This window comes from Aegilops tauschii, chromosome 2 (genome assembly GCF_002575655.3).
Source record: "Aegilops tauschii subsp. strangulata cultivar AL8/78 chromosome 2, Aet v6.0, whole genome shotgun sequence".
NCBI classification, from domain to species: domain Eukaryota; kingdom Viridiplantae; phylum Streptophyta; class Magnoliopsida; order Poales; family Poaceae; genus Aegilops; species Aegilops tauschii.
In genome coordinates, this window is record NC_053036.3 from 439,762,828 (window position 1) to 439,907,006 (window position 144,179).

Genomic DNA, 144,179 nt, shown 5'->3' on the forward strand with positions numbered 1-144,179 from the left:
CACAAAAGAACCAAGCACATCAAGAGACGCTTCAATTCCATCCGCGATCAAGTCAAGGAGGGAGACATAGAGATTTGCAAGATACATACGGATCTGAATGTTGCAGACCCGTTGAGTAAGCCTCTCTCACGAGCAAAACATGATCAGCACCAAGACTCCATGGGTGTTAGAATCATTACTGTGTAATCTAGATTATTGACTCTAGTGCAAGTGGGAGACTGAAGTAAATATGCCCTAGAGGCAAAAATAAAGTTGTTATTTATATTTCCTTATATCATGATAAATGTTTATTATTCATCATAGAATTGTATTAACCGGAAACTTAGTACATGTGTGAATACATAGAAAAACAGAGTGTCACTAGTATGCCTCTACTTGACTAGCTCATTGAATCAAAGATGGTTAAGTTTCCTAACCATAGACAAGAGTTGTCATTTGATTAACGGGATCACATCATTAGAGAATGTTGTGATTGACTTGACCCATTCCGTTAGCTTAGCACTTGATCGTTTAGTATATTGTTATTGCTTTCTTCACGACTTATACATGTTCCTATGACTATGAGATTATGCAACTCCCGAATACCGGAGGAACACTTTGTGTGCTACCAAACGTCACAACGTAACTGGGTGATCATAAAGGTGCTCTATAGGTGTCTCCGATGGTACTTGTTGAGTTTGCATAGATCAAGATTAGGATTTGCCACTCCGATTGTCGGAGAGGTATCTCTGGGCCCTCTCGGTAATGCACATCACTATAAGCCTTGCAAGCAATGTGAGTAATGAGTTAGTTGCGGGATGATGCATTACGGAACGAGTAAAGAGACTTGCCGGTAACGAGATTAAACTAGGTATTGAGATACCAACGATCGAATCTCGGGCAAGTAACATACCGATGACAAAGGCAACAATGTATGTTGTTATGCGGTTTGACCGATAAAGATCTTCGTAGAATATGTGGGAGCCAATATGAACATCCAGGTTCCGCTATTGGTTATTGACCAAAAACGTGTCTCGGTCATGTCTACATAGTTCTCGAACCCGTAGGGTCCGCACGCTTAACGTTCGGTGACGATCGGTATTATGAGTTTATGTGTTTTGATGTACCGAAGATATTTCAGACTCCCGGATGTGATCGTGGACATGACGAGGAGTCTTGAAATGGTCGAGACATAAAGACTAATATATTGGATGACTATATTCGGACATTGGATGAGTTCCGTGGGTCACCGGATAATTATCGGAGTGCCGGGGGTTTATCGGAACCCCCGGGGGAACTAATGGGCCAACATGGGCCTTGTGAGAGAGAGAGAGGAAGGGCCATAGGGCTGGCTGCACGCCCCCCCCCCCCTGGGAGTCCGAATTGGACAAGGAAGGGGGCGGCGCCCCCTCTTTCCCTCCCTCTCTCCCTCTGTTTCCTTTCCCCTTCCTCCTCCTAGTTGGACTAGGAAAGGGGGAGTCCTACTCCTACTAGGAGGAGGACTCCTCCCCTCCTTGGCGCGTCCCAAGGGCCGGTCGGCTCCCCCCTTGCTCCTTTATATACTGGGGCAGGAGGCACCCTAAGACACACAAGTTGATCATTGATCTCTTAGCCGTGTGCGGTGCCCCCCGCCACCATAATCCACCTCGGTCATATCGTTGTAGTGCTTAGGCGAAGACCTGCGCCGGTAGCTTCCTCATCACCGTCATCACGCCATCGTGCTGACGAAGCTCTCCCTCGACACTCAGCTGGATCAAGAGTTCGCGGGACGTCACCTAGCCGAACGTGTGCAGATCACGGAGGTGCCGTACTTTCGGTACTAGGATCGGTCGATCATGAAGACGTACGACTACATCAACCGCGTTGTCATAACACTTCTGCTTATGGTCTATGAGGGTACGTGGACAACACTCTCCCCTCTCGTTGCTATGCATCACCATGATCTTGCGTGTACGTAGGATTTTTTTTTGAAATTACTACGTTCCCCAACAGATATGCATCAAACAAGTTCAGATTGATAATATTCAATCCAACATAAAGAACCTCAAAGAGTGACCCAATATTCCTACTGGAGAAACAAGGACGAAAACGTGCATCAACCTCTATGCATAGATTACCTAATGTCACCTCGGGAATCTATGAGTTGAGTGCCAAAACATACATCAAGTGAATCAATAGAATGCCCCATTGTCACCACGGGTATCCCATGCAAGACATACATCAAGTGTTCTCAAATCCATAATAGTATTCAATCCGATAATAGTGAAACCTCAAAGGTAAAACTCAACTCATCACAAGAAGATAGAGGGGGGGAAACATCCGCGCGCGCGCGCGAGAGAGAGAGAGAGAGAGAGAGATCTAACACATAGCTACTGGTACACACCCTAAGCCCGAGGGTGAACTACTCCCTCCTCGTCATGGTGAGTGCCGGGATGATGAAGATGGCCATCGGTGATGGTTTCCCCCTCCGGCAGGGTGCCGGAACAGGCTCCCGATTGGTTTTTCATGCCTACACAAGCTTGCGGCGGCGGAACTCCCGATCTAGGTTTATTTCTGGGGGTTTCTATATTTATAGGGATTTTTGGCGTCGAGAACAAGTCAGGGGGTCCACGAGGCGACGACAAGGCAGGGGGCACGCGCTCTCCACCCTTGTGGATGCCTCGTGGCTCCTTTGGTCCATCTCCGATACTCCATGGGCTTCTTTTGGTCCATAAAAAATTTTCATAAAGTTTCAGCTCGTTTGGACTCCGTTTGGTATTCCTTTTCTGTAAAACCCAAAAACAAGGGAAAAACAGAAACTGGCACTGGGCTCTAGGTTAATAAGTTAGTCCCAAAAATAATATAAAATAGCATATTAATGCATATAAAACATCCAAAATAGATAATATAATAGCATGGAACAATCAAAAATTATAGATACGTTGGAGACGTATCAAGCATCCCCAAGCTTAATTCCTGCTCGTCCTCGAGTAGGTAAATGATAAAAACAGAATTTTTGATGTGGAATGATACCTAACATATTTATCCATGTAATCTTCTTTATTGTGGCAAGAATATTCAGATCCATAAGATTCAAAACAAAAGTTTAATATTGGCATAAAAACAATAATACTTCAAGCATACTAACAAGGCAATTATGTCTTCTCAAAATAACATGGCCAAAGAAAGTTATCCCTACAAAATCATATAGTCCGGCTATACTCCATCTTCATCACACAAAATATTCAAATCATGCACAACCCCGTTGAAAAGCCAAGCAATTGTTTCACACTTTTGATGTTCTCAAACCTTTTCAACTTTCACGCAATACATGAGCGTGAGCCATGGACATAGCACTATAGGTGGAATAGAATATGGTGGTTGTGGAGAAGACAAAAAGGAGATAGTTTCACATCAACTAGGCGTATCAACGGGCTATGGAGATGCCCATCAATAGATATCAATGTGAGTGAGTAGAGATTGCCATGCAACGGATGCACTAGAGCTATAAGTTTATGAAAGCTCAAAAAGAAACTAAGTGGCTGTGCATCCAACTTGCTTGCTCACGAAAACCTAGGGCAATTTGAGGAAGCCTGTCATTGGAATATACAAGCCAAGTTCTATAATGAAAAATTCTCACTAGTATATGAAAGTGACAACATAGGTGTAAGTGCATCTAGTGCCCCTTAGTGATTTTGGTGTATTGAAGACTTATAGGTTAAGGGACTGATGCGTTTGTGAGTGTACACAGGTCTATAAGTCTATGAGGAGTTTGATATTTACAGAGAAAGTCGACCCCTAAAAATGAAGCTCTTCGACTGAAGACTTTGTATTTCTGAAGACTTTGAAAGTGAAGAAATTGGTGTGACCTTGAAGACTTGGCATTCATTCGAGGAACATGAAGAGTGAAGACTTTTGTTTTCGTATTTTCATTTTCTCTTTCTTGAGTCATAGGAAACACCATATTGTTAAAGGGGGTCGAGGAAATACTAAGGAAAATTTTCCAAGTGATGCTCAACTCAAAATCCTACACCTACCAATCCCTTCGAGTGAAGCCATTGGAAATCTCATACAATTCAGTCAATTCCTTTAGTGACAGAGACGAAGCTCTTCTAGTCTCTGAAGAATTTGTTCTGACTGAGGAGTTAGGAATTCGCCAGTGCGGATTGCCTACAAAGTGAGGAACATGATAGCCCTGAGGAATTTGATAGTCAAATTTCCGACCATTGTTGTGCTATGCGCCAGCTGTCCCAAAATATCTACCCACCTAACGGTCATATCATTGAAGGGCATTTATGTCTTATCATGTCGGGCTGCTCCCTAGGCTATAAATAGCCGCCCCCTACAACCACTAGCTGGTTGGCTGCTCCGAGAGAAACTGACACTTGTCATTTGAGAGCATCCCATCCTCCGAGGACTTTGAGCGAAAATCATCAAGTGAGGAAACCCAAACCCAAACACCTACAAACCCAAAGTGATTGAGCATCACTAAAGATATTGATCTTGCGTAGATCCGACGCTTGTTACCTTTGAAGACTGTGCATCTTCCAGACGGTTAGGCATCATGGTCTGAGCATCCAAGAGGAAATTGTGGATCGCCGAGTGACCGAGTTTGTGAAGGTTTGGAAGTCACCTGAAGACTTACCACGAGTGATTGGGCGAGGTCTGTGTGACCTTAGCTCAAGGAGAATACGGTGAGGACTGTGTGTCCTCAGGTTAAAATACCTAGCCGCTCCAACCAGACGTACAACTATCACAGCAGTTGGAACTAGTCTACCAAATCATTGTCTTCACCAAGCCTACTGGTTCTATCTCCTCAACTCTTTCATTTCCTCATAACTGTGTTGTGTGCTTGTTCATATCTGTTTGAAGACTTTGGCTGAAGAATTTCTCCATTTCCTCAGTTCAGTTTCTTCAGTCTGTTTGTCTTCATCCTGTGTATCCTGTGTTTACGCTTTCTGTACTCTGTGCTTGTTTTCATTTCATCATGATGACCATGCTTATGTTCTGTTATGTTTGCATCTGAGTACTGATTCCGCTGCAAGTAGTTCTTCGCTTAGGAATTTCCTCACCCTGAAATTCCTCAGTGAAGAATTCATAAAAATCGCCTATTCACCCCCCCCCCTAGTTGACCTAATGCACTTTCAATTGGTATCAGAGCAAGGTACTCCCTTGTTCTGTGTGATTTTGGTTTAACCGCCTGGAGTTTTAGTTATGTCGACCGCAGTTATGATCAAGGTCTCTGCTGGGTGTCCTACCTTCGATGGGACGGACTACCCTTACTGGAAGAATAAGATGCGAATGCATCTTGAGGCAATTGATAGCGATCTCTGGTATGTGGTGGAAAATGGTGTTCCCTCAGTCACACCTTCTCCGAATGCTGCTGATGTGAAGAGATTCAAGCAACTTGATTCCCAAGCGAAGAACATCATATGTGGCCATCTGAGCAAAGGGCAGTATGGAAGAGTGAGTGCTTTGGAAACTGCTAAGCTTATCTGGGATAGACTATCCAAGGTCAATGAAGGAGTCTCAACACAACGTGACTCTCGGGTTGACGTTCTTCGCAATCTCTTCAACCGCTTCAAAAGACTCGACAATGAAAATGTTCAGCAAACCTTCGATCGCCTCACTGACATCTCAAATGAGCTTCAAGCACTTGGTGCCACTGACATCACCAACCATGAGGTGGTGAAGAAATTGCTGAGATCGCTTGATTCCTCATTTGATACTCTGGCACTGATGATACAAGAACGTGGAGATTGCAAGTCACTTGATACCGCTGATATCCTCGAGAGGCTAAACACTCATGAGTTCCAGCTTGCTGAGAAGAGAGATCTCTATGGTTCGAGCTATGGCAGATCACATGCCCTGAAGGCCAAGGCTGTCTCTGAATCTGAAGGTGAAGATTCTGGTAGTAGCCTTGGTGATCCTGAAGAACTGAGCCAGGAGCTAGCACTGCTCGTGAAGAAATTCCAGAAGTTCTCTAGATGTGGTCGTTTTGGAAAATCCTCAAGGAGCAATGATTCCTCATCCAGTGACTACAAGAAGAGGCTATGCCACAAATGCAAGAAACCTGGTCACTACATTCAAGATTGTCCTCAGTGGGAAAAGGAACCAAAGAAGAAGAAATACAAGGATTACAGTTCTGATGACACAAAGAAGAAGAAGAAATCTTCAAAATCTTCATCATCAAAATCCTCGAAGTCTTCATCTCACAAGAAGAACAGCTCCAAGAAGGCTCGGGCATTCATTGGCAAGGAAATGGACTCTGAGGCTGAATCTGAGGAACATGAGGAAGAGGAGGCATCTGAGGAGTCCGAGTCTGGTGTGGCGAGCCTAGCTCTCGCTACTGCATTCCTCAGCAAGTCCATCTTCAACTCTGAAGAAAAAGGCTTCACCAAAAAGGCTGATGAAGGCGATGATGACTACGCTCCCACCTATTGCTTCATGGCAAAAGGTGCCAAGGTACTCAAATATCCCTCCTCTGAATCAAGTGAGGATGAATCTGATGAAAACCTCAAGCCTAGCTACTCTAAACTTGCTAAGATTGTTGAACAACAAAAGGCTTTTGAAAAGGTTCAGAACATGCTAGACAAAAGTGATGATATGTTGGGTGAAGAAATGGATCGCACTAAAACCTTGACTGAAAATCTTCAGAGACTTCAGTCCAAGTTTGACAACCTTCAAAGTCATCATAACATCCTCTTATCTGATCATAAGAAGCTTTCTTATGAATTTCTTCAAAGAAAGCAAGATCTTGAAAAGCTAAGGGTGAGTTATGAAGATCTTCAGAAGGAGCGCGATTCATTACTTGCTCAACAAATCAGCGCTACCCAGGAAGAATTCATTCCTCCATGTTTGAAGTGCATTGAACTTGAATCTGCTAATTCTTCACCTGAATGTTCAAATGCTTCTTCTGCTACAAATTCTTCACCTGTCTCTGCTATAACTAATTCCTCATCTGAGGACATTGCTAGTATCAGTGATGATGCAGGGCTGAAGGAATTGTATATGACATGCATGTACAAAAGCCTCAAAGGGCATCAGACTCTTTGTGATGTGCTTAAAAAGTAGATCCTCAATAGGAACCCTAGAAAAGAGGGTATTGCCTTTGAGAGGAAAATCAATGCTGATGGAACATATTGGAAGCCTGAGCATTACCCCAAAACCTCATGGGTTGCTGCAAAGGGACCTCCAGTAGATCCATCTACTCTATCTAGCTTTACATATGAATCTCCTCATTCTTCTGATGAGTCATTTGACTCCAACTATAAACTGTTAAAAAATCAGAATGGTGAAGTATTTGCTAGATATGTTGGCACTAACTGCAAGAACGGTTCCCCTATGAAGAAAATCTAGGTTCCCGAAAGGTGCCTTGGAAATCTTCAGGTGAATGTCATCATGACACCACCTGTGAAGAATAGGAACCCCAGATCAAATTCTTCATATGGACCAAATTCTTCATATGGATCCAAGTCCTCATATGGACCAAATTCCTCACGTGGATCAAATTCCTCAAAAGGATCAAAGTCCTCATATGAACATTATCGTGCTAACACCTCTGTTTCACATGGAAGAGCTAAGGGCTATGAATATGAGCATTATTCTTCTAACCATTATGTTCATAGGTCCTCGAAGAATTTCTCTGCTTATTCATATGCTTACCCTAACTCCTCATATGTGAAACGAAATGGAATGGCTTCTATGCCACCTTTCTCTTATGGAGTTCGCAGAATGATGAACTCTTTGCCACCACTTCAGATGTGGGTGGTGAAGAAAAGGAACTAATCTCTTATGCAGGGACAGGTCTCCAGACGAACTTAAACGTCTGAAGAATTTGCTGGAGACCTGTATAGGCTTGAAAGGACGCAAGATAATCATGAAGAAATGAACTTTCATTTCTCACGTCCTCATTCTGTTTTATCTGTTCCACTACTTGATGAAATTGATCTGATGAATTTGACGTCATATTCTTCACTGATGAAGTATATGAGTTCGTAAGCTGCACTAATTCATCTGCAGGATGATCAACCCAAAGCCAATGAGTGGGTCCTCGATAATGGATGTACAAATCACATGGCTGGTGACAAGAATCTATTGATGGATGTCCCCTTATCTCCATCGCATCTGAAGCATATCATCTTCGTTGACAAAGGCAAAAGCAAGGTATTGGGTCTAGGTAAGGTTGCGATCTCAAAGGATCGACACATGGACAAAGTCATGCTTGTCGAGTCCTTAGGATACAACCTCATGTCTGTCTCAATGCTTTGTGATCTTGATATGGTTGTTATCTTTGGCAAGTATCGTTGTGTTGTGATCATGGAAGCTGAAAATTCCAAAGTCTTCGAAGGCTTTAGGAGAGGAGATCTGTATATTGTTGATTTCTCTACAGGACCACAACCAGCTATATGTCTACTTGCAAAAGCTTCAGAAGGCTGGCTATGGCATCGACGACTAGGTCATGCTGGGATGAGGAACTTGCAAACGCTCGTGAAGAAGAAGCATGTCATTGGCATTGAGAATGTCAAATTCCTCAAGGATCACTTGTGTGGAGCCTGTGAAGCTGGAAAGATGACCAAGGCCAAGCATCCAGCGAAGACTATCATGACTACTACTCGACCATTTGAATTGCTTCACATGGATCTCTTTGGTCCTAATCACTATTCTGCATTTACAAATGAAGCATCTCTATATGGCTTTGTTATTGTTGATGATTACTCTCGTTACACATGGGTACATATTGTCACTTACAAACATGAGGTGCAGGAAGTCTTCAAACGATTTTCCTCGAGGGCTTCAACCAACTTCGGTGTGAAGATCAAGCACATCAGAAGTGACAATGGAACTGAGTTCAAGAATTCTGGTCTTGACGACTATCTTGATGAACTTGGTATTACTCATGAGTTATCTGCTCCTTACACTCCTCAACAGAATAGCATCATGGAGTGCAAGAACAGGACTCTTGTTGGGATGGCTCGCACTATGCTTGATGAATACAAGACACCTCGTCATTTCTGGACTGAGGCAATTGATACTGCGTGCCACATCATCAACAGGGTATATCTTCACAAATTCTTCAAGAAGACTGCATATGAACTCCTCACTGACAAGAAACCCAATGTGAGTTATTTCAAAGTATTCGGTGCTAAATGTTGGATTAGAGATCCTCATCACAATTCTAAATTTGCACCAAAAGCACATGAAGGTTTTATGCTTGGTTACGGAAAGGACTCGCACACCTACAGAGTCTTCAACAACGTCCACACAAAGTTGTTGAAACTGTAGATGTGTGGTTCGATGAAACTAATGGCTCGCAAAGAGAGCACCTACCTTCTATGTTAGATGAACAGTCACCTGAGGAAACTATCAAGTTCAAGGCTACTGAGGATATAGTTCCCACTGAAGAATCTGCTGAAGAAATCATTCCAAAATGTGAAGAATGTCAAGCTGTTGCACCTGAGGAAAATGGTGCTGAAGAAAATGCTGATCAAATTCCTCGACGACAACCAGCTCATCCTCGCGTTGCAAACGAAGTGCAGATTGAGAAAATCATCAGCGACATCAACATTCCAGGTCCTCTCACACGCTCAAAAGCTTCACATTTGTCTAACTTTTGTGGGCACTTTGCTTTCGTATCTATCACAGAGCCCACTAAGGTAGATGAAGCATTTCTGGAGCCTGCGTGGATTCAAGCTATGCAAGAAGAATTACATTAGTTCGAGCTCAATAATGTCTGGGAACTGGTCAAATGACCAAATCCTCACAAGCACAATATCATCGGCACAAAGTGGATCTACCGAAACAAGCAAGATGAAAATGGCCTTGTGGTGAGGAATAAGGCACGGCTTGTAGCTCAAGGCTGCACACATGTTGAAGGAATTGATTTCGATGAAACTTTTGCACCTGTTGCTAGACTTGAGGCTATTCGCATATTACTTGCTTATGCTAACCATCATGATATCACTTTATATCAAATGGATGTGAAAAGTGCATTCCTTAATGGTAAGCTTGAGGAAGAAGTATATGTTTCTCAACCCCCAGGTTTTGAAGATCCAAAGCATCCTGACAAAGTCTTCAGACTCAATAAGGCCCTCTATGGCCTCAAGCAGGCCCCTCGGGCGTGGTATGATACTTTGAAGGAATTCCTCATGAAGAAAGGCTTCAAACCCGGTTCACTTGACCCTACTCTTTTCACTAAATCTTATGATGGTGAATTGTTTGTGTGCCAAATATATGTTGATGATATTATCTTTGGCTGTACTGACCAACGTTACACTAACGAATTTGGTTATATGATGAGAGAGGAATATAAAAAGTCTATGATGGGAGAATTGAAATTATTCTTAGGTCTTCAAATTCTTCAACACCACAATGGCATATTCATATCTCAGGATAAATACCTCAAGGATGTATTGAGGAAATTCGGCATGCAAGATTGCAAAGGCGTCAAAATCCCTATGCCCACAAATGGCCATCTATGCACTGATGAAAATGGTATTGACTTCGATCAAAAGGTATACCGCTCCACGATTGGTTCTTTATTGTACTTATGTGCATCTAGGCCAGATATTATGCTTAGTGTTTGCATGTGTGCCCGATTTCAAGCTACACCGAAGGAATCACACCATAAGGCTGTGAAGCATATTCTGCGATATCTAGCTCACACACCAACACTTGGATTATGGTACCCCAAGGGCTCGGCTTTTGATCTCATTGGATATTCAGACTCTGACTATGTTGGTGATCATGTGGACCGCAAGTCAACATCTGGCACATGCCATTTCCTCGGACGATCCTTGGTCTGTTGGTCCTCGAAGAAACAGAACTACGTATCACTGTCTACTGCTGAAGTTGAGTACATTGCTGCTAGTTCTTGCTGTGCTCAACTTCTATGGATGAAGCAAACTCTCAAGGACTACGGTGTCAATGTGAAGAATGTGCCTCTCTACTGTGACAATGAGAGTGCCATCAAGATTTCTCATAACCCAGTTCAGCACTCGAAGACAAAGCACATTCAGACTCGTCATCATTTTCTTCGTGATCATGTGTTGAAAGGCGACATTTCTATTGAGCATGTGAAGACTGAAGAACAGCTAGCCGATATCTTCACAAAGCCCTTGGATGAGAAGAGATTTAGCAAGTTGTGGTGTGAGCTAAATATCTTAGAATCTTCGAATGTTCTTTGAATAGGACACTCATCCTAACACTTATGCAAAATTGATGACTTAGATGTGCAACACATGAATAAACGTTTTTCTTCAATCAATGAAGACTAACACTCTAAGTGTGAAGAAATTAATGAAGAATTTGATTCTCAGAGCCCTACGACAATTGTACGGGGCGTCTGAAATCATCATTCTTACACAGTGGGTCACGCCACCACCAAAAGTTGAAAATCTTCAATTTGAGTTTTTCCTCAATTCTGAAATTCCTCAGTTGTTCAATTTCTTCAACTTTGCAATGTCTTCACAGTTTCCGTCATTTTTCTTCATTGGCTATATATATATATATATATAGAGAGAGAGAGAGAGAGTTTATGTCCTCTACAGCATTCACTTATTGCTATTTCTTCAAGATGCTTTTTTCTACTAAGTGAATGTGATCGGACCCTTCCCCCTCTATGCTAAACTCAACCCAAACTATTCACAAATTCTTCATGTGCGTTCTATTTGAGACCCATTCAAAATCTTCACTGTGTCCTTGTCAGTTGAAGAATTTGCGAACGAAAACTTTAAAAGTTATCTTATCTGAATTTTCGGCGTTTGCCGCTCAAACCGTTCCGCATTCCACGAAATGGTTATCTATTCACCCACGATCTCTCACGATCACCACCTCTCAGTACGTGGGTGACACATGTCAAGCGAATGAGAAGGGTCAGGGGCACGTTCGTCCAATTTCTTCGGACAAGTGGTTTTTCACCTCGGCTATAAATACCACTCCCCTTCCTCACTTTGTTTTTACTCTGTTTGACCTCACTCCCGCTTGAGATTCCCAAAACCTAGCACCGCTGCTACTTCCATCGTCGCCGGTGAGGAAGAGCTTCACTGCCTCGACCTCGTCGCCGTTGTACTCGTGCCGGCTGCGGATTTCTTCACTCCGCCGCCGCCGTAGCTGTCTTCCTCTGCCAAGTTAGGGCGTGGAAGCTCTGAACCGACGAGCTTCACATCTACACTTCCCAGTTCGTCGTGTTCTTCGTCAAGGGTAATTAAAAGTTACTTTTACTGCCCTCGTTGATTCGGATGTTTTCTATAAAATCTTCAAAAGGTGTTTATTCTTCAAATCTTCACACACTAAACACCTCACATATCATCTGTTCTTGATCTGTTTCCCTAAGCAACATTTTTCTTCAAGATTCCTCAATTGTGTGGATTTTTAATCTGTACAACTCTAGACCTAATACAAAGAACGCTTAGTGAAATTCCTCAAGGCTCATCTGGTCAAATTCCTCAACTTGTTTCTTTTGCAAAAACTTCTGAGAACGCATATGACCTCTCCAAATTCCTCGCAACTATACTCTATTCACAGGTACACATGTCTTCTGTTGAATCACTAGGTTCTCATCAACTTAACTCATTTGCAGCATTCCTCAAAGAAAAGTTGCACACCTCTTCAGAGAATTCTATTGTTCAGATTCCTCAGCTGAAGAAAATGGATGACGGTAAGAAGCCTCAGAAGGGTGGAAAGAGACCTGAGGTCAACACTGCTTTCGAAATCCCAGATGACATTTACAAGGTTTATTGCACACCTGATGAGGCCAAACATGGCAAGGAGGACAAAAATCAGCGCAAAGTGCGCATACAAAGGATAGAGAGAAGATGGGCACGGGAATGGAGGGAATACAGATATGTCACTCCTAAGTACATGAAGAAATTCTCGCTTAACCCTCCATGCCCAAGACCTCCATTGGCACCTGGCCAAGAAGCTGATCCTACCAGCCTCAAGCGTGGTGAGGACTATCCTGATGAATGGGCCAAGCGCCAGGCCAAGCTAGCCAAAATGGCTAAGGAAGCAGTGATGAAATTCAATGAAGACTCTGCTGCTGCTGCTGCCACTGCTGAGGCCTCTGCAAGCAAGCCTAAGAAGGCCATGGCAAAGAAGCCAGCTCACAAGCCCAGTGCTTCAACTGTTATGCCCTCACGGCCAAGGTCCTCAACAATGCCTTCACAGCCAATTTCTTCAATGCCCTCACGGCCAAGTTCTTCAAAGCCCTCACGGCCAATTCCTCAAGCTGCACCAGCTCCCCCAAAGTCCTTAGCTCCTCCGTCCAAACCTCAGCACTTGTGCATCTCGGCTCGTGCCAAAGAACAACAGGCATCTCTATTGCCTCTGGAGCCTCTGCTAGTTCTTCAGCTCCACCAAATTCCTCAACAGGCCCCACACTGCTGAAGACAAAGGCCACTGCTGGACGAGGGTCTCGACCAAGTCCTCACAAGAAGCAGGTCGCCTTTCAAGTGTCATCTGATGAAGACGAAGCTGATGATGAGGAACTTGCTGAAATCATCAGGGACAGGCAGCTCAAGGCCGCTAGAGCCAAAGGCACAAATGTGCCTCTGCTTTTGGATCCAAAGTTGATCCTTGATTTCATCGACTTGTGGCACAAGGACCCAAACACGCCCATGCCTGACTTCAAGTTGACTCCTGGTCAAAGTCACATGTTGACCGCCTTCATAGGTGAAGAAAAATGGAAATTTGAAAAGGCCAGGCAGTTGAAGAAAGCGCAGTACAGGAAGGAGCGCTTCCTGAAGAAGAACATTGTCTCTATGACAACTGAAGAACTTGTCACTATTCAACCTGAAATCAACAAACTCAGTGATGAATTTGACACATACCGTGCTGATTGGCTGGGAGCCAAGGTCCGTTTTCTGAAATTAGCTGAAGGACTCACTAAGAATGTTGCAGCCCCAACGCAATAAGAAATTCCTCGGGCTGAGGCATCTGCTCAGCCTACTGAAGAACATGCCAGCACTGCTGATAAAAATCAGGCTGCTGATGAAACTCAGAGTACCAGGGCTGATGACTACATTCCAGCCACTTAAGAAATTGCAAGGGCAACCACTAATGTTGCGCCTGAAGAAACTGTCAGGACAGCTGAAGCTTCAATGGCTGTGCCTGAAGAAACTGAAAATGCCAGGGCAACTGCATCAGTTGTGCCTGAAGTAATTGAGCCAATTTCCTCTGCTCCTCCTGCACCTACCCCAAGTCCAATTCTTCCTTATGCATCGGATGTGAAGAAAACCAAGGCTGCGGAGCGTGCAGCTGTGAAGAAAAGGAAAGCATCAACTTCATCAGATTCTTCCACTCCGAAGAAGATGAAGCCATTGACTAGCTCTTTTGAGAATCCAATTGATGTTATTCCTGTCTCATCTATGCCATCAAAGGACCTTGTTCCTTTTGATGAAGAATATAAGATCCCAAGTGGATCTGATGATGATATTCCTTCTGCTGCTTCTTCAGAGCAGTTGGATGAAGAAATTGAAGCAGATGCAATCCCTTCAACCCCAATCGTCTCATCGCCCATGCCTCAGTTCACTGCTGAAGAGGCCGACGTTGAAGAAATGAGTGAAGAAGAAGATGTCGACATTGGAAGCACTACTCCAGTGATGAATGATGACTTTTGGGAAAGTCAGCACCCCAATTCTCCATTGTTCACACCTCTGCAACAAATTCCTCAGTCCCCGGTGAATACTAAAGTACAAATGGGATCTGAAGAACCTCGCGCCACCTCGTCTGTCCATGAAGAGATTCCAGCCACTAGTGCTGATGAAATTGTAAATGAAGAATTGAAGACCCAGGCTGCCACTGAAGAAACTGAAATTCCTCGGCCTGTGGATCCTGAGATTGCGATTCCTAAGGTGGTGATGCAATTGACTGATACTCCTCAGCCCAAGCCAAAGGATCCCTTCTCAAAGAAGCAAAAATTCAAGGCTAATGACTTCTTCGGCGAGCATGTGTTCTTCACAGAGTATAATCCATATGACTCTGCTTGTCTTAGAAGGAAGCATTTCTGGACTGCCAGCCAAGCCAATTTCTATTCTTCACTGCTTTTCAACAAAGACAAAGTCTTCGACCACGAGCATATTCCTCACGTGGACATGGAATCCCTGCCTTGCTTCACCCCAGTCCTCAGTGTGCTTCATGATGCAGGACTGCTCAACTTTTGCACTGACATTGTTGATTGGAATGAAGAGCTAATTCTTCAGTTCTATGCAACACTGCACATCACAGGAGATGCTGACGATGTGAACTCTTGGGTTTTGGACTGGATGACTGAAAATACTCACTATAAAGCACCGGCCTCTGAATTGCTTCATGCCCTGCCAATCATTCCTCCCCTTGATGGCGCTCGTTCTCTGTACCATGAACCTAAACTCACTGCTCATTACATGCAAGTACTGATGAAGCCGCTGAAGCCCGGTCAAGCCCCAAGGACCAAATTCCTCGAGAAGGAATTGGTGTACGTGCCAAGAACAGTCTATCGCATTCTGACGAAGACTTTGAGTCCTATCAAAGGCCACGACTCGACTGATGAGGAAGTCGTTGGCATCATGAAGAATCTGCTGTTCAACATCATGCATGGCATTCCTGTCAGCTATCCTGATTTCTTCATGAGGACTCTGGCCAATGTTGCACTCTCTCCGTTTGAGTTGAAGCCTTACGCTCCTTGGATTATGAGATTCCTCAGATCAAGGTCTTCACTCAACTACAAAGCTGACACACTCAACCATGGCAGCTACTTGCCCCCCATTGGAGTCTTCAAGCGGACATATTCCTCAGCTGATGAAAAGGGCAAGGCACCTACTATTATTGATGAAGGCATTCGTCCATTGGATGGTCAGTTCCGCAAAGCTGCTTCTTACTCCACCAATGATGACTTTGCCACTCATGATTCTACCAATGCTTCCAAGCCAAATCCTCAAGCCACAGCTCCAAGAGTGATGACTGGTCGTGAGCTTCTCCTCAGTCTTCACCAAAAGGTGGATCGAAACCACAAATGGGTTAAGCGTCAGTTTGGTTCTATTCTTCACAACATGACTGCTACACACAATGCAGTGAAGAAAAACCATTACTACCTCCATGAAGTCTTCGGTCGCACCTTGGCTATTCTGTCGCATCTGTATGGTGAAGAAGATCTGAAGCAAATGGGTCTCAAGGAGGACTTTGACTGGTCTCAGCCACTAGCGAAGAAATTCAAGAAGGTCAAGGTTCCTTCCTTGGTGGCCAGCTCCTATTCTTCATCGCGCGAAACCGGTGAGCATGAAGACTTGGACGACACTGCGGCAAGCCCTACTACAACAACCGACCCCAACAATGTTGGCGCTCCTCCATCAACTTGGTATTCTTCAGGGGCATTAGTCCTCATTTTTCGATCCTTTTGGTCATTCGATGACAAAGGGGGAGAAATTTGAGTTAGTTTTCAAGCGGGTCTACATCTATGGGCGTTTTTTGCTAAGTTACAACTCTCATTCTTTTTGAAGACCTTGCTGGATCGAGTTGTAATATTAAACCCTATGGTGTTCTGATACTTTTGATGTGTTATTCTGCATGCTTATTCCTCAGTAATGTTAATGCATGCGTGCTGAATTACATCAGTCACCATATTTCATCATGCATTTCAAATTCTTCATACTTATGTTAAAATACGTGTATGAATTACAAGATATAGGGGGAGATCTCCATGATTCTACTCTTCAAGTGTGCATTGCTTCAAAAGCAAATTCCTCACTATGCACATCTTCAGGGGGAGTTCTTCTATATCTTGCAATCAAATTCCTCAATATCAGTATTTACACTTCATATGTTTATCCCCGTTGAAAACTTAACCTATATTGTCATCAATCACCAAAAAGGGGGAGATTGTAAGTGCATCTAGTGCCCCTTAGTGATTTTGGTGTATTGAAGACTTATAGGTTAAGGGACTGATGCGTTTGTGAGTGTACACAGGTCTATAAGTCTATGAGGAGTTTGATATTTACAGAGAAAGTCGACCCCTAAAAATGAAGCTCTTCGACTGAATACTTTGAATTTCTGAAGACTTTGGAAGTGAAGAAATTGGTGTGACCTTGAAGACTTGGCATTCATTCGAGGAACATGAAGCGTGAAGACTTTTGTTTTCGTAGTTTCATTTTCTCTTTCTTGAGTCATAGGAAACACCGTACTGTTAAAGGGGGTCGAGGAAATACTAAGGAAAAATTTCCAAGTGATGCTCAACTCAAAATCCTACACCTACCAATCCCTTCGAGTGAAGCCATTGGAAATCTCATACAGTTCAGTCAATTCCTTCAGTGACAGAGACGAAGCTCTTCTGGTCTCTGAGGAATTTGTTCTGCCTGAGGAGTTAGGAATTCGCTAGTGCGGATTGCCTACAAGTGAGGAACATGATAGCCCTGAGGAATCTGATAGTCAAATTTCCGACCGTTGTTGTGCTATGCGTCAGCTGTCCCAAAATATCTACCCACCTAACGGTCATATCATTGAAGGGCATTTATGTCTTATCATGTCGGGCTGCTCCCTAGGCTATAAATAGCCGCCCCCTACAACCACTAGTTGGTTGGCTGCTCCGAGAGAAACTGACACTTGTCATTTGAGAGCATCCCATCCTCCGAGGACTTTGAGCGAAAATCATCAAGTGAGGAAACCCAAACCCAAACACCTACAAACCCAAAGTGATTGAGCATCACTGAAGAGATTGATCTTGCATAGATTCGATGCTTGTTACCTTTGAAGACTGTGCGTCTTCCAGACGGTTAGGCGTCATGGTCTGAGCATCCAAGAGGAAATTGTGGATCGCCGAGTGACCGAGTATGTGAAGGTTTGGAAGTCACCTGAAGACTTACCACGAGTGATTGGGCGAGGTCTGTGTGACCTTAGCTCAAGGAGAATACGGTGAGGACTGTGTGTCTGGGACTATGTGTCCTCAGGTTAAAATACCTAGCCGCTCCAACCAGACGTACAACTATCACAGCAGTTGGAACTAGTCTACCAAATCATTGTCTTCACCAAGCCTACTGGTTCTATCTCCTCAACTCTTTCATTTCCTCATAACTGTGTTGTGTGCTTGTTCATATCTGTTTGAAGACTTTGACTGAAGACTTTCTCCACTTCCTCAGTTCAATTTCTTCAGTCCGTTTGTCTTCATCCTATGTATCATGTGTTTACGCTTTCTGTACTCCATGCTTGTTTTCATTTCATCATGATGACCATGCTTATGTTCTGTTATGTTTGCATCTGAGTACTGATTCTGCTGCAAGTAGTTCTTCGCTTAGGAATTTCCTCACCCTGAAATTCCTCAGTGAAGAATTCATAAAAATCGCCTATTCACCCCCCCCCCTCTAGTCGACTTAACGCACTTTCAATAGGAGAGTCTCTATCATGAAGATCATGGTGCTACTTTGAAGCACAAGTGTGGTAAAAGGATAGTAACATTGCCCCTTCTCTCTTTTCTCTCTTTTTTTTATTTTGAGCATTCGCTCCTTTTTTTGGTCTCTTTTTTTTGTCCGGAGTCTCATCCCGACTTGTGGCGGAATCATAGTCTCCATCATCCTTTCCTCACATGGGATAACGCTCTAATAATGAAGATCATCACACTTTTATTTACTTACAACTCGATACTTAGAACAAAGTATGACTCTATATGAATGCCTCCGGCGGTGTACCGGGATGTGCAATGAATCGAGAGTGACATGTATAAAAATTATAAAAAGTGGCTTTGCCACAAATACGATGTCAACTACATGATCATGCAAAGCAATATGCCAATGGTGAAGCGTGTCATGATAAACGGAACGGTGGAAAGTTGCATGGCAATATATCTCAGAATGGCTATGGAAATGCCAAACAGGAAGGGATGATGCAGCACAGCGACGGTAGGTATTTCCCTCAGTGAAGAAACCAAGGTTATCGAACCAGTAGGAGAACCAAGCAACACAACGTAAACAGCACCTGCACACAAATTGTTGGAAATATGCCCTAGAGGCAATAATAAATGGTTATTATTGTATTTCCTTGTTCATGATAATTGTTTATTGTTCATGCTATAATTGTATTAACTGGAAACCGTAATACATGTGTGAATACATAGACCACAACATGTCCCTAGTAAGCCTCTAGTTGACTAGCTTGTTGATCAATGGATGGTCATAGTTTCCTGACCATGGACATTGGATGTCGTTGATAACGGGATCACATCATTGGAAGAATGATGTGATGGACAAGACCCAATCCTAAGCATAGCACAAGATCGTGTAGTTCGTTTGCTAGAGCTTTTCTAATGTCAAGTATCATTTCCTTAGACCATGAGATTGTGCAACTCCCGGATACCGTAGGAATGCTTTGGGTGTATCAAACGTCACAACGTAACTGGGTGGCTATAAAGGTGCACTACGGGTATCTCCGAAAGTGTCTGTTGGGTTGGCACGAATCGAGACTGGGATTTGTCACTCCGTATGACGGAGAGGTATCTCTGGGCCCACTCGGTAATGCATCATCATAATGAGCTCAATGTGACTAATGAGTTAGCCATGGGATCATGCGTTACGGAACGAGTAAAGAGACTTGCCGGTAACGAGATTGAACGAGGTATTGGGATACCGACGATCGAATCTCGGGCAAGTAACATACCGGTAGACAAAGGGAATTGTATACGGGATTGATTGAATCCCCGACATTGTGGTTCATCCGATGAGATCATCGTGGAACGTGTGGGAGCCAATATGGGTATCCAGATCCCGCTGTTGGTTATTGGCCAGATAACGTCTCGGTCATGTCTACATGGTTCACGAACCCGTAGGGTCTACACACTTAAGGTTCGGTGACGCAAGAGTTGTTATGGGAAATAGTATGTTGTTACCGAAGGTTGTTCGGAGTCCCAGATGAGATCCCGGACGTGACGAGGAACTCCGGAGTGGTCCGGAGGTGAAGATCGATATATTGGACGAAGGGTATTGGAGTCCAGAATTGTTCTGGGAGTACCGGGTGACGACCAGCGTGACCGAAAGGTGTTTCGGAGGCCCCGGCAAGCGTTGGGGGGCCTTATGGGCCAAGGGGAGGGGGCACACCAGCCCACTAAGGGGCTATGCGCCCCTCCCAACCCCTCTCACGTAACCTGGAGAGGTGGGGGCGCCTCCCCTAGGGCAGCCTCCCCTCCCGGCTTGGGGGGGAAGTTTCCTAGGGGTGGGGCGCCCAAACCCATCTAGGGTTTCCCCTGTGGCCGCCGCCCCTCCCCTAGGGAACCCTAGGGCGCCTCCTCCACCCCCTTCCCCCTATATATAGTGAGGGAGAGAGAGGGCACAACACCCCTTGCCTGGCGCAGCCCTCTCCTCCTCCAACTCCTCCTCCTCCTCCGTAGTGCTTAGCGAAGCTCTGCCGGAGAACCACGAGCTCCATCGCCACCACGCCGTCGTGCTGCTGGAGTTCTCCCTCAACTTCTCCTCTCCTCTTGCTGGATCAAGAAGGAGGAGACGTCCCCAGGCTGTACGTGTGTTGAACACGGAGGCGCCGTCCGTTCGGCGCTAGATCGGATTTTCCGCGATTTGAATCGCCGCGAGTACGACTCCATCAACCGCGTTCTTGTAACGCTTCCGCTTAGCGATCTTCAAGGGTATGAAGATGCACTCCCTATCTCTCATTGCTAGCATCTCCTAGATTGATCTTGGTGACACGTAGGAAAATTTTGAATTATTGCTACGTTCCCCAACAGTGGTATCAGAGCTAGGTCTATGCGTAGATTCTATGCACGGGTAGAACACAAGGTAGTTGTGGGCGATGATTTGTTCAATTTGCTTACCGCTACTAGTCTTATCTTGATTCAGCGGCATTGTGGGATGAAGCGGCCCGGACCGACCTTATACGTACTCTTACGTGAGACAGGTTCCACCGACTGACATGCACTTGATGCATAAGGTGGCTAGCGGGTGTCTGTCTCTCCCACTTTAGTCGGATCGGATTCGATGAAGAGGGTCCTTATGAAGGGTAAATAGCAATTGGCATATCACCGTTGTGGTTTTGCGTAGGTAAGAAACGTTCTTGCTAGAAACCCATAGCAGCCACGTAAAACATGCAACAACCATTAGAGGACGTCTAACTTTTTTTTGCAGGGTATGCTATGTGATGTGATATGGCCAAAAGGATGTGATGAATTATATATATGTGATGTATGAGATTGATCATGTTCTTGTAATAGGAATCATGACTTGCATGTCGATGAGTATGACAACCGGCAGGAGCCATAGGAGTTGTCTTAATTTATTGTATGACCTACGTGTCAATGAAAAACGCCATGTAATTACTTTACTTTATTGCTAACCGTTAGCCATAGTAGTAGAAGTAATAGTTGGCGAGACAACTTCATGAAGACACGATGATGGAGATCATGGTGTCATGCCGGTGACGAAGGTGATCATGCCGTGCCTCGAAGATGGAGATCAAAAGGCGCAAGATGATATTGGCCATATCATGTCACTTTATGATTTGCATGTGATGTTTGTAATGTTTACATCTTATTTGCTTAGAACGACGGTAGCATAAATAAGATGATCCCTCACTAAAATTTCAAGAGATGTGTTCCCCCTAACTGTGCACCGTTGCGAAGGTTCGTTGTTTCGAAGCACCATGTGACGATCGGGTGTGATAGATTCTAACGTTCGCATACAACGGGTGTAAGCCAGATTTACACATGCGAAACACTTAGGTTGACTTGACGAGCCTAGCATGTACAGACATGGCCTCGGAACACAAGAGACCGAAAGGTCGAACATGAGTCGTATAGTGGATACGATCAACATGAAGATGTTCACCGATGATGACTAGTCCGTCTCACGTGATGATCGGACATGGCCTAGTTGACTCGGATCATGTATCACTTAGATGACTAGAGGGATGTCTATCTGAGTGGGAGTTCATTAAATAATCAGATGAACTTAATTATCATGAGCATAGTCAAAAGCTCTTTGCAAATTATGTCGTAGCTTATGCTTTAGTTCTACTGTTTAAGATATGTTCCTAGAGAAAATTTAGTTGAAAGTTGATAGTGGAAATTATGCGGACTGGGTCCGTAAACTGAGGATTATCCTCATTGCTGCGCAGAAGGCTTATGTCCTTAATGCATCGCTCGGTGTGCTGAACCTCGAGCATCGTCTGTAGATGTTGCGAAACATGTGACATACACGTTTTGATGACTACGTGATAGTTCAGTGTGTAATGCTAACGGTTTAAAATTGTGGCACCAAAGACGTTTTTGAAATGTCGCAGAACATATGAGATGTTCCAAAGACTGAAATTGGGATTTCAAACTAGTGCCCACGTCAAGAGGTATGAGAACTCTGACAAGTTTCTTAAGCCTGCAAACTAAGGGAGAAAAGCTCAATCGTTGAGCATGTGCTCAGATTGTCTGAGTACTACAATCGCTTGAATCGAGTGGGAGTTAATCTTCCAGATGAGATAGTGATGGTTCTCCATAGTCACTGCCACGAAGCTATTAGAGCTTCGTGATGAACTATAACATATCAGGGATAGACATGATGATCCTTGAGCAACTCGCGATGTTTGACACCGCGAAAGTAGAAATCAAGTAGGAGCATCAATTGTTGATGGTTAGTAAAACCACTAGTTTCAAGAAGGGCAAGGGAAGAAGGGATACTTCATGAAACGGCAAATCAGTTGTTGCTCTAGTGAAGAAACCCAAGGTTGAACCCAAACCTGAGACTAAGTGCTTCTGTAATGAGGGGAACGGTCACTGAAGAACTCCCCTAGATACTTGGTAGATGAGAAGGCTGGCAAGGTCGGCAGAAGTATTTTGAATATACGTTATATTATTGTGTACTTTACTAGTACTCCTAGTAGCACCAGGGTAATAAATACCAGTTCGGTTGCTAAATGTTAGTAACTCGAAATAAAAGGCTACGGAGACTAGCTAAAGGTGAGATGACGATATGTGTTGGAAGTGTTTCCAAGGTTGATGTGATCAAACATCACACGCTCCCTCTACCATCGGGATTGGTGTTAAACCTAAATAATTGTTATTTGGTGTTTGCGTTGAGCATAGACATGATTGGATTATGTTTATCGCAATACGGTTATTCATTTAAGGAGAATAATGGTTACTCTGTTTATCTGAATAATACCTTCAATGGTCTTGCACCTAAAATGAATGGTTTATTGAATCTCGATCGTTGTGATACACATGTTCATGCCAAAAGATATAAAATAGTAATGATAGTACCACATACTTGTGGCACTTCCATTTGAGTCATATTGGTATAAAACGCATGAAAAAGCTCCATGTTGATGGATCTTTGGACTCACTCATTTTTGAAAAGATTGAGACATGTGAACCATGTCTATTGGTAGATATGCATGAAGAAACTCCATACAGATGGATCGTTTGGACTCACTTGATTTTGAATCACTTGAGACATGCAAATCATACCACATGGGCAAGATGACTGAAAGGCCTCGTTTTCAGTAAGATGGAACAAGAAAGCAACTTGTTGGAAGTAATACATTTTGATGTGTGCAGTCCAATGAGTGCTGAGGCACGCAGTGTATATCGTTATGTTCTTACTTCACAGATGATTTGAGTAGATGCTGAGTATATTTACTTGATGAAACACAAGTCTTAATTATTGAAAGGTTTAAGTAATTTCAGAGTGAAGTTGAAGATCGTCGTGACAAGAGGATAAAATGTCTATGATATGATCATAGAGATGAATATCTGAGTTACGAGTTTGGCACACAATTAAGACATTGTGGAAATTGTTTCACAACTAATACCGCCTGGAACACCATAGTGTGATGGTGTCCGAACATCATAACTGCACCCTATTGGATATGGTGCATACCATGATGTCTCTTATCGAATTACCACTATCGTTTATGGGCTAGGCATTAGAGACAACCACTTTCACTTTAAATAGGGCACCACACAATTCCGTTGAGACGACACCGTATGAACTATGGTTTAGAAAACCTAAGCTGTCGTTTCTTAAAAGTTTGGGGCTGCGACGCTTATGTGGAAAAGTTTCAGGCTGATAAGCTCGAACCCAAAGCGGATAAATGCATCTTCATAGAATACCCAAAACAGTTGGGTATACCTCCTATTTCAGATCCGGAAGCAAAAGTGATTGTTTCTAGAAACGGGTCCTTTCTCGAGGAAAAGTTTCTCTCGAAAGAATTGAGTGGGAGGATGGTGGAGACTTGATGAGGTTATTGAACCGTCACTTCAACTAGTGTGTAGCAGGGCACAGGAAGTTGTTCCTGTGGCACCTACACCAATTGAAGTGGAAGCTTATGATAGTGATCATGAAACTTCGGATCAAGTCACTACCAAACCTCGTAGGTCGACAAGGATGCGTACTACTTCAGAGTGGTACGTAATCCTGTCTTGGAAGTCATGTTGCTAGACAACAATGAACCTACGAGCTATGGAGAAGCGATGGTGGGCCCGGATTCCGACGAATGGCTCGAGGCCATAAAATCCGAGAGGATCCATGTATGAAAACAAAGTATAGACTTTGGAAGAACTACTTGATGGTCGTAAGGCTGTTAGGTACAGATGGATTTTAAAAGGAAGACGGACAATGATGGTAAGTGTCACCATTAAGAAAGCTCAACTTGTCATTAAGATGTTTTCCGACAAGTTCAAGGAGTTGACTACGATGAGACTTTCTCACTTGTAGCGATGCTAAGAGTCTGTTGGAATTATATTAGCAGTTACTGCATTATTTATGAAATCTTGCAGATAGGATGTCAAAACATTGTTTCCTCGACGATTTTCATGAGGAAAGGTTGTATGTGATACAACCAGAAGGTTTTGTCAATCCTGAAAGATGCTAACAAGCATGCAAAGCTCCAGCGATCCTTCTAAGGACTGGAGTAAGCATCTCGGAGTTGGAATATGCGCTTTGATGAGATGATCAAAGGTTTTGGGTTTATACAAAGTTTATGAGAAACTTGTATTTCCAAAGAAGTGAGTGGGAGCACTATAGAATTTTTGATGAGTATATGTTGTTAACATATTGTTCATCAGAAATGATGTAGAATTTCTGGAAAGCATACAGGGTCATTTGAAAATTGTTTTTCAATGGAAAACCTGGATTAAGCTACTTGAACATTGAGCATCAAGATCTATAAGGATAGATCAAAAACGCTTAATAGTACTTTCAAATGAATACATACCGTGACAAGATTTTGAAGGAGTTCAAAATAGATCAGCAAAGAAGGAGTTCTTGGCTGTGTTACAGGGTGTGAGTATTGAGTAAGACTCAAGACTTGACCACGGCAGAAGAGAGAGAAAGGACGAAGGTCGTCCCCTATGCTTTAGACATAGGCTCTATAGTATGCTATGCTGTGTACCGCACCTGAAGTGTGCCTTGCCATGAGTTAGTCAAGGGGTACAATAGTGATCCAGGAATGGATCACATGACAGCGGTCGAACTTATCCATAGTAACTAGTGGACTAAGGAATTTTCTCGATTATGGAGGTGGTAAAAGAGTTCGTCGTAAAGGGTTACGTCGATGCAAACTTTGACACTAATCCGGATGACTCTGAGTAGTAAACCGGATTCGTATAGTAGAGCAGTTATTTGGAATAGCTCCAAGTAGCGCGTGGTAGCTGCATCTACAAGATGACATAGAGATTTGTAAAGCGCACACGGATCTGAAAGGTTCAGACCCGTTGACTAATAACCTCTCTCACAAGCGAGATATGAACAAACCCCATGGGTGTTGGATTCATTACAATCATATAGTGATGTGAACTAGATTATTGACTCTAGTGCAAGTGGGAGACTGTTGGAAATATGCCCTAGAGGCAATAATAAATGGTTATTATTGTATTTCCTTGTTCATGATAATTGTCTATTGTTCATGCTATAATTGTATTAACTGGAAACCGTAATACATGTGTGAATAGATAGACCACAACATGTCCCTAGTAAGCCCCTAGTTGACTAGCTCGTTGATCAATGGATGGTCATGGTTTCCTGGCTATGGACATTGGATGTCATTGATAACGGGATCACATCATTGGGAGAATGATGTGATGGACAAGACCTAATCCTAAGCATAGCACAAGATCGTGTAGTTCGTTTGCTAAAGCTTTTCTAATGTCAAGTATCATTTCCTTAGACCATGAGATTGTGCAACTCCTGGATACCGTAGGAATGCTTTGGGTGTATCAAACGTCACAACGTAACTGGGTGGCTATAAAGGTGCACTACAGGTATCTCTGAAAGTGTCTGTTGGGTTGGCACGAATCGAGACTGGGATTTGTCACTCTGTATGACGGAGAGGTATCTCTAGGCCCACTCGGTAATGCATCATCATAATGAGCTCAATGTGACTAATGAGTTAGCCACAGGATCATGTGTTACGGAACGAGTAAAGAGACTTTCCGGTAACGAGATTGAACGAGGTATTGGGATACCGACGATCGAATCTCGGGCAAGTAACATACCGGTAGACAAAGCGAATTGTATACGGGATTGATTGAATCCCCGACGTTGTGGTTCATCCGATGAGATCATTGTGGAACGTGTGGGAGCCAATATGGGTATCCAGATCCCGCTGTTGGTTATTGGCCGGATAACGTCTCGGTCATGTCTACATGGTTCCCGAACCCGTAGGGTCTACACACTTAAGGTTCGGTGACGCTAGAGTTGTTATGGGAAATAGTATGTGGTTACCGAAGGTTGTTCGGAGTCCCAGATGAGATCCCGGACATGACGAGGAACTCCGGAGTGGTACGGAGGTGAAGATCGATATATTGGACGAAGGGTATTGGAGTCCGGAATTGTTCTGGGAGTACCGGGTGACGACCAGCGTGACCGAAAGGTGTTTCGGAGGCCCCGGCAAGCGTTGGGGGGCCTTATGGGCCAAGGGGAGGGGGCACACCAGCCCACTAAGGGGCTGTGCGCCCCTCCCAACCCCTCTCACGTAACCTGGAGAGGTGGGGGCGCCTCCCCTAGGGCAGCCTCCCCTCCCGGCTTGGGGGGGAAGTTTCCTAGGGGTGGGGGCACCCAAACCCATCTAGGGTTTCCCCTGTGGCCGCCGCCCCTCCCCTAGGGAACCCTAGGGCGCCTCCTCCACCCCCTTCCCCCTATATATAGTGAGGGAGAGAGAGGGCACAACACCCCTTGCCTGGCGCAGCCCTCTCCTCCTCCAACTCCTCCTCCTCCTCCGTAGTGCTTAGCGAAGCTCTGCCGGAGAACCACGAGCTCCATCGCCACCACGCCGTCGTGCTGCTGGAGTTCTCCCTCAACTTCTCCTCTCCTCTTGCTGGATCAAGAAGGAGGAGACGTCCCCAGGCTGTACGTGTGTTGAACACGGAGGCGCCGTCCGTTCGGCGCTAGATCAGATTTTCCGCGATTTGAATCGCCGCGAGTACGACTCCATCAACCGCGTTCTTGTAACGCTTTCGCTTAGCGATCTTCAAGGGTATGAAGATGCACTCCCTCTCTCTCATTGCTAGCATCTCCTAGATTGATCTTGGTGACACGTAGGAAAATTTTGAATTATTGCTACGTTCCCCAACACAAATGACAACACCTCGCAACCCGACGTGTTAAAGGGGCTGTCAATCCCTTTCGGGTAACGATGCGAGAAAATTGTAGTAGATTGAAATAATAGATCGCAAATAAATAAAGTGCAGCAAAGTATTTTTGTATTTTTGGTTTAATAGATCTAAATAAAAATGCAAAGGAAAAATAGATCGCAAGCAAATATATGAGAAAGAAGACCCGAGGGCCGTAGGTTTCACTAGTGGCTTCTCTCGAGAAAAATAGCAAACGGTGGGTAAACGAATTACTGTTGGGCAATTGATAGAACCTCAAATAATTATGACGATATCCAGGCAATGATCATTACATAGGCATCACGTCCAAGATTAGTAGACCGACTCCTGCCTGCATCTACTACTATTACTCCACACATCGACCGCTATCCAGCATGCATATAGTGTATTAAGTTCATGGAAAAACGGAGTAATGCAATAAGAACGATGACATGATGTAGATAAGATCCGTTTATCTATGGCATTAGATATAGATCTCGTCTTTTTATCCTTAGTAGTAATGATACATACGTGTCGGTTCCCTTTCTGTCACTGGGATCAAGCACCGTAAGATCGAACCCACTACCGGGCACCACTTCCCATTGCAAGATAAATAGATCAAGTTGGCCAAACAAAACCCAAATATCGGAGAAGAAATACGAGGCTATAAGAGATCATGCATATAAGAGATCAAAGAAACTCAAATAAATTTCATGGATATAAAAAGATATGACTGATCATAAACTCAAAGTTCATCACATCCCAACAAACACACCGCAAAAGAGTTACATCATATGGATCTCCAAGAGACCATTGTATTGAGAATTCAGTGAGAGAGAGAAAGCCATCTAGCTACTAACTATGGACCCGAAGGTCTACAAAGAACTACTCACACATCATCGGAGAGGCACCAATGGAGGTGGTGAACCCCATCCGAGATGGTGTCTAGACTGGATCTGGTGGTTCTGGACTCTGCGGCGGCTGGATGAATATTTCGTCGACGCTTCTAGGGTTCTGGTATTTTTGGGGTATTTATAGAGCAAAGAGGCGGTCCGGGGGCACCAGAGGTGGGTACAACCCACCAGGGCGCGCATGGGCCTCCTGGCACGTCCTGGTGGGTTGTCCCCTCCTCGGGACTCCCCCCAGGTGCAACCAGGGCCCAACATCTTCCATCTGGCCCATAAAAAATCATCATGGAGTTTCGTGGCATTTGGACTCCGTCTGGTATTGATTTTATATGATGTAAAAAACATGGAAAAAACTGCAACTGACACTTGGCACTATGTCAATAGGTTAGTACCAATAAATGATATAAAATGACTATAAAATGATTATAAAACATCCAAGATTGATAATAAAACAGCATGGAACAATCAGAAATTATAGATACGTTGGAGACGTATCAGTATGGTGGTTGTTTTGAGGAAGGTGTATGGTGGGTGTATGATACCGTCAAAAGTTGCGCGGTACTAGAGAGGCTAGCAATGGTGGAAGGGAGAGAGTGCGTATAATCCATGGACTCAATATTAGTCATAAAGAACTCACATACTTATTGCAAAAATCTATTAGTCATCGAAACGAAGTAGTACGTGCATGCTCCTAGGGGGATAGATTGGTAGGAAAAGACCATCGCTCGTCCCCGACCGCCACTCATAAGGAAGACAATCAATAAATAAATCATGCTCCGACTTCATCACATAACGGTTCACCATATGTGCATGCTACGGGAATCACAAACTTTAACACAAGTATTTCTACAATCCACAATTACTCACTAGCATGACTCTAATATCACCATCTTTATATCTCAAAACAATCATAAGGAAACAAACTTCTCATAGTATTCAGTGCACTTTATATGAAAGTTTTTATTATATTCCTCTTGGATGCCCATCATATTAGGACTAAATTCATAACCTAAGAAAATTACCATGATGTTTAAAGACTCTCAAAATAATATAAGCAAAGCATGAGAGTTCATCAATTTCTTCAAAATAAAAACCACCGCCGTGCTCTAAAAAGATATAAGTGAAGCACTAGAGCAAATGACAAACTACTCCAAAAGATATAAGTGAAGATCAATGATCGGATAATTATGTAACTATGTGAAGACTCCTCATAAATAAAATTTCAGATCTTAAGTACTTTATTCAAACAACAAGCAAAATAAAATAAAATGACATTGCAAGGATAGCACATATCATGTGAAGAAGCAAAAACTTAGGTTCAACCAAAACTGACCGATCATTGTTGAAGAAGAAAGGTGGGATGCCTACCGGGGCATCCCCAAGCTTAGATGCTTGAGACTTCTTGGAATATTAACTAGGGATGCCTTGGCCATCCCCAAGATTGAGCTTTTGTGTCTCCTTAATTCCTCTCATATCACGGTTTCCCTAATTCTTAAAAACTTCATCCACACAAAACTCAACAAGAACTCGTGAGATAAGTTAGTATAAATCCATGCGAAACCTTATCATTCTCTACTGTAGAAATTCACTAAAATTATAATTTGACATTGCATACTAAATGTCTCTGCATATTTAACACTCCTATCCTCAAATAGAAACATTAAACAAGCAAACATATGCAAACAATGCAATCATAACAGCAATCTGTCTAAATAGGATAGTGTGTAAAGAATGCAAGAGGAATCATACTTCCCTAACTCCAAAAATTCTTAAAAATTACCACACTGTAGAAAATTTGTTTTTACTAATTTTGTAAAAATTTCAAGATTTTATCACATTCTGACTTTCCAGAGGAATTCAGACAATGATAGAAAACTTTATGTTTTCAAAATAGCAACATATAGACTTGTAAAATAAGCATGGTAAAGGCTATACTTGACCTTTTTATTGAACTAAAAGATTCAAAACATTACTCTAAATAACAGCAAGAAAATCCTAATAAAATAAAATGACGCTCCAAGCAAAACTCATATCATGTGGTGAATAAAAATATAGCCTCAAGTAAATTTACCGATGAACGAAGACGAAAGAGGGGGTGCCATCCGGGGCATCCCCAAGCTTAGGCTCTTGGTTGTCCTTGAATATTACCTTGGGGTGCCTTGGTCATCCCCAAGCTTAGGCTCTTGACACTCCTTATTCCGTAGCCCATCGAAACTTCACCCAAAACTTGAAAACTTCACAACACAAAACTCAATAGAAAACTCGTAAGCTCCGTTAGTATAATAAAGCAAATCACCACTTAGGTACTGTTGTGAACTCATTCTAAATTTATATTAGTGTTATATCTACTGTATTCCAACTAATCCATGGTTCATACCTTCCGATACTACCCATAGATTCATCAAAATAAGTAAACAACACATAGAAAACAGAATCTGTCAAAAACAGAATAGTCTGTAGTAATCTGGAAACTTCGTACACTTCTGTAACTCCAAAAATTCTGAAAAATTAGGACAGCCTAGGAAATTTGTATATCAATCTTGTGCAAAAAGAATCAGTATTTTAACACGCTTCTGTTAAAAATGAGAATTGTTTTCCTGAGCGCAAAAGTTTCTGTTTTTCAGCAAGATCAAATCAACTATCACCATAGATCATCCCAAAGGTCTTACTTGGCGCTTTATTGAAACAAAAGCTATAAAACATGATTACTACAGTAGCATAATCATGTGAACACAGGGAAACAGAATGTATAAATGTTGGGTTGTCTCCCAACAAGCGCTTTTCTTTAATGCCTTTTTAGCTGGGCATGATGATTTCAATGGTGCTCATATAAAAGATAAGAACTGAAACATAACGGAGCATCATGAAGCATATGACTAGAACATTTAAGTCTAGCCCACTTCCTATGCATAGGGATTTTGTGATCAAACAATTCATGGGAACAAGAATCATCTAGCATAGGAAGGCAAAACAAGTGCAACTTCAAGATTTTCAACACATATAGAGGAAACTTGACATTATTGAGATATGTAAAAGCATATGTTCCTCCCTCATAATAATTTTCAGTAGCATCATGAATGAATTCAACAATATAACCATCACATAAAGCATTCTTTTCATAATGCATAAGCATAGAAATTTTATTACTCTCCACATAAGCAAATTTATTGTCATGGATAATAGTGGGAGCAAACTCAACAAAATAACTATCATGCGAGGCATAATCCAATTGAAAATTAAAATCATGATAACAGGTTTCATGGTTATCATTATTATTTATAGCATACATGCCATCACAATAATCATCATAGATATCTTTGTTCTCATAATCAATTGGAACCTCTTCCGAAATAGTGGATTCATCACTAAATAAAGTCATGACCTCTCCAAATCCACTTTCATAAATATTATAAGATTCAACACCCTCCAAAATAGTGGGATCATTAGTACCTAGAGTTTACACTCTTCCAAACCCACTTTCATCAATATAATCATCATAATAAATTTGCTCATCAAAACTTGGGGGACAAAAAATATCATCTTCATCAAACATAGCATCCCCAAGCTTATGGCTTTGCATATCATTAGCATCATGGATATTCAAAGAATTCATACTAACAACATTGCAATCATGCTCATCATTCAAATATTTTATGCCAAACATTTTATTGACTTCTTCTTCTAATACTTGAGCACAATTTTCCTTTCCATCATTTTCACGGAAGATGTTAAAAAGATGAAGCATATGAGGCAACCTCAATTCCATTTTTTTGTAGTTTTCTTTTATAGACTAAACTAGTGATAAAACAAGAAACTAAAATATTCAATTGAAAGATCTAAAGATATACTTTCAAGCACTCACCTCCCTGGCAACGGCGCCAGGAAAGAGCTTGATGTCTACTACGCAACCTTCTTCTTGTAGACTCGTGTTGGGCCTCCAAGCGCAGAGTTTTGTAGGACAATAGCAAATTTCCCTCAAGTGGATGATCTAAGGTTTATCAATCTGTGGGAGGCTTAGGATGAAGATGGTCTCTCTCAAACAACCCTGCAACCAAATAACAAAGAGTCTCTTGTGTCCTCAACACACCCAATACAATGGTAAATTGTATAGGTGCACTAGTTCGACGAAGAGATGGTGATATAAGTGTAATATGGATAGTAGATATAGGTTTTTGTAATCTGAAAATATAAAAACAGCAAGGTAGCAAGTAACAAAAGTGAGCAAAAACGGTATTGCAATGCTTGAAAACAAGGCCTAGGGTTCATACTTTCACTAGTGCAAGTTCTCTCAACAATGATAACATAATTAGATTATATGGCACTCCCTCAACGTGCGACAAAAGTCACTCCAAAGTTCCTATCGCGGAGAACATAAGATGAAATTGCTTGTAGGGTATGAAACCACCTCAAAGCTATTCTTTCCGATCAATCCATTGAGCTATTCCTATAAGTGTCATAAACAACCCTAGAGTTTGTAGTAAAATAACACCATATGACACACATCAATCAACCCTAATGTCACCTAGATACTCCAATGTCACCACAAGTATCCGTGGGTCAATTATAAGATATGCATCAAACAACTTCAGATTCATAATATTCAATCCAACATAAAGAACCTCAAAGAGTGCACCAAGATTCCTACCGGAGAAATAAGGACGAAAACGTGCATCAACCCCTATGCATAGATTACCCCAATGTCACCTCGGGAATCCGCGAGTTGAGTGCCAAAACATACATCAAGTGAATCAATAGAATACCCCGTTGTCACCACGGGTATCCCACGCAAGACATACATCAAGTGTTCTCAATTCCATAATAGTATTCAATCCGATAACAGCGAAACCTCAAAGGGAGAAATCAATTCATCACAAGAAGATAGAGGGGGAGAAACACCATATGATCCAACTATAGTAACAAAGCTCGCGGTACATCAAGATCGTGCCAAATCAAGAACACGAGAGAGAGAGAGAGACCAAACACATGGCTACTGGTACATACCCTCAGCCCCGAGGGTGAACTACTCCCTCCTCATCATGGAGAGCGCCGGGATGATGAAGATAGCCACCGGTGATGGTTTCCCCCTCCGGCAAGGTGCCGGAACAGGCTCCCAATTGGTTTTTCATGGCTCAGAGGCTTGCGGCGGCGGAACTCCCGATCTAGGTTTATTTCTGGGGGTTTCTATATTTATAGGATTTTTTGGAATCGGGAACAAGTCAGGGGGGTCCATGAGGTGACGACAAGGCAGGGGGAACGCACCCTCCACCCTTGTGGATGCCTCGTGGCTCCTCTAGTCCATCTCCGATACTCCGTGGGCTTCTTTTGGTCCATAAAAAATCGTCGTAAAGTTTTAGCTCGTTTGGACTCTGGTATTCCTTTTCTGTAAAACTCAAAAACAAGGAAAAAAACAGAAACTGGCACTGGGCTCTATGATAATAAGTTAGTCCCAAAAATAATATAAAATAGCATATTAATGCATATGAAACATCCAAAACAGATAATATAATAGCATGGAACAATAAAAAATTATAGATATGTTGGAGACGTATCACATGTCCTTTGCCATTAAGCACTTATGAGCATTGCCCTTGTAGTCTTTCATATAGTTGTAGGTGACAACATCACCACTCTTGTTGACTAGCCTTAAGGTGTTTTGAGAATCTTGAGCTACTCCGGCAACACCACTAAGATCATCCGTATCGGATTCTTCATGGGCAACCATTGCTTTCCCATCTCTCTTCTTGAGCTTGGAGTTCAAAGGATTTGGCAACCTCTTCTTGAGAAAGGTCTTTGGAAACCTTGGTTTATCTTCTCTCTTCTCATAAGGGCAATCGTTGGAGAAGTGGTTGGTTTCTTCACAGTTGTAGCATTTTTTCACTTTCTTCTTCTGGAATATTCCCTTGAATTTTCCCGCGCTAAACTTCTTGACAAAGAGGGCAATGTCTTTATATGAAGGGCTCTCATCGCAATCAATGTCATCACCATCTTCATCATCATTTTTTTTGAATAAAAAGGTAGAGCGTTTTCTACCTTATGCATTCAAAACGGGTGAAAAAACCGGATGACCAAAGTCATTTACATGAAGGTGATGTTAACGCCGCACAAAGGAGTACAGCAGGCCATCACCAGACCTATTGTGATACAGATTTGGAGATAGATAAAAGTGAGAGAACATGCAAATTAAGTTGGAGTGAAAGCGGCTGCCCAGTCCAACATGCACTGCCTAAAATGCTGCGAGGCACGCAGGCTCCATAACTTGAACAGCTCAATGACTCCAGTGTATACTTGGTGCTCCTGCCAAAAGGATCCGTCGAAGACTCGAGCGTTCCTGACGTTCCAAAGGGTGACCGCACACGCCGCGAAAAGAATATGCCACATTTTGCCATGCAGCGCCTTCGGCTGATCTGAACATAGAAAGAGTTCACGTTCTGTGGAAGATGTGGCCAACTCCTGCAAGCCTAAATTGGACCATAGCGCTTGTGCAAGTTTGCATCTCAGCAAAATATGGCTCATTGTCTCCGCCGCTGGGCAAAGATCGCAGCCATTATGTGAAGCAATTTTATCCCAATGCTTCCTCACCATATTATCTCTGGTGTTGTGTCTGTCCCGGAGTGCAATCCACAGAAAGATACGATATTTGTGTGGTATGATTCTGTCCCAAATGAGTTTGGCTGGCATATAGAGTTTGCCTCGAAAAGTGAAAAGCTTGTAGAAATAAGCAGTGCTCAAGCTCTTGTCAACAAGCAACGGCGTTCTGGTGTCAACTGTATTAACCTGTGGCTGCACATAGCTCAAGATTTCAGCAAGGGCTGCCAGTTCTTGTGTGGCCGTGTAGGAGAGATTAGGATGAAGCTGGAGGCTCCATTGGCCGTCTCTGAATTGTGAAGCAACTGTGCAAAACTGGGCCACAGCGAAAGTAAAAAGCGTCGGGAAAACAATCATAAGCCGACCACAGTCCAGCCAGAGATCATACCAGAAGGCAATGCTTTGGCCGCCCCCTAGTTTGCATTTGGAAGCTTACATAACCATCTGCATTGTGGATCTAAAACCTTTCCAAACAGCAGTATCTCGATTGTGAGGGGTCCAGGATAGTTCGTTCTGACAATATGCCTGTGCGAACCAACTGTAACACGCCACATCCTCGTGTTGCAGCACTTTTGCCATAAACTTGCATACCAAGGCCTTGTTGTGTGCTGCAAGGTTGCACACCCCCAGTCCTCCATTCTCTTTTGGGAGTGTGACCACATTCCAAGAGACAGGGCACTGTCCCCCTTGGCCTTATCCTTCCCTTGCCAAAGAAACCCCCTCAAAATTTGATCAACTTTCTCCAAGGACTGACTCGGCCACAAGAAGCAACCCATGTAATAGCTAGGGATCGCTGCCAAAACTGCATTAATCAAGGTGAGACGCCCCCCCAGGACAGAAAAGTTGCAAGCCAACCAGACAAGCGCTTGTCCGCCTTCTGAATCACAGGCATTAACAGTCTGTGCGGTATCTTGTTAATAGAGAGTGGTAACCCCAGGTAGGTGCAAGGGAAGGCTGTAGTCTGACAATTCAGAACCTCAGCAATACCTTGACAGGCGCGCTGGTCCAATCCAATGGGAACAAAGGTACTCTTGTGATAATTGATCTTTAGACCAGTAAAATTGTTGAAGTCTTCCAAAATCCGCTTGATAATTCCTGCTTGTTGGACATCTCCTCGCAACAGAATGAGTGTGTCATCCGTGTACTGCAGGATTGGGAAAGGCCCGTCGGCTCCCAAGGGATGCACTAGGTTCCCCTCCTGGTACTCCTTCTAGCAGAGCTGTTGTAGGATATCTGCGAACAAAATGAAGAGGTATGGAGACAGGGCATCCCCCTGCCGTAGGCCACACTTTGATAAGATCCTTTCGCCGGGAGTACCGTTGATAAAAATTCTAGAGGAACTAGAAGCTAGGATATCATCCACCCATCTGATCCATCTGTCCCCAAAGCCCCTTGCTGCAAGGATTTGTTTTAGAGCCTCCCAGCTAACACTGTCAAACGCTTTTTGAAAATCAAGCTTCAGAACAATCATTGGCGCTTTCCTCTTCCTGGCTTGCTGTACTAGCTCGGCTGCCAGTGCAAAGTTTTCAATAATGCATCGTCCTCGGAGAAAGCCAGATTGGAGGGGGTGGATGAGAGCCTGGATCAGTCTCTGTAACCGCACTGCCAGCACCTTGGTGACAAGCTTCGGGACACTATGAACTAGAGAGATAGGCCTGAAGTCCTTAATATCTGTTGGGTCTTCTTTTTTTGGAAGAAGCGCAATGTTGGCGGTGTTGATGCCGAGTAGGTCACTGCTATGCTCATAAAACTCTTGGAAAAACCCCAGGAAGTCCTCCTTCAGCAGCCCAAGAAAACTTTTGTAAAATTCACTTGTGAACCCATCTGGCCCTGGGCTCCTGTTGTTTGGTGCATTCTGAATTGCTGCTGCAATTTCGCCCCAAGTGAAAGGCACCTCCAGTGCAGACAGGTCGAATGGATCATAAAGGTGGGAGGGGTCCAGAACTGGCATTGAGGTCGAGCTTTCTCCAAAAATGTGTGTGAAAAAAACAGTTGCAATTCGCAGCTTGTCCTGATCCCTGAAGTGTTCTGTGTCATCTTTAACCAGGAGCTTGATTTTGTTTCTATGGTGTTGGCAATTAGCCACTACATGGAAGAACCTAGTATTTTAATCCCCCAAGGTACAACCTCTTATTTTTGCTCTTCTCTTCCAAAAACTAGTCTGCCACAGAATCAACTGTTGCGCCTTCAGGTTGGCGTGATTTCTGAGGGCAACCTCTATCCTCGAGAGGTGCCCTCTTTCCTCAACTGCGTCCATGTACTGGACAACATGCTTACAATTGGCAAGGGTGTTCTGCATCGGTGGTTTGGTGCATTCCCATGCTCGAATGGCAGCCCTCAATCTTCTAAGCTTGAAGTTGAGCAAGGTTGATAGAGAGGCGAAGGTTCTGGTTCCTTTCCCCCAGCTCTGACTGATAATATCCCTGAGCTCTGGTATGTGCAGCCAGTGATTTTCAAACCTAAAGAAAGGGATTTTGTTAGCTTCCCTTGAGAACTCCACAGCTATGAGCACACGATCCGATGTTGTAGCAGGTAGAGCAGAAGTTGTTGTGTTGAGCATCATCATCTTCTTCTTCTTCACTTTGCTCTTCTTCACATACATGTTTGGCTTTCAATGCAAGATCGATCTTTGATGTTGAAAAGTGGATATGATGTAATTCGGAGTCATTTCCTTGAATCCATGGTGTTGTCTTATGTCGCACACCATTTGGTGATGATATGGAGCAAGAGCATGAAGCAACTTGTCCATGAGAAATCGCTTTGTCAAGTTGAATCCATCTTGTGTCTTGTCACAATCACACGAGTCGATGTTGGCGGTGAGAGTCATGAGACACTCAAGGAGCTGCTTGGGGGATTCACCTTTCTCCATACAAAAGTTTTGCAATTGACCCTTGGCAATTTCATATTGAGCAAGCTGGAGAGTGGAGGTACCGGTCTTGGTCCTCACAATGCTATCCCATAATTCCTTGGCACTTGTGATGTGTATGTATGGTCTCCTTTGCTTGTCAGTCATACCTCTCCTTGTGCACATGGTTGCTGTGTCGTTGAGATTCTTGTCATATATTTCTCTTGGTGTAAGATTCTTCGGGTCAACAACTTTGTATCTATACTCCAAGATATCCAACATCTCATCATTTCCATATCGAAGATGATCCAGCATAGCAAATCTCCACAAAGCGGTAGTGTCATCAAGTAAAGGAGGTTTGCCTTGAGGGTTATACTTTGGTTTCTCTATTTGAGGTCTTTCATAAATCCAAGGAACACTGGAGTGATCATTACTAGGAGGTTGTTGGCCAAGTGAAGGAGTAGGCACATTTGGCCTCGAGGCCGCACCACCCGAAAGTGGTGCAAGCATCGTGGTTAATGTGGCTAATCTCATTTGGACCAAGGCCTCAAGAGAAGCATCATGCTCCTCCTTTTTCTTAGCAAGGACCCATTCCAGATCCTCAAAAGTAAAAGACTTGGCTTCAATGGAAGCCGCGCCCTTATCCTTTGGATCCGCAACAAAGGGAGTCCCATCGGGGTTCATCTCGCTCTAGGGCGGTTAAGCCACAAGAATAGAGCACGAGGCTCTAATACCAATTGAAAGGATCGAGATAGACCTAGAAGGGGTGAATAGGTACATTTACAAATTTTAATTATTACTTAGCAATTTTAGGTAATAATGCGGAATATGAAAGTAATCCTAACAATTGCAAGTAAGATGTGAAGAGCTAAGCAAGTAACACAAGTAAGTGAGTAAGCAAGTACAATATGATATAAGTAAAGACTAAGAGACAAGTAACCACAAGTAGGAAGTTAGGGTTAGGAATAACCGCAACTCCGAGAGATGAGGATGTATGCCGATGTTCACTTCCTTGGAGGGAAGCTACGTCACCGTTAGAGAGGTGGATGTTACCACGAAGGCACACCAACGCCACGAAGGCTCACCCTATTCTCCCTTTGAGACAACACCACGAAGGCGTTTCTCAACCACTAGTGGTAGACCTTGGGGTGGTCTCCAAACCCTCACAACTTTCCGGGGGTAATCACAATGGTCGATTCCTCTCCGAATGACTCCTACCGCCTAGGAGTCTCCAACCTCCAAGAGTAACAAGAACGATGGGGAAAAGCTCAAGACTTTCTCAAAACACAAATTCCTTTGGTGCAAAGATGGGCAAGGAGTGGATCTATCACTTGAGTGGACAACTTCTCTCAAATGCTCTCAAATCCCTTAGGGATCTAAGATTTGGTGTAGGAGTGAGAGAGAGAGTGAAATGTGTTATTGAGAGTGTTTAGAGTGAATGGTCAACCCTCTCCCATGGAGGAAGAGGGCTATATATAGTGTTGGTGCAAATGGCCATTGTAGTGTAAGTGACAGGGTAGGCCGGACATCCGGGTCAGGGGCTGGACATCCTGCCTTGCGTAGCACTTGTGAAATGAACCATAAAGCAGAGGATAAAACAGAGGGGCCGGACATCCGGGGCAAAGCCCGGACATCCGGCATGGCTGGAAGACCCGGACATCCGGCGGTGAGGCCGGACATCCGGCAAATTCATACAATCCAGATGCTCTCTGCATAGCTGTGGCTGGACATCCGGCTTGGGAAGCCCAGATATCCGGGGAACACGGAGAGCCCGGACATCCTGCATGGAAGGCCGGATATCCAGGATAAAAACAAGCACACGGTGCTCTCTGGACAGCAGGGTGCCGGATATCCGGCGTGCGGCCCGGACATAGGTATTTAGTGGCATGAGCAAGTCCTTCACTAACCCTACCAATCCCCTCTTAGTAGTGTGGGATCCTATACTCAAGAACAACTAATATACAATCTTTTTGATACTTCTTCCTTGAGTAAAATCAACTCCGTATGCTCATGATCCACACACCTTTGACATCTGGGGACTAACACCTGAGATTCATTTGACGAACATAGTTAGTCCCCTACATGTATATTGTCATCAACATCAAAACTTGATGTAAGGGCATGATTGCACTTTCAACATCGACTGGCACCGTGAAGGCTCTTGACTCCGACGAGGCAGAGTAGGGTTGGGAGATGGCGGTGCCTCGTGTCCCGTGAGCTGGTGCGTGTCTCATGTCCTACTCTACCTCCCAAGTGACCGGAGCAACACTTCGAGGGGCGCAGCCGGCCGCCAGACATGGGCACACCTGAGGCGGTTGAGCTCCGCTTAGATTAGGTTTCACATTGCATGTAATTATATGGATTTGAGATTATGTAATTGAGGTATCTAGTTGTGGAAATAATTTTTTGAGGTATAATCGGTCACTGTCTGTTGATGCACTCGGGCGCGTCTGTGGGCCTTTGAGGGGTCGGTTTTGGTGTGTCTGGCTATCGTGTACCTCAAAAGTGACCCTCATATACCGTCAGATGCATCATGGACATGGCCGGGTCGCCCTCATTTTTCCATTGCTGCTATCATAAACCTTAAATCTCATCCCTATTTTGCATACTACACTATGCAACATAAAATTAAGCTACGTACTATATCATACCGACGAAACTGTCCTAGTTTTACTCATCATCGGAGATGATGACGATCTCCATGCCGGTAGTGTTGGGCGGACAGGCTGCGGCCCGCATCTCCGACTCCTCGTCGGAATCCACGGTTGCAAGGAGTTCCTCGAGCTCCATGTCCACCTTGTGGAGGTAGCGGCGATTTGCTGCGAGCTCAAGCTCTGTGTGGATGGATTCGAGGATGGCATGTTGCTCCGTCGCCTCCTCCACTTGAGCCACCTCAAACTCGTCTAGCGTGTCGTCCATGGCGAATCCAACCGTACGAGGCGTCGGTTCTACCTCAGCTTCCTTCTCCTTGTCGTCACCCATCTCCGTGCACGGCGCCCCTGCTCTTGTGCCTCCTACTCCGCATCCTCCTGCTCCGGCGCCTCTTGCTCCGCCTCATCTTTGCCCCGTAGAGTCCGAAGGCAAGTTGGCTGCAATGTGAGCAGCGCGACATCCCTCCATCTCCGCTAGGATCTCCGCTCGGCGCAGCAGAGTAAGAATCTTGTAGGTGGTAATCCGTTCACTAACCATTGCTATTGATGGACGGTGAGGTCGGAGTGGATTGGGAGTGGACGGCAAGCTTGGAGTGGATTAGGAGTGGAGGCGCGAAATGGATGGAGAAGGTGAAAATAAGAGTGGTTTGGGTTGAGGCTCGCCGTCCAATTTAAATAGCCAGATTTGGTCGATCGAGCGGCGCGCCGTGGCAACATGAGTGCATCCTCACCGAACCGATGGGTTTCGACGTGTGTTCGTGTGGGTCTCGTCGTCAATCTGATGTGGCGGACAAATCTGGATGTGTCCGAGCACAGCTGAGCCTCCTCATATCTGCCCCAGATATAGGCTGAATATGGGGATGTCGGTCAGCCCGGACTAGTGCAGTTTAAAGAGCCCAGCTAGATGCGATTTTGTGACTGGTCACTACTACTTCTTGAGCTTGCGTTGGTTTTTCCCTTGATGAGGAAATGGTGATGCAGCAAAGTAGAGATAAGTATTTCCTTCGGTTAGAGAACCAAGGTATCAATCCAGTAGGAGACAATGCACAAATCACCAATACCTGCACAAACAATCAAATACTTGCACCCAACATGATAAAGGGGTTGTCAATCCCATCACGGTCACTTGCAAAAGTGAGATCTAATAGAGATAGATAAAACTAAACAAAAGATAAAGTAAATATTTTTGGGTTTTTGGTTTATAGATCGGAAAGTAAAAGATTGCAAAATAGTAGATTGGAAACTTATATGATGGAAAATAGACCCAGGGGCCATAGGTTTCACTAGAGGCTTCTCTCAAGATAGCAAATAATATTGTGGGTGAACAAATTACTGTTGAGCAATTGATAGAAAAGCGCAAAGTTATGACGATATCTAAGGCAATGATTATGAAATATAGTCATCACGTCCGTGTCAAGTAGACTGACTCCTGCCTGCATCTACTATTATTACTCCACACATTGACTGAGTCCTACCTGCATCTAGAGTATTAAGTTCATGAAGAACAGAGTAACGCTTTAAGTAAGATGACATGATGTAGAGGAATAAACTCAAGCAATATGATGTAAACCCCGTCTTTTTATCCTCGATGGCAACAATACAATACGTGCCTTGCTGCCCCTACTGTCACTGGGAAAGGACACCGCAAGATTGAACCCAAAGCTAAGCACTTCTCCCATTGCAAGAAAAACAAATCTAGTTGGCCAAACTAAACCGATAGTTCGAAGAGAATTACAAAGATATCAAATCATGCATATAAGAATTCAGAGAAGATTCAAATAATATTCATAGATGAGCTGATCATAAATCCACAATTCATCGGATCTCGACAAACACACCACAAAAGAAGGTTACACCGGATATATCTCCAAGAACACCGAGGAGAACATGGTATTGAGAATCAAAGAGAGAGAAGAAGCCATCTAGCTACTAGCTATGGACCCGTAGGTCTGAGGTAAACTACTCACACTTCATCGGAAGGGCAATAGAGTTGATGTAGAAGCCCTCCGTGATCGAATCCCCCTCCGGCAGGATGCCGGAAAATGCCCCAAGATGGGATCTCACGGGAACAGAAGGTTGCGGCGGTGGAAAACCGTGGATGCCTTTGGTGGTTTGGGAATATATGTTAATATATAGGAGGAAGATCTAGGCCAGGGGGTCACCGAGGGGCCCACAAGGTAGGGGGTGCGCCCTACCCCTGGGCGCTCCTCGTGGCTCTTCTGACTTGCACTCCAAGTCTCTTGGGTGTCTTCTGGTCCAAGAAAAATCATCGAAGCTTTTATTCCGTTTGGTATTCCTTTTCTGCGAAGCTCAAAAACAAGGAAAAAACATAAACTGGCACTAGGCTCTAGGTTAATAAGTTCCCAAAAATAATATAAAATAGCATATTAATGCATATAAAACATCCAAAACAAATAATATAATAGCATGGAACAATAAAAAATTATAGATACGTTGGAGATGTATCAGTCACTTACCGAGTTGTGTGCCCAAAATTATACGAGACATTTGAGGAGCCCGGCTGTAGATGCTCTAAGGGCATCTCTAAGGCCAACCCTCAAACCGCCCGTAATTGTTTGGACCGCGCGGTCCAGACGCGATTTGGCATCCAATGCGGGACTATATCGGTCTGCCGAGCGGTCCGAACATACTCTTTCCGGCAAACTAAGACAAATGTGGGGGTGCAGGGGGCTTTGCGGGAGTTAGGACAGCAACCATGTAGGCCTGCGACTCCCCCAGCCCACCCAAAAACCCTTCCCTGACCCCGTGACTCCATCCTCCCCATTTTCTCTCCTTCCTTCTCTCTCGCCTTCACCACCGCTCTCCACCACCCTGGCCACCACGCCACACCCCTGCCGGGACTCTATGTCTATGTCACCTCCAGCGTTCCAGCCGGGCTCCACCCAGCTTCTCCTCTGTCATTGTTCAACCCCTTTCCTCCAATCGCCCCACCAAGTCCATCCACTAGTGCTAGTCTCACCATGCCCGACAACTTTTCAATGAATTGTAGGAGCTAAAAAAGTTGCCTCTTCCTCTTTCAAGCAATGGATTTCGATTTGGAGTACATATACAAGCACTATGTTGAGTCGTCCGACGGGTCATCTGACGAGGAGGACTACATGGATGAGACGGTGATGATGCATGTGGTCCTTGAAGACACGGAGCATGCGGAGGAGCATGTTCTCAATTTCAAGGGCTCGATCAAGGGTCATCGACTGCTCAACCGCAACAGGGCGCACGACCATTTAACACTGATGGCCGACTACTTTACCCCCGATGCGCTATTCGCTGACCATTTTCACCGGTGTTTTTCAATGCGCAAGACTGTTTTCGATTGTTTGTACCATGGTGTCCGGTCCTATGATGACTACTTCATCTTGAAGAAGGACATCGTGGGAACGATTGGGTTCTCTGGTTACCAGAAGTGCGCGGCCGCGCTCATGCTTGCATATGGCACGACCACTGATTCCTGGGGCGAGTACCTACAGATGTCTGAGAGCACATGCGGAGATGCCATGGTCAGGTTTGCAACTGTTGTGGTGGAGGTGTATGGACCTTAGTACCTGAGAGAACCAACTGTGGTAGGCACCGAGAGGCTCTTAGCAATCTCAGAAGCAAGTGGGTGGCCAGGTTTGCTCGAATGTCTTTACTGCATGCATTGGAAATGGAAGAACTGTCCAAAGGCTTTACAAGGCAATATTATGGTCATGTTAAGAAGCACACCATCATTCTTGAAGCAGTTGCATCACATGATCTTTGGATTTGGCACGCTTTCCTTGGCATGCCCGGGTCTCACAATGAAATCAATGTGCTGCAGTGATCGCCATTGTTTACGAGGCCGACTGAAGGAAAAGCTCCTCCTTGCCACTATACTGTTAATGGACGTGACAGCCTGGATTTTGCCTTCTCTCTTTTCCCGAACTTGCCTTCTCTCTGTTTCCGGAATTGGTTTTTGCCTTGCTTTGATTTGGGTTTTGGAATCATTTCAGATGGACTTGTCACTTGGGCATATCCTTGACTTTCACCCAAGTAACCTATCTTCTCCTCATTCAACTTTATTCCTCTGATAAATCCCCAAAATAATCAAATGAATATTTTTCATAAAAGAAAAATATTCATTTTCCTCTCTGAAATTCAATTCAGAAACTTGTGCTCCAAAGCAACCCCAATTTTCCTTGCTCCCAAAAATCTAAAATAAATCCTGAATATTCTTTGGACCTTGGCACACCTTCCCAAGCAAAAATATTGCATGACTTTTTGTAATATTTTTGCTATAGAAAATCATTTCTCTTCTGGCCCAAAATTCCAGTTTGTACAGCAAGTACATTTTTCCTTGATCTTTTGGCCCTGATCTTTCTTGAGCTTAAACACCCTCCTAAGAAAACCTAAACCCCAGGAGATCAGCCCTAATGGCCTTCTAGAAGGTTGCTTAACTTGCCGACCAAGTTTCTGGTCAGAAACTTGCCAGCTTAGTAGAGTCAAATCTGGTCGGCCTGGGTATGAGCTATCAACTTTCCTAGACTAAACACTGCGTGGACGAACGTGTAGACAAGGTTTGGCAGCATTTGGGCGTCGCCTTGACCATGCCAGCATGGTGATCGCGTGAAGACACGGTGCCTCGCAGCGTCTCGACGCGCTCTGGATGGCGCCTTCCTCTTTGTTCGGCGCGTGCTCGTTCCAGCACTCGCCGACGCCCTTGACCTCTCCCTGGCGCTCGCCGACGCCGCAACAAGCACGGGCATGTCGCGGCCAAAAGCCACAGTGCGCGCGTGCACTTGTCCGCTTCTCCCACCGCCTCATGTGCTCGTCCACTAGCGTGGGCAGCTCCTGCATTGACGCTGCGTGCTTGCCCCCTCGCACTGGAGCTTTTTGTCGTCATTCGCCGCGCATCCAGAGAGCTCCGGCAGCGACACGTCCCCTCCCCTCGCTCTGACTATTTATAGCGACCCCCTCCTCCATTCCTAGCCACGCACCACTCCACACCACCTCCACGAACACGTAGACGGGCCACAGCTCGGTCGGGCAGGCCTCTGGCCGTCACCCCGACCAGAGAACTCCGACGACCTCAGCAGCAGGGCCACCGCTCTCCGGTGCCTCTCGAGCTCAAGCAGCTACTCGGGCAGGGCATTGCGGGTCTGTTGGTGCTGCCTGGACGCCGTTGAGCCCTCGGAGCCGCCCCTAGCCATCGTCTTCAACCACTCCGGCGAAACCCGTCCGCCACCGAGGCTTGCGAGCTTGACCGCGAGCAGCTCCGGCCACCCCAAGCCAAGCCATGGGTATGGGATGGTGCGCCACGAGCCCAACTCCAATCATATCCCTCTAGCCTCGCCCCAAACCCCCTCGTCACCAGCGTGAGCTCCGGTGAAGCGCCGCCCCTCTCTGATCTCTATCCCCCTCTCTCTCCTGACGGGCGGGGCCTAGTGTCAGCCTCACCACTCGCGCCCGAAGCAGTACGAGTGGAGGCGCACTCCCGCTTTACGCCTTCGTCGTCACCCCCCCCCCCAGGAAATTCTGTTTAATTCAAATTTATTCAGAAATTTGACTAAACTTTGACCAGCCACCATTTCTAAACCATAAGTCCAAATGAATTGATTCTTTTTGCATTATCTTTGTTTCAGAAAGCTCTAGCAGCACACCAAAAGTTGGATTTTTCCTTGATGTCTAGAATTTCTGGTGATTTTCAGAATGGGTTTTGATAATTGTTTTTGTGGTTTTAAATTCTTTTCAGAAGGAGAAGCTTGTCTTGAAGCAAACCAAGAGGGGTGTGATCCTCCTCTACACTAAGGCAAGCCACACCAGCATTTGGATGGTGTTATTTCAATATCTATGATTTTCTACTTGAATATGAGTTCTTATTTGCATTTAAAATTTGATAAATAAATTTGGTTAATTGTTAGTTATTTTATCATGCTTGATATGCTTGTTTTAGTTACTGGTTGAATGCATGAGCTTGTTTGGTTAAGTAGAGTATGACCTTGCACTAGTTATATTGCTATTGAACCTAAGGATAGTTCTTTTATTAAGTGATATTTTCATTTAAATGATGAACTAATAAAAATATTGTTTTATATTAAAAATGAGTTATAACCAGAGTAGTTTTGATTCCGAGTATTGCAAGATTATTATGTTGTTAAGTTTGATCCATGTCTAGGAGTTGTTTGCTTTGCATGTCGATTAGTTGCATGGTTACGACATAGTATCATGGTTATTTTTATAAAAAGTTTTTGCCAAAGATAAACATGAGTAAGTTCAACTTGAATATGATGTTGATCACATCATGGTGCCACTGAATCGGGTTTTTATTCAGTGCGACCACATTTACCTTGTGGGAAGGTCTTGATTCGGTCCTTTGTTGTGCATCTCGCCGGTGCCTCCCGCGAGGGAAGGTTATGGGCGTGCATACCCTGGCCCGGTAAGCAGACATAACCTTGTGTGCTCGTTTTTGTTTTTATGGTACCTTGTCCCTGTTTGGGACCGTTTTGCCACGACAGTGGCCGTTGGTGTCTTTGGTAGACACGGGGCCACCCAAGACCTAGCCCTGAGAGGGAGTTGGTCGGAGTGGCCAGGAGAGTGCCACAACAAAGGGAGGGTTTCGTCGGAATGCTTTGGTCCACCCGAATGGGAGTGCGAGGCCAAGGTTCCGTAGTGTGGGTAAAGTGCGCTACCTCTGCAGAGTGTATTTAATCTATCGATAGCCGCGTCCTTGGTTATGGGCATAACTCATGAGTAAGTCACACCATGGATCAACATTTAAAATAAATCTTGCAAACTAAATGATTGTGGTGATGCATTGTGGTTCGAGCGATCCATGAACTCGGGAGTTGTTCATGAGTTGTTGGTTTCAGCTATGACCACGGTAAGGTCACCGTTTGGGTTAGGAGGTAACCGTCTGGTAAGCGAGTCCGTGGGACTCGATGCACGTACCCGTTTGCATTGCATCTGTAGTGGTTCTTGCATTGCATTAATCTCATTAATTATCTTGATATTGTTTGTCATCATGCTTATGTTTGTTGCGAGCTTGCAATTACATTCAATGTACTGACCTGGCGTATTATGCCAGCTTTCAGGCAAGTCGGTTCGCATCGGAGCGCATCTCGTGTCTAGGCAGTGTCCACGTCGGTGTCCCTGTGCTATGGAGTTTCCACTTCATCATTCTTCCGCTGCTGCGTAGTTGTGTTATCGAGGTCCCAGCCATGTTCATTAAATAATGTACATACTGTCCAGCAGCACCGTGTGTGCCGCTTGGCCTCGTATCTCGATGTAATATCAAACTTAAGTAATTCGCTAGCATCAATAAAGCTGTTGTTTCTGTACCATGTTGTTGTGTATTGCCAGAAGGCTTGATCTCTGGGCTGGCAATGCAAGGTAAGCCGGTTGCTCTGAGCCAGGGTGCCACAACGCTTGGTATCAGAGCCGCGCTGATTGTAGGACGCTAGACCGTTAGTGCGTTAGTGAAACGGTAGATAGCTTTGTTTGAGTGCCGGTAGTCATAGGAACTGGTTGTTGCATCGCATGCATGTTTATCTGTTGTTATTACTAACCGTATGATTTGTGAGTGTAGATGGCTCCAGTACCGATCTTGTACCATCCTGAGCCAACTCCGTACACATCGTCGCACCTGCTTCAGAACATGTGGTGATGACTCTACCCAGAGGGTGCTGATCCAGAGTATCGGGTGTATCGGGAGCATCTAGCCGGTGCATTGCATGAGTATTATGTTGAGGTCACTCTACACCATAGTTCCCCTTCCGGCGCTTACACTTGTTCTTCTAAGGGTGGTCTTGCTTCTACGCCATCTCAGGCGGTTCAGTTTGCTGCTATCGAGGCTCTTGTAGACTTGGGCTACAACAAGGTTCGCATGCACACCCACCCAGGTTTCTTCTACTACCCATCTCTGCACGAGAATGGGCGTATCCGCTTTCCTTTGATTAATCCGGCGTGCGATTGTCCCACTAGCCACCTTTCTCGCTATATCACTGCTAGTTATCTCCTGAACTACGAGTTAGCTCGGGAGCTTTCACGCGCCCGGACAGCTCTCGCCGCTGCTCGTATGAGGAACCCTCTTCCCACTGTCATCTATACTTCTTCCATTCCTCCAGTCTCCGTTCCACCGATGATATCTCAGGGTGTCGTTAACCCTCTGACGATGACCCCTCGCAATGCTCCTGCTGCGTGGGTTTCCCTTGTCTCTACTCCTGCCGCTCCTATGCTTAGATCCCATCCCGTGCCTGCCCTTGAGGGAGAGCCCTCGAGGCAGCGCCGTCGCGTCTCTGTTAACCCGGAGGTCTCTACTATCAGTTCAGGATCTGGGTCCGGCTCAGGAGAGGAGCCAGCAACAGCGCAGTCCGAGCAGTAGACCGTTAGAGTATCGCTTCCGTCATGAGTATTATGTAGGGTGTAATCGCACGTGTCATGATGCTTGGTTTCATGTATGAGGGTAGTAGACCCGTTGTGATGTTTACTTTCATGTTGAGCCTATGTATAATTATGTTGGAACTTTTTATTCGCTTTGGTTTTCATTCGCTGTTTTCTTCCGGGATTTGTCATTGGCTTTCCTCCCATTTTGGAATTTTCTCATCATGGTTGCTATTATTGGGAAAAACAAATAATAGGATGACGCGTGGAGGCAGCAGCAGTCAAGCTTGTGAGGATGTCCCTATCCGTCACTCTGCAAGACAGGCAGGACATTCCCCTGAGCCATACCCGCCACCTCCGTCTCCACCGCCAAATCCGTCGTCCACTGAGAAAATCCTGCGAATGTTTGAAGAAAGAAGGAGCAATGATCTGCTGGAAATATTGAAAAGTGTGCAAGTTATGGTTGGGCAGAATGGAAACCAGAATGGCCATCACTCCAAGCTGTTAGATTTTCAGCAAACCAAGCCTCCCAGTTTCAGCGAAGTTATTGATCATTGGACGCCGACGACTGGCTAAGGACTATTGAGAGGAAACTGGAGATTGCTCGCACTGAAGAGGGAGACAAGGTTCCCTTCGCAACGCATTATCTCGAAGGAGCTGCCGCAATACGGTGGGATAATGCTAAGGCAATATGGCCCGCGGACGGAGAAATTACTTGGACAAAATTCAAGGACCATTTCCGCAAGTATCATATTCCCATCGGAATTATGAAAATCAAGCAGCGCGAATTCCTCGCCCTCACTCAAGGCGGCATGACAGTCAACGAGTATCTGAATAAATTCAACCATTTGGCCCGCTATTCTCTCCATGATATGGCCACAGAAGAATGGAAGATCGACAGGTTTCTTGGAGGACTGAATCAGCATCTCAGGTGCACTCTCAGCATGTTTGATTTTCCGGACTTCCTGACTCTGGTGAACAAGGCCCTCATTGCAGAAAGGGAACACAAACTCCTCCACGACAACAAGCCAGCTGTTAACGACCACAAGCGCAAATTCGAGCCGAAGAAGGATATGCAACCAGTGCAGAAGGCTCGTACTTGGCAACAGACTCAAGTTGAGTACAAACCCAACTGGCAGCAGAATGTCAACAAGACTACCACTCAAGTCAAGAATGTCGTGACCAGCCCGGTGCGCGAAGATTGTCAGTGCAACAATTCATGCTTCAGTTGTGGTCAAACCGGACACTACGCCAGGCAGTGTCCCAAGAACAACAAACAAGCAGCTCCATTCCATCCATATGTCAACTACATGGAGTCGTATTCCGCCCCAGATATGATCCAAGGGCAAATTCATCATATCTCCGCAGACGAAGCCCAAGAGGACCCGGAAGTCGCCATTGGTATGTTTCTTGTCAATGACATACCCGCGGTAATTTTATTTGACTCTGGAGCTTCCCACTCTTTTATTTCGCGGAGTTTTGCTTCCCAAAACAAATTTCCTTGCTCGATTTTGGGAAAACACATGGTGGTACAATCCCCGGGATCCCTACTTAGAAGCAATCTTGTTTGCCATAATTTGGAAATTGACATCAAGGGCGTCAAGTTTCCAACATCCTTGATAATCATCGACTCCAACAAATTGGATGTTATTCTGGGCATGAATTGGTTAACCCAATACCAAGTATGCATGAGCTGTGCGACCAGAGAAGTTACCCTGAAAAATACGGAAGGTTGCACCACAAGTTTTTATGCCTGCAAGCGCATACCCACGAAAGATATGGTTTTCGCAGCCGTGGCAGAAGAGGTGGAATTAATTCCAGTGGTCAGTGAGTATCCAGATGTATTTCCTAAAGAACTACCAGGCATGCCACCAGACCGAGAATTGGAGTTTGTAATTGATTTGGTGCCTGGAACCACCCTGATACACAAGAAATATTATCGGATGCCTTCCTCAGAATTGGTGGAATTGAAGAAACAACTGGATGAGATGCTGCAGAAAGGATACATCCGTCCAAGCTCTTCACCATGGGGATCACCAGCAATCTTCGTGGACAAAAAGGATGGCAATCTACGAATGTGCGTAGACTACCGACAGCTGAATGACGTCACCATCAAGAACAAGTATCCACTGCCAATAATTGACGATTTGTTTGATCAACTCAACGAGGCCAAAGTATTCTTCAAAACTGTTTTGAGGACCGGATATCATCAGCTCAAGATAAAGAAGGAAGATATACCTAAGACCGCATTCACCACTCGGTACGGTCTTTATGAGTATACTGTTATGTCCTTCGGCCTCACCAACGCACCCGCCTTTTTCATGCATATGATGAACAAGTTTTACAAAGGCTTCGCGACCATCAACTTTATGGCAAATTCAGCAAATGTGAGTTTTGGCTCTAGCAAGTGGGATTTCTCGGGCATGTCCTCTCGACAGAAGGAATCTCACTGGATCCAAGCAAGGTAAAGGATGTACTTGATTGGTCCGCACCCACAACAGTCTCAGAAATCCAGAGTTCCCTTGGACTAGCCGGATATTATCGCCGTTTTATTGAAGGATTCTCCAAGATCGCCAAGCCAATGACTGAGCTCCTAAAGAAGGATAAGAAGTTTGAATGGACTGAGGACTGCGAACAGAGTTTCAATGAGTTATAAATCAGGCTGACATCGGCACCAGTATTAACTCTTCCAGACATCTACCGCAGTTTTGATGTCTACTGCGACGCATCCAGGAAAGGGCTTGGATGTGTACTCATGCAAGATGGCAAAGTTGTGGCTTATGCATCCCGACAACTGCGGCAACACGAAGGAAACTATCCTACTCATGATTTGGAATTGGCTGCGGTGGTGCACGCTTTGAAGATCTGGAGACACTATCTGATTGGAAAGAAGTGTCAGATATTTACCGACCACAAGAGTCTCAAGTACATATTCACTCAGCCTGATTTGAATCTTCGACAGCGAAGATGGCTCGAATTGGTTAAGGACTACAACCACGGGATAAATTATCACCTGGGTAAAGCTAATGTAGTGGTTGATGCACTCAGTCGCAAACCGGCCAACCTTAATGCTCTCATGGATTCATTGCCTCCTAAGCTTTACAAAGAAATCACTCAGCTCAATTTGGTGATCTCCGATGGCCGTCTTGCCAACATATTGAAAGTTACCCCTACTCTCGAAGAAGAAATCCGCGGTGCACAGACAGATGAAAAACGATTGAAAATATATGTCCAGAAGATGCACCAAGGGCATGCACCAGATTTATCTAGGGATCAAAGAGGTTCGCTAAGGTTCCGAGGTAGGCTTTGCGTACCCAACCAAGAAAGCCTGAAGAAGAAGATATTGGCAGAAGCACATGAAGCGCCATACTCCATTCACCACGATGGTACCAAGATGTATGAAGACCTTCGTCAGGTATTCTGGTGGGATGGAATGAAGAAAGACACCGCATACTTTGTGGCTTGTTGCGATATATGCAACAAGGTAAAGGCGGAACACCAAAAATCCGCCGGACTCCTCCAACCTCTACCAGTCTCCCAATGGAAATGGGAAGATATCTGCATGGATTTCATCACCGGATTACCAAGGTCTCATCGAGGAAACGATGCAATATGGGTCATAGTGGACACCTTAACAAAGGTGGCACACTTCCTTCCTATCCGGACCACATACCGTGCAAATCAACTCGCACAGATGTATGTGTCAAGAATCGTCAGTCTGCATGGAATACCTAAGAGTATCACCTCCGACAGGGGATCTCTCTTCACCTCCGCATTTTGGTCCCGACTACATCAAGCCTTGGGGACCACTCTGAAGTGCAGCACGGCTTATCATCCTCAGACAGATGGACATACTGAGCGAGTAAATCAAATACTCGAAGATATGCTCCGGGCATGTGCATTGGCCCAAGGACCCAAGTGGGAAGACTGTCTGCCCTACGCCGAGTTTTCCTACAACAACAGTTTCCAGACCAGCTTAAAGATGTCACCTTATGAAGCTCTGTATGGCCGGAAATGCCGCACTCCATTGAACTGGTCTCAAACCGGAGACAGCCGTATTTTGGGACTGATTTATAATGCTCAAAGCAGAGAAGCAAGTCAAGGAAATCCGAGACAGACTACAGCTGGCCAAATCACGACAGAAAAGCTACTATGATGCCAAACACCGTTAGATCAGCTTCAAACCCGGAGAACATGTATATCTCCGAGTCACCCCTATGAAAGGAGTCAAGAGGTTTCACACCCGCGGAAAATTGGCGCCCAGATACATCGGTCTATTTCCAGTCATGGCCAGAGTCGGAACAGTTGCATATCAGTTGGAATTGCCACCGGAACTGTCAGAAGTACACAATGCGTTTCATATCTCGCAGCTGAGAAGATGCATCTCGCCACCGGAGAAAAGGACTGATATGGCAGAGATAGAATTGGCTAAGGATTTGACTTATGAGGAAAAGCCAATCAGAATATTGGATTAGATAGAAAGGGTCACTCGCAGCAAAGAAATAAGGTTTTACAAGGTTTAGTGGGAGCATCACACCGAAGAGGAAGCAACCTGGGAAAGAGAGGAATTTTTAAGGACTGCATACCCAGAATTGTTTTCCCAAGCAACCGAATCTCGAGGACGAGATTCATCCTAAGTGGGGGAGGTTTGTGACAGCCTGGATTTTGCCTTCTCTCTTTTTCCGAACTTGCCTTCTCTCTGTTTCCGGAATTGGTTTTTGCCTTGCTTTGATTTGGGTTTTGGAATCATTTCAGATGGACTTGTCACTTGGGCATATCCTTGACTTTCACCCAAGTGACCTATCTTCTCCTCATTCAACTTTATTCCTATGAAAATCCCCAAAATAATCAAATGAATATTTTTCATAAAAGAAAAATATTCATTTTCCTCTCTGAAATTCAATTCAGAAACTTGTGCTCAAAGCAACCCCAATTTTCCTTGCTCCCAAAAATCTGAAATAAATCCTGAATATTCTTTGGACCTTGGCAAACCTTCCCAAGCAAAAATATTGCATGACTTTTTGTAATATTTTTGCTATAGAAAATCATTTCTCTTCTGGCCCAAAATTCCAGTTTGTACAGCAAGTACATTTTTCCTTGATCTTTTGGCCCTGATCTTTCTTGAGCTTAAACACCCTCCTAAGAAAACCTAAACCCCAGGAGATCAGCCCTAATGGCATTCTAGAAAGTTGCTGAACTTGGCGACCAAGTTTCTGGTCAGAAACTTGCCAGCTTAGTAGAGTCAAATCTGGTCGGCCTGGGTATGAGCTATCAACTTTCCTAGACTAAACACTACATGGACGAACATGTAGACAAGGTTTGGCAGCATTTGGGCGTCGTCTTGACCATGCCAGCATGGTGATCGCGTGAAGACACAGTGCCTCGCAGCGTCTCGACGCGCTCTGGATGGCGCCTTCCTCTCTGTTCGGCGCGTGCTCGTTCCAGCGCTCGCCGACGCCTGCCGCGCCATGCCACCGTCCCCGACCCATCGCCCTTGACCTATCCCTGGAGCTCGCCGACGCCGGAGACGCTGCAGCAAGCACGGGCACGTCGCGGCCAAAAGCCATAGTGCGCGCGTACACTTGTCCGCTTCTCCCACCGCCTCATGTGCTCGTCCACTAGCGTGGGCAGCTCCTGCGTTGACGTTGCATGCTTGCCCCCTCGCACTGGAGCTTTTCGTCGCCGTTTGCCGCGCGTCCAGAGAGCTCCGGCGGCGACACGTCCCCTCCCCTCGCTCCGACTATTTATAGCGACCCCCTCCTCCATTCCTAGCCACGCACCACTCCACACCACCTCCACGAACACGTAGACAGGCACAGCTCGGTCGGGCAGGCCTCTGGCCGTCGCCCCGACCAGAGAACTCCGGCGACCTCAGCAGCAGGGCCACCGCTCTCCGGTGCCTCTCGAGCTCAAGCAGCTGCTCGGGCAGGGCATTGGGGGTCTGTTGGTGCTGCTTGGACGCCGTTCAGCCCTCGGAACCGCCCCTAGCCGCCGTCCTCAACCACTCCGACGAAACCCGTCCGCCATCGAGGCTTGCGAGCTTGACCGCGAGCAGCTCCGGCCACCCCAAGCCAAGCCACAGGTACGGGCAGGTGCGCCACGAGCCCAGCTCCAATCCTATCCCTCTAGCCTAGCCCCAAACCCCCTCGTCACCGGCGTGAGCTCCGGCGAAGCGCCGCCCCTCTCTGATCTCGATCCCCCTCTCTCTCTCCTGACGGGCGGGGCCCAGTGTCAGCCTCACCACTCGCGCCCGAAGTGGTACGGGTGGAGGCGCACTCCCGCTTTATGCCTTCGACGTCACCCCCCCCCCCCCCCCCGGAAATTCTGTTTAATCAAATTTATTCAGAAATTTGACTAAACTTTGACCAGCCACCATTTCTAAACCATAAGTCCAAATGAATTGATTCTTTTTGCATTGTCTTTGTTTCAGAAAGCTCCAGCAGCACACCAAAAGGTGGATTTTTCCTTGCTGTCTAGAATTTCTGGTGATTTTCGGAATGGGTTTTGATAATTGTTTTTGTGGTTTTAAATTCTTTTCAGAAGGAGAAGCTTGTCTTGAAGCAAACCAAGAGGGGTGTGATCCTCCTCTACACTAAGGCAAGCCACACCAGCATTTGGATGGTGTTATTTCAATATCTATGATTTTCTACTTGAATATGAGTTCTTATTTGCATTTAAAATTTGATAAATAAATTTGGTTAATTGTTAGTTATTTTATCATGCTTGATATGCTTGTTTTAGTTACTGGTTGAATGCATGAGCTTGTTTGGTTAAGTAGAGTATGACCTTGCACTAGTTATATTGCTATTGAACCTAAGGATAGTTCTTTTATTAAGTGATATTTTCATTTAAATGATGAACTAATAAAAATATTGTTTGATATTAAAAATGAGTTATAACCAGAGTAGTTTTGATTCCGAGTATTGCAAGATTATTATGTTGTTAAGTTTGATCCATGTCTAGGAGTTGTTTGCTTTGCATGTCGATTAGTTGCATGGTTACGACATAGTATCATGGTTATTTTTATAAAAAGTTTTTGCCAAAGATAAACATGAGTAAGTTCAACTTGAATATGATGTTGATCACATCATGGTGCCACTGAATCGGGTTTTTATTCAGTGCGACCACATTTACCTTGTGGGAAGGTCTTGATTCGGTCCTTTGTTGTGCATCTCGCCGGTGCCTCCCGCGAGGGAAGGTTATGGGCGTGCATACCCTGGCCCGGTAAGCAGACATAACCTTGTGTGCTCGTTTTTGTTTTTATGGTACCTTGTCCCTGTTTGGGACCGTTTTGCCACGACAGTGGCCGTTGGTGTCTTTGGTAGACACGGGGCCACCCAAGACCTAGCCCTGAGAGGGAGTTGGTCGGAGTGGCCAGGAGAGTGCCACAACAAAGGGAGGGTTTCGTCGGAATGCTTTGGTCCACCCGAATGGGAGTGCGAGGCCAAGGTTCCGTAGTGTGGGTAAAGTGCGCTACCTCTGCAGAGTGTATTTAATCTATCGATAGCCGCGTCCTCGGTTACGGGCATAACTCGTGAGTAAGTGACACCATGGATCAACTTTTAAAATAAATCTTGCAAACTAAATGATTGTGGTGATGCATTGTGGTTCAAGCGATCCATGAACTCGGGAGTTGTTCATGAGTTGTTGGTTTCAGCTATGACCCCGGTAAGGTCACCGTTTGGGTTACGAGGTAACCGTCTGGTAAGCGAGTCTGTGAGACTCGGTGCACGTACCGTTTGCATTGCATCTGTAGTAGTTCTTGCGTTGCATTAATCTCATTAATTATCTTGATATTGTTTGTCGTCATGCTTATGTTTGTTGCGAGCTTGCAAGCACATTCAATGTACTGACCTGGCGTATTATGCCAGCTTTCAGGCAAGTCGGTTCGCATCGGAGCGCATCTCGTGTCTTGGCAGTGTCCACGTCGGTGTCCCTATGCTATGGAGTTTCCACTTCATTGTTCTTCCGCTGCCGCGTAGTTGTGTTATCGAGGTCCCAGCCATGTTCATTAAATAATGTACATACTGTCCAGCAGCACCGTGTGTGCCGCTTGGCCTCGTATCTCGATGTAATATCAGACTTATGTAATCCGCTAGCATCAATAAAGCTGTTGTTTCTGTACCATGTTGTTGTGTATTGCCAGAAGACTTGATCTCTGGGTTGGCAATGCAAGGTAAACCAGTTGCTCTGAGCCGGGGTGCCACAATGGACATGAGTACAACATGGGCTACTATCTGGTTGACAGTATCTATCCTCCGTGGACTACCTTTGTCAGCACAATCCCTAACCCAGTTTGCCAGAAAAAGTCTCACTTTGCCCAAAGACAAGAAGCAACTAGAAAGGATATCGAGAGGGCTTTTGGAGTTCTGCATGCACGTTTTGCAGTTCTTCATGGGCCTGCTAAACAATGGGTTCCAGAGACCTTGTGGGAGGTGATAACATATTGTGTGATCATGCACAACATGATCGTCAAGGATGAGGGTGAGGATGCTGCCACGGCTCTAGAATTTGAGAACATGGGCGATCCTATCAAACTTACAGACCAGAATCCAGCCACATTTGAAGAGTTTATTTAAATGCATCAACAAATTCAGCATGTTGGAATGTAATATTTGAACTTTTTAAAATTTAAACTATTGTTGCATGCGGCTATTTGAACGTTTGTACTCTGTATGCGGCTTTTTGAACATCTATACTCTATGTATGTGGTTATTTGAACGTGCAGACTTAAAAAAAGATTGGGGAGACTGGATGTATGCGAGCAACGTTGGATGACGGTCTTCTATATCCGTGTCCGCGGACTGGTCCCCCGTTCACGGACGGATGCGGCAAAAAATTTGCGGGTCCCGTTGAAGATGCCCTAACCTCACATGGTATCATCCACAACACACTACTACTGCTATGCTAACATAACCTAGGGCAATTGACCAAGGAGTGAGTTGAATATTCACTAGGAGAAGCATGGGATCGGGCTGGTTTGTGCTGAGACGATGGCAGGAGTAGTCCCCGGTCCTGTGCAGGAAGATGCGCATAGGCAGTACGGACGCACATAGGAGACGAGCCATCCTTGCCTTTGCCTTTGAATCAGTGCCGGCTAGTACCACTGACGTGGCCTCTTCCAGCTACCCGGGGTGATTTCTTTCCTTTTCTTGAGATCATCTCGATCTGATTTCTTTATCCGAATCCAGTGGACTTTTGTAGCTCGTGCTCGCTGCAATGCTAGTACTATTTGGTATTTTTCTTCCCCTGAAAAAACACTGAATTTTCTACTCCACTAATAAACCGAAAATAAATTTAAACAGCACGGAGCCATGGACTCAAAACTCTGATTAAATTAGCTGTAAATAAACGAAAATATTGGCAGAGAAGGCGTGGTCTACTCTTGCGCCAACACCCACGAAGGCTCCCACTTCCCGGCGATGGCAAAATCAGGCAAGAACAAGGCAATTAATTGCACTCACCCAGCTGCCGCTGCCAGCCAGTTGGGGTAAAATAACTCTGCCCCCAGTCTCCCTTGGCTGGCTCCCTGTCTGGATTTGCTTGCCCTTTGTTGCTCTCCGGCTCCCACGCTCTCCGCCCGGCGCCCGCTGCACAAACTTTTACTACTCCTACTCCTGCGTCTCCGTCCCCCTTCTTCCCCCTTTTGCCACTTTTGGGGACCTCGACCCCTCTCAAATCCAGAGGAAGGCCGGGGAAAAGCAAGCACAAGCACAGCTCCCCCCTCCAGCTCCAGCCACCCCAACAAAAGGTTCCCTCTCCCCCTTCCCTTCCCACTCAATCTCGCCGCTCCCGTCCTCCGCCGCCGGTTCTTGGATCCTGGATTTGGCGGCCGAAAGATTCCATATTTATTTATTCTGCAAGGTGGAGGGAGGGTGTGGCGATGGGGGCGTCGCCTGATCTGCCGGCGTCCGGCTGGTGGAGCGCCTCCTGGACGAGGCCTGATCCGTATTGGTCCCAGTGATCTGGCCGTGCCGGCGGCTCGGGTCCGTGGTGCCAGGGTTTGTCTGCTGCCCGGCGGCTGCTTGGAGATCTTTCTTGCGCTGTTGCCTGTTGGGGGGTGAGTTCAGAAGCTGCGAGGATTTGCCTAGATCCCTCTTCGTTCCTGCTGCTGATTTGCTGTGCTGGGATACTGCTAGGGTTTTGGGTGTGGCCATAGGTTGTCTGTGGTAGTACAAGATGATTAAACAGATCCTTGGTAGGCTGCCCAAGAAGACAGGGAAGGCCGGCGATGGCCGGGATGCTGCCACGGCCAACGGCAACGAGCCGTCCAACTCTTACAGCGTGGCAAGGAGTGTGGAGCCTGGTGGGAATAAGAGAGCAGGAAATGGGGAGCACCTGCCACCAGCTGGCTCCGCTTCTAGTCTGGCGATGAATGGGGCCGTGGTGTATCACTCCAACGAGCCGCTGCCGGCGTTCAAGGACGTGCCGGTCTCAGAGAAGCAGAATCTGTTTGTCAGAAAGGCCACCCTGTGCTGTGCTGTGTACGACTTCGCCGATCCAACCAAGAACCTGAAGGAGAAGGAAATGAAGCGGCAGACGCTTATGGAGCTTGTTGATTATGTCACTTCTGCAAATGGAAAGTTCTCGGAAGTCATCATGTTGGAGATCAGCAAGATGGTTGCAATTAACTTGTTCCGGAGCTCGAATCCCACTCCTCGTGAGAACAAGGCCATCGAAGGAGTTGATATGGAGGAAGAAGAGCCTCTCATGGATCCAGCATGGTCACACCTGCAGATCGTTTATGAGGTTTTCTTGAGATTTGTAGCGTCGCAAGAGACTGATGCAAAGCTGGCCAAGCGATACATAGACCATTCCTTCATTCTCAAGCTACTAGATCTTTTTGACTCTGAAGACCCCAGGGAAAGGGACTATCTCAAGACAATACTCCATCGAATATATGGTAAATTCATGGTGCATCGCCCATTCATCAGGAAAGCAATCAACAACATCTTCTACAGATTTATATTTGAAACGGAAAAGCATAACGGTATTGCAGAGCTGCTGGAGATCTTGGGCAGTATAATTAATGGTTTTGCCCTGCCACTTAAAGAAGAGCACAAATTGTTCCTTCTCCGTGCACTGATCCCACTTCACAAGCCAAAGTGTGTAGCAATGTACCATCAGCAGCTATCGTATTGCATCACACAGTTTGTTGAGAAGGACTGCAAACTTGCTGACACTGTTATTAGGGGCTTGCTCAAGTATTGGCCTATAACCAACAGTTCAAAGGAGGTGATGTTCTTGGGTGAGCTAGAAGAGGTTTTAGAGGCAACACAGCTTGCAGAGTTCCAAAGATGCATGGTTCCACTCTTCCATCAGATTGCAAGTAGCATGAACAGCTCGCACTTCCAGGTTAAATCTCACCAGACATATACTTAAGTTCGCATCATTTCTACTTCACTGATCTTTATTGGTTCTGGTCATAGTCCATATATGACCTTTACTGCTTTAAGTTTATGATTCTGTTGACTTGTCGTTCATCTGTATATCAACATTGATGTCTTCAACAGATTATTCTTTTTAATAGTTCTGTTCCCACGGGCAATCTTCACATGCCTTGATGTTTATTACCCTTTCTGTGCATCATGTGGGTGTTTTTTGTTCTAAAGTATGCAAATGAATTTGGTTGTTTTGAACATATGCTAATCTGTAATTCTGTATTGCAAAATGAATATAGACAATATGTTTCTTTGATCCACTTCTGAGCATTTGTTTATGGGTATCAGGAAGTAAGAACACGTTAGATGCTATCAACTTCTTATCTGATATGATACAGCACTAATTTGCTTGTTTTCTTCTTCACATTACTGCAACTTTTGTTCTCTTGCATGGAGGCCTTATAGAAAATAATCCGTTGAATCCGTGGTAATCAGACTAGTCAACATGTGGCAGTCCTTTAGTTTACATGTTGCTTCAAAAAATATCTGTACTAATTCCGCCCAAATGACTCAGTTTACCTTTTCTGTTATTTTGGGTTGAACTTATCATGTGGGGTTAGGTGTCCTCTGAAAGTACAATTTTATTGGAAAACACCATGTTCATTAGTTCCGGATAGTTAAAGCCTATATATATTTGATGACAGTCAATCCTTGCTGGAGTCATGTCTGAAACAGGTCTTGGACATTTTGTACAGTTTAGATTTATGATTTCCTTTCTGCCTGCTATCATTTTTCTTAATGAATTATTCTGTGGTGTGCCACAGGGTTCTCATGATCTAAATAACCTTTACCTTTAGTTATTGCCATCCACTAGAACGTATAGAGGTTTTCATACTTGACGTTAGTCTGGTTTTTTTGCCTAGCTGTTTGAGTTTACTGGACAGTCAGTAGCTTACTGAACGTTCCTGTAGCTACATCTATAGGTACTTGGTGGTACTTGTAAACTGAACTTGTTTGTAAAATTGTAGCACATAGAACAGTGTAAAGAATATTCAGCAAAAACATATAGCCTAACCTCCACATTTCTCGTTATCTGTTTCCAGGTGGCAGAGCGGGCACTGTTTCTATGGAACAACGACCACATTGAGAACTTAATCAAGCAGAATTACAAGGTGATACTACCCATCATCTTTCCCGCGCTCGAGAGAAACGCCCGGGGTCACTGGAACCAAGCTGTCCGGAGCCTGACGCTGAATGTACGCAAGATCTTCACCGATCATGATTCTGCATTTTTCGGGGAGTGCATGCAGAAGTTCGATGACGACGAGCTCAAGCAGGAGGAGTCCAGTTCGAAGCGGGAAGCGCTGTGGAAGCGCCTGGAGGAAATGGGCGGTGAGAGCAACCCCTCGGGTATACCCAACGGCAAATCCAGTCAATAGAATATACCCATAGTGACCGTGATCGCGCGATCCTTTGAACGATGCGCGACTGATTCTCTGGAACTTGGGCTGTGGTTGTAGTGTTGAATTTTTCCTTTTTCTTCTTGGTTGGTGAGTTGGCTTCCCCTGGGTAGAGTGTACTTGGTTTCGTGAGGACTGCATGATCAAAAGGTATGCATACATGAGATTTTCTGTGATATTTGGCATGTGTCGTGACATGGGTCAGGATTATCGTATAGACCAATAAACGGTGTCAGGTTTTGTTGAGGACAATGCTCTTGGGTGGTTTACTTAAATGACAATGATCATTTTGTTGTTGCCCTTGTATGAGCTAGCATTGTGTTTTGTTTGACTTACAACTTGATTGGTGGAACACTAATGCTATAGAATTGACGTCAAATTTTCAACCATTCCGAGCTAACGTCCTCAGGCACGTTTGATCCAGCACATCAACGCAGCGTTTTTTTTTAAAGAAAACTTTCAATCTATTCATCTTCAATCATGCCAATACAGCGAATATTAGAAATAATAAAAATTACATCTAGATCCGTAGACCACCTAGCAACGACTACAAACACTGAAGCGAGCCGAAGGCACGCTGCCGTCATCGCCCCTTCCTTGCCGGAGCCGGGCAAAACTTTTATAGTAGACAGTTAGGAAGTCGTCGTGTTAAGACCCCATAGAACAGCACAGTAGAATAGCAACCGTCGCCGATAAACATCAACACAACATTTGCTCCCACATCCCTCTTCGAGTGAATTACGGGCTGATGGTGATGGCAGTCCATGATTTGTTCAGGATGACAATATGAGCAAATTCATTTCGGAATGACAAATTAATGGCAACCATTTTATGTTGATGTAGCATGGCATTTCTTTTCAACTACTTCCTCCGTCCGAAAATACTTGTCCTAGAAATGGATAAGATGGATGTACTCCGTCCGTAAATAAGTGTACATCTAGCTTTTATCTTCGGTCAAAGTTTTAAAAGTTTGACCAAATTTACAGAAAAGAGTAGTAGCATATATGACATCAAATTGGTATATTATAAAAATACATTTCAAAATGAATCTAACGATGCTAATTTGGTGCCATAAATGATGCTATTTTTTTCTAGAAAGTTGGTCAAAATTTTAAAACTTTGACTTAAGACAAAAGATAGATATACACTTATTCGCGGATGAAGGGAGTATTAACTGAAACAAGTCTAGATACAACCATTGCTAGGACAAGTATTTCCGTACGGAGGGAGTACATGGCAAATCTCGAGCATGGTAATTCTTACCATTTTCCTTTGTTTAGGCTGGCAATTCTTCATGTTTGCATCATGACAAATCCTTAAAAACGCATGACAATTATTCTCATACAGCAAGGCAATTTTCTGAGATTTTCAGATACAACATGGGGCAATTTTTACCCTAGAACATGACAAATTTTTATTCAACGGCATTGTAAATTCATCTATTTTCGCTTGGTAATTCTAAAGCGTTCACTGTAAAAAAAAATCGCTGTTCTGAAGTATTCACTGGAATGTCTTTTTTTGGGAGCAAACGCTATATCTCCTTCAGGGAACGTCAGATATATATTGGCATCATTGTTGGAATGGGTTGTGAGAGAGAATCATGAAAAGAGGAATACCAATTAGAAACCCTCGTATAATCTTGCGTTCCTCACTTTTGCTGGTGCAGCAAAGTTGTGCAATTTTTTAGAAACAGTTAGCACAAAGTATTTGTTGCCAATTATGCTCGTTTTCTTTAAGGAAGAATGGTAAAACGCTGGTGACAGACTTGTAATAAATGGATGAATTCATCATCGTGGAAGCAACCGTCTACAAACAATGGTCTGCAGTTCCCTCGATCCACATAGTTAGGTTACAAGTCAAATACTCAGATTTTGAAGAGAAAAAAGCCCTACCCCTCTTCCCCCTTGACCGATTTGAAACGCAAAATGCAATACTGCCAGTATTTCGCAGGAACCAAAGCAAAAGTCTCGCTCGGGAAGCTCGAGTAGGGTTGTGCCAAGGAGCTGCTCCAAACCTCCACACAAAGAAAGCCTACAGGTCAATGACTCGCGACAGCTTCTGTATGCGATTCAGCAGGAAGTCTCCTTGCTTGATGGTCGACTGGTAGAAAGCATTACGTGCATCAGGTCGGTTCGTCTCCAGGACACCAGCAACCTTATCAATCTTGCAGTGGAGTTTCCCAGCAGCAATAAAGCGTGACAATTCCCTGTGTTGGGAGGAAAAAGGTTAGCCACATCAATTATCATACACAGTATCAGCACCAGGAAGATGATGTTACATGCCAAAATAACATCGATAGAAATTCTTACTGGTCTATGAAATCAACTGTCACGCCAAATGAGGCAGCCATTGCTTCCATCGTCACACTCTTGTATGACTCAAGGAACTGCGAATAGACAACAGTGCGCACTTCACGCATGAAGTAGCGGAAATGTGGTTGCAAGTATCGGTCTAACTTGATCTGCTCCGTCAGGCCAGCTGAAAACAAACATGGACTAGATATGAGAAATCCAAAGGGTTAACCCCCACCACAACAGCCAAACAAGCATTACTGCTCATCGGAATAAATGAAAGAATATATGACAGGATAAAGACCCTTCACTTACAGAATGCCACAAAAAAGGACTTGTACTGGCAATTGTAGAGGGAATTGAGAAACTCCGAGAGGTGAGGTACTTTGCTAATTACAGCCAGGATCTCAGGAGCGTCTACAACCTGTCAACATTATTGTTAAATAGGTATCCTATATACATTCAAGCTAAAAAAGCAGACTTGAATGAGAAAAGATGAATACACACCTTCTGTTTTAGAGACACGCGGTCCAATGTGATAACGCTTGTAAGGACCGTGTAAAAGATGAACGTATCATAGGGGAACAACTCATAAGTTGTGAAAGTTGAAACAGAATCCAAAAATAAGCTAGTAGCCTTCTTGAAATTTCTAGTGGCCATGCAGTACAAGCCTTCGTACACTTTCAATCTGTTCTTCCTCTCCCAATCACCACCCTCTTCAAACAAGCTTCGATTAGGAAAGGAAGTTGCTCAGTATTACACATCATAATGCAAAACAAATATACAGTAGCAAATAGCTAAACTACAAGGCTTCATACTTACATTTTGGCCTTGTCAACGGACTTTGAGATGAGATCAAAGTCCATATGGAAAAGGCCAATCTGCAAAGTGTAGAAAACAAGGTCCATCTTCTGCCCCACAGCTACAGTTTTGCCTTCAGTAACTTTAAGCTGCTCCAGCGCTTTTTCCTGAAATTTTGGATATTTAGGTCAGAATAAAATGATAAAACATGCATCGACAACCTAACATGGTGAAAGCCAGTAGATATGTGTAAGTACCTTCTCGCCAACCCTTATGAAATATAAGGATTTGGCTAGATGGGCTTCACGCACTTCGCTCTCACCCAAATTCTCTTCAGCATCCGTGATCCTTTATGCATAGATAGGTGATATTAATCAGTAGAAGACAAGACCGAACGCAACGTAATGTGAAATCAGATGAAACAGAAGGCGGGAAAAAGAAGCAATACACTACAGAAGTTCAGAGTCTAGATACATGAACACACATTTTCATTTGGGCGGAATGGAACAATCTTTGCAGAAAAATTTCTGGCTGCTTAAAGTGCAGACCTTCCTCGAGATCAGTGATTTGTTTGTGCACATATCAATTCTCTATTTACTATCAGCCGCTGTTCCACTACTGATCTAGATGGTTGTCCATCAGTAACCTTAAACAAGCACATTTCAGTATTCCCTTCATCTCATAATATCAATATAATATAGGAAAAGAAATTTTGGTACTAATATTTTTGAAGACATCCAAATTTAGCAATATTAGAAGAGCAAATGCTAGCTAGTTCTAGTTATTATAATGTTCAGAAACAACAGGAGCATCAAGAACAAATGAAGAATTCCACGATTACAGTCTAGCTAGAGCTCGTAACGCTGTGGGTTTACCGCGGCTAAATTATCAGACAATCTATCTGAAGTGGTAAAACTATGTTAGATGCATCAACGGCACGAGTATCTGAAACCCTAGAAAGTAGCCTAAAATTCGAGCCTGAAAAAAGGGTAGACCGGAGAGATCTACTCACTTCTCGTCGAGCTTCTTGGTCTCCTCCTCGATCCGGCCGCGCATCTCCGCGAGCAGCGCCGCGTCCATCTCCAGCACGCCGTCGGTCGCCAGCGACTCGTACAGCGCCGCCATGTCTGGGAAAAACAAGCACATCGGATCGAATCAGACCCCCAAAAACCGACCCACGGGTGAGGAAGCGGATTCGAGGAGGAGGCGGGGTTTGGTACCATCGGATTTCACTGCGGCGAGGACGTCATCGCGGAGGCCGACCTTGGCGAGGTCGTCCACGTCTGGCTGCGAGAGGAGGAACAGCTTGTGCGCCAGCACCAGCTGCGGCTGCTGGTTCCCTTCCTCGCCGCCGCCGTCCATCTCGCCGCCGCAGACTCGCCTCGCCGAGCCGAGCCGCGCTTTGCTTCTGCCGCAAGAGATGGGGGGAGAGAGCAGAGCAGAGGAGAAAGGATTTTTCCGAGAGCAGAAGAATTTAATTACTGGCCTATTACTTGTTTACATTCTGGTTCCACGTGGATTGATCCGCACCGTCCGTTTATGATCTAACGGCTGTGCTGGGCGGAGATGTGTCGAACCGGCCGGTAGAGAAGGCAAAGGCCAGGCACCGACCGAGCCAGCTCCAGTTTCGTCCCTCCGAGGCCAAAAAAAACCCTTCGCCGAAACCCTTCCCGATGGCCGCCGCCGTAGCCGCGGCCGCGGCCGACCAGCCGCGCCGCCGGAAGCCGACGCCGGGGCGCGGCGGCGTGGTGCTGCCCGCGGGGCTCTCCGAGGAGGAGGCGAGGGTGCGGGCCATCGCGGAGATCGTGTCGGAGATGGGCGAGCTCTCGCGCCGCGGGGAGGACGTGGACCTCAACGCGCTCAAGTCGGCCGCGTGCCGCCGCTACGGGCTCGCCCGCGCGCCCAAGCTAGTGGAGATGATCGCCGCCGTGCCGGAGGCGGACCGCGCGGCGCTGCTGCCCCGCCTGCGCGCCAAGCCCGTGCGCACGGCCTCGGGCATCGCGGTGGTCGCCGTGATGTCCAAGCCGCACCGGTGCCCCCACATCGCCACCACGGGGAACATCTGCGTCTACTGCCCGGGAGGCCCCGACTCCGACTTCGAGTACAGCACCCAGTCCTACACTGGATACGAGCCCACCAGCATGCGCGCCATCCGGGCAAGGTGATTTACTACTACTGATGCTGTTAACACATTGTTAGAAATACAAAATGCATGCTTTTGTTTGCATTGCAACTGAATCCTACCTATGTGACTGTGAGACGGGTGAGGGGCAAGGTCTCATTGGACTGTTAATTAGTGCGACCAATGTTCTCTAGTTGTTCACTAGTGATCTATTTGATCTCTGCACATGAAAATCTGGAGCCATAGGTTGTTTTGACTGTTGAGTGATGTAGCCATACAACTACTATTATCATTTTGACTGCTTTGTAGATATGCTTTGAAAAAATATTTACTAATCTGAATTTGCAATTGTAGGTACAATCCATATGTGCAGGCCAGAAGCAGGATAGATCAGCTCAAAAGGCTTGGACATAGCGCGGATAAGGTTTGTCCTTAGCCCAAGAAACTATTTCATCTTGATTTGAGTGATTTCATGCTTAATCTACATATATTTGATGCATTCTGAGTGCAAAGTAATTCAAATATATTCTTTTGCAGGTCGAGTTCATTTTGATGGGTGGGACTTTCATGTCATTACCGGCTGATTATCGTGATTATTTCATCAGAAATCTCCATGATGCTTTATCGGGGCATACTTCTGCTAATGTTGAGGAGGCGGTTTGTTATTCAGAACATAGTGCTGTCAAATGTATCGGTATGACAATTGAGACGTAAGGGTCATTCAACATCTGTCCATGCTTCTTGGTTGCATTTGAAAATTCCCTTTGATTTTCCCATGAAACATCTAATCTAATTAGTCTTTTTATTCCAGGAGACCTGATTATTGCCTGGGGCCTCATTTGCGGCAAATGCTATCCTATGGCTGTACCCGCTTAGAAATTGGTGTTCAGAGTACATATGAGGACGTTGCACGTGACACAAACAGAGGCCACACAGTAGCTGCTGTTGCTGATTGTTTTTCTTTAGCAAAAGATGCTGGTTTCAAGGTTATTGCTCATCGGCCCTCTAATTCCTCTTGTGAATTAACTTGTTGCTTGAACTGTAGCTTCATTTAAGAAATGAGTTATCTTCTAGCTTGAGTTATGACTTGCGCAGTTGTCCTAATACATGATGATTTACCTGTTGATAGGTGGTTGCGCACATGATGCCTGATTTACCTAATGTAGGAGTTGAGAGAGATATGGAAAGTTTCAGAGAATTTTTTGAAAATCCAGCATTCCGAGCAGATGGTCTAAAGATCTATCCAACTCTTGTGATTCGTGGAACTGGTCTTTATGAGCTATGGAAAACTGGAAGGTACTATATCTATCCAGTGCTTGATATTTTATTTCCTACTTGATCTTATGATCAGTCTTTTGGTTCTAAAGTTTTAGAGTGAGAATTGAGAACTTATATACTGGTGACATTTGTTGTGTTGCAGGTATAGAAACTACCCACCAGAGCTGCTAGTGGATATTGTGGCAAGGATTCTGTCGATGGTACCACCATGGACACGAGTCTATCGGGTCCAGAGAGATATCCCTATGCCTCTTGTTACTTCTGGTGTTGAGAAAGGTAACCTGCGTGAGCTTGCTTTGGCTCGAATGGAAGACTTGGGCTTGAAATGCAGAGATGTTAGAACCCGAGAGGCCGGAATTCAGGTAAATATGGGATTCTGTGAAGTCACTGCTATGTGCTTATAATTGATTAACGATGTCTCCTCATTATTCTCTTTGTGCGTCTCCATACAGGATATTCATCACAAGATCAGGCCTGATGAAGTAGAGCTTGTCAGGCGTGATTATGCCGCAAATGATGGCTGGGAGACCTTTCTTTCGTATGAGGATACACGACAGGTACTCAACAGCTTGCCAGCCTATTCAGTTCACTGCTGGGATGTGAAAATATGCTATGGCTTATGCTTGTGTTCCTGAATAGGCATATTTTTTTCCCAATGCTATGGTTTATGCAATTTCCTTTTACTTGGGTGGTAATTTTTTATGAACTTTTCTACTTAGTTATTGCCTTGTTGGTACCAAGAAAATCTTACTCTGTTCTGCTTGTATAGTGAGCTCCTTAGATTGCTACTGGCGCATATAGTTTATCACTGGGTCTCCTATCCTTTTGATCTTGCGTAACATTATTCGCAATTTCTTTTTCTAAATCCTACAGGATATCCTCATTGGCCTGTTGCGCCTGCGTAAATGTGGCCGCAATGTTACAGGCCCTGAACTCGTAGGGAGGTGTTCAATTGTCCGCGAACTTCATGTCTACGGAACAGCAGTCCCTGTGCATGGTCGTGATGCAGAGAAACTGCAACACCAGGTTAATCTCTTACTCGGACAGCTATATGTTGTAGTTGCCCTCAGAGCTCAGATGATCATACCTGGAATACATGCTGTGCTCAGAATAGTAGTGCCACAGTTACTGAATGAATACTTGCTAAACATGATCACACTTACGCTTTTATCATGGTGTAATTGTTGGCTACCCTTTCTCAGTTAATTATTCAGATATTTACCATGGCTCTGCTGCTAGATTGTTTCAGCTGGCTAACATTTGTTCCATCCATCACCTATTTTCAGGGGTATGGGACGCTCCTGATGGAAGAAGCAGAGAGAATTGCTCGTAAGGAGCATCGATCAAAGAAACTGGCCGTCATCTCAGGAGTTGGAACCCGCCACTACTACCGCAAGCTGGGCTATGAACTTGAGGGGCCTTACATGGTCAAATGTCTGGCATAGGGTATTTCAGCATCAAACGGCACTTGTATTGCAACTAGAAAAATCAGATGTGATCATGATGTTAAGTGTAATGTATTTGTAACCTTAGTAGTTATTTTAAAAAAATTGTGTTTGCCTTCTTCAGACTTTTGAGTTATAGCAGCGCATTACACCTTTTAGCAGAATGGTGTAATCCATGCGACGTAACTCCTTTGCTGAATACCCCTTCCGAATACAGACGACGATTTAGTTATTTGAGAAAGGGGGATGGATGGATGGCCCCTAATTTGCTCCACATTTCCCTTAGGGCATGTACAGTGGTTGATAAGACAATCATCTTAAAGTCTTGCATGTAATTCAGAGATGGCAATAAAAACATGTCTACAATAAGTTATCTCTTAGCCTTCTCTTCAATAATTAGCTATTCCTAGAAACATGGTGAAACATATTGTGTTAAAAGACCATCTCTTAAATAAGAGAAGATAAATTTTTTCTTATGATTTCTCTCTCCTTCACCTTAACATTTATTCTACATAACACTAGTAAAATAGCACCGTTGTACATGCACCCGTATGGTGTGTATGCGCCAAACTGCTGTTCAGTTTGTTGAGAAGTCGTCGGAGTAATGAATGATCACTAGGTGCGAAGATTATTACAGGAGTAGTCCCACGTCACACTCCGTAGCAGCTATTTTATCGGACAGTGAGTATCAATAGTTTTTCGGGCGCGAGCATCGTGGAGCTTATGGTTCCTTTTTTCTTTTTTTTTGAACCAGGCTTTTCCCCTTTCCATTACTTTCATAACAGAAATACATTGTCTCAGGAGTTGAAACTATCAAGGCTAGGGAAAGAAGAAAAGCGAGTTCAGAGCAACATCAGGAAGCCCACCATCTGCGCCTGTCATCAGGAACGACAGAGAGCTTATGGTTTCTGGCACAAGAATAATTGAAATATTTGATCGGAGTGATTTTGCCAGAAAGGAATACATACTGGTTTGACTGCCTGTCATCCTTAATCTAACAGCATAATGTGTCACCCTAAGTAGCAGTTACTTTTTTAGCAAGTACAATCCATCTCTCATTTCAAGCTTCTCATCTGATACTAGACCCGAAAGAAAACTCTGCAATTGCTGCAGTGATTTATCATACGATGGCTCGGCACAGAACATCTGGAACAAATAATATTAGAAGAAACCGATGAGTAGAAAATATGTTAATAGTAGAAACAGGAAGTGGACGAGATTTTAAAATTTTGTGTCTACCTTCAAAGTGTTATGTATTTTGTCCAGTGTCATATTGCCGAAATTGGTTAACATTCCTATGATGAATTTCTGCAGTGCATAATGACGAGTAAAATGATGGTCAGATCACAGAGAACAAAGAAATGGGGAGTGGATAAACAGGTATGTTGAGCATTAGAGAAAAAGAAATATGAAATTGCAAGTAGTCAAACCTCATAGACTGTCATTTCTTTCTTAAGCTGTTCCTCAACGGATGCAACGGAACTTTCACCTTCGTCCTCATTCATTTGAAACGCTTCGCAGCTTTCGTTCACGATGCTGTTTTTGTTGACATCAGACATGCTATCAACAATTGTGAAGATGTGATCATCGGCATCTGGTCCCACCGATTCAGTCAGGACCCCCTATAACATATAGTGTGAAATGCTCAGATGTGCTTATGAAGCACGACGTGGTTGAGAACTTTGCTAGGGAACCATTTGTACAGAAATGTAGTACCAGGTCATGGTTAGAGTATCATATACTCCATATATGTTTCTACTCCAATAAAAAAAAAGACTACGATTTGTGCGGAACAATGATCCAAATACTATCAACAATCTAGTCCATATTACTGAGGCGCAAACATTAAAAAATCATACTTAAAAGGATTCAGAGTACCATTTCATTGTTAGTAATGTCACAAATAACAGTGTTAACAGTTTTTTAGCATAAAGCAATCTTAACACTGATACTGACGATCGTGGATGAGTAAAGGAGTTCAAAAGGTAGTAACAGCGTACTACACATAAACAATAAAAGTATTTTCACTTCATCATACATTTGTGACACACCTTGCTTGTCCAGAAACCTATTCTTCTGTTGAGAGAATCTACAGGTATGCCGATTTCGGTAGCAAGTGCCTTTGAAGTCCAGCTGAAAATATTTGATGACTTTAGTCAGATGGGAACATAAGAGATATGCAGGAAGACAATTGATATTACCTTGGTTTCTCTTGAAACCGCATTATGATTGCAGCCTGCACAGGTACTACAGTAAACTGCATACTTCTGTCCTCAAATTGCAGTTCCAACTGGAAATGAAAAGAGAGCTCGTAAGAGATATTTCTTCAGTCTTCATGGTTACCCACATATACCCGTCAACTTCAAATTTGATATCAAACCTTGACCGTTCCAAGATTTTTCTTCCACAATAGCTTCCGTGGAGTTTTTATCTGATGGAATCTTTGTGCAAAATCAGACAGCAGTTTATCAACTGAAGCAGGAACTGCGAGATCTTCTGTCTACATTTGCGGCAGATATAGAGGTTTAGTGAATCAAGAGGGTGATCAAACAGCAAAAGCTCACAGTTCAACCCTTCAGTAAGCAAATCATAATTCTTACTAAGCATATTAATATTATTAAAATCAACTAACACATACCATCAGAGTAACTACAAATTAACCACATGCATTGGTGAGGAATTCATCTTCAATTCTGTGTGCCATCGCACCCAAAAGGAGGGAAGTTTTGTTGTTGGAAATTATGCATTTAAAAATAACAGATATTAAAAAAAAAGTGGTGATAGAAACTGAATCTTAGGAATTGTTGTATGTACGAGACAACCAAGATTTGAAGATGGCAGGCACTGACAGAAAGTTGGTACGAAGATTTGATGACATAAACAGTTCTGACAACAAATTACTTTTTTTACAACAAAACAAATTACTTGTTAGTGTTGGTGCATATATCTTTGTACAGCAGGATAGCATGTCAATCAATACAGACCACATTTTACCAATTTACGCTCCTGGCTCAACTGTCTCATAATCGATGTAGCATGTTATTAATTGAAATGCCTGAGTCATTAGCAATAACTCGTCCACAGCATGAAAAGGGAGGGGGTACCACCATGATTTAGATAAAAAGCTTACTGGCAATACCTGAATCGGTGGCCAAAAATTGGAAGAAATTATTGTAGCATCAAGAACATCATGAGAAATTTCTGCCTCCTCTTGCCCAGCAACTACCATAGAAAAAATAAGGGTTCAAATGCAGGTGCAGTGATAGTTGATGGTTTCTGAAGCAACATGCAGTATTTGAATGGTACCAGTTCCAGGTGCATTTAATAATGATGTTTTAATATTTGAGTTGGTTCTCTTCGAGTCAATCAAGTCATTGAGCATAATCTCACACTTCTGCATGCTGCTCTCACCGAAATGAATCTGCCAAACAACAAGGTCATGAGAAAATAAAGGCTACAGCAAAGGCATAATGCATCACATGCAATCCAATCAAATGTTTTTAGAACATTACTAAGTATGGTTTAATACAAAAGTCAGTCTTAACCTTAAGGAGCTCCAGCGTGCGGATATCAGAATCTATATCAAAATCAGATTTGCTTAGCAGCTTCTCAGCCAGCATTACACGATATTCGTTGACCAATTGGTCCTTTGAGCCAATTATACTGACCATCAGTCCAAGTATATCAATTTTCCTCCTACTCCTGCTGCCTTTCAATGGATCTGCTTCAACAGGATCAGGCTCCCAGCTGTAGAAGTTGGAACCACGGTTCTTGATCTTAGAGAAGCAAATTTTCCCAAGGGATTAAGGAATAACATGCGTTATGGTGAATGTAATGAATAAATCATACCTTTCAGAATTCAACCAAGCTTGCTTCTCATCAATGTTTGTATGATCATCATAGTCAGCATTTTCCTGGTTTTCAGCATCCCTGTTCAATTCTTCAAGAAGATTATCACCAGCATTTCCCCCGCTTGTGTTTCCTCCAGATCCATCAGTTAGCATTGTCACTATGCATTTAATAGTGTCTTTTCTACCTCTCAGATAATCCCTAATTGGTTCACCAACTGCTTCCAAGAATACACCAGTGGGGTCAATCGACCGCAGTGCCTTGATTGTGGAAACATACTGGTGCAATATGTCATTAGTTGAGGCACCAGCAGTAAGCAAGCGATATCTCAGTGATGAGATAAATGAATCAACAAGCTTAGAGTGTTGACCCGTGTACTCTAAACACTGCTTTAGGTCTTCAATAGCGGGAGAACTACATTCATGCCCCAAAAAGTATCCAGATGTTAAATATTGCACAAGTTAAGAACGCACACAAAGTAACAAGAGAATGGGGTCAATGTGCCATGAGACATGAAAGTAATTTATAAAATAGAATCAGATATTTGATATGACCGTGTCAACATACTTTATTAACACCTAACCATGCAAACAAGGAGAGAGGAAGAAGAGTATACACATGAAAGGAAATTAAGATCCTTAGTTCAAGGTGGCTAAAACAGATCATCAAATACACATCAGTGAAGCGATAACTAGATGACCTACATCATGATATATAAGTTCTAACTATATTGCACTTCGGCTAAATGAGGATAGGCTGCAAGGATACAGCGACAGTGGCAATGATTGGTATTAAGACATTGTAGAAGTTGGATAGATCAAATAACCAAAAACTACACTTTCAGAAGTGAGAAAAGTATTCAAGCATATAAATCAATATTTAGATCTCAGTGCTATTTAAATGTTTAACATCATGACATGGAGAAAAATGGCATACCTCTCAGGGTAATCTACTATAATTTCAAAAAGTTTGCCAATTCTTAGGTCCTGCAAGGTTTCATAAGCAAAATATTCAAGGCGCATGTGCCACCTCAGAAGTGCTTCAGAAGGAACACCGATCCCTGGGAAGGAAGAAGGGCGTGAGGCTAAGGGCGATTTCAGACCAGATAATCCACTGTCATAGTCAACAGAGTCCCCCAGATATGTCAAAAGAGCATGCAAAAACTGAAGAGGAACAACCTGACAAGACCAAAAGTTAGTCAGCACAAGCTCGAGAAGTAAGCATCATCTAGGGGAGAGGTATATAAATTGAAAACGGAATAGCTTGACAAGACCCAAAAGTTTCCTTAACATTGTTACATGTAAAAGCTGAAGAGGTATGTGGCATGCCAGCGTCAGCATGTATGGAGACTATATAACCATAAGCTAGGTATCATATTCAATAAGCCCATAATAGTTAATAACAATATAACAACATCTCTATCTGCTAACCTGACATGCTAAAGAATTGGTCTAAAAATAGATATCAAAGAACTGCAGTAACATTAGCAAAGATGTTCTGAAGTACAACCTGGACCATGACAGGTGCACTGCAGTGACAGCTCTATTACATAAACAATGCATTCCTGTTCCAGTATGAAGATTGAGCATAACAGACTAAGCATACAAAGAATAATTTAACCTCAGCAAGCTCAATTAAGTTGGCTGAGCATAATATAAAGGCATGCGATACAAAAAGAAGAAGAAAGGACATGGTAAATAGTCGTGCTTATAAATGGATAAAATTAACAAAATGGTGACATGAACAGGTACTTGAATCCACTTATTGACACTCCCAAGGACAGGGATTCTGTAATCATCACCAGCTAGTTCATAAACTTTAGACTGCAGATGAGAAAAAATTAAGACAAGGTTACTGCCAGAAATTCAATGGCATCTCTGCCAGAATAAGAAACGGAGTAAGTGCTAGGCACAGAAGGGCGTATGGACCTTTAAAAGCCAGATTATTGCAGAGGAATAAGAATCTTCGGTCATAGATGTAAAACCAAGACATCTAAAATCACGAACAACTTTTCCAATGTTCTTAACCAGAGTGCAACTTTCTGAAATAACTGTTTCTTGACTATCAATGTCCATTTTAGAATCCCAAGCAGAAACATTGCTCCGTCCAAAAAGTTCATGACTAGCAAGTTGGTCGTTCTCATCAGATGCATCCACCATGGTATTTAGTTCTTCCAGTTTCTTCTTGAAATAGACATTTAGAATCTCTGTAAAATGTCAAGCATGAGCGAACATGACTTTTCCTGATCAAAAGCACAGCGGTAAACCAGGCAATGCCATCACAGGAACTGAAGGTGCCAATAACTAGTGCCTCAACAAAGAACAGAAAATATTACACTCTCTGTGTTTTGTTGATTTTCATTATTGCAAAGCCTAACTCAAAATTCATGCCCTAAGGTTCATTAATGGAAACAATTGTATCCAAAAGAACACCGATTCGTGTCAAACACAAGGAAAAAAAACTTATCTTCTCATAAAACGGAGAAGGAAAGGTTGCTAACCAGGAAAGCTCAAGGGCAGTGTTGTCAGAAGTACAGAAGATACCATTAATTGGTACCTAGGCATTAAGCTGGAACTACACTGAACTGCTTTGAGCTTTCTGTTTTGTGCCTTCTCCTCGTATGATTGTAAAGCATGAGCTAGAACTAGGACACATTTTTCCTGGTAACTCTTTTCCAAGCATATGTCCTCTAGTGCTGCACTCAAGACATCCTCAGGCCAGCTTTCCTGAACCTGGAATACATGTTTGAAAGATTATGTTACTTAAAAATCCTAAAGAAATAAAACAAGGTGTTAAGTGATCATGTCTAAAATATCTTTAACTGGATGAAAGCAGGTGTCTTAAATTGAACCTACTGAATACTGATGTTAGTTCTATTGAGATTAACACATCAACATTTGGTACATTATCCATGTCCATGCTACAGTAAATTAATCTGATGGCGCATATCACTTCAAAACAACACATGCAAATTCACCCGAAAAAAAAAAACATATTCAAGGTCAAGCTGGGTTATATCAATATCAGTTTATCCTATTCCGTATTTTTAAACCATTTTATCATTTTTATGACTGGTACCTACTCCCTCAAGTCCAAATTATTTGAAATTCTAGCTTTGTCCTAAGTCAAACTTCTTTAAGTTTGGTCATGTTTAGATAAATAAATATCAACATCTACAATACTGAATTAGTTTCCTTAGATTCATCATAAAATATATTTGCTGTTGTATATATTAACACATTTTTCTATAGACTTGGTCAAATATAGAGAAGTTTGACTTAGGAGTTAGGGCAAAGCTAGAACATCGAATAATTTGGGACGGAGGTAGTAGTAAATATATTCACTTCTCAGCATATCCTCTTTAGTATTGGCTTTGCACAAATGAGCTTCAAGTATAATCTATCTATTTTCCTTGTTGAGTCAACATACATATCATTATGCATCCTGATTGTATAAGCAAATTATGAAACAGATAGACTCCAAATCTGAAGAAAAATGAAGATTGTAAACAAAGGCCTTGAACAAACAATAATTAGGTTTTCCACAACTTACACAGAATTTAATTCTTTCTACTGCAGAAGAACTGCTATAAGGATGAAATTTCTGCCAGAACATCTTGACTGCATTGTTTCTAAATGTTTCCTGCACAGGGGCGAGTTAACAAGTGAAGTTAAATTAAATATCCATACTAACAGAAACAATGTACTAGTGCAAATTGAGAAATGCAGCAAAGAGGCTAGCATCAAGTCATCAACTAATATTAGACTGGGTGTCTGCTACTCATTACTAACTCAACTACAGAGGTAACTAGACCAATCTGCCTAATCAGTCTGGCAAAAATACTCTTATTCACAGGGACAATCGAGTATACAACCTACCTGACCCCTGTATTTTAGCTACCTCTTTCTCTTAACTGCATTATGGACATATAGAAGATGGGTTGACTACCTCATAGACAGATGACAGAAATGAAGTCAGAAGCAGTGAGTCTTAATAAATACTACTGGAAGCAAGTGTTAGTCTCAGTAATTCATCGTGCCATAGTGCATAATATGAGATAGCTCAAGCTTCAAGGTTTATGGCCTCACTGGCTATAGCTTATTAGGATATACAAGCTCGTTTATCTACATTTGCCAACTAATGGGACAAGAAACTGAAAACTTCAGAAAGCTAAAGAAAATACGTAAATCAAATCAGCCACTGCAGCTACTCCAATTGTACACACTATTACACTACTGGTTTTTGCATTTGGTGGTATAACCCCACAAGAAACTCCTCTGATGCCACAGGGAGGGTTCCCAGAAAATGGAAATGGCACCGATAGTTTTCAAAGTCACCTCAGATTAGCAATATACAGCCAAGAAACTTTTCAGGTTGCTTGAGTTCTGACATTAAGAATTAACAGAGTTGAGCGTTCGAGGGAACGGAGACGGCTAATTTGTTAATGTTCAAGCATGATGCGAATTCAACCAGGATCACATGTACAACTTGAACAAATCCCTGACTCGCTACATGTACAGTTTTATATCTCGATTCAAGAAGCATAGCTCCTGATTCCATCAATGGAATCACGAGCGACAAGGTTAAACATGAAGCTGGCCCAGCTCGTGAAACTTCACATTGCTAAAACAACCTATCTTAACCTATGACAGATTTGCAGAAACAATTCCGGTCATAACTGTCAACTAGACATACAGTTCATTGTGCTGAAGAACTGGCCTAAGGCGCTAAGAGCAGCAACCACCGTTCTTATACCAAGAGAAGAACGGGAGGCAGGCAAGCTAGTTTATCCAGAAATCCCGCATCCCAACGCTGATTGCACTCCGGAATTTCACACGGGCATTTACACAAACACACACGAGGGGGCTTAATCTCAACCCCATACTCCCACACTGCGCCCTCTGCGATTCGGCACAGGCATTCTCGCAAACACCCAGCACGCGACGCAATGTGTATTCCAAGATCCCAACCCGTCCGACTCGGAAGTAGCAGCACAGAGCAGTATGAAGTGTGGGTGTGAGGGAGGAGAGAGGAACGGGAGTCACAGACCTCGAGGTTGTGGAGGAAGTAGTCGCGGACGAGCGTGGCGAGGCCGCGGGCGCAGAGGTCCGCCACGACGGGCGCGAGGCGCGGGCCGACGGAGAGGTCGCCGGCGCCGCCGACGAGCTCGCCGGAGAGAGCGCAGAAGCGGGCCCACGAGCCGAGGGCGCCGTCGGAGTCGTCCAGCTGCATCGCCTGGCGGCCGCGGCCGCAGCCGAGAGAGGAGCGCGCGGGGGAACGGGGAACGGGAAGGGAGGCGAAGCGCGAAAGCTCCAAAGTCGAAAGTGGGGGGAAAGGGGCACACCGTGGGCAGGAGAAAATCGCGAGGTGGGCAGTGGGCTTGGCTGGTTTTGTCGTGGCTTGGCTTCTCTCGGTGTGTGCGTGCGGTCGGACCCCGTGGCCATTCGACTCGAACAACGACCGCGCGATGCTGGCTTGGGCTCGCGGTTACCGTGCCAACATGCATGCCGCGCCACGGCACGACCCACACGAATACATCGGCGGACCATGAAATGCATCCGGGCGAGCTTCCGGACTGGAACGAGAATTAAAGTTGTACTAAAGCTGCAATATTTTATGTTGTACTAGAGTTGCGACAATTAATTTGGATCGAAGGGAGTAACATTTTTCAGCCTGCTGAGATCACTCGGATCGAAATCTATCTCATCACTTCTACCGCTCCAGACGACGGAGCTATCCCAGGCCTCCACTTCGATTGTCATGAAAAACTGAAAGGAAACACTCTTTTTGGCTCGACATCTCGCCAGGGCCGGATGCCCTCCGCCGCCTTGCCCCTGAGCTCTACAAGATCGCTTCTAGGAAGCGGAGGACGGTCTTCATGGAGCTTCGTGATGAGAAATGGGTCAAGGGGCTGCACAGATGAGTAGCATCGAACAACTTTGGCAATTCATTCACTTCTGTGGGACGCTTGCTGATATCACTTTAGACCCTGACCGAGATGACACCATCACTTGGAAGTGGGACAGCTAATGGTGTCTATTCGACGCCCTCGGCTTATACGGTGCAATTCCTCGGCTCTCACCAGAAGTTCGACGCGGCGCTTTGGAAGGTCCGCGTGGAGCCAAAGTGCAAAATGTTCGCCTAACTTGTGTTGTGTGGATGCATCATCACCGTGGATATGCTTGCGGCTCAGGGTTGTCCGCTTGACTCGATATGTCACCTTTGCCTAAGTGCACCGAAAGCAACAGTGCACATGTGCAAGGACCGCCCCTTTCTCCATTTGTGGTGGCTACCTGCGTTCAGGTTTGGACCGAGGAGAATTTCACGGGTGTCGGGCATGGGCCCCACCAAAAGCCTTGTGGCCTAGTGGAGCATAATGCTTGCCGAGGCCCCAATGCATGCATGGTACTACCGGAGTGGGGGTCTCTTTTACACGTTGTGAAACATTTGGAAGGAGCCGAACCAGTGCATCTTCAACGGAACTCGCATGACCTACATAGAGGTGGCCATGTTGGCCCTGCGGGATATTAGACTGAGGGAGATGGCCTAAGGGACCCCCAATCGAGCGAGGGTATTGGGTATTTTGTTGGCCTCAGGTTTCTAGCTATTGGGTTTCCGACTCATTGCCGAAATGAGTCACTCTATCGTAGTTATATTTCGTTCGTCTAAATGAAAAGGTAGTGCCCCCGCCGGTTCCTTAAAGAAAATGAATCCCCTTAAACTTCAAACATAAAAAAATGTAGCTATTCGGGGACCTGTTCAGGAGTGCTCCCCGGCCGACAACTCCCTAACTCCCCAGCCGCCGGCCCATCGCTAGCTTCCACTAAGAAAAAACCGGAGTTCACGGTTTGTTTCAGTGAGGCGGCTTTGGCTTCCTATGATAGCTTAACTTCTCAAGCAGTGACCCATGTAAAATACGACCGTTAGGGCTGTCAGGCCAGGGCGTTAGAGGAGGAGGTTGTCCCGATCCCGACATAGCTCAATCAGGGATTGTTGAGGACATGGTCGACCTAATGTCGGCGGAGCCCGAACAAGGGTGACAGAGGTAGAGGCACAGTTTGGTTGGTGAGAGAGAGGACGACGGGGATGAGGGAGGCGTGCTGACAAGCTACGTCGTGCTGGCGCCATGACACAACGCGGGCTCCTCCCAGTGGCACTATGGTTAGCCGAAGAACGGGCATCGATGCATGTGAGGACGAATCAGTATGTTTATGGGTTGTTCTTTTGAGCAAACTGGTATGCTCGGCCAGTTAGTAGTGGCAATATCGTGTAAAGTTCATCAACTCTATCTCCTTCGACTTCTCATAACATGAAAATAGCAGCTTCCCCGACTCATTCGTGTTTGTATTGCAAAACACCTCTAACTTCTTGTTCTCAACTCCAAGAGTTAGGATGTTCGATCCAGCTCTGGCTGCGGAGTTAGCAGGAGCTGAAGCACTCCCAAATAGGCCCTTAGTTTTCAAAGATACGATATCAGAGAACAAAGAATCTGAGTGTTTTTCTCTAAATGTATTGCTTGGGTATATAGGGCGCGAATGGTCGTGCATGCATCTTACGCAACAACCAATCACACATTATATAATGCATTGTTGTAACCAAGATGCACCGCAACCCTGGAGAAGAGGAAGCGGCGATAAGAGAGTTACCAACGTTAGAGAGTAAAAACTACACCCTCCAGCTGAGAAATGGTGTTAGTAGGAGTAAGGGGAGAAGGAGGCCAATGGTGCAACAATCTGTTGGGGAACGTAGTAATTTCAAAAAAATTCCTACACACACAGGATCATGGTGATGCATAGCAACGAGAGGGGAGAGTGTTGTCCACGTACCCTCGTAGACCAAAAGCGGAAGCGTTAGCACAACGCGGTTGATGTAGTCATACGTCTTCACGATCCGACCGATCAAGTACCGAACGCACGGCACCTCCGAGTTCAGCACACGTTCAGCCCGATGACGTCCCTCGAACTCCGATCCAGCCGAGTGTTGAGGGAGAGTTTCGTCAGCACGACGGCGTGGTGACGATGATGATGTTCTACCGACGCAGGGCTTCGCCTAAGCACCACTACAGTATTATCGAGGTGGACTATGGTGGAGGGGGGCACCGCACACGGCTAAAAGATCAAACGATCAATTGTTGTGTCTCTAGGGTGCCCCCCTGCCCCCGTATATAAAGGAGCAAGGGGGAGGTGCGGCCGGCCAGGAGGGGGCGCGCCAGGAGGAGTCCTACTCCCACCGGGAGTAGGACTCCCTCCCTTTTCCTTGTTGGACTAGGAGAAGAGGGGGAAAGAGGTGGAGGAGAAGAAGGAAGGGGGGCGCCGCCCCCTCTCCTTGTCCTATTCGGACTAGGGAGGAGGGGCGCGCGGCCCTTGCCCTGGCCGCCTCTCCTCTTCTCCACTAAGGCCCACTATGGCCCATTAACCCCCGGGGGGTTCCGGTAACCCCTCCGGTACTCCGGTAAAATCCCGATTTCACCCGGAACACTTCCGATATCCAAATATAGGCTTCCAATATATCAATCTTGATGTCTCGACCATTTCGAGACTCCTCGTCATGTCCGTGGTCACATCCGGGACTCCGAACAACCTTCGGTACATCAAAACATATAAACTCATAATATAACTGTCATCGAAACTTTAAGCGTGCGGACCCTACGGGTTCGAGAACTATGTAGACATGACCGAGACACGTCTCCGGTCAATAACCAATAGCGGAACCTGGATGCTCATATTGGCTCCCACATATTCTACGAAGATCTTTATCGGTCAGACCGCATAACAACATACGTTGTTCCCTTTGTCATCGGTATGTTACTTGCCCGAGATTCGATCGTCGGTATCTCAATACCTACTTCAATCTCGTTACCGGCAAGTCTCTTTACTCGTTCCGTAATACATCATCCCGCAACTAACTCATTAGTTGCAATGCTTGCAAGGCTTATAGTGATGTGCATTACTGAGTGGGCCTAGAGATACCTCTCCGATAATCGGAGTGACATATCCTAATCTCGAAATACGCCAACCCAACAAGTACCTTCGGAGACACCTGTAGAGCACCTTTATAATCACCCAGTTACGTTGTGACGTTTGGTAGCACACAAAGTGTTCCTCCGGTAAACGGGAGTTGCATAATCTCATAGTCATAGGAACATATATAAGTCATGAAGAAAGCAATAGCAGAATACTAAACGATCAAGTGCTAAGCTAACGGAATGGGTCAAGTCAATCACATCATTCTCCTAATGATGTGATCCCGTTAATCAAATGACAACTCATGTCTATGGCTAGGAAACATAACCATCTTTGATCAACGAGCTAGTCAAGTAGAGGCATACTAGTGACACTCTGTTTGTCTATGTAATCACACAAGTATTATGTTTATGGTTAATACAATTCTAGCATGAATAATAAACATTTATCATGAAATAAGGAAATAAATAATAACTTTATTATTGCCTCTAGGGCATATTTCCTTCAGTCTCCCACTTGCACTAGAGTCAATAATCTAGATCACATCGCCATGTGATTTAACATCAATAGTTCACATCACCATGTGATTAACACCCATAGTTCACATCGCCATGTGACCAACACCCAAAGGGTTTATGTAACGCCCCGAGACCGACGCTCCGATTGCCTTCCTTGTTTTGCGAGTCAGCTGTGTTTTATTTGTGTGTTGCATTCATCATCGCATCATTTGCATTGCATCGGCACTTCATTGCCGTCATGTTTTAAAAATTTGCATTCGTTCGTAGTTGCCGCGTTCCCCCTTGCTTTCGTTGACCGTTCCAAGACCAACCGTGTTTTCGGTTCCCTCTTGTCAAACCAACTAACCTCTCTCGTCAGCCCGCGATCCCCTCCCGCGCGTCCGAAAGTTGTCCCGTACCCGACCCGGTTTGTTGTTACCGTTGGGTCCGGATCATCCCCTAACATCTACAAAACATCACCGTTTTCTTTGTTGGACTCTCCACAGCCTTTTTCTCGACCGTTCAATTTTGATCAGAGGGCCTGTTTTGCCTTAAGCTAGTCCACCTAGCTATTTAAACAGCCTAACCCTAGTTTTTAGGAGGCTTGTCCCATCCATCCTTTCTCTGCCGCCGCCACTCCCTCCATCCTCCTCTTCCTCGGGATCTCCCCCGCTCCAGATCAGCAGCCACCACCTTCCCTCCTCGAAGTTGCGACCGATCCAACCAGGAGCATCGCTCAATCCCCCTCACTTTTCTCTCTCTTTTGTCTCTGTCCCGTAGGAGTACCCATCCATGGCGCCAGGAGAAGATCGCCCCGACCACCTCGTAACCAGCTCACCGGAGCAGAGCTCCTCCTCCGCCACCCTTGCCCGTTCCCAGCCGGATCCCGCCAGCAGGGCCCTGTCCCCATCTCCGGCGCCCCAAGTTCCGCCGCCGCTACCGTTCCACAGCCATGGCGCCTCGGCCTCCTCTGCTTCCCGCGTCTCCCAAGTCCCCCTGTCTCGCCGGACCTCCTCCGCCTCGCCTTCCGCGCAAGTCCCCGGCCCCGCCACCACCTCCTCGCCAGGCGTCTCGCGAGCCCGATGCTCGAGCTCCTCTGCCCGGGCGTCCCATGCGCCTCAAGCCGTCGCCGTCCTTCGTCCGCGGCCTCCTCCTCGTCCAGGCCATCGCCGCCTCGTCTCGCTCCAGACCTGCTGCTGTGCTGCCGGCCACCTGATCCAAGAGCAGATGAGCGCCGCCCCTCTCCTTCCCCGTGCTCTCCCTCCCTCTAGTTCCTTCTCTTTCTCTCTCTGATTTCTCCTCTGTCTTTTCTTCAGTAAATAGTTCCGCCATGGCCTTGCAAGCTCCCACCGCCGCTCTGTTCTGTTCGTGGCCGTCTCCGACAGATCCGACGCGGCCCCGTGTCTTCGGCTGCTTCCCCGCTGGATCCCGGAGCCACCGCCGCCTCGCCAGCGCCGCTCGCCTCCCCGGCGCCGCCTTCTGCGTCGCCATGAACCTGCTGCTGCTTCTGTTCTTCGTTCGTCAGGAACGAGCAGCAGCAGCTCGCCCGGTCCAGCCGCGCGTTGACCGCGCTGGCCAGCTGCGTGGGCTGCAGCCGCGGCAAGGGCCAGCCAGGCGTTCCAAGCCGGCCTGCTGCCTCCAAGGCCCAGCGCCCCCCTTCCAGCCTCCCTCTCCAAGCCGAACGGGCCAAGGCCCACTGGGTGAGGCCCCCAGCGCCCTTTGTTTTTTTCCTCTGTTGGGCTTCCTATTCTCATTCGGCCCATGTGATGTTTTTTTCAGGATCTGCGAATTTAGATATTACCCAAGGATTTACTGTTTTGCAGAAAACCCCCCGTTCTTCATGCATTTAATAACTAATAAACCGTGCTTCGATTTAAAATGATTTAAACATGTTAAATGCTTAGAATTTTGTGTAGTTTAATAATATGCCACTTCCACCCATGTTAAAATTGTTTAAAATGATGTTTGATTAAATTTGCTCGTATAATATGTTAAAATGATTTATTTCATAACTAAATAACCGTAACTCGGATTTTAATAAATTTCATATGTAAATGGGGTAGAAAATGCCTAGTTTAACTTGGTGCACTTCATTTTGCTGTTTTACAATATTAAAATTGCGTTTATGGCAGAACAGTACCAATCCCAATATATGGACATGAGGATTTTCCGGAATTGTTGTTGTTTGTTTCCGGCCTCATTTAACTTGCTTAAATAGGTAGTTTCCTTATGCTTCACCTCTTGCCATGGTTAACAACATTTAACATTGTTGGGTACATAACGAGAGAGAACTAAATAATTGATGTGGTGTTTCGTCAATATGCAACTCGTTGCATATTGAGCTCCACTTAATTTGTAGTGTTGTTTGTTGCACTTTGCCATGCCATGCCTCAGTAAACCGGACATGCATCATATTTGTTTTTGCATCATGCCATGTGTATGTGGTGGTTGTTTACTATGTTGTTTGTTTCTTTCCGGGTTGCTTCTCTCGTTAGCTTCGGTTTCGTTCCGGAGTTGTGAGGATTCGTTCGACTCCGTCCGCTTGTCTTCTTCATGGACTCGTTCTTCTTCCTTGCGGGATCTCAGGCAAGATGACCACCCCTCGAAATCACTTCTATCTTTGCTTTGCTAGTTGCTCGTTCTATTGCCATGCTGCGCTACCTACCACTTGCTATATCATGCCTCCCATACTGCCATGTCAGCCCCTAACCTTTTCACCCTTCCTAGCAAACCATTGTTTGGCTATGTTACCGCTTTTGCTCAGCCCCTCTTATAGCGTTGCTAGTTGCAGGAGAAGATGAAGATTGCTCCATGTTGGATTCTATTTATGTTGGGATATCACAATATCTCTTATCTTAATTAATGCATCTATATATTTGGTAAAGGGTGGAAGGCTCGGCCTTATGCCTGGTGTTTTGTTCCACTCTTGCCGCCCTAGTTTCCGTCATACCGATGTATGTTCCTTGATTTTGCGTTCCTTACGCGGTTGGGTGATTTATGGGACCCCCTTGACAGTTCGCTTTGAATAGAACTCCTCCAGCAAGGCCCAACCTTGGTTTTACCATTTGCCTACCTAAGCCTTTTTCCCTTGGGTTCTGCAGACTCAAGGGTCATCTTTATTTTAAACCCCCGGGCCAGTGCTCCTCTGAGTGTTGGTCCAACCTGTCAGTCGCCGGTGGCCACTAGGGGCAACTCTGGGCTGGCCTACCGGAAGCTTGGACAATCCGGTGTGCCCTGAGAACGAGATATGTGCAGCTCCTATCGGGATTTGTCGGCACATTCGGGCGGCTTTGCTGGTCTTGTTTTACCATTGTCGAAATGTCTTGTAACCAGGATTCCGAGACTGATCGGGTCTTCCTGAGAGAAGGAATATCCTTCCTTGACCGTGAGAGCTTATAATGGGCTAAGTTGGGACACCCCTGTAGGGTATTATCTTTCGAAAGCCATGCCCGCGGTTATGTGGCAGATGGGAATTTGTTAATGTCCGGTTGTAGAGAACTTGACACTTGACCTTAATTAAAACGCATCAACCGCGTGTGTAGCCGTGATGGTCTCTTCTCGGTGGAGTCCGGGAAGTGAACACGGTTCTTGTGTTATGTTTGACGTAAGTAGGAGTTCAGGATCACTTCTTGATCATTGCTAGTTCACGACCGTTCCGTTGCTTCTCTTCTCGCTCTCATTTGCGTATGTTAGCCACCATATATGCTAGTGCTTGCTGCAGCTCCACCTCATTACCCCATCCTTTCCTTTGAGTTTAAATAGTCTTGATCTCGCGGGTGTGAGATTGCTGAGTCCTCGTGACTCACAGATACTTCCAAAACAGTTGCAGGTGCCGACGATGCCAGTGCAGGTGACGCAACCGAGCTCAAGTGGGAGCCCGATGAAGATCTTGTTCGTTGTGTTGTTCTTTTCTTGTTGATCAGTAGTGGAGCCCAGTTGGGACGATCAGGGATCTAGCAGTTGGGTTGTCTTCTTTTCTTTTGGTTCCGTAGTCGGACCTATGTGTGTATCTTGAATGATGTATGACTTATTCATGTATTGTGTGAAGTGGCGATTGTAAGCCAACTCTTTATCCCATTCTTGTTCATTACATGGGATTGTGTGAAGATGACCCTCCTTGCGACAAAACCACAATGCGGTTATGCCTCTAAGTCGTGCCTCGACACGTGGGAGATATAGCCGCATCGTGGGCGTTACAAGTTGGTAATCAGAGCCATCCCCGACTTAGGAGCCCCCTGCTTGATCGAATCGCTAGCGTTGTTGAGTCTAGAACAAAAATGTTTTGAGTCTTAGGATTATATATATCGGAGAGTAGGATTCTTTTTACTCCTAAGTCCCTTCGTCGCTCTGGTGAGGCCTCCTGACGTAGAAGTTTTGACTTTTCTCTCCTCAAATTTCACTAAAAAAAATTTTAGGATCACGCGGGTATCTTGGAATCGTTCCGATGGTTTTGTGACAAGAACATTGTTCTTGGTGCCTCCTGACATTTAGGGGTTGTGGCAGTGTCCCGGGGAGTTGAGCTCCGAGGTGTTGTCGTCACAATTTTATCGTTGCAGTTCTGGAATACCTGAGTTTCGCCGACATCGAAATCTCTTTTATGCAGTTGTTGGTGAGATCACCTCGACGCCACCCAGTACTGGGGCGGGAGTTCGGGAGTATTGCCATAACTTGTATAACGGATGTTTTTCGAAGGTTGAGGTAAATGATTTCCGAAGGTTTCTTGGTTATGTGTTGAAGGATGGATACAGCTGGATCTAGGTATTGTTAGTTTGGGTGATATATTTTGTGTCCCCTGTATCCCCAACACCTGATTGCATAACCAGAAAGTTTCGGGAGTTTATAAGTGGGAATTCAAGTAGCTCTTAGGACATCTTTCCGACAGATGCATGATATGAGATTGGGGTTCGACGTCTAGTGGTCCGCCTGTACACGGTTGGTTTTACAGTGGTCTCGTAGTGTCTTAAAGAGTCCTTGGCTATGCCGACTCGGGGACGCTTCGTATGTCATGTGCACAGCCTTGTACATGATGGTGCTGTACGATCGAGCCCGTGTGGGCCCCACTACGAAAACTTCGGACGGAATCTCTATCATATGTTTGTTCCGGCTTATTCCGCAAGCCAAATCCTTTGTTGTTGTTTTGTTTCGTGGTATTCGAGTTGCTTCGAAGTCAAATGTTGAATCCATACCTTTCCTAAACGGTGTTCTCATATTGCTATGTGAATACTAATCCTTCTTGATCATCGAGGTCGTCATACCAATTCTCTTCCAACCGGCGTGCTTCTCTTCAAGTGGATCCGATCATCCCAACATTCGCATCATATACAACTCTTCTTTGGATCGCTAGAGCTTGCACACTTTGTTAGCTCCCTTTGGATCGACAAAACCTTCTGGTTGCATCATATACAACTCTTCTTTAATAAATCCATTAAGGAATGCAGATTTGTTTATCCATTTGCCAGATTTCATAAAATGCGGCAATTGCTAACATGATTCGGACAGACTTAAGCATAGATACGAGTGAGAAACTCTCATCGTAGTCAACACCTTGAACTTGTCGAAAACCTTTTGCGACAATTCTAGCTTTGTAGATAGTAACACTACTATCAGCGTCCGTCTTCCTCTTGAAGATCCATTTAATCTCAATGGCTCGCCGATCATTTGGGCAAGTCAATCAAAGTCCATACTTTGTTCTCATACATGGATCGCATCTCAGATTTCATGGCCTCAAGCCATTTTGCGGAATCTAGGCTCACCATCGCTTCTTATAGTTCGTAGGTTCGTCATGATCTAGTAACATGACCTCGAGAAAAGGATTACCGTACCACTCTGGTGCGGATCTCACTCTGGTTGACCTACGAGGTTCGGTAGTAACTTGATCTGAAGTTACATGATCATCATCATTAGCTTCCCCACTAACTGGTGCAGGAGTCACAGGAACAGATTTCTGTGATGAACTACTTTCTAATAAGGGAGCAGGTACAGTTACCTCATCAAGTTCTACTTTCCTCCTACTCACTTCTTTCGAGAGAAACTCCTTCTATAGAAAGGGTCCATTCTTAGCAGCGAATGACTTGCCTTCGGATCTGTGATAGAAGGTGTACCCAACAGTCTCCTTTGGGTATCCTATGAAGACACATTTATCCGATTTGGGTTCGAGCTTATCAGGTTGAAGCTTTTTCACATAAGCATCGCAGCCCCAAACTTTAAGAAACGATAGCTTAGGTTTCTTGCCAAACCATAGTTCATACGGTGTCGTCTCAACGGATTAGACGGTGCCCTATTTAATGTGAATGCAGTTGTCTCTAATGCATAACCCCAGAACGATAGTGGTAAATCGGTAAGAGACATCATAGATTGCACTATATCCAATAAAGTACGGTTATGATGTTCGGACACACCATTATGCTGTGGTGTTCCAGGTGGCACGAATTTGTGAAATTATTCCACATTGTTTTAGTTGAAGACCAAACTCGTAACTCAAATATTTGTCTCCGCGATCAGATCGTAGAAACTTTATTTTCTTGTCACGATTGAAGCACAAGTGTGAAAAAAAGGATAGTAGCATTGTCCCTTTTTATTTCTTTTCTCTTTTTTTATTTTTTTTTATTTTTTTGGGCCTTTCTCTTTTTTTGGCCCTTCTTCTTCTTTTTATTTGGGACAATGCTCTGTTAATGATGATCATCACACTTCTATTTATTTACAACTCAATGATTACAACTCGATACTAGAACAAAATATGACTCTATCTAAATGCCTCCGGCGGTGTACCAGGATGGGCAATGAATCAAGAGTGACATGTATGATAAATTATGCATGGTGGCTTTGCCACAAATACGATGTCAACTACATGATCATGCAAGGCAATATGACAATGATGAAGCGTGTCATAAATGAAACGGTGGAAAGTTGCATGGCAATATATCTCGGAATGGCTATGGAAATGCCATAATAGGTAGGTATGGTGGATGTTTTGAGGAAGATATAAGGAGGTTTATGTGTGATAGAACGTATCATATCACGGGGTTTGGATGCACCGGCGAAGTTTGCACCAACTCTCAAGGTGAGAAAGGGCAATGCATGGTACCGAAGAGGCTAGCAATGATGGAAAGGTGAGAGTGCGTATAATCCATGGACTCAACATTAGTCATAAAGAACTCACATACTTATTGAAAAAATCTACAAGTCATCAAAAACCAAGCATTACGCGCATGCTCATAGGGGGATAGATTGGTAGGAAAAGACCATCGCTCGTCCCCGACCGCCACTCATAAGGATGACAATCAAAGAACACCTCATGCTTCAAATTTGTTACACAACGTTTACCATACGTGCATGCTACGGGACTTGCAAACTTCAACACAAGTATTTCTCAAATTCACAACTACTCAACTAGCACGACTCTAATATTACCATCTTCATATCTCAAAACAATCATCAAGTATCAAACTTCTCATAGTATTCAATGCACTTTTTATGAAAGTTCTTATTATACCCACCTCGGATGCCTATCATATTAGGACTAATTTTATAGCCAAAGTAAATTACCATGCTGTTATAAAGGACTCTCTAAATGATATAAATGAAGCATGAGAGATCAATAATTTCTATAAAATAAAACCACCACCATGCTCTAAAAGTTATAAGTGTAGCACTAGAGCAAAATTATCTAGCTCAAAAGATATAAGTGAAGCACATAGAGTATTCTAATAAATTCTGATTCATGTGTGTCTCTCCCAAAAGGTGTGTACAGCAAGGATGATTGTGTTAAACTAAAAAGCAAAGAGTCAAATCATACAAGATGCTCCAAGCAGAACACATATCATGTGGTGAATAAAAATATAGCCTCAAGTAAAGTTACCGATAGACGAAGACGAAAGAGGGGATGCCTTCCGGGGCATCCCCAAGCTTAGGCTTTTGGTTGTCCTTGAATTTTACCTTGGGGTGCCTTGGGCATCCCCAATCTTAGGCTCTTGCCACTCCTTATTCCATAATCCATCAAATCTTTACCCAAAACTTGAAAACTTCACAACACAAAACTCAACAGAAAAATCTCATGAGCTCCGTTAGTGAAAGAAAACAAACCACCACTTCAAGTTACTGTAATGAACTCATTCTTTATTTATATTGGTGTTAAACCTACTGTATTTCAACTTATCTATGGTTTATACCCTCCGATACTAGCCATATATTCATCAAAATAAGCAAACAACACACGAAAAACAGAATCTGTCAAAAACAGAACAGTCTGTAGTAATCTTTATCAAAAGTATACTTATGGAACTCCAAAAATTCTAAAATAAATTGCTGGACGTGAGGAATTTGTCTATTAATCATCTGCAAAAGGAATCAACCTAAAATCACTCTCCAGTAAAAAATGGCAGCTAATCTCGTGAGCGCTAAAGTTTCTGTTTTTTACAGCAAGATCAAAAAGACTTCACCCAAGTCTTCCGAAAGGTTCTACTTGGCACAAACACTAATTAAAACATGAAAACACATCTAAAAAGAGTCTATATTTATTACTAAACAGAACCAAAAAAGCAAGAAACAAAAATAAAATTGGGTTGCCTCCCAACAAGCGCCATCGTTTAACGCCCCTAGCTAGGCAAAAAGGCAAGGATAGATCTAGGTATTACCATCTTTGGTATGCAATCCATAAGTGGCTCTCATAATAGATTCATAAGGTAATTTTATTTTCTTTCTAGGAAAGTGTTCCATGCCTTTCCTTAACGGAAATTGGAATCTAATATTTCCTTCTTTCATATCAATAATTGCACCAATCGTTCTAAGGAAAGGTCTACCAAGAATAATAGGACATGTAGGATTGCAATCTATATCAAGAACAATGAAATCTACGGGCACATAATTCCTTTGCAACAATAAGAAAATCATTAATTCTCCACATAGGTTTCTTAATGGTGGAATCCGCAAGGTGCAAATTTAAAGAACAATCATCAAATTCACGGAAACCTAATACATCACACAAAGTTTTTGGAATCGTGGAAACACTAGCACCCAAATCACATAAAGCATAGCATTCATGATCTTTAATTTTAATTTTAATAGTAGTTTCCCACTCATCATAAAGTTTTCTAGGGATAGAAACTTCTAATTCAAGCTTTTCTTCATAAGATTGCATTAAAGCATCAACGATATGTTTGGTAAAAGCTTTATTTTGACTATAAGCATGAGGAGAATTTAACACGGATTGCAACAAGGAAATACAATCTATTAAAGAAAAATTATCATAATTAAATTCCTTGAAATCCAAAATAGTGGGTTCATTGCTATGTAAAGTTTTGACCTCTTCGATCCCACTTTTACCAATTTTTGCATCAAGATCTAAAAACTCCGAATCATTGGGACGCCTTTTAACTAAAGTTGACTCATCTCCAGTCCCATCATTATCAAGATTCATATTGCAAAACAAAGATTTAATAGGAGACACATAAATCACTTTTAGATCTTCATCCCTATTATCATGAAAACTAGAAGAACACGCTTTTACAAAGCAATCTTTCTTAGCACGCATCCTAGCGGTTCTTTCTTTGCACTCATCAATGGAAATTCTCATGGCTTTGAGAGACATTGATATCATGCTTAGGAGGAATAGATCTAAGTTTCAAAGAATCAATATCAAGAGAAATTCTATCCACATTCCTAGCCAACTCATCAATCTTAGGCAATTTTTCTTCAAGCACAGCATTGAAATTCTTTTGAGAAATCATAAATTCTTTAAAACTAGTCTCAAAATCAGAGGGCATCATATTAAAATTTCCATAAGAGTTGTTGTAGGAATTACCATAATTATTAGAGGAATTACTAGGATATGGCCTAGGATTAAAGTTTCCTCTATAAGCGTTGTTACCAAAATTGTTCCTACCAACAAAATTCACATCCATAGATTCATTATTATTCTCAATCAAAGTAGACAAAGGCATATCATTAGGATCAATAGGAGCACTCTTATTAGCAAACAACTTCATAAGTTCATCCATCTTTCCACTCAAAACATTAATCTCTTCTATCTCATGAACCTTTTTACTAGTAGATCTTTCGGTGTGCCATTGAGAATAATTAGCCATAATATTATCTAGGAGTTTAGTAGCTTCTCCTAAAGTGATTTCCATAAAAGTGCCTCCCGCGGCCGAATCTAAAAGATTTCTAGAAGCAAAATTCAATCCGGCATAAATTTTTTGTATAATCATCCATAAATTTAAACCATATGTAGGGCAATTACGTATCATCAATTTCATCCTCTCCCAAGATTGTGCAACATGCTCATGATCAAGTTGCTTAAAATTCATAATATCGTTTCTAAGAGAGATGATCTTAGCGGGAGGAAAATACTTAGAGATAAAAGCATCTTTGCACTTATTCCAAGAATCAATACTATTTTTAGGCAAAGACGAAAACCAAGTTTTAGCACGATCTCTAAGCGAAAACGGAAATAGCTTCAATATAACAATATCATTACCCACATCTTTCTTCTTTTGCATATCACACAAATCAACAAAGTTGTTTAGATGTGTAGCGGCATCTTCACTAGGAAGGCCAGAGAATTGATCTTTCATGACAAGATTCAGCAAGGCAACATTAATTTCACAAGATTCAGCATCGGTAAGAGGAGCAATCGGAGTGCTAAGAAAATCATTGTTGTTGCTATTGGAAAAGTCACACAATTTAGTATTGTCTTGAGCCATCGTGACAAACGATCCAACACACAAGCACACAAGAAGCAAGCGAAAAGAGACGAACGGAAAAAGAGGGCGAATAAAACGGCAAAGGTGAAGTGGGGGAGAGGAAAACGAGAGGCAAATGGAAAATAATGTAATGCGAGGGATAAGAGTTGTCATGGGTACATGGTATGTCTTGACTTGACTTGACTTGGCATAGATCTCCCCGGCAACGGCGCCAGAAATCCTTCTTGCTACCTCTTGAGCTTGCGTTGGTTTTTCCCTTGAAGAGGAAAGGGTGATGCAGCAAAGTAGCGTAAGTATTTCCCTCAGTTTTTAAGAACCAAGGTATGAATCCAGTAGGAGACTACACACAAGTCGCCTCGTACCTACACAAACAAATAAGAACCTTGCAACCAATGCGATAAAGGGGTTGTCAATCCCTTCACGGCCACTTGCAAAAGTGAGATCTGATAGAGATAATAAGATAAATATTTTTGGTATTTTTATGATATAGATTGAAAGTAAAGATTGCAAAGTAAAATAGATTGGAAACTTATATGATGTAAAATAGACCCGGGGGCCATAGATTTCACTAGTGGCTTCTCTCAATATAGCATAAGTATTACGGTGGGTGAACAAATTACTGTCGAGCAATTGATAGAAAAGTGCATAGTTATGAGAATATCTAGGCATGATCATGTATATAGGCATCATGTCCGCGACAAGTAGACCGAAACGATTCTGCATCTACTACTATTACTCCACACATCGACCGCTATCCAGCATGCATCTAGAGTATTAAGTTCATAAGAACAGAGTAACGCATTAGGCAAGATGACATGATGTAGAGGGATAAACTCATGCAATATGATATAAACCCCATCTTTTTATCCTTGATGGCAACAATACAATGCGTGCGTTGCTGCCCCTGCTGTCATTGGGAAAGGACACCGCAAGATTGAAACCAAAGCTAAGCACTTCTCCTATTGCAAGAAAGATCAATCTAGTAGGCCAAACCAAACTGATAATTCAAAGAGACTTGCAAAGATAACAAATCATACATAAAAGAATTCAGAGAAGATTCAAATATTGTTCATAGATAATCTTGATCATAAACCCATGATTCATCGGATCTCGACAAACACGCCGCAAAAAGAATTACATCAAATAGATCTCCAAGAAGATCGAGGAGAACTTTGTATTGAGATCCAAAGAGAGAAAAGAAGCCATCTAGCTAATAACTATGGACCCGAAGGTCTGTGGTAAACTACTCACACATCATCGGAGAGGCTATGGTGTTGATGTAGAAGCCCTCCATGATCGATTCCCCCTCCGGCGGAGCACCGGAAAAGGCCCCAAGATGGGATCTCACGGGTACAGAAGGTTGCGGTGGTGGAAATAGGGTTTCGTGGTGCTCCTGTATGTTTTCGGGTATATGGGTATATATAGGAGGAAGAAGTAGGTCGGTGGAGCTGCGAGGGGCCCACGAGGGTGGGGGGCGTGCCTCCCTGCCTCGTGGCCTCCTCGCTTCTTTCTTGACGTCCACTCCAAGTCTCCTGGATCACGTTTGTTCCAAAACTCACTCTCCTGAAGGTTTCATTCCGTTTGATATTCCTTTTCTTCAAAACACTGAAATAGGCAAAAAAATAGCAATTTGCACTGGGCCTTCGGTTAATAGGTTAGCCCCAAAAATAATATAGAAGTGTATAATAAAGCCCATTAAACATCCAAAACAGATAATATAATAGCATGGAACAATAAAAAATTATAGATACGTTGGAGACATATCAATCACCTTGAAACAAGCAGAGAGATGACAGGTTTTGCACGTGTATAAACAAAGATGATAACTGTGTTGTCAATTCCATCCAATTTCAAATTAGAAAATAAAGAGTAAGTTCAAAATATCAATAGCATAATTTGGCATTGTTCATAATGTGGGGAGCTTCACCACACTACTGGATTACCATGTCAACATAACAAGCATAGATGAAGGGTAAAGACAATCATTGTATCTATTTTGGTTAATGTGCATGGCATGTTGTTCATATCATCAACCACATCAGTAAGATAAAACAGGAGATGACAAGGTGCAAATGTGGGCTGCTTCACCACACACTGGATTATAGATCCACAAAACAAGCATACATATAGGGAGTATTGAGTAATGTGCATGGTATGAATAAGGAATTTGGTTTTACAAGTAAAACTTGGAACTTATGGTTGTTGCGAACATGCATTTTGATAGAAACAGCAAACTAAACAGCAGTAAACGATAGGGAGTATGAGCAAATTAAACAACAGTTGAGGATAAAGGCTTTAGAAGGACTGACTTACATTAACAGTTAGCACCGGCTTTATAATGCCCTTCTCCATGTCAAGGGAAGGATAACTCAAGGATTTCAGCGCAGAATCTTCTTCATAAGCATTGCATGTACTCTACATTTTGTAGAGAGTAATTATAGATATGATAATACTAGAAGGGATAGAGGATAATGAAGATAAGATGCAGATTGATGCTACATAATCAACTACCAATCCCTGGAAGTACAAGCGTTACAGGACAAAATGTACTGACAAGAGCAATGGGCTAGACTTCTGCACTGGCATTGTCTGTGTATTCAACTTTTTGGTAAGATTAAATATAGATCTGATATCTTTTAGTAAATGGTGGGCGAGGGAGATAAGATGCAGAATGCTACACAATGAACCAATACCTCTTCCCATAATACAAGAGTGTTTTGAACACTGGTGTACTGTACAAAACATTCTTATATTATGGGACGGAGGGAGTAGCTGTTAATGTAAGTACAGTGATAGACGACGTTCAGTCCTTACAAGAGGACTACAGAGCTAAACCTCTTCAAAAGCATTGGGTTGATTCTAAATTTATGTAAGAGTCCGTACGGATCTTATAATGTCCACCAAATGGACGATAACGAGGATAACATGTGCAGTGATGCTACATAATCAAACAACTATGAAAGTAAGTATGGTCATACAGGGCAAGAGGTACTCACAAGAGCAATGCAGTGTGTAGTATAGTCGCGAGATTCTGTGGTCCCTTGAGAATGATTGTTCTTCTGCTAACAGTTTTCGTACAAGTGAGATGTTAAGGCAAATGCAGAAATGTAGTTCAAATTGTGATGTGATATCATAGACAGTACCTTATGCTGCAGACGAGACCAATGTGTAACAAGATTATTCCAGTCATTGTCTGATAAATGTAGCACCGGAGACTTTACAGAAGTTTCATTTAGAGGCTTGCCATCAAAGTGCGCTTGCCTCGGGTAGGAACGATACTTCATCAACGAGTGCTGGAAAAGCACAACCAACCCTTGCTCGTCTTGACAATCCAGTTTGGTCCTCGCCTATTTAAAAGAATGAAATCTTGTGTCTTCTGTCAGCAGAAACATATGCAGTAATTACCATGAATAACATTAGTACATTACTTACGCGTAAGTTGCGGAGGAAGATTGGAAATTGTTCTGTGTCTGCGGTATAATCTTTCCATAAAGGAAAGATGCGCACAAAGTTCCTGACAACAATATAAGCTTCATCTTCTAAACCGGGAAGAAATGGAACATGGGTCCTATTTGCTACAATTGGGGCTCTCTCTGGTTCGAAAAGGGATTTGGCAACTGGATTTGGTGTACTCTTTGCTGGAATGGAGGTTTTGCGTCGTAGAGCTGGTGCTATGTCAACTGGCATCATCGTACTGTTTGCTGCAGTTGGGGTCTGCTGAGTTGGGGCATCAGAAATGACCAGTGTAGTAGGGCTAGAGTCTGCTAGAGTTGGGGTGTTTTGTGGGTCAGGTGATATTGCAACTACACCTAATGGGCTATTTGATTTATCAGTTGTCACTACCTTTTCCAAATACTTTGCTCGTGCTCCTCCGCGATCAGCAATCGCCCTCTTCCTTTTGAATGTCTGATACACAAGAACATCATTTGATTGGATAAATATGGTATGATGACAGTTGGAATATGTACTGAAAATGGATAGGCAGGGTGTATTCACATACACGATGTGTAAACTAAGCTAATGGTAGTGCAACAAAGTAGAAGCAATGCAAAGCATCAGTTGCAAGATATGTGCGACCAATATAACCTTGGAAAGTTAGAGCAAGCACCTTAATGGGTGAATAAGATAGGGCATCTGCCTCTGACTCCTCCACTAGGGAGCTACATTGACTTAGGTCTCCCTCTAGCTCAGAATCACTGTTAGGATCATATTCTGAGCATGAATCTGTAGGTGGAGAGCGTTTGCATTGCATTGCATCCTGACTTGATTTCAGTCCCTTAATGCCAAGTTTGACAGCCATGGCATTGTTCTGCTTTATTCTTTTCATGCGCGCAAGCTCATAATCATTATGATACTGTTTAGAATCTGAGATTCATGAAAACATAAAAAGTAGTCAGATTATCTATGGAATGCATTGCGGATTCAACTCGAAGAGTGTCCCCCTATAAACCCCTGCATATGCAAAGTTCACCCCCAACCGTGTTGACCAGACCACACACAGAAATACAAACCTCTTATGTCTCTATAACAGACAGACACACATTTCAAAACTGAAGTAGGAACATTAGAATCATATCAAATTCGTATTTGAACAAATAAACTAAGGAATTATCAGTGGCATAATGTTTAGCTTCAAGGGTGGAGTGCTGGTAGTGCGACACAAAGCAAGTAGGCAGATTGTATTCCATGTAAAAGATCGTAGTCTATGTAAAAGCTGGAAATGACACTTTCTTTCTATACAGTGCAGTGCTCGTTGCCCACACATGATGGAAGAGATCACACAGAGAAATACTATTCACTCATGTCTACGGTTCCAGTACTTTGAAACAGGGTGGTCCACCCTAAAAGAATATTGACAACAAATATGACAAGGCAAGCATAGATGTAGTGAATCAATCATTTACTTGTGAGCTTACTAGGACAGGTATGCAGAATTGTAACTGCAGTAAGAGACCGTCCAAAATCTGAATCAAGAAATTTGTCTAGCACTTATTGTTTGCAACTAATCGACGTGAATAATTGGATATCATATCGAATGAGTAAGAAAGACAAGTAAAATTGTCAACAAGCCTGGCCTGCAGTAGTAATATGGGTCAATGTCACTACGACCAACAATCCAAAATGACTAGTGTCTGTTCCTAGGGCCGGAATTTTGAAACCCTGTGAACTTTACCGGTACTAAAGATTACTGAAATACATCTGAACCATTAAGTGTAGGTAGCACTCAGCACACAACAAACCCTAATGACAGTCCTGCCTAATGAGTAATGAATCAATTAGAAAATGGGTGATGAGGAGTGGCTGCTGAGTGTTGAGGACGTATCTCAGGATAAATCGGATTGGCTTAGTGGGTGCTGCACGCCTGAGCCCTGAACGGACTAGGAAGGTAGGCACGGTGGCGCGCCCGGGCAGCAGTGACGCTGTTGGGCGAGCGGCTCCTGACCTCCTGTTAGTCCACCGTCTCCTCCTAGAGTCATGCCGTCCGGGGACGGCAAGTCGCCGGCGAGGCAGGCGGCTGGGGGCGAGTAGAGATCGGAAGCGCGCAGCAAAATAGAGGGGAATCGGGGCCTGGGCCGACCCAAAATCCCAGGGACCGTGGGCACCCTGTAGAGATACACACCCGAGCGGCGAACATGCATTTTCGAAACTAAATTAGGAACATTTAGCTGACCAATTAAACGATTCTATTTTAATAAAATCATATTCGTATTTGAACAACTAAGCTTGTTTAGCTTGAAGGGTGGAGCAGTGCTATTATGACACGAAGCACGTATGATGATCGTATAGTGCTCATAAAAGGGGGAAACCCTAAGCATTTTTTAGCAAAAGAGGGTTTCCCCTCTGATTTCTATTAAAGAAACCACCACGGAACCAACATGATCAATTAAACCCTAAGCATGATCAATTAAACCCTATTATGACTGTGCCATGGCAGATTTAAAGATGCAAACCGGGGAAATGCTATTTAGCATCCATTGTTTGCTTCGAACTAAGAACTAAATTCTAAGAGCTGAAAAGAAAGTACAGTAACCAAGTTACGATCTATTTTCTGGTTGAGATCAAAAAGTTGTGGAGATATGAAGTACCACCTCTCTTGCGGCACCGTGTAGGCATCGGGGGTGCGATGGCTGTCGGTGGCGTTGAAGCAGATCTGCGACGGTAGACAGGTCCATCGGGTGATAAGTCTCTTTGCGGTGGAAGAGAAGGTCGTGTGAGCGGCCTGCTACCTCTTGAGCACTGCATTGGTTTTCCCTTGAAGAGGAAAGGGTGATGCAGTAAAGTAGCGTAAGTATTTTCCCTCAGTTTTTGAGAACCAAGGTATCGATCTAGTAGGAGACCACGCTCAAGTCCCTCGTACCTACACAAACAAATAAGAACCTTGCAACCAATGCGATAAAGGGGTTGTCAATCCCTTCACGGCCACTTGCAAAAGTGAGATCTGATAGAGATGATAAGATAATATTTTTGGTATTTTTATGATAAAGATTAAAAGTAAAGAAAGGAAAAACAACGGTAATAGAAATAACAGTAGATTAATATGATAGAGAATAGACCCCGGGGGCATAGGTTTCACTAGTGGCTTCTCTCAAGATAGCATAAGTATGACAGTGGGTAAACAAATTACTGTCGAGCAATTGATAGATTTGAGCATAGTTATGAGAATATCTAGGTATGATCATGTATATAGGCATCACGTCCGTGACAAGTAGACTGACTCCTGCCTGCATCTACTACTATTACTCCACACATCGATCGCTATCCAGCATGCATCTAGAGTATTAAGTTCATAAGAATGGAGTAACGCTTTAAGCAAGATGACATGATGTAGAGGGATAAACTCATGCAATATGATATAAACCCCATCTTTTTATCCTCGATGGCAACAATACAATACATGTCTTTTCCCCTACTGTCACTGGGATCGAGCACCGCAAGATTGAACCCAAAGCTAAGCACTTCTCCCATTGCAAGAAAGATCAATCTAGTAGGCCAAACCAAACTAATAATTCGAAGAGACTTGCAAAGATAACCAATCATACATAAAAGAATTCAGAGAAGATTCAAATATTTTTCATAGATAATCTTGATCATAAACCCACAATTCATCGGATCTCGACAAACACACCGCAAAAGAAATTACATCGAATAGATCTCCAAGAGAATCGAGGAGAACTTTGTATTGAGATCCAAAGAGAGAGAAGAAGCCATCTAGCTAATAACTATGGACCCGAAGGTCTGAGGTAAACTCCTCACACATCATCGGAGAGGCTATGGTGTTGATGTAGAAGCCCTCGGTGATCAATGCCCCCTCCGTCGGAGCGCCGGAAAAGGCCCCAAGATGGGATCTCACAGGTACAGAAGGTTGCGGTGGTGGAAATAGGGTTTTGGCTCCTCTGCTGATGGTTTGGGGGTACGCAGGTATATATAGGAGGAAGAAGTAGGTCGGTGGAGCCACGAGGGGCCCACGAGGATGGAGGGCGCGCCCAGGGGGGTAGGCGCACCCCCTGCCTTATGGCCTCCTCGTTGGTTGCTTGACGTCCACTCCAAGTCCTCTGGATCACGTTTGTTCCGAAAATCACGTTCCCGAAGGTTTCATTCCGTTTGGACTCCGTTTGATATTCTTTTTCTGCGAAACACTGAAATAGGCAAAAAAAACAACAATTCGGGTTGGGCCTCCGGTTAATAGGTTAGTCCCAAAAATAATATAAAAGTGTATAATAAAGCCCATTAAACGTCCAAAACAAAATATATAATAGCATGGAACAATAAAAAATTATAGATACGTTGGAGACATATCAAGCATCCCCAAGCTTAATTCCTGCTCGTCCTCGAGTAGGTAAATGGTAAAAACAGAATTTTTGATGTGGAATGCTTCTTAGCATATTTCTCAATGTAATTTTCTTTATTGTGGCATGAATGTTCAGATCTGAAAGATTCAAGATAAAAGTTTAATATTGACATAAAAATAATAATACTTCAAGCATACTAATCAAGCAATTATGTCTTCTCAAAATAACATAGCCAAAGAAAGCTCATCCCTACAAAATCATATAGTTTGGCCATGCTTCATTTTCGTCACACAAGAATGCTCTCATCTTGCACAACCCCGATGACAAGCCAAGCAATTGTTTCATACTTTAGTAATCTCAAACTTTTTTCAACTTTCACGCAATACATGAACGTGAGCCATGGACATAGCACTATGGGTGGAATAGAATATAATGATGGGGGTTGCGTGGAGAAGACAAAAAAAGAGAAAGTCTCACATTGACGCGGCTAATCAACGGGCTAGGGAGATGCCCATCAATTGATGTCAATGCAAGGAGTAGGGATTGCCATGCAACAGATGCATAGAGCTATTAATGTATGAAAGCTCAACAAAAGAAACTAAGTGGGTGTGCATCTAACTTGCTTGCTCACGAAGACCTAGGGCAATTGAGGAAGGCCATCGTTGGAATATACTATCCAAGTTCTATAATGAAAAATTCCCACTAGTATATGAAAGTGACAAAACAAGAGACTCTCTATCATAAAGATCACGGTGCTACTTTGAAGCACAAGTGTGTAAAAAGGATAGTAGCATTGCCCCTTTTTATTTTCTTTATTTTCTCTTTTTTTGGGCCTTCCTTTTTTTATTTGGCCTTTTTTTCTTTTTTTTTTCTTTTTTTGGGACAATGCTCTATGGATGATGATCATCACACTTCTATTTATTTACAACTCAATGATTACAACTCGATACTAGAACAAAATATGACTCTAGATGAATGCCTCCGGTGGTGTACCGGGATATGCAATGAATCAAGAGTGACATGTATGAAAAATTATGCATGGTGGCTTTGCCACAAATACGATGTCAACTACATGATCATGCAAAGCAATATGACAATGATGAAGCGTGTCATAATAAACGGAACGGTGGAAAGTTGCATGGCAATATATCTCGGAATGGCTATGGAAATGCCATGATAGGTAGGTATGGTGGCTGTTTTGAGGAAGATATAAGGAGGTTTATGTGTGATCGAGCATATCATATCACGGGGTTTGGATGCACCGGCGAAGTTTGCACCAACTCTCAAGGTGAGAAAGGGCAATGCACGGTGCCGAAGAGGCTAGCAATGATGGAAGGTTGAGAGTGCGTATAATCCATGGACTCAACATTAGTCATAAAGAACTCACATACTTATTGCAAAAATCTACAAGTGGTCAAAAACCAAGCACTACGCGCATGCTCCTAGGGGAATAGATTGGTAGGAAAAGACCATCGCTCGTCCCCGACCGCCACTCATAAGGATGACAATCAAAGAACACCTCATGTTTCAAATTTGTCACACAACGTTTACCATACGTGCATGCTACGGGACTTTCAAACTTCAACGCAAGTATTTCTCAAATTCACAACTACTCAACTAGCACGACTTTAATATCACTATCTCCATATATCAAAACAATCATCAAGTATCAAACTTCTCCTAGTATTCAATGCACTTATATGGAAGTTTTTATTATGCTCATCTTGGATGCCTATCATATTAGGATTAATTTTATAATTAAAGCAATTTACCATGCTGTTTAAGACTCTCAAAATAATATAAGTGAAGCATGAGAGATCAATAATTTCTATAAAATATAACCACCACCGTGCTCTAAAAGTATAAGTGAAGCACTAGAGCAAAAACTATATAGATCAAAAGATATAAGTGAAGCACATAGAGTATTCTAACAAATTCTGAATCATGTGTGTCTCTCTCAAAAGGTGTGTACAGCAAGGATTATTGTGGTAAACTCAAAAACAAAGACTCAAATCATACAAGACGCTCCAAGCAAAACACATGTCATGTGGTGAATAAAAATATAGCTCCAAGTAAAGTTACCCATAGACGAAGACGAAAGAGGGGATGCCTTCCGGGGCATCCCCAAGCTTAGGCTTTTGGTTGTCCTTGAATTTTACCTTGGGGTGCCTTGGGCATCCCCAAGCTTAGGCTCTTGCCAATCCTTGTTCCATAATCCATCAAATCTTTACCCAAAACTTGAAAACTTCACAACACAAAACTTAACAGAAAATCTCGTGAGCTCCATTAGCGAAAGAAAGCAAAACACCACTTCAAGGTACTGTAATGAACTCATTCTTTATTTATATTGGTGTTAAACCTAATGTATTCCAACTTCTATATGGTTTATAAACTCTTTTACTAGCCAAAGATTCATCAAAATAAGCAAACAACACACGAAAAGCAGAATCTGTCAAAAACAGAATAGTCTGTAGTAATCTGCAACTAACGCAAACTTCTGGAACTCCAAAATTTCTACCAAAATAGGACGACCTAGATAATTTGTTTATTGATCTACTGCAATTGGAATCAGTATTTTATCACGTTCTGGTGATTTTTAACAATTGTTTTCGTGAACAGAAAGTTTCTAGAATTTTCAGCAAGATCAAATAACTATCATCCAAGAAGATCCTATAGGTTTCACTTGGCACAAACACTAATTAAAACATAAAAACACATCTAAACAGAATCTAGATGGATTATTATTCCTATACAGAACCAAAAAGCAAAAAAACTAAAATAAAATTGGGTTGCCTCCCAACAAGCGCCATCGTTTAACGCCCCTAGCTAGGCATAAAAGCAAGGATAGATCTAGGTATTGCCATCTTTGGTAGGCAATCCATAAGTGGCTCTCATAATGGATTCATAAGGTAATTTAATATTCTTTCTAGGGAAGTGTTCCATGCCTTTCCTTAATGGAAATTGGAATCTAATATTCCCTTCCTTCATATCAATATTTGCACCAATCGTTCTAAGGAAAGGTCTACCAAGAATAATATGACACGAAGGATTGCAATCTATATTAAGAACAATAAAATCAACGTGAACATAATTCCTATTTGCAACAATAAGAACATCATTAATTCTTCCCATAGGTTTCTTGATAGTGGAATCCGCAAGATGCAAGTTTAAAGAACAATCATCAAATTCACGGAAACCTAGCAAATCACACAAAGTTTTTGGGATCGTGGAAATACTAGCACCCAAATCACACAAAGCATAGCATTCATGATCTTTAATTTTAATTTTAATTGTAGGTTCCCATTCATCATAAAGTTTTCTAGGGATAGAAACTTCCAACTCAAGTTTTTCTTCATAAGATTGCATCAAAGCATCAACGATATGTTTAGTAAAGGCTTTGTTTTGACTATAATCATGAGGAGAATTTAGCATGGATTGCATCAAGGAAATACAATCTATCAAAGAGCAATTATCATAATTAAATTCCTTGAAATCCAAAATAGTGGGTTCGTTGCTATCTAAAGTTTTAACCTCTTCAATCCCACTTTTAACAAATTTTGCATCAAGATCTAAAAACTCTGAATTTTTGGGACGCCTTCTAACTAAAGTTGACTCATCTCCAGTCCCATCATTATCATGATTCATATTGCAAAACAAAGATTTAATAGGGGATACATCAATAACTTTTAGATCTTCATCTTTATTCTTATAAAAACTAGAAGAACACGCCTTCACAAAGCAATCTTTCTTAGCACGCATCCTAGCGGTTCTTTCTTTGCACTCATCAATGGAAATTCTCATGGCTTTGAGAGACTCATTGATATCATGCTTAGGAGGAATAGATCTAAGTTTCAAAGAATCAACATCAAGAGAAATTCTATCCACGTTCCTAGCCAATTCATCAACTTTAAGCAATTTTTCTTCAAGCAAAGTATTGGAATTCTTTTGTGAATTCATAAAATCTTTAACACTAGTCTCAAAATCAGAGGGCAACTTATTAAAATTTCCATAAGAATTGTTGTAGGAATTACCATAATTATTAGAGGAATTACTAGGATATGGCCTAGAATTAAAGTTTCCTCTATAAGCGTTGTTACCAAAATTGTTCCTACCAACAAAATTCACATCCATAGATTCATTATTATTCTCAATCAAAAGTAGACAAAGGCATATCATTAGGGTCAGAAGAAACACTCTTATTAGCAAACAATTTCATAAGTTCATCCATCTTTCCACTCAAAACATTAATTTCTTCAATAGCATGAACCTTTTTACTAGTAGATCTTTCAGTGTGCCATTGAGAATAATTAACCATAATATTATCTAGGAGTTTAGTAGCTTCTCCTAAGGTGATATCCATAAAAGTGCCTCCCGCGGCCGAATCTAAAAGATTTCTAGAAGCAAAATTCAATCCGGCATAAATTTTTTGTATAATCATCCACAAATTCAAACCATGAGTAGGGCAATTACGTATCATTAATTTCATCCTCTCCCAAGCTTGTGCAACATGTTCATGATCAAGTTGCTTAAAATTCATAATATCGTTTCTAAGAGAGATGATCTTAGCGGGAGGAAAATACTTAGAGATAAAAGCATCTTTGCACTTATTCCAAGAATCAATACTATTTTGAGGCAAAGACAAAAACCAAGTTTTAGCACGATCTCTAAGCGAAAAGGGAAATAGCTTCAATTTGACAATATCATTGTCCACATCTTTCTTCTTTTGCATATCACACAAATCAACAAAGCTATTTAGATGGGTAGCGGCATCTTCACTAGGAAGGCCGGCGAATTGATCTTTCATGACAAGATTCAACAAAACAACATTAATTTCACAAGATTTAGCTTCGATAAGAGGAGCAATCGGGGTACTAAGAAAATCATTGTTGTTGGTATTGGTAAATTCACACAATTTAGTGTTGTCTTGAGCCATCGTTACAAGCAAGCAATCCAACACACGATCAAACAAGAAGCAAGTGAAAAAGAGGCGAACGAAAAGAGAGGCCGAATAAAACGGCAAGGGTGAAGTGGGGGAGAGGAAAACGAGAGGCAAATGGCAAATAATGTAATGCGAGGGATAAGAGTTTGTGATGGGTACTTGGTATGTCTTGACTTGTGTGTAGACTCCCCGGCAACGGCGCCAGAAATCCTTCTTGCTACCTCTTGAGCACTGCGTTGGTTTTCCCTTGAAGAGGAAAGGGTGATGCTGTAAAGTAGCGTAAGTATTTCCCTCAGTTTTTGAGAACCAAGGTATCAATCGAGTAGGAGACCACGCTCAGGTCCCTCGTACCTACACAAACAAATAAGAACCTTGCAACCAACGCGATAAAGGGGTTGTCAATCCCTTCACGGCCACTTGCAAAAGTGAGATCTGATAGAGATGATAAGATAATATTTTTGGTATTTTTATGATAAGGATTAAAGTAAAGAAAGCAAAAACAACGATAGATTCATATGATAGAGAATAGACCCGAGGGCCATAGGTTTCACTAGTGGCTTCTCTCAAGATAGCATAAGTATTACGGTGGGTAAACAAATTACTGTCGAGCAATTGATAGATTTGAGCATAGTTATGAGAATATCTAGGTATGATCATGTATATAGGCATCACGTCCGTGACAAGTAGACCGACTCCTGCCTGCATCTACTACTATTACTCCACACATCGACCGCTATCCAGCATGCATCTAGAGTATTAAGTTCATAAGAACGGAGTAACGCTTTAAGCAAGATGACATGATGTAGAGGGATAAACTCATGCAATATGATATAAACCCCATCTTTTTATCCTCGATGGCAACAATACAATACGTGTCGTTTCCCCTACTGTCACTGGGATCGAGCACCGCAAGATTGAACCCAAAGCTAAGCACTTCTCCCATTGCAAGAAAGATCAATCTAGTAGGCCAAACCAAACTGATAATTCGAAGAGACTTGCAAAGATAACCAATCATACATAAAAGAATTAAGAGAAGATTCAAATATTGTTCATAGATAATCTTGATCATAAACCACAATTCATCGGATCTCGACAAACACACCGCAAAAGAAATTACATTGAATAGATCTCCAAGATAATCAAGGAGAACTTTGTATTGAGATCCAAAGAGAGAGAAGAAGCCATCTAGCTAATAATTATGGACCCGAAGGTCTGAGGTAAACTACCCACACATCATCGGAGAGGCTATGGTGTTGATGTAGAAGCCCTCCGTGATCAATGCTCCCTCCGGCGGAGCGCCGAAAAAGGCCCCAAGATGGGATCTCACGGGTACAGAAGGTTGCGGCGGTGGAAATAGGGTTTTGGCTTCTCTGCTGATGGTTTGGGGGTACGTAGGTATATATAGGAGGAAGAAGTAGGTCGGTGGAGCCACGAGGGGCCCACGAGGGTGGAGGGCGCGCCCCCTGCCTCGTGGCCTCCTCTTTGGTTGATTGACGACCACCAAGTCCTCTGGATCACGTTTGTTCCGAAAATCACGTTCCCGAAGGTTTCATTCCGTTTGGACTCCGTTTGATATTCTTTTTCTACGAAACACTGAAATAGGCAAAAAAACAGCAATTCAGGCTGGGCCTCCGGTTAATAGGTTAGTCCCAAAAATAATATAAAAGTGTATAATAAAGCCCATTAAACGTCCAAAACAGAATATATAATAGCACGGAACAATAAAAAATTATAGATACGTTGGAGACGTATCACGGCCCCGGCAAAGAGGACGACGGCGCCGATGAAGCGAGAGGACGCGATGCAAGGCTCTTGGTCCGTCGCGGTGGACGAGAAACGTCCATCTCTAGCAGTGGACGACGCAGTCTTAGTAGGCGCTCCGGCATGGTGGAGGACGGTGGCGATGGATGAGGTGGAGGACGGCGGCTATGGATGGGTTGGAGGACGACGACGATGGATGGGGTGGCGGACGGAGGAGGCTGGTGTGGGGATGGTGTTCTAGCGTGGACGGTGTATGAATGGGAAAATGGAGGGAGAGGTACGGGGAACCATGTTTTTGGGACACGCATGTCTGAAATATGGGAAAGTTATGAACTTAGCCCCCGTTTAAAATTTCGACGTCTCGTCGGTTGGGGATAGGACGGTAATCTCGCATCTGGCAAATATTTGCCCAAAGTGATTTCGGGCGAGGAGAGGGTGTTTTGTGTTGGAAATATGCCCTAGAGGCAATAATAAATGGTTATTATTATATTTCTTTGTTCATGATAATTGTCTATTGTTCATGCTATAATTGTGTTATCCGGAAATCGTAATACATGTGTGAATACATAGACCACAACGTGTCCCTAGTAAGCCTCTAGTTGACTAGCTCGTTGATCAACAGATAGTCATGGTTTCCTGACTATGGACATTGGATGTCATTGATAACGGGATCACATCATTAGGAGAATGATGTTATGGACAAGACCCAATCCTAAGCATAGCATAAAAGATCGTGTAGTTTCGTTTGCTAGAGCTTTTCCAATGTCAAGTATCTTTTCCTTAGACCATGAGATCGTGCAACTCCCGGATACCGTAGGAGTGCTTTGGGTGCACCAAACGTCACAACGTAACTGGGTGACTATAAATGTACACTACGGGTATCTCCGAAAGTGTCTGTTGGGTTGGCACGGATCGAGACTGGGATTTGTCACTCCGTAGGACGGAGAGGTATCTCTGGGCCCACTCGGTAATGCATCATCATAATGAGCTCAATGTGACTAAGGCGTTAGTCACGGGATCATGCATTACGGTACGAGTAAAGAGACTTGCCGGTAATGAGATTGAACAAGGTATTGCGATACCGACGATCGAATCTCGGGCAAGTAACATACCGATTGACAAAGGGAATTGTATACGGGATTGACTGAATCCTCGACATCGTGGTTCATCCGATGAGATCATCGTGGAACATGTGGGAGCCAACATGGGTATCCAGATCCCGCTGTTGGTTATTGACCGGAGAGGCGTCTCGGTCATGTCTGCATGTCTCCCGAACCCGTAGGGTCTACACACTTAAGGCTCGGTGACGCTAGGGTTGTAGAGATATGAGTATGCGGAAACCCGAAAGTTGTTCGGAGTCCCGGATGAGATCCCGGACGTCACGAGGAGTTCCGAAATGGTCCGGAGGTGAAGAATTATATATAGGAAGTCCAGTTTCGGCCACCGGGAAAGTTTCGGGGGTTATCGGTATTGTACCGGGACCACCGGAAGGGTCCCGGGGGTCCATCGGGTGGGGCCACCTGTCCCGGAGGGCCCCATGGGCTGAAGTGGGAAGGGAACCAGCCCATAGTGGGCTGGGGCGCCCCCCATGGGCCTTCCCCCTGCGCCTAGGGTTAGAAACCCTAGGGTGGGGGGGGGCGCCCCACTTGGCTTGGGGGATAAGTTACCCCCCTTGGCCGCCGCCCCCCCATCTAGATGGGACATGGCCGGCGCCCCCCTCCCAGGGGGCCTATATAAAGGGGGGGGGGGAGGAAGGGCAGTAGGGGAACATCCTTGGGCGCCTCCCTCCTCCCCTGCTACATCTCTCCCTCTCGCAGAAGCTCGGCGAAGCCCTGCCGAGACCCGCTACATCCACCACCACGCTGTCGTGCTGCTGGATCTCCATCAACCTCTCCTCCCCCCTTGCTGGATCAAGAAGGAGGAGACGTCGCTGCACCGTACGTGTGTTGAACGCGGAGGTGCCGTCCGTTCGGCACTCGGTCATCGGTGATTTGAATCACGGCGAGTACGACTCCGTCAACAACGTTCATTGGAACGCTTCCGCTCGCGATCTACAAGGGTATGTAGATGCACTCCTTTCCCCTCGTTGCTAGTATACTCCATAGATGGATCTTGGTGAGCGTAGGAAAATTTTAAAATTCTGCTACGATCTCCAACAGTGGCATCATGAGCCAGGCCTATGCGTAGTTACTATGCACGAGTAGAACACAAAGCAGTTGTGGGCGTTGATGTTGCCAATTCTTCTTGCCGCTACTAGTCTTATCTTGTTTCGGCGGCATTGTGGGATGAAGCGGCCCAGACCGACCTTACACGTACGCTTACGTGAGACAGGTTCCACCGACTGACATGCACTAGTTGCATAAGGTGGCTAGCGGGTGTCTGTCTCTCCTACTTTAGTCGAAACGGATTCGATGAAAAGGGTCCTTATGAAGGGTAAATAGAAATTGGCAAATCACGTTGTGGTCATACGTAGGTAAGAAACGTTCTTGCTAGAAACCTACAAACCACGTAAAAACTTGCAACAACAATTAGAGGACGTCTAACTTGTTTTTGCAGCATGTGTTATGTGATGTGATATGGCCAGAAGATGTGATGAATGATATATGTGATGTATGAGATTGATCATATTCTTGTAATAGGAATCACGACTTGCATGTCGATGAGTATGACAACCGGCAGGAGCCATAGGAGTTGTCTTTATTATTTTGCATGACCTGCGTGTCATTGAATAACGCCATGTAAATTACTTTACTTTGTTGCTAAACGCGTTAGCCATAGAAGTAGAAGTAATCATTGGCGTGACGACTTCATGAAGACACAATGATCGAGATCATGGTGTCATGCCGGTGACGAAGATGATCATGGTGCCCCGAAGATGGAGATCAAAGGAGCATAATGATATTGGCCATATCATGTCACTATTTGATTGCATGTGATGTTTATCATGTTTTGCATCTTATTTGCTTAGAACAACGGTAGTAAGTAAGATGATCCCTTATGATAATTTCAAGAAAGTGTTCCCCCTAACTGTGCACCGTTGTGAAGGTTCGTTGTTTCGAAGCACCACGTGATGATCGGGTGTGATAGATTCTAACGTTCGCATACAACGGGTGTTGACGAGCCTAGCATGTACAGACATGGCCTCGGAACACACGCAATACACTTAGGTTGACTTGACGAGCCTAGCATGTACAGACATGGCCTCGGAACACGGAGGACCGAAAGGTCGAGCATGAGTCGTATAAAAGATACGATCAACATGGAGATGTTCATCGATCTTGACTAGTCCGTCTCACATGATGATCGGACACGACCTAGTTAACTCGGATCATGTTTCACTTAGATGACTAGAGGGATGTCTATCTGAGTGGGAGTTCATTAAATAATTTGTTATATGAACTTAATTATCATGAACTCAGTCTAAAATCTTTTCACTATGTCTTGTAGATCAAATGGCCCACGTTGTCCTCAATTTCAACGCGTTCCTAGAGAAAACCAAGTTGAAAGATGATGGCAGCAACTATACGGACTGGGTCCAGAACTTGAGGATCATCCTCATAGCAGCCAAGAAATATTATGTCCTAGAAGCACCGCTAGGTGAAGCACCAATCCCAGAGAACCAAGACGTTATGAACGCTTGGCAGTAGCGTGCTGATGATTACTCCCTCGTTCAGTGCGGCATGCTTTACAGCTTAGAACCGGGTCTCCAAAAGCGTTTTGAGAAACATGGAGCATATGAGATGTTCGAGGAGCTGAAAATGGTTTTCCAAGCTCATGCCCGGGTCGAGAGATATGAAGTCTCCGACAAGTTCTTCAGCTGTAAAATGGAGGAGAATAGTTCTGTTAGTGAGCACATACTCAGAATGTCTGGGTTGCACAACCGCTTGTCTCAGCTGGGAGTTAATCTCCCGGATGACGCGGTCATTGACAGAATCCTTCAGTCGCTTCCACCAAGCTACAAGAGCTTTGTGATGAACTTCAATATGCAATGGATGGAAAAGACCATTCCTGAGGTATATTCAATGCTGAAATCAGCGGAGGTGGAAATCAGAAAAGAACATCAAGTGTTGATGGTGAATAAAACCACCAAGTTCAAAAAGGGCAAGGGTAAGAAGAACTTCAAGAAGGACGGCAAGGGAGTTGCCGCGCTCGGTAAGCCAGTTGCCGGGAAGAAGTCAAAGAATGGACCCAAGCCTGAAACTGAGTGCTTTTATTGCAAGGGAAGTGGTCACTGGAAGCTGAACTGCCCCAAATACTTAGCGGACAAGAAGGCCGGCAACACCAAAGGTATATGTGATATACATGTAATTGATGTGTACCTTACCAGTACTCGTAGTAGCTCCTGGGTATTTGATACCGGTGCGGTTGCTCATATTTGTAACTCAAAACAGGAACTACGGAATAAACGGAGACTGGCGAAGGACGAGGTGACGATGCGCGTCGGGAATGGTTCCAAGGTCGATGTGATCGCCGTCGGCACGCTACCTCTGCATCTACCTACGGGATTAGTTTTAAACCTCAATAATTGTTATTTAGTGCCAGCTTTGAGCATGAACATTGTATCTGGATCTCGTTTAATTCGAGATGGATACTCATTTAAATTCGAGAATAATGGTTGTTCTATTTATATGAGAGATATGTTTTATGGTCATGCCCCGCTGGTTAATGGTTTATTCTTGATGAATCTCGAACGTGATGTTACACATATTCATAGTGTGAATACCAAAAGATGTAAAGTTGATAACGATAGTCCCACATACTTGTGGCACTGCCGCTTTGGTCACATTGGTGTCAAGCGCATGAAGAAGCTGCATGCAGATGGACTTTTGGAGTCTCTTGATTACGAATCATTTGACACGTGCGAACCATGCCTCATGGGTAAGATGACCAAGACTCCGTTCTCCGGATCAATGGAGCGAGCAACCAACTTATTGGAAATTATACATACCGATGTGTGCGGTCCAATGAGTGTTGAGGCTCGCGGAGGATATCGTTATGTTCTCACTCTCACTGATGACTTAAGTAGATATGGGTATGTCTACCAAATGAAACACAAGTCTGAAACCTTTGAAAAGTTCAAGGAATTTCAGAGTGAGGTTGAGAATCAACGTGACAGGAAAATAAATTCTTACGATCAGATCGTGGTGGAGAATATTTAAGTCACGAGTTTGGTACACACTTAAGGAAATGTGGAATAGTTTCACAACTCACGCCTCCTGGAACACCTCAGAGAAACGGTGTGTCCGAACGTCGTAATCGCACTCTTTTGGATATGGTGCGATCTATGATGTCTCTTACCGATTTACCGCTCTCATTTTCGGGCTATGCTTTAGAGACTGCCGCATTCACTTTAAATAGGGCTCGGTCGAAATCCGTTGAGACGACACCGTATGAATTATGGTTTGGGAAGAAACCTAAGCTGTCGTTTCTAAAAGTTTGGGGATGCGATGCTTATGTCAAGAAACTTCAACCGAAAAAGCTCGAACCCAAGTCGGAAAAATGCGTCTTCATAGGATACCCTAAGGAAACTATTGGGTATACCTTCTACCTCAGATCCGAAGGCAAGATCTTCGTTGCCAAGAACGGGTCCTTTCTGGAGAAGGAGTTTCTCTCGAAAGAATTGAGTGGGAGGAAAGTGGAACTTGATGAGGTGATAGCCACTCCTTCCGAACCGGAAAGTAGCGCAGCGCGGGAAGATGTTCCTGTGGTGCCTACACCGACTGGGGAGGAATTAATGATGATGATCATGAAGCTCCGGATCAAGTTACTACTGAACTTCGTAGGTCCACAAGGACACGTTCCGCACCAGAGTTGTACGGCAACCCTGTCCTGGAAATCATGTTGTTAGACAACGGTGAACCTTCGAACTATGAAGAAGCGATGGCGGGCCCGGATTCTGACAAATGGCTAGAAGCCATGAAATCCGAGATAGGATCCATGTATGAAAACGAAGTAAGGACTTTGACTGACTTGCCCGATGATCGGCGAGCCATAGAAAACAAATGGATCTTTAAGAAGAAGACGGACGCGGATGGTAATGTGACCATCTACAAAGCTCGACTTGTCGCTAAGGGTTATCGACAAGTTCAAGGGGTTGACTACGATGAGACTTTCTCACCCGTAGCGAAGCTGAAGTCCGTCCGAATCATGTTAGCAATTGCCGCATACTATGATTATGAGACATGGCAGATGGACGTCAAAACGGCATTCCTTAACGGCTTCCTTAAGGAAGAGTTGTATATGATGCAGCCGGAAGGTTTTGTCGATCCTAAGAATGCTAACAAAGTATGCAAGCTCCAGCGCTCAATCTATGGGCTGGTGCAAGCATCTCGGAGTTGGAACATTCGCTTTGATGAGATGATCAAAGCGTTTGGGTTTACACAGACTTATGGAGAAGCCTGTGTTTACAAGAAAGTGAGTGGGAGCTCTGTAGCATTTCTCATATTATATGTGGATGACATACTATTGATGGGAAATGATATAGAATTCTTGGAAGGTATAAAGGCCTATTTGAATAAGTGTTTTGCAATGAAGGACCTTGGAGAAGCTGCTTATATATTAGGCATCAAGATCTATAGAGATAGATCAAGACGCCTCATTGGTCTTTCACAGAGTACATACCTTGACAAGATATTGAAGAAGTTCAATATGGATCAGTCCAAGAAGGGGTTCTTGCCTGTATTGCAAGGTGTGCAATTGAGCACGGCTCAATGCCCGACCACGGCAGAAGATATAGAAAAGATGAGTGTCATCCCCTATGCCTCGGCCATAGGGTCTATTATGTATGCCATGCTGTGTACCAGACCTGATGTAAACCTTGCCGTAAGTTTGGTAGGAAGGTACCAAAGTAATCCCGGCATGGAACACTGGACAGCGGTCAAGAATATCCTGAAGTACCTGAAGAGGACTAAGGATATGTTTCTCGTTTATAGAGGTGACGAAGAGCTCGTCGTAAAGGGTTACGTCGACGCTAGCTTCGACACAGATCTGGATGACTCGAAGTCACAAACCGGATACGTGTATATTTTGAATGGAGGAGCAGTAAGCTGGTGCAGTTGCAAGCAAAGCGTCGTGGCGGGATCTACATGTGAAGCGGAGTACATGGCAGCCTCGGAGGGAGCACAGGAAGCAGTCTGGATGAAGGAGTTCATTACCGACCTAGGGGTGATTCCCAATGCGTCGGGCCCGATGACTCTCTTCTGTGACAACACTGGAGCTATTGCCCTTGCGAAGGAGCCCAGGTTTCACAGGAAGACCAGGCATATCAGGCGCCGCTTCAACTCCATTCGTGAAAGTGTTCAAAATGGAGACATGGATATTTGTAAAGTACATACGGATCTGAATGTAGCAGATCCGTTGACTAAACCTGTCCCTAGGGCAAAACATGATCAACACCAGGACGCAATGGGTGTTCGATTCAGCACAATGTAACTAGATTATTGACTCTAGTGCAAGTGGGAGACTGTTGGAAATATGCCCTAGAGGCAATAATAAATGGTTATTATTATATTTCTTTGTTCATGATAATTGTCTATTGTTCATGCTATAATTGTGTTATCCGGAAATCGTAATACATGTGTGAATACATAGACCACAACGTGTCCCTAGTAAGCCTCTAGTTGACTAGCTCGTTGATCAACAGATAGTCATGGTTTCCTAACTATGGACATTGGATGTCATTGATAACGGGATCACATCATTAGGAGAATGATGTGATGGACAAGACCCAATCCTAAGCATAGCATAAAAGATCGTGTAGTTTCGTTTGCTAGAGCTTTTCCAATGTCAAGTATCTTTTCCTTAGACCATGAGATCGTGCAACTCCCGGATACCGTAGGAGTTATTTGGGTGCACCAAACGTCACAACGTAACTGGGTGACTATAAAGGTACACTACGGGTATCTTCGAAAGTGTCTGTTGGGTTGGCACGGATCGAGACTGGGATTTGTCACTCCGTATGACAGAGAGGTATCTCTGGGCCCACTCGGTAATGCATCATCATAATGAGCTCAATGTGACTAAGGCGTTAGTCACGGGATCATGCATTACGGTACGAGTAAAGAGACTTGCCGGTAACGAGATTGAACAAGGTATTGGGATACCGACGATCGAATCTCGGGCAAGTAACATACCGATTGACAAAGGGAATTGTATACGGGATTGACTGAATCCTCGACATCGTGGTTCATCCGATGAGATCATCGTGGAACATGTGGGAGCCAACATGGGTATCCAGATCCCGCTGTTGGTTATTGACCGGAGAGGCGTCTCGGTCATGTCTGCATGTCTCCCGAACCCGTAGGGTCTACACACTTAAGGTTCGGTGACGCTAGGGTTGTAGAGATATGAGTATGCGAAAACCCGAAAGTTGTTCAGAGTCCCAGATGAGATCCCGGACGTCATGAGGAGTTCCGGAATGGTCCGGAGGTGAAGAATTATATATAGGAAGTCCAGTTTCGGCCACCGGGAAAGTTTCGGGGGTTATTGGTATTGTACCGGGACCACCGGAAGGGTCCCGGGGGTCCACCGGGTGGGGCCACCTATCACGGAGGGCCCCATGGGCTGAAGTGGGAAGGGAACCAGCCCATAGTGGGCTGGGGCGCCCCCCATGGGCCTCCCCCCTGCGCCTAGGGTTAGAAACCCTAGGGTGGGGGGGGGGGCGCCCCACTTGGCTTGGGGGGTAAGTTACCCCCCTTGGCCGCCGCCCCCCATCTAGATGGGACTTGGCCGGCGCCCCCCTCCCAGGGGGCCTATATAAAGGGGGGGGGGGAGAGGGAGGGCAGTAGGGGAACAGCCTTGGGCGCCTCCCTCCTCCCCTGCTACACCTCTCCCTCTCGCAGAAGCTCGGCGAAGCCCTGCCGAGACCCGCTACATCCACCACCACGCCGTCGTGCTGCTGGATCTCCATCAACCTCTCCTTCCCCCTTGCTGGATCAAGAAGGAGGAGACGTCGCTGCACCGTACGTGTGTTGAACGCGGAGGTGCCGTCCGTTCGGCACTCGGTCATCGGTGATTTGAATCACGGCGAGTACGACTCCGTCAACAACGTTCATTGGAACACTTCCTCTCGCGATCTACAAGGGTATGTAGATGCACTCCTTTCCCCTCGTTGCTAGTATACTCCATAGATGGATCTTGGTGAGCGTAGGAAAATTTTAAAATTCTGCTACGATCTCCAACAGTTTGGCACCCATGGTGTATGAACGGGGCTGACAGGTAGGGCGGTTGTGTCACGCCTGAGTGAAGTTACAAACCTGCCCCTATTGAAATTATTTGCCTACATCGGTTTTGGCCGAGTCGAGTTTGTTTTGCCGCCCACCGTGTATGAATGGGGAAATGGAGGGAGAAACAAAGTCTTTCGGACGAGCTTGAATCAAATGTGTTTTGCCGCCCATGTTTGGCGCCCACCGTGTCAGAATGGGCTCAGAGGCGGTCGTGTCACGTCTAATTGAAGTTACTAACCTACCCCTATTGAGAGAAGTGGAAATCAGGCTGATGGATTGTCCGTGTAAGGGGTAGACAGTAATTTCCATCTCCCAAACACTTGGCTTCGGGCAGCCGACGTGGGTTTGGACATTTTGCCGCTTCTTTCGATTTTTGGGACAATAAGCATCCTGATAACCCACAAGTATAGGGGATGAATTGTAGCCTCTTTCGATAAGTAAGAATGTCGAACCCAACGAGGAGCTAAAGGTAGAACAAATATTCCCTCAAGTTCTATCGACCACCAATACAACTCTACGCACGCTTAACGTTCGCTTTACCTAGAACAAGTATGAAACTAAAAGTACTTTGTAGGTGTTGTTGGATAGGATTGCAAGATAATAAAGAGCGCGTAAATAGAAAGTAGGGGCTGTTTAGATGAATACACAACTAAGTTAGTTTTAGTAGAGAGCTTTTTGTCACACAAGAAAGTTATTTGTCCCTAGGCAATCGATAACTAGACCGGTAATCACTATTGCAATTTTATATGAGGGAGAGGCATAAGCTAACATACTTTCTCTCCTTGGATCATATGCACTTATGATTGGAACTCTAGCAAGCATCCGCAACTACTCAAGATCATTAAGGTAAAACCCAACCATAACATTAAAGTATCAAGTCCTCTTTATTCCCATACGCAAACAACCTACTTACTCGGGTGTGTGCTTCTGTCACTCACGCCACCCACCATAAGCAAGTCATGAACATATTGCAAACCCTACAGCAGGGATCCCTCACGCTTGCGTGACACGGAGAGCACCATAGGACAGCACCATAATAAAACATGCAACTCAAACCAATCACGATCATCAATGAACCCATAGGACAAAACGGATCTACTCAAACATCATAGGATAGCCATACATCATTGGGAAATAATATATAGCGTTGAGCACCATGTTTAAGTAGAGATTACAGCGGGTAAAAGAGGGGTTACACCGCTGCATAGAGGGGGGAAGAGTTGGTGATGACGGTGGTGAAGTTGTTGGTGTAGATCGTTGTCACGATGATGGCCCCGGCAGCGTTCCGGCGCCACCGGGAGAGAGGGGAGAGAGCCCCCTTCTTCTTCTTCTTCCTTTACTTTCCCCCTAGATGGGAGAAGGGTTTCCCCTCTGGTCCTTGGCTTCCATGGCGGCGAGGGGCGGGAGCCCCTCCGAGATTGGATCTCTCTCTCTCTCTCTCTCTCTCTCTCTCTGTTTCCTTCTGTTTCTGCGCTCCCTGATTTTGCCCTTTCACCGTTTCTTAAATTCCCGGAGATCCGTAACTCCGATTGGGGTGAAATTTGGACACGATTTTTATCCGGATATTGGCTTTCCCGCGGAGAAAGAAGGGCACCAACCGCCTTACGGAGTGGCCACGAGGGCCCATGGCGCGCCCTACCCCCTGGGGCGCGCCCCCTGCCTCGTGGACTCCTCGGGCATTGACTCGCGTTGATTATTTTTCCCAAAAATCACATATATTCCAAAAAAACTCTGAAAGTTTTTATCGCGTTTGGACTCCGTTTGATATGGATTTTCTGCGAAACAAAAAAACATGCAACAAACAGGAACTGGCACTGGGCACTGGATCAATATGTTAGTCCCAAAAATAGTATAAAAATTTGCCAAAAGTATGTACAACTTGTAGAATATTGGCATGGAACAATCAAAAATTATACGACAGAGATGTATCAGCATCCCCAAGCTTAATTCCTGCTCGTCCTCGAGTAGGTAAATGATAAAAAAATAATTTTTGATGTGGAATGCTACCTAGCATAATCTTGATCATGTAATCTAATAATGGCATAAATATTAAGACACGAGTGATTCAAAGCAATAGTCTATCATTTGACATTAAGACAATAATACTTCAAGCATACTAATAAAGCAATCATGTCTTTTTCAAAATAACATGGCCAAGGAAAGCTTATCCCTACAAAATCATATAGTCTGGCTATGCTCCATCTTCACCACACAAAATATTCAAATCATGCACAACCCCGATGACAAGCCAAGCAATTGTTTCATACTTTTGATGTTCTCAAACCTTTTCAACTTTCATGCAATACATGAGCGTGAGCCATGGATATAACACTATAGGTGGAATAGAATATGATGGTGGAGGTTGTGTGGAGAAGACAAAAAGGAAGAAAGTCCCACATCAACGCGGCTAATCAATGGGCTATGGAGATGCCCATCAATTGATGTCAATGCCAGGAGTAGGGATTTCCATGCAATAGATGCACTAGAGCTATAAGTGTATGAAACCTCAGACTGAAACTAAGTGGGTGTGCATCCAACTTGTTTGCTCATGAAGACCTAGGGCATTTGAGGAAGCCCATCGTTGGAATATACAAGCCAAATTCTATAATGAAAATTCCCACTAGTATATGAAAGTGATAACTCAAGAGACTCTCTATAGAAGAACATGGTGCTACTTTGAAGCACAAGTGTGGTAAAAGGATAGTAACATTGTCCCTTCTGTCTTTTCTCTCATTTTTTATTTTTTCTCCTTTTTTGTAGGCTTCTTTGGCCTCTCTCTCTCTCTTTTTGGGGGGCTTCTTTGGCCACTTTTATTTTGATAACCTCACATGGGACAATGTTCTAATAATGATGATCATCACACTTTTATTTACTTACAACTCAATATTACAACTCGATACTAGAACAAAGATATGACTCTGTATGAATGCCTCCGGTGGTGTACCGGGATGTGCAATGATCTAGCGTAGCAAAGATATCAAAAAATGGACAAGCCATGAAAATATCATGTTAACTATCTTACGATCATGCAAAGCAATATGACAATGAATGCTCAAGTCATGTATATGATGATGATGGAAGTTGCATGCCAATATATCTCAGAATGGCTATGGAAATGCCATAATAGGTAGGTATGGTGGTTGTTTTGAGGAAGATATAAGGAGGCTTAAGTGTGATAGAGCGTATCGTATCACGGGGTTTGGATGCACCGGCGAAGTTTGCACCAACTCTCGAGGTGAGAAAGGGCAATGCACGGTACCGAAGAGGCTAGCAATGATGGAAGGGTGAGAGTGCGTATAATCCATGGACTCAACATTAGTCATAAAGAACTCACATACTTATTGCAAAAGTCTATTAGCTATCGAAACAAAGTACTACGTGCATGCTCCTAGGGGAATAGATTGGTAGGAAAAGACCATCGCTCATCCCGACCGCCACTCATAAGGAAGACAATCAATAAATAAATCATGCTCCGACTTCGTTACGTAACGGTTCACCATACGTGCATGCTACGGGAATCACAAACTTCAACACAAGTATTTCTACAATCCACAATTACCCACTAGCATGACTCTAACATCAACATCTTTATATCGCAAAACTATTGCAAGGAATCAAACATATCATATTCAGTGATCTACAAGTTTTATGTAGGATTTTATGACTAACCATGTGAATGGCCAATTCTTGTCATCTCTCTAAATAGATATAAGTGAAGCAAGAGAGTTTAATTCTTTCTACAAAATATATGCCCACGCTCTAACAAATATAAGTGAAGCAAAAGAGCATTCTACAAATGGCGGTTTTCTATTTGAAGAGAAACAGACAATCCAAACTTCAAAAGATATAAGTGAAGCACATGAAGCATTCTATAAAGCCATACTCAAAAGATATAAGTGAAGTGCAAAGAGCATTCTATAAATCAACCAAGGACTATCTCATACCAGCATGGTGCATCAAAGAAAAGTGAAAACTAAATGCAAAAGATGCTCCAAGATTTGCACATATCACATGAACGAAACGAAACTGAAAACATATCGATACTTGTTGAAGAAAGATGGGATGCCTTCTGGGGCATCCCCAAGCTTAGACGCTTGAGTCTCCTTGAATATTTACTTGGGGTGCCTTGGGCATCCCCAAGCTTGAGCTCTTGCCTCTCCTCCTTCTCCTCATATCGAGACCTCCTCGATCTTTGATCACTTCATCCACACAAAACTCGACAGAAAGTTCGGTAAGATCCGTTAGTATAATAAAGCAAATCACCACTTTAAGTAGTATTGCAAACTCATTCATATTTTATTTTTGCATTGTAGCTACTGTAATATAACTTCTCCATGTCTTATACCACCGATACAATCGATAGTTTCATCAAAACGAGCAAAACAATGCATCAAAAACAGAATCTGTCTTAAACAGGACAGTCTGTAGTAATCTGAACATTCACCATACTTCTGGTACTCCAAAAATTCTGAAACAATTAGGAAAAATAAAAAATTTGTATATAAAGACAGTGCAAAAAGTTTCAGAACCATTTGGCGTTCCAGTAAAAAAATGTAAAATCAAGCACTACAGCCAAAGTTTCTGTTTTGCACCGCACAAACCAACAAGCAATGTAAACATCCTAAAGGAAAATCTTGGCACATTATTTTTATAATACAATGGAATTGTACAAGGGGGTAATTATTTTAGTTGAAAAGTTTCTGTAATCAAGATTCACAAAGTTTCCGTGAATATGAACAAAGTTCAAGGAGCTCCCTCACTTCAACAATGCTTGTCTCTCTCACTTTCACTTTCCTTTTTGAAATTTTTTAGGTTCCCCTCTTTATTTTTTTGTTTTTAAACTCTATAAAAGCACTCAACAGAAATAAATGACGCTCTAAAACTTCCAGGTTGTCTTCCTGGCAGCGCTTTCTTTAAAGCCATTAATCTAGGCATAAGGTGCTCAAGTAATGAATCCACCCAGATCCCAAGGTATATCAAAGCCAATTTGAATTAGCAATGATTTGGCATTTAGTAGTGAGCACAAAGCAACATATATCAAGCAATGACGAAGTCTAACTCTCTTCCTATGCATCGGCATGTCATAAAAGAACAATTCATAAACATCAAGTAAAGGCCAATGCATAGCATAAGAAGTTTCTTGCAATTTTGTCGTGTTGGAAACATAGAGAGGCGGAGATGTAGTTCCTCCCTCATAATAATTGCAAGTAGGAGCAGCAATCACATGCATATTATATTCATCAAAATCATCATGTGCAAAGGTAAAAGGCAACCCATCAATATAATCCTTAATAAGTGCAAACTTCTCCGATATAGTGTAGTTTGGAGAATCCAAAATGATAATAGGACTATCATGTGTGGGTGCAATAGCAACAATTTCATGTTTAACATAAGGAACAATAGCAAGTTCATCTCCATAAGCATAATTCATATTGGCATCTTGGCCACAAGAATAGCAAGCATCAAGTTCATCAAAAAGGGATATTTCAAACGAATCAACGGGATCATAGCAATTATCATGGCATTCATACTTCGGTAAGAGCGAAGGGACATTAAATAATGTATGAGTTGGAGAGTTACTCTCATTAGAAGGTGGGCACGGGTAGCTAATCCGATCTTCCTCCTTTTGTTCTTCGCTCTCCTCATCATCTTTTTCATCCAATGAGCTCACAGTTTCATCAATTTCTTCTTCCATAGACTCCTGCAAATATTAGTCTCTTCTCGGAGAGCGGAGACTTTCTCAATAAATTCATCAATATCATAATTTTATTTATAATTCTCATAGCAATATTTAAGGATAGCTAAATTTTTAGATCTATAAACTGAATCATCAAAATCTTCAAACTCTTTAAACAAAGATTCAGTTTCACAAGCACCCTTAAAAGCAACAAATTCTTCTATTCGTTCCACATCATAGTGATCATATATACCATTAGCATAAGAAGCTAAGGTTTCATTATCATTAAATTTGCATGAAAAGGGAAGGTGTGGAGCCTTCATCCTAAAGCAACAAGTATAATCATGTCTCAAGTATAGATCCCGAGCATACCAACGCAACATATAAATTTGATCCCATGATAGTTTCCCTTTTTGAGTCAAGCGATAATCCCTTTGATATGAAAAGGGAAGTTTTTATCGCGTTTGGACTCCGTTTGATATGGATTTTCTGCGAAACAAAAAAAGATGCAACAAATAGGAACTGGCACTAGGCACTGGATCAATATGTTAGTCCCAAAAATAGTATGAAAAGTTTCCAAAAGTATGTAAAACTTGTAGAATATTGGCATGGAACAATCAAAAAATTTATAGATACGACGGAGACATATCACATCCACGTTTACCCTTGCAACTAAATTCGAATCCATTTTGTATTCCTATACGAATCTTTATAAATCTTTCTATGAGTTTTTATATATCTTCAAAAGCATGACAAAGATGTATTCCACTATCATATATGAATATGATTTACAAATGCCGAGACTCGAATTCAGAAGCTAGAATCCAGTTTAAGGTGAATTCGAATATTTGGAACACTTTATGCCCAACTCAAATGTCACACGCGGCATAATGTGTACTCCCATTTAGATATGTACACAAGCGATGTATCAAGATTCAAATACCGAGTCAATCAACCAATAATGTACAAAACTAACAGACATATAAACACTTATAGAGTATATGGATCAATAATATCAACTAACATACATAAGACATGCCGCAGTACTTTTTTTTCTAGAAGAGCATCCTTTTTTAGCGAAGCTAGTACAACATCTTGGCCCTTTCCGATGCGTGCCACTTATGGTCCATATATACTACTATTATTGCTGAATGCACATTCAGCCCGATTGGCATATTTGTAGGTCTGGCACAACAATCAAAATGAAATGTCTCTGAGTGTTATCAATTAATACAGACTTGTGCTCAAAGAAAATTACAAACCAAAAAACAAAAAACAATTATTACATGATCTCTAAAACAAATGGTTTGATCGATTACATGAACAAACAACATAAAGGTTATTCAATGATGGAAAGAACATTTCACCTATGATTTACCAAGTGGGAATTTAATTTCCTTTTTTCCTTTAGGACCTTAACAATGTGGTCAGTCTCAGCTTGCTTCGTTTTGAAATCCACCAAATATTTAATGGTTGTATTGAGTACTACTTGTGATTGTGTTGTTTGCTTCCTCAACATGTCAACTTCATCTCTAAGTGCAGAAGTAAAATCTCTTTCTACCACTAGTTTAGCCTCTAGAACATCAGCAGTTGGCAATTCATGATGCACGACTGGGCCGGTGCCACTGTTGTGGGATGATACAATGTCCATGGGGACCTCGCTCTTTGATCTTGGGCTAACCTATTTTGCCATTAAAGTTCTGATTGGATTCCGAAAAGTTGAAGTTAGCAAAACATCTCAATTGGGTAGCAAACCAGTTAAACAAACAAGGAAATAAAGAGTTTCAATTAGATGCTGAAAAGTAGTTATTAACATCATTGTAACCGGTTGTTGCAGCAGCAGAGCAGTTAAACAAACAAGTTTTGCAAAAGGTACCTGTTGTGGCATTGGAGTTTCTCTTGGATCCTGAAAAGTTGAGTAGCTAGTAACGTGATTAGAGCAACCGGTTGTAGCAGCAAAGCAGTTAAACAAACAAGTTTTGCAAAAGGAACCTGTTGTGGCATTGGAGTTTCTCTTGGATCCTAAAAAGTTGAGTAGTCAGTAACTTGATTAGAGCAACAAGTTACAGCAGCAAACCTGTTACACAAATATATTTCTGAAAATGTACCTGTTGTGCAATTGGACTTCCAATTGGATCCTGAAAACTTGAAGTTGGTAAGATGATTACAGCAACAAGTTACAACACCAAACTAGGTAAACAAGGAAGTTTCTGAAAACATACCTGTTGTGCCAACGGAGTTTCAGTTGGATCCCGCAAACTTGAATGTTAGCAATCAATAAATAAAGTTTTGCAAGAGCCATAAGAAAGTAAAATCAAACTAGTAAAACTAACCAGTTTTGGCAACGTATTTAATTACACATGAACTAGTAAAACTAACAAGTTCTTGGCAACGTATTAAAGTAACAAGTCGGTACTGTTTACCAGCAACACAGACATCTGTAAATTTCTTTGATGTAAGCAAAATGATTCCAACACATATATAATTTAAAAAGACGGTGTCCCTCATATAAACCTGATAGTTGTCTATCTATGAACATGCAAACATTACTAGTGCTACAAGTGATAACATCAAACCATTTAAACAAACATGGTATCAGAACATAAATTACACGTGAATTCTGCTGCACCCTAGAAGTACATATGACCAGTTATCTACGTGCTTAAGTAGCTATTTAAGTTCAGGCAAACAGGTAATTCTTAACAGTAAGTATCAAACACATAGATAGGCACAGTCTATAATAGGATTAACAGGCTATGGCATTATGTAGTCAGTAGCAAAGTAAATTAAGCCAAGCAACGTAATTGAACAATTTTGCAATAAGTGGCTAACTAAAATTCCAAGAAGCAGGTAACTGAACTTACGCTAGCTCTTTGTACACGCACACTGCCACTTCTTTTTCGCTTACAAGCTTCTACGAAGGAGTTCATGGCATCAATTGCTTTGATACGCAGTCCCAATACTTCTTTCTTTCCACACTGCATTGGTAAGTTGTAGGATCGAAAGTATGTCTAGAGGGGGTGATTAGACTACTTGACCAAATAAAAATCTAGCCTTTTCCCAATTTTAAGTCTTGGCAGATTATAGCAACTTAGCACAAATCAAGTAATCAACCTACACATGCAATTCTAAGAGTATAGCAGTGGAATGTAAAACAATCGCATATGGAGGTAAAGGGAGGATTTGGAGGGAGCAAACGCATTGTAGACACGGAGATTTTTTATCCGTGGTTTCGATAGGTGGTGCTATCGTACATCCACGTTAATGGAGACATCAACCCACGAAGGGTAACGGTTGCGCGAGTCCACGAAGGGCTCCACCCACGAAGGGTCCATGAAGAAGCAACCTTGTCTATCCCACCATGGCCATCGCCCACGAAGGATTTGCCTCACTAGGGTAGATCTTCACGAAGTAGGCGATCTCCTTGCCCGTACAAACTCTTTGCACTACAAAAAAAAGACACATCCGTGACATTTTGGGCCAAACGAAAAAAATTCTATCATACTTATGACACTTCTATGACGATAATTGTGACAAAACTCGGTATCATCATAGATGTGGTGGGGTCCTACTTCTATGACAAAAAATCATGACAAAAGATGGGCTTTTCGTCCTGGGCGGGTCGGAGACGCAGGTGCATGACATTCTTTGGGCCGCCCATGACGGAAAAACCGTGGTAGAAGCGAGGGCGAGGAAAATATCGGGGTGTTCCCGGTTACGGTGGGTGGTCGGGGCCGAGCGATGCGCGTTTCTCTCGTACACGCATGCGCGTGGGTGCGAGGCGTGGGGCGCTAACTGAACCCGAGCGAGGCATTGGGCTCTAACTGAACCCGAGCGATTGCACTGCAGGCTACGCGTTACTGAACCCGAGCGATCGATCGATGGCTGTTAACTGAACCCGATCGAGCGATTCCTTCGCTACTGCTGCTAACTGAAGCCGATCGATGCTGCCTCTGGATGAACAGTGAGCGTTACTGGGGGGTTTGGATGAACAGTTCCCGGTGGGGGTGGATGAACAGGACCCCGTGGTGTTGCCTCTGGATGAACAGTGAGCGTTGCTGGGGGGGGGGGCGGTTTGGATGAACAGTTCCCGGTGGGGGTGGATGAACAGGACCCCGTGGTGTTGCCTCTGGATGAACAGGACCCCGATCGATCGAGCCGGTTGGGGCTGGATGAACAGGACCCCGTGGAGGGCTGGATGAACAGGACAACCCCGTGGAGGGCTGGATGAACAGTAGATGGTGGAGGGCTGGATGAGCAGTAGACGGTGGAGGGCTGGTTGAACAGGAGCCCGTGGAGAGGGCTGGTTGAACAGTAGCCGGTGGACTAGCGCGGTGGAGGCTGGAGGAGGTCGACGGTGGATGAACAGTAGCCCGTGGAGGCTGGAGGGGGTCGATGGTGGAGATGAACAGTATCCCGTGGACTCCCGTTTTGCGGTACGCCACACCCCTCCCGATGAACAGGACCCCCGTTTCGATCGTAGCGCTCCAACACAAGTCCGTTTCCTCCATTTTGGCGTACGCCACACCCCTCCCGATGAACAGGACCCCCGTTTTGACCGTAGGAGGTCCATTTCCTCCGTTTTGCGGTGCGCCAGACCCCTCCCGATGAACAGGATCCCGTTTTTCGAACGTGGCCGGTCGAACACAAGGCCGTTTCCTCCGTTCTGCGGTACGCCAGGCCTCGTTTCCATCGGCTGTTCCGTCCAAGCCGGTTGGCTCCCACGCGTTCCGTTGCCTCCCGATGAACAAGACGCATTCCGTTGCCTACCCATGAACACGACGACGATGCAGTTTCTCCATTCTGACCCAGCCATGTACACGAGCCCTGGCCGTACGTATGCGCGAGTAGGCGTTCGAGACCCTGCCCGTATGTACGTACGTGGCCGTATTTTCTTTCTTGCACACTGGCCGCTGTACGTACGTGTACATGCTACGTGCGCGCCTCTACATCAACCAGTATGTACGTACACGTTCGCGACCAGAATGACAACGCTACGTACGCTTCGACAAGGTGGGTCTCGACTGTCAGGCACTTCCTTGCCTGCGAAGATGTAGCTGGTGGGTCCCAGCAGTCAGGGGGGCGAATCATTTTTTTTGCCCGGATGCACTTCCTTGCATGCGAAGATGTAGCTGGTGGGTCCCAGCAGTCAGGGGGAAATGTTTGTTTTCGCGAAATACGGTGGCCCGTCCGGTGGGTCCCCGCTGTCAGGTGGAGGAATAATTATTTTGCGCGTAATAAGGAGGCACTTCCATGCTGTGGCCGTGGACCCAGCTGTCAGCCTCTCCACGTACAGTACTCTTCCGATGGAAGTCGTTCCTTGACCACGTTGACCACGCCGTGCCGAGAGCACCAGGACGGTGGGCGACGGCGAGGCCTAGGAAGGGGACGACGCAGAGCCGGGGAAGACGCGGCAATGGAAGCCCGCGCGGAGAGGAGTACGAGGGTTCACTGGTTCGGCTGCGGTGTGAGGCTGCCGTCGCCGCAGGGCCTGGCCAGCGGTGGGAATAGTAGGGGGCGGTGAGGCCTCCGCGGTAGCACAGCCGGCCACGGGAGGCAAGAGCATGCGGTACGACCGGCGCTGCTTTGGGCGGCTGGAGCAAGAAGACCAGAGGTTGAAGAAGCACTACAGCCGTTGGATGGACATCGTACGGTCACTGGAGCTAGAATCGTGCATATTGACTAAGTTGACATAGCCCTCCGTCCCCATCAACTTAGTAGGCCCACAAGTCAGCCTGCCACTATACTGGGTCCTAGCTAGTAGGGGGAGTATTCATTTTTTTGTGCGTAATAAGGAGGCACTTCCTTGCGTGCGAAGATATAGCTGGTGGGTCCAAGCTGTCAGCGGCGGTAACATTTTTTCACGAAATACAGAGGCCCTTTCGGTGGGTCCCAGATGTCAGGTGGAGGAATCATTATTTTGCGCGTAATAAGGAGGCATTTCCTTGCGTGCGGCCGTGGACCCACTTGTCAGCCTCTCCACGTACAGTCCACTTTAGATGCATGTCGGTCGTTGACCATGTTGACCAGGCCACGCCGAGAGCACCAGGGCGGTGGACGACGGCGAGGCCTGGGAAGGGAACGACATGGGGGCAGGGAAGACTCGGCAATTGTTTCCCACACGGAGGGGAGTACGACTGTACAAGGGTTTACTGGTTCGTCTACCGTCGCCGGAGAATAACAGCATGTGAGGGTGAGTAGAGGGATGGCTAGGCCAGCGATGGGAGTACGGTGGGGCGGTGAGGCCTGTGCGGCAGCATAGCCGGATGCGGGGAGGAGAGAGCAGGCAGTCCCGCCGGCGCTTGATTGAGCGGTTGGAGCAGGAAGAGCAGAGATTGAAGAAGCACGACGGCCGTTGGATGGACATCCAACAGTCACTGCTTGTGCGTCAACCTTTTTTTAGGAAAGCCTCTAATATGTGGAAAACATCATACAACCCATCTGCCATTATTTCTAATAATTTACAGCTCATTTGCTAATTATTAAGATTTTTTTTGGAGCCCATTTTCTTTTTGTTAGCATTGCAGCCCATATTGTGGCCATGGTTAAAAAATTATACGAAATTTTGCATATTTCTGTGCGGTCCGAACTGTTTTTAATCCCGAAATTTTGAGTCACATTCAAACTGATTTTAAAAATAAATGTATATCAATATAAAATCCAACAAATTGTCCACGCATAAAAATCAATGCAATTTAAAAGCTCGAAATGAAAAAAATAAATTTGAAACTAATTGCCAGTTTGATGTGTTTTAAAAATGTACAACCCATTTCTCATTATTGATAGGCCATTTCCTCGGCCAGTTGAATGAAGCTCTCCTCGTCTTGAAAGATTTGCAGCCCAACAGGCCTGACAAAGCGACTTACTTGGCAAATCACAAAAAACTGGGCTATGGCCGTGGACCCAGCTGCGGCCGTGGACCCAGCTGTCAGCCTCTCCACGTACAGTACTCTTCCGATGGAAGTCGGTCGTTGACCACATTGACCACGCCACGCCAAGAGCACCAAGGCGGTGGATGACGGCGAGGCCTAGGAAGGGGACGACGCGGAGCCGGGGAAGACGCGGCAGTGGATGCCCACACGGAGAGGAGTACGAGGGTTCACTGGTTCGGCTGCGGTTTGAGGCTGCCGTCGCCGCAGAATAACAGGGGGTGTGGGTGAGTAGAGGGATGCCCTGGCCAGCGGTGGGAGTAGTAGGGGGCGGTGAGGCCTCCGTGGCATCACAGCCGGCCACGGGAGGCAGGAGCACGCGGCACGACCGGCGCTGGTTTGGGCGGCTGGAGCAAGAAGACCAGAGGTTGAAGAAGCACTACTACCGTTGGATGAACATCGTACGGTAACTGGAGCTAGAATTGTTCATATTGACTAAGTTGAAAAAGCCCTCCGTCCCCGTCAACTTGGTAGGCCCACAAGTCAGCCTCCCACTATGCTGGGTTCCAGCTGGCAGGGGGAGTATTCATTTTTTTGTGCGTAATAAGGAGGCACTTCCTTGCGTGCGAAGATAGCTGGTGGGTCCGACCTGTCAGCAGGGGCACGTTTTTTTCGCGAAATACAGAGGCCCTTCCGATGGGTCCCAGATGTCAGGTGGAGGAATCAAAGACTTGAGAAGGCGTATAGAACAAGCTAGTGTACCAGTAAAGAGACGTTGCTGAGTTTTAGAAAAAAAAGAGACGTGCTCGTGTAGCTGGTTCGAATCCAAACCTAGACTATGACTATATATGGTGCTATGCTACTCTGCAAGTAATGAAACTGACATATCCAACGTTCGCTTCTCCTCTTCTCTACTTACTCTGCCTAGCATCAGAAGCTCTGGCCGCAGCAACCATGTCCGCTGGCTGCTCGTCCACCTGCTCTTCACCAGGCAACAACCAAATATGCGCCAAGTCGCCACCCGTACCATCGCCTGTGGGTCTCATCACACCCCCACCGGCACGCGCACCGCAGCCGGTTGCTCATCGCAACCCGCTGCCGTTGGTGTGGTGCCACTGCTGCAAATCACGCAGAGTCATCCGTCGCGTCTCAACCACAATCCTCAACCCTGGCTGAGTCTTCTACAAATGCCCGAATCATGGGGTAATAATATGTTTAAGTGTTGTTCTGCTGCTTTCAGTTGCTGATTTTTTTAATAGTTTGGTTGATGATCTTCCAATTTGATTCGTGCAGAAAAGGGAAGATTCATGTGATTTGTATTTCTGGGAAGTTGCTAATGCGGGGGAGTGCAACTATGCTGATTACTTGGCTAGCTGAGGAATCCCAATACCAGCTGGTTGGGGTGTTGGACAAGTAACTGAAGGAATGACAGAAGAGGAAGATGCAGAGCAGAAGGTTAAAGATGTAGTTCCTCTGATCATGGCCAAGCAACAGTTGTTGAACGGTTCTTGACAGCAATGAGGAGATGAAAGAGCTTGTGAAGATAATGGGCAAAATCGATGTGCTCTGTAGGATGATTGTCTCTTTATTTGCAGTGTATGTAGCACTCGTGATGTATTCAGTGGCTATGACATGAGTACTTTGCTGAAACTAGTAATGAATGAAACCTGTGTAGCAGGCTAGGCGTAGTGTTGTGAACATCTAATGATTTCTATTAACGGAAATCAGGGGGTATCCCCTTTTGCTCATAAATAAATAAATAGCAGAGGCCCTTTTGGTAATAAATAAATAAATTAGCAGAGGCCCTGTCGGGTCAGCTTTGTTCTCATTCGAAGACGTCGAGCAAATTGCAGTCCAACAACAAACTATGTCATCAAATTCAAGTTTCACAGCCAAATATGAGTACAACTAAACAACAATGTCATCATGTTTTAGTCGTCATACAATCACCAAACACAAATCAACACATAACAAGTGATGTTCTCACAGGAAAATACTAAACAACATGTTCATCAGGTTTCAGTTGTCATAGCAAACACAATTTCACATAGTAGATAAAAAACGTCTTCTGACAGGCAAATACGACAAAAGCAATGTAATCATCATCCGCAGCAGCAGCGTCAACATCTTCGCCATGTGTATCAGTCTGAATCTAAATTCCCCATGGTGACATCTTCTTCTTCGTCCTCAACGTCCTCGAACGTTGGCTTCTTCTTGATCAACTCTTGTATGTCCACAGCACGACAGGCAATCTTTTCGCCGGCGTCATTGACGTGATGGTTCTCAAAGATATTAGGAACATCTGTGTTATCTTGTACATCAGGAGCAGTGTAAGCATCATCTTGTTGTGCAACTTCATTAAACGAATTCCTCTACTCAAACCTTTGCAATACTCTCCAGTCATCGCTACATGCAATGTGTCTTCCAAGAAAAATATCTGTGTTGCTTGATTTCCCAAAATAAAAGGCTCATTGGTCTGGTACGCTGCCTTGACATTGATGGATTTGAAATAATCATCAGCTCTGGGTTTTGCGATCCTGGAAAACAGGTTATACCAACGACAGCACAACAGAACCACACACCGATGATCCTCGAAACTGGAGATATACTGCAACTGAACAATGTCTGTTATGTTAGCATACATTTCAGTTGTCTCTTTGTCATATGTATCCGTGCTCATGATGGCACTGTTTTGTGTCTTCCTGCCTTCGTCTCGTGCAAGGGTGTTGTAGCGCACATATCCAACAACGCAAGATTCATAATGTCTTACCCGAGTATCAGGACCCATTGCTAGTGAGTAAAGGGCATCATCAACTGCCTGCCCATCCTCCCGCATCTTCTTAACCTATGGTTAGAAAATAGACAAGCTGATCATCTTATGTACTCAATATCTTAAAAAAACTGACAGTGCAATTCAAAAGCTTACATGGCTCTTGAACCATTTCGCAAATCCTACCATAACCAGTTTGTCAATGTTTCTTGGATTTTGCGGTAGTAACTCCTTTTTGTAGATGCTGCACAACATAGTGATCACGTCAAGCATCTAAATATATAAGAATGTGCTACAAGTTTAGTAGATTAAGATGTATAAGATGCAGTACTTAGCACTTACTTGATATAAGGTAGTATCTCAGGACAGTTATTCAACACATACCAAACCATTTTGTCCAGATCTTTAGGTTTGTCCTCTTGTCGACTCTTCCCTGTAACTCGAACAGAATAATCGAAAACATTGAGCCCGGGATTGTCTTCATCCACCTCTTTGCTAAGCTGATCAGCCGTTTCAATGTATTTTGAGCAGAATGTCAACGCTTCTGTAGCAATGTAGGCCTCTGCAATGGAACCCTCGGGTCTAGCTCTGTTCCTAACATAGCCCTTGAAAGTGCCTAGCCGCCTTTCAATAGGGTACATCCAGCCATACTGTACTGGACCTCTAAGTAGTGCCTCATCAGGTAGATGAACAGCCAAATGCACCATCACATGAAAGAAAGCTGGAGGATATATCTTCTCAAGGTCGCATAGGATAGTTGGTATCTTGTCTCTAAGACGCTCCAAAGCATCTATCCTGATATTTCTACAGCAGAGTTCCCTGAAGAATTGTCCCAACTCTGCAATTGCTCTGTATAAGTCAGGGCGGCCCAATCCTCTAAGGATAACAGGTAAAACCCTTTGAAGTAAGACGTGGCAGTCATGAGTTTTCAACCCTGTACCTTGTTTCCATCTGCACTGACTCTCCTTTCAAGGTTGGAAGCAAATCCATGTGGGAATCTCACACGTGACAGGACCTTGCAGAATTCTTTTCTTTTTACCTTGTCCAAGACGTACACAACTAGTGCCATATCCCGTGGTTTACCTTCATCTTGCACCTGCAAATCCTGTCTGATACCCAGGTGTGTCAAATCAATCCTAGATTTTAAGGTATCTTTCGTCTTGCCTTCAATATTAAGAAGTGTGCCGATAATGTTGTCACATATATTTTTCTCGATGTGCATCACATCAAGATTATGCCGCAGATCCAAATCTTTCCACTACTCCAAGTCCCACAAAGTGGACCTGCGGGTAAACAATAATCTCTCTTCTGCCCTGCCATGCTTCCTTTTCCCGCTACCATTATTAGGATGGTTTCCTGGTCTAATATGCCTGACCTTCTCTAATTCCACTTGCAACTCATCGACGGTGAGCCTCTTTGGCACATCACGGTTTTCATGCTTTGCATTGAACACATGTCTTCGGTATTTTCTAGTATGCGGCTTGTCCTTGGCAAGGAAACGGTGGTGTCCAATGTAACAGATCTTGCTAAGTATTGCGTATGACAGCGGATTCCTGTCACAGCGAACACATGCATTGTAACCATGTGTCGTTTGCCCTCACATAGTGCCCAAAGCCGGATAATCATGGATGCACCAAATTATAATGGCACGCAGAAAGAAATCAGCTGGTGGGCTGCTATATAGGTCTCGACTGAGAACACCCCTCCATAGCTCTTGAAGTTCCTCCACAAGAGGCTCCATGAACAAATCAAAATCCTTTCCAGGACTTTTTGGACCTGGGATGAGCAAGGCCATCATGTAGTTTGATTCTTTGGTGCAGACATTTGGAGGCATGTTGTAAGGGATAACAAGCACTGACCACATGCTATATGTGGCGCTCTGGTGGCCAAATGGGTTAAATCCATCTGAAGCTAAGCCAAGTCTAATGTTTCTCGGGTCAGAAGCAAACTTTTCGTGTTTCTGATTGAAGCTTTTCCACTCACTACCATGTGATGGATGGCTCATTACATTCCGATCTCTGTACTCCTGGTTCCTAGAATGCCACAGTACATCCTCTCTTGTTTCAGCATCATGAAACAACCTCTACAATCTTGGTGTAATTGGAAAATGCCTCAGAACATTATGAGGAATCCTCTTCACAGCATCGCCATCTTTCCATCTTGATGATTTACATTTCGGGCATTCACTTAAGTTGGCATAATCCTTCCAGAACAGATCACAATTATTCTTACAAACATGGATCATATCATATCCAATTCCAACTGCATGAAGGAAATTCTTCATTTTACTATAGGTGTGTGGCAGCTCAGACGCATCTGGTAAAGCTTTGCGGAAAGCAGCCAACATCGCATCGAATGATTTGTTGGTCATCCGCTCAGATGTCTTCACCTGAAGAAAGGTGACCATAGCTGAGAATACTGACAGCTTATTTCCTGGGGTGACAGCCACGTTGCATTGTTCCAACATGTGGGCCCACCATTTTTCTTCTGCAAGTGAAAGTTCACGGAATGCACGAGCATTTCGTAGCATTGTTTCAATGTTGGTCAAACTCACTGGCTCCGCCACCACCTCCTCCTCCTCTTCCACCTGAGCATCAGGCAGATCAAGATGGTGATCTGCTGCTTCCACGTAGTCAATAACATTGACGTTCACAGCTTCACCATGATGAACCCACCTAGTATATGTGACCGACATCCCATACAAGTGTAGATGATTTTGCACAGTTGACTGGGGTCTTGTAACTGAATTCATACAACTGCTACACGGGCAGAGCACATCTGATTTCGGACACCGTACTCAGCTCTGATAAATTTCATGAAGTTTTCAACCCCCTCGACATATGCAGCGGAGAATCTTCGAGCAGAAGTTATCCAAGTCCTGTCCATCTGTTAGACATACAAACTAGTTCTTCTACTAGATATTACAGGAAAAACATATATGCTTTTTTATGAAGTCCAGAAGAAAATACCTAGGTCGATGTCTAAAGCTATGGCAAGATATTTGGACGAGCAGATCTAAGTAACGAAATATATGTAAAGCTAATTCAGCAAACAGATTTGAGTGCTAAATTATGGCAAGCTGTTTCTGCAGTCAATGAGGCCTAGCACACAGCCATCGAACTATCGAAGGCCATCGCAACAACAAAGATTGAGTATAAAACGGTGTAGAGCTATTTCACCTAACAGATTGGCTACTAGACCATGGCAATCTACGTCACAATAAATATATGGCAGGATATTTTAGCAACTAATCGGCCTTGGCATGCCATCTCAGCTAAGCAGATCGAGTGCAGAACAGGGCAAGGAAGCTTCTTAAGCAGAGCATATTGACTGTAAACTACTTCGGCAAACAGTGAGATTAACAGCGTCTATCAGCTAACATTCAGCACTACACCGACAATCACGGGGCCTCAGTCTAGAATGCGCGTACCGTGGGAGAAGCTGACCGCCGTGCGTCTCCACACGAACGTCGCCAGCGGTGGCGGCACTGACCGCCGTGCGCCTCCACAAGAATGTCGCCAGCGGTGGCAGCGCGGCTAGAGGACGGCAGTCTATGAGAGCGTACTGTGGGAGCGAGAGGATCGCCGTGCGTCCCCTCGACGAACCGCGGCGCCGACATATCGGCGTGGCGGGGAGGGCGGCTTTGGTGGAGCGAATGGAGTGGAGGGGGACGGGGGGAGGGGGGTTTGGGGAATATTATTGGCTAGTTGGCCGAACGGCGGTTGAATCTAGGATTTGGGGAGAATTTTTGGCTGGGGGGGGGGAGGATGTAACGCCCACGATGCGGCTATATCTCCCACGTGTCGAGGCACGACTTAGAGGCATAATCACATTGTCGTTTTGTCGCAAGAAGGGTCATCTTCACACAATCCCATGTAATGAACAAGAATGGGATAACGAGAGTTGGCTAACAATCGCCACTTCACACAATACATAATATAATTCATACATCATCCAAAATCCACACATAGACCGACTACAGTCAAAACCAAATGAAAATAAGATACCCCAAATGCTAGATGCCCGATCGTCCCAACTGGGCTCCACTACTGATCATCAGGAAAAGAAACATACTAACGACCACGTTCCTCGTCGAACTCCCACTTGAGCTCGGTTGCGTCATCTGCACTGGCATCGTCGGCACCTGCAACTGTTTTGGTAGAATCTATGAGTCACGAGGACTCAGCAATCTCACACCCGCGAGATCAAGACTATTTAAGCTTATAGGAAAAGGATGGTGTAATGAGGTGGAGCTGCAGCAGGCACTAAGCATATATGGTGGCTAACATACGCAAATGAGAGCGAGAAGAGAAAGCAATGCAACGGACTCGAAGCTAGATATGATCAAGAAGTGATCCTGAAACTACTTACGTTCATGCATAACTCAAACCGTGTTCACTTCCCGGACTCCGCCGAGAAGAGACCATCACGGCTACACACACGGTTGATGTATTTTAGTTAAGTCAAGTGACAAGTTCTCTACAACCGGACATTAACAAATTCCCATCTGCCTCATAACCGCGGGCACGGCTTTCGAAAGATAATACCCTGCAGGGGTGTCCCAACTTAGCCCATCATAAGCTCTCACGGTCAACGAAGGATAAACCTTCTCCCGAGAAGATCCGATCAGTCTCGGAATCCCGGTTTACAAGACATTTCGACAATGGTAAAATAAGACCAGCAAAGCCGCCCGATGCACCGACAAATCCCGATAGGAGCTGCACATATCTCGTTCTCAGGGCACACCAGATAAGTCAAGCTACGAGTAAAACCAGGCCTCGAGTTTCCCCGTGGTGGCCCCGCAGGCTGCTCGGTTCGGACCAACACTCGAAGGAGCACTGTCCGGGGGGGTTAAAATAAAGATGACCCTCGGGCTCGCGAAAACCCAAGGGAAAAGGCTTAGGTGGCAAAAGGTAATGGGCCTGGCTGGAGGAGTTTTATTCAAGGCGAACTGTCAAGGGGGTCCCATAAATCACCCAACCGCGTAAGGAACGCAAACTCAAGGAACATAATACCGGTATGACGGAAACTAGGGTGGCAAGAGTGGAACAAAACACCAGGCATAAGGCTGAGCCTTCCACCCTTTACCAAATATATAGATGCATTAATTAAATAAGAGATATTGTGATATTCCAAAATATCCATGTTCCAACATGGAACCAACTTCAACTTCACCTGCAACTAGCAACGCTATAAGAAGGGCTGAGCAAAAGCGGTAACTTAGCCAAACAACGGTTTGCTAGGAAATGATGGTTAGAGGATTAACATGGCAATATGGGAGGCATGATATAGCAAGTGGTACGTAGCGCAGCCTGGCAATAGAACGAACAACTAGCAAAGCAAAGATAGAAGTGATTTCGAGGGTACGGTCATCTTGCCTGCAAGGTTCTCAGAGTTGTCGAAAGCTTGATCCTCGTAAGCGTACTCAACAGGTTCCTCATTCACGAACTCGTCTCCCGGCTCTACCCACAGCAAGAATACAAGCAAAGGAACCACAATCAATGACGGGAAATGCACAAGCAACATGATGCAAAACATGTATGATATGCGAGATGTGGTATGCGATGCATATGCGTGCTCTGGAAGAAAAATGATAAACAAGGCAGTAACTTGGCAAAACAAGTATGCCAATGGAAAGATGAGATGATTTTGGTCGAAATTGATATAAAGATCACCGGAAACGGATGCACGGTTTGCAAATGGCAAGCAAAATAAGAATGACACGATTCTGCGATTAACAGCATGATAGCACTTAGAATGCAACAAGTAACAATGCTACAACACCCCAACATAGCAACAAAACATATGGAAGTAATCTACATGGGATGATTGACAAAAGATGAACACTGAGCTACGGCTAGATCACAACATAACAGGTTCAAACAAGCATGGCAAAAGTGCAAAAGATATCAGGATCACAGACTTGGTGAAATTACTGGACATGGCTGCAACAACATCAGGTAGCAATGTTCATAGTAAGCTAAACACATGCTACAGGAACTTAACATAGCAAAACAAGGCATGGCATGAATCTACTAAATGCATAGAACAAAAGTCCTTTAATGATCATAAGCCAAAAATTAACAGAAGATATGATGGCACCCATGTAAACATAGCAAGTTTCGTTAACAGGTTTCAGACTGGCAGAAAACAGAGCATGGCAGAAACAGACATTATGAGGGCATCTTGGTGAGCTTGATGCACTCACCACAAAGCACTGCATGACAAAACAAGCATACCTATAACAAGATGGCATGTTTATGAAGCTATCCAGGTCAAGAGCAAATACATAGCATGTATGAAACAACTACAACAACCTTGGCAAAATTGAATATCATGTTAACAATCTGCCAGAAATATTTTATAGCAAAAGTAGAACAAGATTAAGACATGCTATGGCACTTCATAATTGCAAACAGGGGCATGGATGGATAGAGCACAACTATATATACAAAACAAACTTACTGAACATCTCCAAGAGGAGCATGGATCTCTCTGTAGACACACGGATACATGGCAACAAAATAACAGCAGTCACAGACTTAGTAAAATTACTCAAGTCCCTGGAATCAGAAACATCACAAAGCCTAGTTTGCATGCTTGTGCTAGTCACCACAGAGATCACAAAAATACATGGCATACACCTCTGTAAAGATGGCATGGCATACATCAAAACACATGTAGAGCTCATGCCCATAAGATGCACACATCAATAGCAACAAAAATAACAAATCACCAAGTTCTGATAAGTAACAGCAGGTAACAGCATATAGCCCTCTTGCACCAGAGATTTGGGCAACAAGATGGACTCAAATGAACATGGCACAATGGAACAAAATGAAGAGCATCTCGAGACAAACATTTGGATATATTACACGCACGAAACGGAGCAGTATGCAGAGAGTTATGATGCGATGAACGGGAGCATATAAAGTGAAAAATATGGGACTTAGAAGAATTTCGGGGGGGGGGGGGGGAGAAGAGGAAGTCAACCGTAGTTTTTTTTGGATCGGGATCTGGCTCGGTCCGTCGGCGCGGTTGCCGAGGATGGCCGGAGAAGAGGCGGCGGGAGACCGGAGTTGGAGAGGAGCTCGCCGGGGCTCGGGCCGGCCGGATCCAGCGGGGGCGAGGCCGGGGCGCGCGGGCGGGGCGTACCACGGGAGGCGCCGGGCGGCCGGGTACCGGAGCCGCCGGAGACGACGACGGGGCGGCGAGGGCGCGGGAGGCCGGCGGAGGGCGGCGGGGCGCGGGCGGACGTGCGGGCGGCGGCGTACGGGTCGCGGGGGCCGGATCTGGGCCCCGCGGGCCCTGGCGGCGGAGGAGAGAGAGAGGGGGCCGGCGGCGGTGACGTGGCACCCTCTGGTTGGCTGGGCGCGGCGGCGGGTTTCGTCCGGCTCGGGCCGGACGTGTCCGGCGACGCGGGGTGGAAGAAGACTAGGGTTAGGGTGGAATTGATCCGGAATTTCGGGGGAGGGGACTAATTTATAGGTAGAGGGAGCTAGGAGACTCCAAATGGAGTGCGGTTTTCGCCCACACGATCGTGATCGAACGACCGAGAGCATGGAGAGACTTAGAGAGGGTTTTGGGCTGTTAGAAGGGTTTTTTTTGCTGCAACACACGAAAGGACTTTGCGGTTACCCGGTTAACCGTTGGAGCATCAAACGACATCCAAATGGAACGAAACTTGACAGGTGGTCTACTGGTGGTGTACCAAGGCCACTTGACAAACTTCGGTCCATTCCGAGAACGTTTAACACCCGCTCACGAAAAGAAACAAGAGGGGTGCGCCGGAGGAGGTGGGAGTGCCGGATTGCAAAACGGACAATGGGGGAAAATGCTCGGATGCATGAGACGAACACGTATGCAAATGAGATGCACATGATATGAGATGCATGACATGAACAAAAAATGCAAAACGAAAACGAAACCCAAGCACGGGGGGAATATCATAACACATAGCCGAAAATGGCAAGAGTTGGAGTTACAAATATGGAAAGTTACATCCGGGGTGTTACAACACTCCACCACTACGAGAGGATCTCGTCCCGAGATCTAGGACTGAAAGAACTCCAGATATTCGGAACGGAGGTGGTCCTCGCGCTCCCAGGTGGCTTCTCGGTCAGAATGGTGCGACCACTTCATTTCCAGGAATTTGATTGACTTGTTGCAAGTCTTGCGCTCAGTTTCTTCAAGAATAGCAACGGGGTTCTCATGATAAGACAGATCTTCTTGGAGGTCATTCTCTTCGAAGTTGATGGTGCGCTCAGGCGTCTTGAAGCACTTGCGAAGCTGTGACACGTGGAACACATCGTGCATGCTCGTGAAGTTGGAGGGAAGCTCAAGTTGATAGGCGAGGTCGCCTCTTTTGCCAATGATCTTGAAAGGACCCACGTATCTAGGGGCAAGCTTCCCTTTGATACCGAAGCAACGAGTGCCTTTCATTGGAGAGACGCGGAGGTAGACATGGTCTTCGATCTTGAAAGCCAAATCACGGTGCTTACTATCATAGTAACTCTTCTGGCGCGATTGCGCGGCTTTGAGATTTTCACGGATGACTTTACACATTTCTTCAGCCTCTGTGATTAAGTCATTGCCAAGAAGTTGGCGTTCACCAGTCTCTGACCAATTGAGAGGAGTACGGCACTTTCTGCCATAGAGAATTTCGAATGGGGCCTTGCCCGAACTCGCTTGGAAGCTGTTGTTGTAGGAGAATTCGGCATATGGAAGACAATCTTACCATTTCATGCCAAAGGAAATGACACAAGCCCTGAGCATATCTTCAAGGATTTGATTTACTCGCTCGACTTGGCCACTAGTTTGAGGATGGAAAGCTGTGCTGAAGCGAATGTTGGTACCCATGGCCTTCTGGAAGGAGTCCTAGAACTTAGAAGTGAAGATGCTTCCACGATCTGAAGATATCAATTGTGGAATGCCGTGCAAGGAGACAATCCTGGAGATGTATAGCTCTGCCAACTGAGCTGCTGTGATAGATTCTTTGATTGGAAGGAAATGAGCCACTTTAGAAAGCTTGTCAATGACAACGAAGATAGCATCATTTCCACGCTTGGACTTTGGAAATCCAGTCACGAAGTCCATTTCGATATGATCAAACTTCCATTCCGAGATAGCAAGAGGTTGGAGGAGACCAGCTGGTCGTTGGTGTTCTGCTTTCACCCTTCGACAGACATCACATTCATTCACGAATTGTGCGATTTCTCGCTTCATTCGAGTCCACCAATACAACTGCTTGAGGTCATGGTACATCTTCGTACTTCCAGGATGAATGGAAAGAAGAGAATTGTGCGCCTCGTTCATAATGACTTTCCTTAGATCACCTTTAGGAACCACAATCCGATCCTCGAAGAATAAAGTGTCTCTGTCATCAATGCGATAGCACTTGTATTTGGAAAGACCCTTGTCGATACCACGTTTCACCTTCTTCACCATGGTATCCAGGAGTTGTGGCTCATGAATTTGATCTTCCAAAGTAGGAGAGACTATGAGGTTGGCAAGAAAGCCTTGAGGAACAACTTGGAGATTCAGCTTGCGGAAAGCTTCACAAAGATCCGGTTGGAATGGCTTGAGAATTAAGCTGTTGCAATAAGCCTTTCTGCTCAAAGCATCTACAATGACATTGGCTTTGCCTGGAGTATATTCAATACTCGGATTGTACTCTTGAATCATTTCAACCCATCGAGTTTGCCTGAGGTTGAGGTTGGGCTGAGTGAAGATGTACTTGAGACTCTTGTGATCGGTGAATATGTCCACTTTTCTTCCCAACAAGAGATGTCTCCATGTTATTAATGCATGGTCAACTGCCGCCAACTCAAGATCGTGAGTGGGGTAGTTCTTTTCGTTGGGCTTCAACTGACGAGAGGTATAGGCCACAACTTTCTTCTCTTGCATTAACACAGCACCGAGACCTTGAAGAGAAGCATCATAGAAAACTTCGAATGGCTTGGATTCGTCAGGAGGAGAAGACAGGAGCTGTGACGAGTTTCTCTTTGAGAGTGTTGAAAGCAACGTCACACTCAGGAGACCAGACATACTTCACATGCTTCTGGAGGAGGTTGGAAAGAGGCTTTGCAATCTTAGAGAAATTCTCAACGAATCTTCGGCAATAGCTTGCAAGACCAAGAAAACTGTGGAGCTGCTTGACATTCTAAGGAGGTTCCCAATTCACAATTGCAGACACCTTCTCGGGATTAACAGCGATGCCCTTGGCAGAGATGATATGACCAAGGTAAAGACCTTCATCGAGCCAAAACTCACATTTGGAAAACTTCGCATAAAATTGATACTCTCTGAGCTTGTCGAGCACCAATCGCAAATGTTTGGCATGATCCTTCTTATTCTTGGAGAAGACCAAGATATCATCGAGATACACCAGGACGAATTCATTGGTATAGGGGTTGAAGATGAAATTCATCATCCGAGAGAATGTTGGAGGAGCATTGACAAGGCCGAAAGACATGACAATATATTCATAAGAACCAAAGCTTGTTCTGAATGCTGTCTTGGGAATATCCTCTTCACGAATGCGAATCTGATGATAACCCATTCGAAGGTCAAGCTTGGAGAATACTTTAGCACCCTTGAGTTGCTCGAATAGCTCATTGATGTTGGGAAGTGGATACTTGTTCTTGATTGTCTTCTTGTTCAATGGACGGTAGTCGACACAAAGTCGGTCCGTGGCATCCTTCTTCTGGACAAAAAGAACACCACAACCCCACGGAGATGAACTCGGTCTGATCAGACCCAGACGCTCTTGTTCATCGAGCTGTTTCTTCAATTCCTTCAGCTCTTTGGGTCCAAGCTTGTATGGACGCTTGCAAACGGGTTCCGTGCCAAGCTCTAGATCGATAACGAACTCAACTGGCCGGTGAGGAGGCATACCCGGAAGCTCTTCTAGAAAGACATCTTGGTACTCACAAACGACTGGAATCTGAGAGATGGCATTCAACTCGCCCTTCTCATTGAGAGAAAACAACCGAATGGTTTCATCACGAGCGGCATAGATGATAACATCCTCAGAAGAGTGTGTCAATTGAATTTCCCTGGCAGCACAATCAAGTTGAGCCTTGTGCTTAGAAAGCCAGTCCATCCCGAGAATTAGATCAATATCCGAGTCACCAAGAACAATTGGAGAAGACAGAAATTTATAGTTTCCCATCTTGATGGAAACATCCGGAACCACCAAACTAGAACTCAAACGTTTTCATTTTCGTTTTGCATTTTTTGTTCATGTCATGCATCTCATATCATGTCATCATGTGCATCTCATTTGCATACGTGTTCGTCTCATGCATCCGAGCATTTTCCCCGTTGTCCGTTTTGCAATCTGGCACTCCCACCTCCTCCAGCGCACCCCTCTTGTTTCTTTTCGTGAGCGGGTGTTAAACGTTCTCGGAATGGACCGAGGTTTGTCAAGTGGCCTTGGTACACCACCGGTAGACCACCTGTCAAGTTTCGTTCCATTTGGAGGTCGTTTGATGCTTCAACGGTTAACCGGGTAA

The 144,179-nt window shown here is 44.2% G+C and overlaps 5 protein-coding genes and 1 long non-coding RNA gene across 8 annotated transcripts; 4 read left to right on the forward strand and 2 right to left on the reverse strand.

Moving 5' to 3' along the window:
• Positions 1 to 43,535: 43,535 nt before the first annotated feature.
• Positions 43,536 to 44,051, forward strand: LOC109758028 (uncharacterized). Its single transcript, XM_020316871.1, has one exon. The coding sequence runs from the start codon at positions 43,536 to 43,538 to the stop codon at positions 44,049 to 44,051; it is 516 nt and encodes a 171-aa protein (XP_020172460.1).
• Positions 44,052 to 58,211: 14,160 nt separating this feature from the next.
• LOC109758014 (serine/threonine protein phosphatase 2A 57 kDa regulatory subunit B' theta isoform) lies at positions 58,212 to 61,993 on the forward strand. Its single transcript, XM_020316859.4, has 2 exons — positions 58,212 to 60,201; positions 61,331 to 61,993. The coding sequence occupies exons 1-2, from the start codon at positions 59,026 to 59,028 to the stop codon at positions 61,664 to 61,666; spliced, it is 1,512 nt and encodes a 503-aa protein (XP_020172448.1). The 5' UTR covers positions 58,212 to 59,025; the 3' UTR covers positions 61,667 to 61,993.
• A 1,459-nt stretch (positions 61,994 to 63,452) lies between these two features.
• On the reverse strand, positions 63,453 to 66,302 carry LOC109758015 (26S proteasome non-ATPase regulatory subunit 6). The gene is made up of 8 exons (XM_020316860.4): positions 66,000 to 66,302; positions 65,792 to 65,906; positions 65,037 to 65,127; positions 64,801 to 64,946; positions 64,486 to 64,705; positions 64,294 to 64,402; positions 63,997 to 64,165; positions 63,453 to 63,893 (listed from the first exon to the last, which is right to left on the reverse strand). The coding sequence occupies exons 1-8, from the start codon at positions 66,139 to 66,141 to the stop codon at positions 63,719 to 63,721; spliced, it is 1,167 nt and encodes a 388-aa protein (XP_020172449.1). The 5' UTR covers positions 66,142 to 66,302; the 3' UTR covers positions 63,453 to 63,718.
• Positions 66,303 to 66,392: 90 nt separating this feature from the next.
• Positions 66,393 to 69,747, forward strand: LOC109758019 (elongator complex protein 3). The gene is made up of 9 exons (XM_020316863.4): positions 66,393 to 66,940; positions 67,256 to 67,325; positions 67,439 to 67,611; positions 67,713 to 67,887; positions 68,031 to 68,197; positions 68,322 to 68,541; positions 68,632 to 68,736; positions 69,053 to 69,205; positions 69,466 to 69,747. The coding sequence occupies exons 1-9, from the start codon at positions 66,453 to 66,455 to the stop codon at positions 69,622 to 69,624; spliced, it is 1,710 nt and encodes a 569-aa protein (XP_020172452.1). The 5' UTR covers positions 66,393 to 66,452; the 3' UTR covers positions 69,625 to 69,747.
• Positions 69,748 to 69,945: 198 nt separating this feature from the next.
• On the reverse strand, positions 69,946 to 78,831 carry LOC109758023 (anaphase-promoting complex subunit 2). 3 transcript variants are annotated; one of them, XR_002231708.4, is made up of 17 exons: positions 78,523 to 78,831; positions 77,026 to 77,115; positions 75,974 to 76,205; positions 75,402 to 75,679; positions 75,225 to 75,296; positions 74,410 to 74,651; positions 73,474 to 73,887; positions 73,170 to 73,371; positions 72,931 to 73,045; positions 72,764 to 72,846; positions 72,005 to 72,124; positions 71,826 to 71,914; positions 71,676 to 71,757; positions 71,055 to 71,246; positions 70,864 to 70,932; positions 70,593 to 70,770; positions 69,946 to 70,499 (listed from the first exon to the last, which is right to left on the reverse strand). XR_002231708.4 is itself a non-coding variant. In XM_020316868.4 (16 exons), the coding sequence occupies exons 1-16, from the start codon at positions 78,703 to 78,705 to the stop codon at positions 70,651 to 70,653; spliced, it is 2,583 nt and encodes an 860-aa protein (XP_020172457.1). In that variant the 5' UTR covers positions 78,706 to 78,831; the 3' UTR covers positions 70,545 to 70,650. The 3 variants fall into 3 exon arrangements, 1 of the variants encoding a protein (XP_020172457.1); XR_012202982.1 differs by having other exon boundaries at positions 71,663 to 71,757; XM_020316868.4 differs by lacking the exon at positions 69,946 to 70,499 and having other exon boundaries at positions 70,545 to 70,770.
• A 4,700-nt stretch (positions 78,832 to 83,531) lies between these two features.
• Positions 83,532 to 87,010, forward strand: LOC141041716 (uncharacterized). Its single transcript, XR_012202981.1, has 3 exons — positions 83,532 to 84,633; positions 85,429 to 85,519; positions 86,757 to 87,010. It is a non-coding gene; the product is annotated as an uncharacterized lncRNA (long non-coding RNA).
• Positions 87,011 to 144,179: the final 57,169 nt, after the last annotated feature.

What these genes read in the sequence shown, in the direction of transcription:
- LOC109758028 (XM_020316871.1), top strand. Translation starts at nt 43,536, where the DNA reads ATGGATTTCGATTTGGAGTACATATACAAGCACTATGTTGAGTCGTCC.
- LOC109758014 (XM_020316859.4), top strand. Translation starts at nt 59,026, where the DNA reads ATGATTAAACAGATCCTTGGTAGGCTGCCCAAGAAGACAGGGAAGGCC. An exon ending in TGAACAGCTCGCACTTCCAG is followed by an intron (nt 60,202 to 61,330) that starts GTTAAATCTCAC and finishes ATCTGTTTCCAG; the next exon opens with GTGGCAGAGCGGGCACTGTT.
- LOC109758015 (XM_020316860.4), bottom strand. Translation starts at nt 66,141, where the DNA reads ATGGACGGCGGCGGCGAGGAAGGGAACCAGCAGCCGCAGCTGGTGCTG. An exon ending in GTCCTTTTTTGTGGCATTCT is followed by an intron (nt 64,166 to 64,293) that starts GTAAGTGAAGGG and finishes GTTTGTTTTCAG; the next exon opens with CTGGCCTGACGGAGCAGATC. An exon ending in ACAGTTGATTTCATAGACCA is followed by an intron (nt 63,894 to 63,996) that starts GTAAGAATTTCT and finishes CTCCCAACACAG; the next exon opens with GGAATTGTCACGCTTTATTG.
- LOC109758019 (XM_020316863.4), top strand. Translation starts at nt 66,453, where the DNA reads ATGGCCGCCGCCGTAGCCGCGGCCGCGGCCGACCAGCCGCGCCGCCGG. An exon ending in ATGCGCGCCATCCGGGCAAG is followed by an intron (nt 66,941 to 67,255) that starts GTGATTTACTAC and finishes TTGCAATTGTAG; the next exon opens with GTACAATCCATATGTGCAGG. An exon ending in CAGAGAAACTGCAACACCAG is followed by an intron (nt 69,206 to 69,465) that starts GTTAATCTCTTA and finishes ACCTATTTTCAG; the next exon opens with GGGTATGGGACGCTCCTGAT.
- LOC109758023 (XM_020316868.4), bottom strand. Translation starts at nt 78,705, where the DNA reads ATGCAGCTGGACGACTCCGACGGCGCCCTCGGCTCGTGGGCCCGCTTC. An exon ending in GTGTCAATAAGTGGATTCAA is followed by an intron (nt 74,652 to 75,224) that starts GTACCTGTTCAT and finishes TGGTCTTGTCAG; the next exon opens with GTTGTTCCTCTTCAGTTTTT. An exon ending in GCTTGGTTGAATTCTGAAAG is followed by an intron (nt 73,372 to 73,473) that starts GTATGATTTATT and finishes CAACTTCTACAG; the next exon opens with CTGGGAGCCTGATCCTGTTG.